Raw genomic sequence first — 131880 nt, 5'->3', positions numbered from 1 at the left:
ACAGATTCTTTAAGGAAATGCCAACAAGTGCACTGAGTGCAACCACATCCCCAGAGTCAAAAGGCTGTACATCCCTAATGTCAACCTTCTCTTATCTGGACGGGGTAATCTTGGAATGTTACACCTCTTGCATGGAGGAGACAAAAACCATTATTTCTTGATTGCATTGGGAGAAAGAAACCTACCAATGTCAGGAATGAATTTCCAGATGTTTGTAAAGATATTTGGGATCTAGTCTTATAAGGGATGCTGACTGCAAAGGGATTCAGTGGCAAGTCTCTGTTCCCATGTCCCCTTCTCTGGAAAGTAGCTTGGCAAATTCAAGATGTGCAAAAGCTCTTTGCCTTCCATTGTTGTATATGAGAAGCAGGTGATCAATAGGAGGTGGAATCAGAAAGGCCCTTATAGGCCATTTCAGAATGAGGGAGGTTTGTGTAGTGTATGTGCTTCCTCTTTGTGTCTGCTGCAGTATCCCAGGACTTCTAGGAGGTAAGTGGAGAAGAAGATAAAATGGAAGATTGGGAGATGCTATGACTCAAAATGTTATGTAATGAGGGTTTTAAGTTACAACACACTCAGGGGTATGTTAAGACTCTTGTAACAAATGCTTCTGGTGAGGATTCATGGTGAACTAGATGTCCCTGAAGGACCAGGGATGGCGTTGTAGCAGAGATCGGTGGCCAGATGGCAAATTTTGGCCAGTGAATTCTCTCAGGAAAAAGGAGAGATCGTGAGATCGCCCACTTGCATTCTGGATATCTGTTCCTCATAGTAGACTGCAGAAATTGAGTTGTTTTGCGGTCAGCTCATGAGTTGAGTGGCTAGGAGTTGAGGGATTTCAATCAAGCTCACAGCCATAATGCAGCCTATATGAGGTTCGCACGAGCCTCATTTCTTAACCACTTTTGGATGTAACTTACAGCTAAAGAGATATTTTTTTGAGTGGCCGAATAAGAAAACTGCACTTGGTGAGTTATTTTTGAATGTTTTGCAATGGGGAGTGCTTTGCAATGTCATGTAAGTATAGAAAGGATGGATTTTGCACCTCAGTGCCTGTTTTGTGACTCAACTCGTTTTGTCCTCCTTCTGTGATTATAGAAGGAAGGTTACAAGAAATTTCCCAGAGATGATAGACCTGACTCATTCTGATTGCAGCACTGGGATTGGTGGGTATTTTTCCTGCTTGTTGGTGACATGCTGAAGATGGAAGGCAGCAGAGGTAGAAGACCCAACCAAGTGCTTTACCTATAGCATGTTGCATCTGTATAATCAGGACAGCACCTTTCAGTAGTAAGTCAGAACAAGCCTCTGTTTGAAGACTTTCAGAGAGGGAGAACTCACCGCTTCATGTGGCAGCCCACTCTACTGGCTGACAGCTTGTACAGCCAGGAAATTTCTTGTACTATTAATCCACTGGTTCTGGTGCTGCCGTCTGGAGCATACATGACAACCTTATGGATGGTTGTTGAAAGGGGGAAGAACTATCTCAGTCCTGCTGTTTTCTGCAGGTCTTGAGAAGAATGAGCAATGCCAAAAAACCAGGAGGCACTGATGCTGCACTTGAAAATGAGATCTGTCTTCTGCAGATAACTCATGAGCCAGATCAGAGGGACAAACATCTCCATACTGTACCCAATAGATCATTTGAGAGTGAGGATATGTGATCTCATGTCATGCTTATGAAATTGCCCTTGTTTCTGGGGACATTGTGGCAAATTGCCATTTGTGCATGGCAAACAAGTTCGCGGACCCATGGGCCAAAGGCCTGTCTGTTGCATTAGTACCTTAAAAGGACAATATTTGTAAATGATGGAAGTGATTGTGCATGGACTGTTGGTTGGATAATACTCCACCTGTCTTCCTGCAATCAGCAAAGAGATGTTGTCACTGGCAGCTGCAGTATCATTCAACCAACATGAGGTGTGTCAGGCAATGTCAAGGAAAATGGTGGAATAAACATGGTGTCCTCTCCTTGCAGCCACTACATAAGTACCTGCATCAAAAGAAACACAAGTGCCTCTGAAAAGTTTGCTGTTAAATCAAGCAGAAGATTTGAGGCCACAGCTCCCATAGTGGGGATGATTTACAGTTTGTGAAGGCAATACATTATTTGCTAAGAGACTTTTATCTTTCCTACTTGAAGTTCCAGCAGCTCAGAAAATGGTGATGGTACCTTTGAAAACCTAATAGCGTCCTTACTTGATTTTGACTGATAATTGATTATGGGCCATCAAGTTGACTCCTAGAGACCATATAGATAGATTTCCTCCATGATGATTTGTCCCTAACCTGGTCTTTCAAGTCTTCCAACGGAACCCCTCACCACTGCAACTGAGTCCATCCAGCTTGCTGCTGGTCATCCTCTACTTTTTAGAGCTTTCTGTAGAGAGCTAGGTCTTTGCATAATATGTCTGAAGTACAATAATTTGAGTCTGGTAATTTGTGCCTTGAGTGAGAACTCTGGATTGTTCGAAGATCCATTGATTTGTTTTCTTGGCTGTCCATGGTATTCTCAGGAGTCTTCTCCAATGCCAAAGTTCGAAAGCATCAATACTCTTCCTATCCTGCTTCTTCAAAGTCCAACTTTTGCTTCCATAGAGTATCACAGGGAATACCATGGTTTGCACAGTTCTGATCTTTGTAGGTATAGACTCATCACAGCATTTGAATATCTTTTCCAAGGCCTTCATGGCTGTTCTACCAAGTGCTAGTCTACAGTGTATTTCTACAGTGTATTTCCTGATTGCTTGATCTCTTGCTGTTGGTGGTTGATCCTAAAAGGAGGAAGCTCTCCACCACTTTGATACATTCATTGTCAATTCTAAGACTAGTTGTTGTACCTCTTGTTATTAGTTTAGTCTTCTTTATCTTTAATTTTAGTCCCATTTTTTTTTCACCATGCTCCTTGACTTTTATTAGTAGACCTTGCAGATCCTTTGAATTTTTGGCTACAGGTAGTCCTTGGTTAACTATGGTAATTGGGACTGGGACTCCATCGCTAAGCGATGCGGTCATCCTGTGACCATGCCGACTTACAATGGCAGTTCCAGCAGTTCCAGTTGTGGTTGTTGGGTGTGATGTCATGTGATCACCATTTGCAACTTTCTGCTGGCTTCCCATTGACTTTGCTTGTCGGAAGCCAGCAGTGAAGGTCATAAATAGCGATCACATGACTGCAGGATGCTGCAACCATCATAACTGCAAGCCAGTTGCCAAGTGCCCAATTTGTGATCACATGACTATGGGGACGCTGTGATGACCGCAGCTTTGAGGACCAGCCGTAAGTCTCCTCGTTCAGTGCCTTCGTAACTTTGAATGGTCTCTGAACGAATGGTAGTTAACTGAGGACTGTATTTAGAGTAGCATCCTGAAATTACTAGTATTTCCATGATTGAAACAAAGGTGGGGCTAGCACAATACACGCTTTAAAAAAGAATTGCTAGACTGATGGAAGCGGTAATAAAAAGTGGTAATAAAAGTTTTGCAGGAAGAGGTTCAAGCAGTTATAAATTGGAGCTGTAGAAAACACAGCTTCCTTTGCTTTGGAAAAGAGTCAAAATAGTTAAGATAGCAGCAGTAAACTAAAAAGGTAACAGAATATGGTCCAGCTGGCTATAGAATAATTGGAGAATCAAAACAAGAAGTCAGATTGATGGGGGGGGGGGGTTGGACTTTATGAGAGTCTGGAGAAATCTATTAAATCCTTTGTAGCACCCTAGAATTTTGTTAAACTTTGGAGTTTTAGGTTAATCCCAGAACTCTACCTTGTGGTCAAAGATAATGAATACGTACAGTATCTTGGAGCAAAAAACTCCAAGAATCTTCTTCAGGATATTGTTGCCCGCTTTGTCAGTTATTTGAAGTAAGAGTTAACATTATTGAAATCACAGGCCTTGGGCTTGTGTAACAGTGCAGAATTAACTCTGAGGAATTCCAAACCACAAATCATGATGATGCTACTGATTTGAATGGCTTTAGAGGTGCTTGGCTGCTGGCGGGAACTGCGACTGGCTTTGGCCTAAGCCGGCAGGGCTCTTAGGTAATACTAAGGACATTTTTCAGGACCTTTTATCTTTCCCAAAAAGTTTGCAGAAAGCTCTCAAGCTAAGGTAGCTGTCATTCAGGATGGAATGAGAGTAAGGGCAGAGCCACCAGGGGAGGTACCATTTGTATAATGTAGACATTCCCGATGTCTATGCGGTCTTGTTGCCAGAGACAGAGGTGGGAAAAGAAGGGGGTGCTTCTAGTCCAGCTGGAGACAAGTGAAAAGGAAAAGCAGTCCTCCTTCAACGTAAGCCCAGTTTTGACTCTTTTGCATCGGGCGGAACTTTTCTATCAATGTGCAATCTAAATGATAAACAACATCAGCATTCAGAAGACAGCCTTAAAAAGGAAAGTAGCTTAGTGAAGACACCAGCCTAGTTTGTTCAAAGCACTTCACCACTTGCATTTGTTATAATGAAGAATTATATGACATGGACATAAGAATGGATGCACTGTCTGGGACGAAATTTTGGGTTAGGTATATACTCTACCGGCCTCCCGCTGAATGGCTTAATATACAACAGGAGTCTCTCTCTCTCCCACCCCACCTCTCTCTCGTAGGGCCTTGATGGTTCACCTGTAAAGTGTTGCTGTCTCAGTTTATAAAAATCACTAAGTACGGTTACTCCCTCCCCTTGTATTAAAATAAAGAAAAAAAATTCATATAAACCTAATCAATTTCCCCCACAAAAGAAAGCCTCTCTTAGGGTACGCATACATTAAAAAAATGTAAATTTGGTGATTTAGAAACGGGGTGGCTGGTCTTAATGTCCGTTTAAGGCTACAGCATGGCTTGGAAAATGGAATCCCTGCCTCCCAGCTAGCTCTTACCAGCCGAACGCGAAACACTGTTTGTGATCTTCTGGCTGCAGGCAGCCATCTGGAGGAGAGATGGGGTGATTCCAGGTGTTTTCCTTTATCCAGAGAACACTCCTAGGCTTCAGGAGAACCTGCCTGAGCCCGAAAAAAATTGCCGTGTTGTCAATTCTGCCTGCTAAGCCACAAAGCTGCTCAGTTTGCCATGTCCCCACCGGACGTCCAATACCCTATCACTCTTAAATTGTCCCAGTTTGGACGCTAAATTATATGATCACTGGCAAAAGAGAAACGTGGTTGGCTGCTCAGTAGAAATGTAATGTACATTGAGTTATATTACCCTAAATATTCCAAAAAAAGTTTTCAGTTTCAATTCATTTTTAAAATTTTTTATATTTTTGCATGAGCATGGGTATGGCCCACTGATTAGTCCATTTCATGTAATGTAGCTCCCATATTCGTTTGAGTTTTAAATCCCTGATATACAAAGTAGGGCAAGAAAGGGAATGGGACATAAATATTTGGGAATAATAACTAGTGGAAAATAAGGCAAGGGGCGGGAGGGAGGTTACTTGGTGGAAAGAGCTATGTAAATAAGTCAACATTCCTTTGTATTTAAAAGTTTATTAAAACTTTGTTATTAAGTTTACGCTGGTGTGAAGCATTAAACTAGCAAACATGGAAACCAAGAGCTTGAGTTGAGACAACACCATTATCAAAACACAGCGCAAGTGCTCACCTCATCCAAGGCTGAGAAGCAAGTATGGAGAGGTTGGTTGGCAAGTAAGGTTGGGAGGAAGAGATGCAAGATTTAAATCCTGTGTCTGTTTTAAATAGAGAGCTTGATTGCTTGATTCTGTAGCAATTGATCTTCATGATTCATCTTCTTGATGAATCCTTTTTATATCTCCTCCTGGTAGGAATATTAGTGAGCTCATATCTAGCTGATCGGTGGGTTTTCCCTAATCTCTTTAGTCTGATCCTAAATTGTGCAAGAAGAAGTTCGTGATCGGAACTACAGTCAGCTCCAGGTCTTGTTTTTACCGACTGTACAGATGTCCGCCACCTTTGGCTGCAAAGGATGTAGTCAATCTGATTTCGGTGTTGTCCATCTGGGGAAGTCCATGTATAAAGCCATCTCTTAGGTTGCTGGAAGAGAGTGTTTGTTATGCAAAGTGAATTGTCTTGGCAAAATTCTATCAGCCTATGTCCTGCTTCGTTTTGTTCTCCCAGGCCATACTTACCTGTAATTCCAGGTGTCATTTGACTGCCCACCTTAGCATTCCAGTCTCCCGTGATGAAAATAACATCTCTTTTAGGCGTGTTGTCCAGTAGGTGCTGCAGATCCTCATAGAACTGCTCTACTTCAGCTTCTTCAGCATCTGTGGTTGGGGCGTATATTTGGATCACTGTGATGTTAGATGGCTTGCCCTGAATTCGAATTGAGATCATTCTATCGTTTTTTGGATTGTATCCAAGCACTGCTTTAGCCACTTTACTATTAATTATGAAGGCTACTCCATTTCTTCTGTGGTCCTTTTGTCCACAGTAGTAGATCTGGTGGCCATTTGATGTGAAGTGGCCCATTCCAGTCCATTTCAGTTCACTGACGCCCAAAATGTCTATCTTTAATCTTGACATCTCACCAATAACCACATCCAATTTGCCCTGGCTCATAGATCTTACATTCCAGGTTCCAATGGTGTGTCGATCCTTAGAACATCGGATTCGCCATTCACCACCAGCACCGTCGGCCGCTAGCCGTCCTTTCGGCTTTGAGCTAGCTGCGTCATCACGTCTGGGGCTAGTTGAACTCATCCTCTGTTCCTCCCCAGTAGCATTTTGACCATCTTCCGACCTGGGGGTCTCATCTTCCAATGGTATACTGACATATTTCTGGTTGTACTGATCCATTTAGTTTTCCCGGCAAGAATACTGGGGTGGGTTGCCATTACCTTCCCAGGGATCGCGTTTAGTCTGACCTCTCTGTCATGACCTTCCCATCTTGGGTGGCCCTTCACAGTTTAGCCTATGGCATCATTGAGGTGCTCAAGCTCCAGCACCACGACAAGGTAACGATCCTTTGCTGAAGGAAATGTAACGTAATAGAATCCAAAGATCAGAGTCCCATCCATGTGGGAAACCTGATGATCCCGGGAAGTCTTCTGGCAGATAAAAATTGAAGTCTTTTTAAAGTCAATTTTGATTCCAGTGTCTCCCATCCAAATATCAACCTGGCCTAACCCTTCTTCGCTAGGTTGGTGGTTTCCTGCCCAATAAATAGTATTTAAGAATACCTGTCCTTAGAATTGGGAACAATTAATGGTGGCTAGGTATACTAGCTACCAATAAGGCAGCCTCCCCTAATCTGTTTTTTTCCAAACTTTTGTGACTGTTACTTCCAGATTTCTTTGAGTTTTATTCCCAACATATCTGAAGCTTGCCACATTGGGAACTATTATAAGAATTAATCTGTTCCAGACAAACCTAAGATATGCTGTAGCACTGAAGCTTCTCACTCAAAAACCCTCAACCCCAATGTTACCTGCGATCTTGCTCTGGTGACATTGAGGATGGTGAAATAATGAACACGGTTGCTTTCAGCATTGAGTTTGGCCAGGCTCTCTGCTGCTGTCTCCTGAAAAGTGGCTTCAGAAGGGTCTCCAGGGGTTGGGCAATCAGGGCAAATTTTTGCCATAGCAGCTGGAGAAACTGTTGAGAACAACAAAGCATACAGTTAGAAGATTGGTCCAGTATACAAGTGGATTTCAGCTCATATATTTAAATGAAAGCACAAGCTGAAGTGCAGAGAACTTGGATTTGATGGAAAATTAAGCATCTTTGTCTCCTGAGCATGTTATGAATGTATCGTCTATAAGGTTGATCCCAGTTGTAGTTGCTTAGCAATTTTTCCTCAATTTTTGAAGTTCATGCTTCTTCCCAAACTTATATACACATAATTGAAAAATGTCTATCATGCAAGGTCATCTTTAGGAAGTAATAATATGACATGTGAAAGCAAGACAATTAACTACATGTTATAGTTAACCTACCTCTTTTTTGGTTTTAAATAACGGGCCTTGCTGTGTTTTCCAGGTCAGCAGAGGCTCCCTCCCTTCTATGACGCTGAGTCACACAATGCATCGTGAATCGAACATAATATGTAATTTGGGCCTGATTTTTTTTTGTTGTTTATTCGTTTAGTCGCTTCCGACTCTTCGTGACTTCATGGACCAGCCCACGCCAGAGCTTCCTGTCGGTCGTCAACACCCCCAGCTCCCTCAGGGATGAGTCCATCACCTCTAGAATATCATCCATCCACCTTGCCCTTGGTCGGCCCCTCTTCCTTTTGCCTTCCACTCTCCCTAGCATCAGCATCTTCTCCAGGGTGTCCTGTCTTCTCATTATGTGGCCAAAGTATTTCAGTTTGGCCTTTAATATCATTCCCTCAAGTGAGCAGTCTGGCTTTATTTCCTGGAGGATGGACTGGTTAGATCTTCTTGCAGTCCAAGGCACTCTCAGAATTTTCCTCCAACACCACAGTTCAAAAGCATCGATCTTCCTTCGCTCAGCCTTCCTTATGGTCCAGCTCTCGCAGCCATATGTTACTACGGGGAACACCATTGCTTTAACTATGCGGACCTTTGTTGTCAGTGTGATGTCTCTGCTCTTAACTATTTTATCGAGATTTGTCATTGCTCTTCTTCCAAGGATTAAGCGTCTTCTGATTTCCTGACTGCAGTCAGCATCTGCAGTAATCTTCGCACCTAGGAATACAAAGTCTTTCACTGCTTCTACATTTTCTCCCTCTATTTGCCAGTTATCAATCAAGCTGGTTGCCATAATCTTGGTTTTTTTGAGGTTTAGCTGCAAACCAGCTTTTGCACTTTCTTCTTTCACCTTCATCATAAGGCTCCTCAGTTCCTCTTCGCTTTCAGCCATCAAAGTGGTATCATCTGCATATCTGAGATTGTTAATGTTTCTTCCAGAGATTTTAACTCCAGCCTTGGATTCCTCAAGGCCAGCTTGTCGCATGATGTGTTCTGCGTACAAGTTGAATAGGTAGGGTGAGAGGATACAGCCCTGCCGTACTCCTTTCCCAATCTTAAACCAGTCTGTTGTTCCGTGGTCTGTTCTTACTGTTGCTACTTGGTCGTTATACAGATTCTTCAGGAGGCAGACAAGATGACTTGGTATCCCCATACCACTAAGAACTTGCCACAATTTGTTATGGTCCACACAGTCAAAGGCTTTAGAATAGTCAATAAAACAGAAATAGATGTTTTTCTGAAACTCCCTGGCTTTTTCCATTATCCATCGGATATTGGCAATTTGGTCTCTAGTTCCTCTGCCTTTTCTAAACCCAGCTTGTACATCTGGCAATTCTCGCTCCATGAACTGCTGAAGTCTACCTTGCAGGATCTTGAGCATTACCTTACTGGCATGTGAAATGAGTGCCACTGTTCGATAGTTTGAATATTCTTTAGTGTTTCCCTTTTTTGGTATGGGGATATAAGTTGATTTTTTCCAGTCTGATGGCCATTCTTGTGTTTTCCAAATTTGCTGGCATATAGCATGCATTACCTTGACAGCATCATCTTGCAAGATTTTGAACAGTTCAGCTGGGATGCCGTTGTCTCCTGTTGCCTTGTTATTAGCAATGCTTCTTAAGGCCCATTCAACCTCACTCTTCAGGATGTCTGGCTCTAGCTCACTGACCACACCGTCAAAGCTATCCCCAATATTGTTATCCTTCCTATACAGGTCTTCTGCATATTCTTGCCACCTTTTCTTGATCTCTTCTGCTTCTGTTAGGTCCTTGCCATCTTTGTTTTTGATCATACCCATTTTGGCCTGGAATTTACCTCCAATGTTTCTAATTTTCTGGAAGAGGTCTCTTGTCCTTCCTATTCTATTGTCTTCTTCCACTTCCGCGCATTGCTTGTTTAAAAATAATTCCTTATCTCTTCTGGCTAACCTCTGGAATTTTGCATTTAATTGGGCATATCTCCCCCTATCACTGTTGCCTTTTGCTTTCCTTCTTTCTTGGGCTACTTCTAGTGTCTCAGCAGACAGCCATTTTGCCTTCTTGGTTTTCTCTTTCTTTGGGATGTATTTTGTTGCCGCCTCCTGAACAATGCTGCCAACTTCTGTCCAGAGTTCTTCCGGGACCCTATCTACTAAGTCCAGTCCCTTAAACCTATTCTTCACCTCCACTACATATTCCTTAGGAATATTAGTGAGCTCATATCTAGCTGATCTGTGGGTCTTCCCTAATCTCTTTAGTCTGATCCTAAATTGTGCAAGAAGAAGTTCGTGATCGGAACTACAGTCAGCTCCAGGCCTTGTTTTTACCGACTGTACAGATGTCCGCCACCTTTGGCTGCAAAGGATGTAATCAATCTGATTTCGGTGTTGTCCATCTGGTGAAGTCCATGTATAAAGCCGTCTCTTAGGTTGTTGGAAGAGAGTGTTTGTTATGCAGAGTGAATTGTCTTGGCAAAATTCTATCAGCCTATGTCCTGCTTCATTTTGTTCTCCCAGGCCATACTTACCTGTAATTCGAGGTGTCATTTGACTGCCCACCTTAGCATTCCAGTCTCCTGTGATAAAAATAACATCTCTTTTAGGCGTGTTGTCCAGTAGGTGCTGCAGATCCTCATAGAACTGCTCTACTTCAGCTTCTTCAGCATTTGTGGTTGGGGCGTATATTTGGATCACTGTGATGTTAGATGGCTTGCCCTGAATTCGAATTGAGATCATTCTGTCGTTTTTTGGGTTGTATCCAAGCACTGCTTTAGCCACTTTACTATTAATTATGAAGGCTACTCCATTTCTTCTGTGGTCCTCTTGTCCACAGTAGTAGATCTGGTGGTCATTTGATGTGAAGTGGCCCATTCCAGTCCATTTCAGTTCACTGACGCCCAGAATGTCTATCTTTAATCTTGACATCTCACCAATAACCACATCCAATTTGCCCTGGCTCATAGATCTTACATTCCAGGTTCCAATGGTGTGTTGATCCTTAGAACATCGGATTCGCCGTTCACCACCAGCACCGTCGGCCGCTAGCCGTCCTTTCGGCTTTGAGCTAGCTGCGTCATCACGTCTGGGGCTAGTTGAGCTCATCCTCTGTTCCTCCCCAGTAGCATTTTGACCATCTTCCGACCTGGGGGTCTCACCTTCCGATGGTATACCGACATATCTCTGGTTGTACTGATCCATTGAGTTTTCCCGGCAAGAATACTGGGGTGGGTTGCCATTACCTTCCCCAGGGATCACATTTAGTCTGACCTCTCTGTCATGACCTTCCCGTCTTGGGTGGCCCTTCACGGTTTAGCTCATGGCATCATTGAGGTGCTTAAGCTCCAGCACCACGACAAGGTAACGATCCTTTGCTGAAGTGGGCCTGATTAGCAGAAAAAAAAAAAAAATCTGAATTCCATTTTTGGATTAATTCCAAATATTTGTCCCATTGTTCCAATTTGAGGGAGAACTTCAGTCTTGTTATTCCTCTGCTCCTAGTTTAATTCAGGCATTAGAATTAGGGTGCAAAGAGACAACACATTTGTTCTGTCAGGTTTTTTTTTCCTATACAAGTGCAACAAATCCGCACCTCCTAAACTTACTGCAGTATCACAACAACCTTGTACATAGATATCATCCCATTTCTGAGTTTATGGTAAATTTTGCAAACCAAAGAATCTGCACAGGAATATATGTGTTAAAGAGCAATGTGTGAAAAATAAAAATAGACAATAATTCATTAGATTAGGAAAAAAGTTGTGAGAGAGTGCACATGCAAGGAGGGGGGGTGTATAAATGCATATATTAGGAGCAAGGCATATGAAAATGTATAGAAAAGGACATTGGGCCAAAACAACATCTGTCGTTGAGAAATATAGCAAGCTGGAACTACAGATTTAGCCTAAGTTACCCTGAAGAATGAAACAAGGGTTTAAAATGTAATTTTGCAGCTTTTGCACCTACTTTTTTAACTTCTATTTAAGGTTTTAGAGGTCAGTAGTGGCTCCCTCCCTTCTATGATGATGAATCACAGAATGCATCATGAATTGGAAATTTCATTTGGGCCTGACTGAGAGAAAAAAAAAATCTGAACTCCATTTGTTTTGTTTGTTTTATGGTATAGTTTGCAATCTAAAAATTTGCTCAGAAATGTAGATACTAACCATGAGTGCGTACCAGATCAATATACTTAGTAGAAAATAATATTTTACACTAACAAAAAATGCTTGCAGAAAGCATACACACAAGTGGGTGAAAAATGCATAAATTCGCAAGGACAACGTATAGAAAAAGCAATTGGGCCAAACACTATCTGTGGTTGAAAAAGGGAACAAACTGAAACTGGGAGATTTAGCTTAAGACACCTTGAAGAAACAAGTGTTTAAAATATCTGTTTTGGTCTTTTTACATCTGTCTTTTTAACTTCAGACAAAAGACTGTTGGGTGGAAGGACAGTCTTCAGTACCAGAAAGGGCGTCCCTTAGAAGAAGGCCAAGAACTGCTTTCTCTCATTCCAGAAAAAGCGCTTCAGGTTGCAGGAGGGCAGATTTGGACTGAATGCCAGGAAGCACTTCCCAAGAGTAAGAGCCATGGGATAGTGGGACTGGTCTCCCAAGAGGAACGATGAGCTCCCTCTCCCTGAACACGCTTACCGGGAGGCACGAGAGCCATCTGTCAGGGATGCTTTCCCTTGGATTCCGGCACTGAGTGGCGGTTGGGCTCCGTGGTCTCCCTGGCCCTTCCAGGGCCATGATTTCATGCGTGCAACGCCATCGATTTGAAATGGCACCTCACTGCACACACACGCTAAGGACACCAATGCGAGGCGGGAGAAGTGGTGAAGGTGATTCTGAAGAGACAGGTTTGTTACCCCGTGGCAAGTGGGTGGGGTGACTCCCTCAGCCTCCTTTGCAAACCAGTTCAAAACCCAGCTTTGACTTCCTTTCAATCCCCGTAGTTAGTTCTTTTACCGAAGTAGATGGATTACTTACTGTCTCGTGCGCCGGTCTAACGTTGCAGTCTTGCCACAACTTCCTGCTCCGGACATGGCAATCAGTTTCTAACACATCCATGATGAGGTACAAAAGGGCACCAGCAATCCTCTATCGACAAGGAAAGGAAAACTCTTGAAAAGGCAAGGCAGGGTGTCAGTCACTTAAGCACATTGCATGGAAACAAATTAACCTTCAAATCAACAGTCGGGGAAAAAAACCACACACACACACACACACACACACACACACACACACACAAGAAGTCAACCCCTTTCACCCTGTGTCTGGAAACCAACTACACTGTCAGATGACTCCAGCAGTGTCTGGTTGGGAGGTGAGAAGGAGTGGTCCATGCGATGTGCAGTAACTCAACTGGCTCTGGTTTTAATGGTGATCAATGTTTTTCTTCTTTGTTTAACTCCCATGTGGAAGGAATGGGATCCTAAACTAAGCTCCTGAGGGAAAAGCTTTAATCCTGCACAACCTGCACACAACCACCCAGCTCCAAAGTATGCATTTACTTCATGTAACGTCAAAGGAGTCAGCTGCGCACCACAGAAATATCATTAAGTTACTTTGCTTTAAAAAATTATAATCTGTGAGAAGCTACACTGAAAAATCCTGTCAATCATCATTTCAAAATATATGCATGGAGAAGATTCCAAAAAAGTTTTAGAACATTTACTCTAGTCAAGAAGAAAAAATGTTCCCTTCTTTTCACTAGAACTGATGCTGACTGTTTATCACTTTCTGACTTTTTCCTCTTCATGCTTGCTTGCTTAAATTTCCCTCTTTGAATTTAGAACACCAACTCACCATCACTGCTGCGTGTCTTTGAGTGATAGATACTCATGGATTCTCTATAAGTTGGGGAGATCAACAGGAAGACACCAAAACACATTGGAGCTTCTTATGCTGACACATTTAAGGAGTACCAGTGTCCACAGACATACGGTGTACTCCAAATGACTTACACCTGAGGCAAAAGATTTATTTTAAACCTGGCAAATACCCATTATGACCAGAATTGGTTCCAACAGGTTAACTTAGAAGGTCTAGGACATGTATAGCCCTGTCTCATTTTAAAAAAGGGGGGGGGGAATGGTCAGGGGTATCAAGATTGGCTACCTCTTATAAGGCTACCAATATAGTTGTTTCACTCTGCCTAACGGTAAGGGTGGCGCTGCACAGAGTGTGTAGGACAAAGAGTGACTTCTCCTTCTCTCCCTACCCTCACTTTATTAGCGCTACCAAATCTAGTTTGGAAGAATCTGGATAACCAGCAGATTATAGGAAAGAGCAATTGTTTTCTGTATCTTTTGGGTGCCAATGAATGGTTGTCTACTTTTTTCCAGCTCAGATAGCCCTGTCTTGATTTGACATCTTTAAAGATGGATGCTACCAAATGGAAGGAAAGAAAAAAGTGAGTAGAAGGGGGAGGTCTTACCTGGGGTAGTTGGCGGGCATCATAAATGCGCTGGAGGCTGAGAACGTAGCCTTCCCTGCGATCTGCATTGAGTTTGTTAAGGGCCGCTTCTGCAGCAGCTGTTACCACCGAAGAATTGCATGACTGGGGGAGAAAGCGAAGAGGTGGAGAGGCAACCACCAAGTGAAGCATCAGTATCCCGATGAAGAATGGAATTAAAAGGGCCATTTTGGAAATGTTTGAGGAATCAGAGAAGACAGCCACTGGAGCCAAGCTGGGAGAGCAAGGTTCTGAAAGAGCTTTACATTTCCTTATGTACTTTAAATCAATGGCTAATATTTGTTTTTCTATCTCACTGTGGCCCTCACCTTTAAACCTCAACAAGCACATTATAAACACTGAGGCAATGATTATCAGTCTATACTTTGGCAGGGTGGTTCTGACCAAGCTATCACCACGTTGTTGGGTTTAAGCTAGCGTCATTGCACAGAAAACTATGTTCTTCCTTCCTGGTCTGTCTTTGTCTTGGATTATGAATGAGATGTAGGACCCAGTAGAGTTGACTCACCACTGAAACTATAGTAGTCTTTCCTATTCTCATGTTATGCACATGAGCTCTGATCGTTCCCAGACTCCCATCCAACCTGGGCATAGAGGATTAGGTAAAATGAGCTATGGGAAAATGAGCTAAAATTTAAGTGCAGAAAAAATGTGGAGGGGACTGATTTTGCTCTGGCTCTCCACTTGTCCATTTGGTATAAAAATAGATGTCCATTTGAATGTCATAGCTCAATGGGCTCAGCGAGTTTTTATCAAGATGTGCATGCCACGGCTGGCTTTAAGAACCAGCAGTCCTATATTGCTGGTCTGTGGCAGCCATCCAGCTTGCGATCATGTTGGTTGGCAGCCAGCATTGCCAGCACAGAAAATGATGTTGTGGGTCAGAAAATGTCTGATACTCTGGTGGTGTTAGCTACACTGAGATTGTAGGTGTGGCTAGTCAGAAAATGACTGATTGATGTTGTTAGCTATAAGGTGACTGACTTTGTAGGTGTGGCTAGTCACGAAAGGATACTACAGGTATCATTAATCACCAAATGTCTGATATTATGGATATTGTTAGCTACAAAATGACTGGGGTTGTGGGGGTCACTAGTCAGAAAATGGCTGATACTGTGGGTGTCATCTGCTGGCATTGGAGGTGTGGCTGGTCACTAAGCATCCATTGATGAGAAGGCAAATTGGAAAAGTATCACACACACACCCCTCCCCCCCACTGTATTCTCTATTTCCCCAGCTTACTAGCACATCATGAGCCAGTATAGTAGAGTTAGTGGTGCTGGACTTGAACTGGGGAGAGTCACTGGATGATTTTGGGCCAGATGTCCTTTCTTAACACCGCCTCCATCACAAGGTGGTCATTGTGAGAAAGTGCTTTGGGCTTGGCACTGGGTTAGCTGCAGACTGCATTTCTCCCAACCCCTTTGATTGTGCTGGAAGAACATTCTCAGAAGGTCAGGTGGACTGAAGCCCAGGGGCCTTGTTTTTTGGTCATTGGGCTGGCCCTCCAAAATGGCCTCCTGCGGGGAGGTCAATGGGTTAAACTTTAACTCTTTCCCAGAAAGAACTGAAAACGGAGGGGTACACAGGTACTGTTCTGGATTGCAAGTATATGTATTTTTCTTATATACTCTTATGCTGTTGTTCTGTTTTGTGAGGTCCTGAGAATCTGTCTATGATGGAGGGATACATATTCAATGAATGAATGAATGAATGAATGAATGAATGAATGAATGAATGAATGAATGAATGAATAACATTACATTGGTGTAGAAGATCCCAAAGTTCAAATCTGCAACATAACAGTTCTTGGAGCATGCTTGTGGCATAGTTAGGGAACCAATGGTCCAAAGAGGTCATGGGTCTCCTTCACCACACGTATTCAGGTAGAATTTAGAGGGCTCTTTTTCTGGGATGCATTACATGGGATTTCTGCACCAAGCTGTGAGTTGGACCAGTGGTCTAAATCAGTGTTTCTCAAGCTTGGCAACTTCAAGACATTTGCCAGCATGCAATCCCTGGTCCAAATGGCCCCTTACAACTCTATATAATTTGGTTTAGGGTAAAGGTAAAGGTTTCCCTTGACGTAAAGTCCAGTCGTGTCCGACTCATCTCCGTTTCTAAGCCTTGGAGCCGGCGTTGTCCCTAAGGACCCGTCCATGGTCATGTGGCCGGCATGACTCACGGAACGCCGTTACCTTCCCGCCGAAGCGGTACCAATTAATCTACTCACATTTGCATGTTTTCGAACTGCTTGGTGTGCAGGAGCTGGGACGAGCAACGGGAGCTCACCCCGCCGCGCGGTTTCGAACCGCCGACCTTCCGATCGGCAGCTCAGCGGTTTAACCCGCAGAGCCACCGCGTCCCTTATAATTTGGTTTACTCTTGCTGTATTATTAGGCAGAATAAAGAGATGGAGCTATGTGCAGCCAGAAGATAGAGTATAGGAATGTTTGGATTTGTGTCAATCAAATAATGTCTACTGCCTAATTTCAAGGACCTTTTGCTCCAACCTCTAAGTTCGAAAGATCCAGAGAAAAATCCAGTGTCCATAGCCAGTCTACATATTCTTATTTAGTTTGCGAAATGTTCAAAACAACTGGTGATCTTAAATTTTCTCCTTACAACAGGAAAAATGCCCCTCATTCTCACAGGGTTCTCTGCATAGGTTGTGCCTCGGTTTCAAAAGTGCAAAGGGAAGAAACAAACCTGGTTTCTGAAATAACCACTACAAAGGCAGTCATCCCACACGGTGTCTTTTATTGAGTGAGTGTTGTTAAAATTTCCTTGAGCACAAAACTAGTTGCTGTGATGAAGGAGGAAGGGAGGCTCTTATGATGTTATTTACACACTTGAGAAGCTTGTCTTCTGTTGGTAGTAAAGATCTATAAACAGCACAGAATTTGTTGAGCTTTCTAAGTGTTCCCTCTTAAATGCACAAAATGTCATAAAAAGGGCAATGGGTTTTCAGGAAGAATTTCAATTTTAGTGTGAGTCCTGATTCAAACAGGAATATTGATTCTGAACTCTCTTTTTCTCTCAGGTCCAATTCCATAATTAAGGGAATATAGGAGAATGTCTGGATAACAATTGGGCTGCCACTCCTGTGCCTAATTTAGACCAAAGAGCACAGGAAAAGGGAGCCCAATTACCGAGATTTCTTTAGTTGTTAACTTTGGTGCCAGGGAGATGTTCTGGTACACCCTCAGATACCAATACAGTCCATATCCAAATGGCCAGACATTTGTTGTAAGGAAAGAGCTCTAGAACCTTCCTTCCTCCCTTTCCCTGCTTGTGGGGAGGACTTTGCTGTGTTTCCTCTGTGTTAAGCTTTCAATGCTCTGCATCACTCAGTGTTTGGGAACTTGCAGCCTGTGGGTGTAGGGGCAGCTGAAGGCCATAGACCTCTATTGCAAGGTCTCCTGGACATTCAGCTGATTCTGAAAACCCACTGGGGAAGGGAGGAATGCCTGGCCTGGCTGGCTTGACTGAGGGAGTACTGGGTTTCTGTTCCTGAGGAGCAAGACTGAGGTCAGCGGATGGATTTGGCTCCTGCACTTCTGGAGGAATCGGTTTCTCATCTATCTGCTCTGCTTGAGCTTCTGGTAAGGAGTGGAGCGAGACATGCTCGCTTGACGGACAGACTATCACCCGCCCCACTGTTTCCTTCTGCTCTGGTAGTGTCTCAGTGATGTCAGCTGAGGGGTGAGGATGGTGTGGCTCCTGGTGGTCCTGCTTATGTCCATTATGTTCGTGATGGTGGGGATGGGAGTGCTGATGATGGTGTCCATGATCTGTGGGTCTTTCACCATCATCATGGTGTTCCTCCTGCCCAGGTTCCGACCCAGATTGTGGAGTCTGTTCAGCTGTAACTGGTGGCTAGTAAGACAAAAGATACAGAGAAGTGGCTTAAGGGGTTGTCCATGTCTGGCCTATAGACCGTGCTTGCTTATTCTGTGAAATGTTCAAGAGAGTTGGTGTTCATAACTTCTGCTGCCTGGGATGCAGCATGGGACAGCAGTGGAAGACCTTTCCAACTCTACCTCCTCATGGTAGATCTGAATTACCTATGAACTTGTTTGTGTACTTACTGAATTGTGTGTATGGGGATGTTGTTCAATTCTTTCTATTCATTTTTGTATTTTAAGAGTTATAAACTGCCTCACTCCAGAGGCTTTAGGCAGAATCCAAAACTGAAACCTAATAAAGAGCATTACTGAAATAGAAGTAACTAACAATAATCTTGTTAAGCAGATCTTCCTCTACCTGCTTAATCAAGCCAGGTCTTAACTGCTGATTTATGTAGTTATTATTTAACTGAGAAATCTGTTGGCTTGTTGGGTGAAGTCCATCAATGTGTTTTAAAAAGTAAACTATGCTCAACAATCCAGGAGTGAGTATTTTCTGCAGCTGATAGCTGTCTGAAGAACTTACCGGATGCGGGAAGAAATCGCATTTTACGGTGACAAATTTCTGATTTTCTATTCGACTGTCAACCACAGAGCCTTTGCATAGGCCTGCCTCCTAGAGCAAAAGAGAAAATTTTCATCAACAAAACCCCAAAGCTTGAACCTGCCCAGATTTTTTAATATGCAGTGGGACAGCAGTAGAGATGGTTCTTCTGATGTTTTGTATCAAAGGGTCTTCTCCATTCCTCCCTATGGTTGGCATGTCATTTCTCCTCCTGAAAATAATGCTTTCTGTGATCCGGTTAGAGTGGATGGCGCCTGTACGGCAAAGCTGAATTCTTGCACTATGATTGTTAGAAACTTAAATTCTTTCTTTCTCTTCTTTCTTTTGCCTGTAGAATCTGGGCTTGATGCCTAATATAGAGGTTCAGTGTGATGCAGTTGTTAAAGTGGTATAAAACTGACACATACATTTGAATAAAATAGATTTTCTTCCTTTTCTCACTGAGGGATATTCCTATTTCTATTTCCTTCTCATGTGATGTGATGCACCACCCAACTCCAGACTGACTCTACATGACTCACAATATAAGAAAACATGATTAAGAAAATAAAATACATAGTAAAGAGGAACAAGATGGGAAATCTGGCCAAACAACACAGACTGTATGAACACACACACACACACACACACACACATATACACACGCACACAAAGCCATACAAACTCATAGCAAACAAAGAATGCCATGCACCCTAGCCCAACCCTGGTCCCTAGCTCAAGGGAACGGCCAAGTCTTTAATGCCTTCCAGCACGCCATCAAGGTGGGAGTCTCCCAGACGTTGGGGGAATCACAACAGAGAAGGTGTGCTTCCTTGGTCCTGATAATGGACTCTGCTTAACTGAGACTTGGAATGTACCCATTCTGTTAGCTCGTACTGACCAGGCAGAAAACATGGGAGACTGGTAGTCCCTCAAATGACCTGGTCCTATAGCAAAGCAAGGCCACTACTGCCCACAGAGTTGCATTCTGAACCAGTTGAAGCTTCTTAGTGGTCTTCAAGGGCAGTCCCATATAGAGTGCATTGAAATAGTCAAGCTATGAGGTGACAAGGTTGTGAGTGACTGTCTGGAGGGCTGCCCAGTTCAGGGAGAGGCGCAACTGGCACACCAGATGCAGCTGTGCAAAAGCCCTCTTGGCCATGGCTACCACCTGCTCTTTGAGCAGCAGCTGTGAGTCCAAGAGGGCCCCTAGATTTCACACCATTCTTGAATACAGTTCCATCCAAGAGTAAAGATGGAAAATCTCCAGTGCTAGGTATCCCCAACAACCACAGCCACTCAGTCTTGGTAGGATTGAGTTGGAGTCAGTTTCTTTCCATCTAGGCCTGCATAGCCTCCAGACACTTTTAAGAGCTTGGTTTGGCTGGCTTGGGGTTGAAAGGTACAATTGGGTATCATCAGCATACTGATGATACTGGACCACAAACTGACTGATGGCCTCACCCAGCAATTTCATGCAGATGTTGAACAAGAGTGGTCTGACAAGCCTGTTTCCATCTACTTGTGGAATGTTCTAGGGAATGCCAGTGTCATGCGCTGCCTGCCTCTGAATAATACTCAGACACTGGTTCGTGGATCAGGCTCTGATTTATTCACAGCGCAGTTACAGCGTTGGAAGAAAAAAGCTGAGAGTGACAGGAGCGCGCCGGTGCGGGGTTTAAATACCCCGCGCCGGTCAGCGCCCCCTCACTCGCGGTCACGTCACCCCCCTTTGTCCAATACGTTGCCCTGCCGGTGGGTGAGGGGTTCTGGGATCGCCCATCATCAGGTTTTCTATTCTTCTGCTGATTGCTGTCAGCTGGGCGATCTCCGTTGTATTGGCGCTGATGGCTTGGGTGTGCTCCGTGATCCGTTTAGCTATTGTTTGTTGGCCGTTAGTCGTTGTGGGTTGATGGCTACTTATCTTGCACCCCTTCACCTATTTCCTTGCTATTGTCATGTGTGCCATTGCGCTGATGACTTCAGCTCAACGGCACTCATGACATACTGCCCCCTGTCCGAATAGTGCTCCCCCCAGGTTTTCTTTTTTTTTTTTTTTTTTTTCGGTGGAGCTGTCAAAACGGCACTTTTTTTTTTTTTTTTTTCAAAATTCCCGCCGGAGTAGTTGTCGCCCCTCCCTTTGCTCCTCCCTCTACCACGTGCCTTCCCAGGGTGTGTCCATGGTGCGCATGCTCGGGTCCTGTCCTGGCGTGCGCATGCTCCAGCCACACCCTGTTTGTTTGGCTCAGTTCGGCGAGGAGAGAGGCGTGGCTGGTCGGGTGCTTATCAGCTCCAGGTAGGGCCCTTCTTTTTTCCCATTTAAAGTGCGTCGCCTTTGTTGTATCTCCTGGGCGTTGCCCCCAGGTTGCCCTGTTGACTTGCTTGTCACTCCCCCGCGGCCGGGGGGGCGGGGGGAGGGTGCTGGCGAACGCTTGTCACCACCCCGTGGGCCCGGGGCGGGGGGAGTGAGTCCCGGGGGGGGAGGTCCACCCAAGTCGCGGGCTTGGGGGGGGCCCTTTCCCTTGGGGCACGGGAGGCGGGGGGGCCCGCGGGGGGGGGTTTGGCTTGCTGACCTTGGTTGTGGTTTGTCGGGGTATGCCCGGTGAAATGCTCTGGTCAGGTCAGGCGCGTTAACGTTGTGCGCCGCCACCCATTCCGGGTGGGGGAAGTGTTTCCACCTGACCAGATAGTGTAGAGTTCCTCGTTGCTTGCGGGAGTCGAGAATGTCCCTTATCTCGAAGTGGTGTTGCCCGTCGATCATCACCGGTGCGGGCTGTGGCGTGCTTGGGTGCCATCGGGAGGTGGTTGCCGGTTTCAGGAGGCTGGTGTGGAACACCGGGTGGAGTCTCCGTAGGTTGTGTGGCAGGTCCAAGCGTATTGCTACCGGGTTCACTATTTGGGTGACTCGGAACGGCCCGATGTACTTAGGCCCCAGTTTTTTCGAGGGTTGGGTTGACTTTAGGAACTTGGTGGATAGGTAGGCCATATCCCCCGCTTGGAACGTCGGTTGTTGGCGCCGGTGCTTGTCGGCCTGCTCTTTGTAGGCTGCCTGTGCATCCTTCAGCGCCGCCGTGATTACTGGCCATGCTTCCGCGATCTTCTGTCCCCAGTCGCTAGCGTCCACCTGGGGTTCCGGGGGTTGAGGTAGCTCCGGTATGGGGACGAAGTCGCGCCCCGAGACTACTTCAAACGGAGTTTTCCCCGTGCTCGTGTGGACGGCGTTGTTGTATGCGACTTTGGCGAACGGGAGCAGTTCAGCCCAGTCGTCTTGGTGGTAGTTAGTATATGATCGTATGAATTGCTCCAAGGTGGCATTAAGAACCTCTGTGGCTCCGTCCGTCTGGGGGTGCCAAGCCGTAGATAGGGCCTGTTGGGTCCCCGTCAGCTTTAGGAAGGCCCGCCAGAATTTGGAGGTGAACTGTGTGCCCCTGTCGGTCACCACACGTGCGGGACATCCGTGTAGCCTGTACACGTGGATGAGGAAGAGTTTGGCTAGCTGTTGTGAGGATGGGACCGACGTGCAGGGGATGAAGTGGGCCTGCTTTGAGAAGTAGTCCTTCACCACCCAAATGGCCGTTTTCTTCTGGCTGGGTGGGAGGTCCACTATAAAATCCATAGAGATTTCCTCCCATGGGCGGGAGGGTTCTGCCACCCGTTGCAATAGCCCCGCGGGTTTGCCTGGTGCCCGTTTGGCCCTAGCGCACGTTGGGCAGGACGCTACGTAGGTTTTTACGTCTCGCCTGAGCGCGGGCCACCAGAATTGACGCCGTGTTAGGTGTAGGGTCTTGAGGAACCCAAAGTGTCCCGCTTGTTTGGCGTCGTGTGACCTATGCAAGATCGCCTGGCGTTGCGAGTCCGGGACGTAGATTCTGCCTTCCCCCCATGCCAGGTCCTGTGCCATCGTTACCTTGTCGGGGTTTGCCAGGAACCAGGGGTCGGTTTTGAGGGCGGCGGCGAGGTCCGTGCGCATTCCCCCTGGTAGTTGCGGTTGGCTTCTTCCGGTCGCCGGTTGTCCCGCCGTCGGCTGCGCCGTAGAGTCGAGCTGCCTCCGCGCGCCGCTTCGGGTGGTCACGGCCATCCCCAGTTGCGAGGCGGATAGGACCGTCCCAATGGTGTCTGGGGCGGGCTCTTCGTCTTGGGGCAGTCGGGAGAGGGCGTCGGCCAGGAAGTTCTTTTTGCCCGGCATGAACTTCAGCTGGAAATTAAAGCGGCTGAAGAATTGGGCCCATCGGACCTGTTTTGGGCTAAGGCGTCTAGGCGTTCGTAGGGCCTCGAGGTTCCGGTGGTCAGTCCAGACCTCGAATGGTTGGGTGGCTCCCTCGAGTAGGTGTCGCCATGTCTCTAGCGCTGATTTCACCGCGAAGGCTTCTTTCTCCCAGACGTGCCATCGCCTTTCTGTCTCGGAGAACTTCCTTGACAGGTAGGCGCATGGTTTCAGGAGTCCCGTGGGGTCTTTCTGTAGCAGGATGGCTCCCAGGGAGAAGTCTGAGGCGTCGGCTTGGACCACGAACGGCCGTTCTGGGTCCGGGTGCGCGAGGATTGGCTCCGTAGTGAACAGCGCTTTCAGCTTGTTGAATGCGGTCTGGCACGCGGGAGTCCAATTCAGCACTGTGCCTGGGTTCTTGGCACGTCGGGTGTCCCCCACCCCTTTGGTTTTGAGGAGGTCCGTTAGGGGGAGGGCTATCTCTGCGAACCCCCGGGCGAATGACCTGTAAAAATTCGCGAATCTGAGGAAGCTCTGTAGTTGGCGTCTGTTGCGGGGGCGCTCCCAGTTTAGCACCGCTTCGACTTTTGCGGGGTCCATTTCGATGCCGTCCCCGGAGATTCGGTACCCCAGATAGTCTAGGCGCTCTTTGTGAAACTCGCACTTTGTAGGCTTGGCATAGAGCTGCGCCCTTCTGAGCTTGTCGAGGACTTGCCTGACTAGGGTCACATGTTCCTCGTGCGTTTTTGTGTAAATAAGGACGTCGTCGATGTAGACCAGGACCCCTTTGAACAGATGTTCATGCAGTACCTCATTGATGAGCTGCATGAACACCCCAGGGGCCCCCGCGAGTCCGAAGGGCAGTACTTTGTACTGGAAGGCGCCTAGGGGGCAGTTGAACGCCGTCTTCCATTCGTCCCCCTCCCTGATTCGGATGCGATAGTACGCCTCGCGAAGGTCCAGTTTGGAAAAGACTTTGCCCGTGGACAGGTGGGCGAGCATGTCCTTCACCAGGGGTAAGGGGTATTTGTTGGACAGGGAAGCCGCGTTTAGGCCCCGGTAGTCGGTGCAGAGCCGTAGGGTCCCGTCTTTCTTCTCCCGGAATAAGACGGGGGCTCCGACCGGTGAGCATGCTGGCTCTATGAATCCCCTGTCTAGGTTTTTATCGATGAACTCCCGGAGGGTTGCCATCTCCTTCGGGGTCATCGAGTAGATCTTTGGTCTAGGTAAGGGGATGTCGGGCAGTAGGTCGATCCGGCAATCCGTCTTGCGGTGGGGGGGTAGTTGGTCGGCTTCTGCCTCTCCGAAGACCTCGGAGAAGTCGGCGTATTGTTCTGGTAGGTCTGCTGTGGTAGCGGCGTTGTCTTGTGTGGTCGCCTCCGCTCGTCCTACCGTGGGGTTGGTTCTGCCCGCTGGAACTGGTGCTCGATACTCGCCGTCGCCGAATGTGAAGGTGCGGGTCTCCCAGTTGATCCGCGGGTTGTTTGTCGCGAGCCATGGCATCCCCAGGACTGCAATGGGCCGTCCGATGTGCGTGACGACGAACGATGTGCGCTCGGTGTGAGTGCCCATTTGCAGGGTGACCGGCTCGGTTTGTAGCGTGGCTGGTTTCCCTCCCGCTGTGGAGCCGTCCAGCTGGTGGAATGCCAGCGGCGTGGGGAGGGGGAAGCAGCGGAGGTCGAGTTTGGCAACTAGGTCGGGGTGGATGAGGTTTTTTGAGCACCCCGAGTCCACTAGTGCCGCGGCCGTGGTGGCTCCGTTGCCGGCAGAGAGTTTGATTGCTGCCATTATTACGGGGCTTTCGTCGTTCCGTCGAGGTGGTCCGCGCTGCTGTCCCACCGCCTGCCTCGCCACGCGTTTCAGGGCAGGCGGGGAGCTTTTCCCGCCGGCTGGTCGGGGTCTGCGTTATCCTCTTCCCCCCAGTAAGCGTCCCAGCCTTCCTCTGGTGTCGCTGTGGCCACGGTCATTCGGCGGTGAGGGGGCGGCCCCAGGTTGGGTGGTTTGGGGCTAATTTTCGGGGTGGGTTTGGGCGCACTGGTCGGCGGTCGGTTGGCGAAGCAATCCACCGTCTTGTGCCCTAATTTGCCACACCTCCCGCAGGGCTCCCAGTTGAATTTCTTTTTTGGGTATATGGGGCCGGCCATCCCCACGTGTGGTGCGGGTACCTTTTTTCCGGCATAGTTTGTGTCTTCCGTGGTTGTCATGAGGAAGGTGCGGTGCGCGTGTTCGGCTTTCCCCGCGAGGTGGATCCACCCGTGTAGCGTTTCTGGGTCGTTGCGGTAGAGGGCCCATTGGAGAACGTCGCGGTTGAGCCCCCTTTTGAACATTTCCAGCAGGGTGGTCTCGGACCAGTCGCTGACCTTCCCCGCGAGGGCTTTGAACTCCAGGGCGTAGTCAGGGACCGTGCGTGTGCCCTGTTTAAGTCTTTGGAGTGCGCTTTTCGCCCTTACTTTGGCTAGGGGGTCTTCGAAGTAGTTTTTCATCTCATTGATGAAAGCAGGGAAGGTGGCGAGGGCGGGGGAGCTGGACCCGTACAGTTGGACGTACCAGTCCGCCGCCCTGTCTTGGAGTTTGATCGCCACGGCGGTGATCTTGTCGGCCTCGGAGTCATAGGAGTGTCCGTGCCTCCCCATGAACTCCCTAGCGTTCGTGACGAAAAACGAGAGTTTCGTGGGGGTCCCATCGAAGAAGATGGGGAAGTCCTTTGGGGCCCGGGCGTTTTGCGCGGCCCCGCCTCTCGCTTCCCGGTGTGTGGTATCGTCCGCCTGTGCCGTCTGCTGACCCTCCGCTGGCCCGTGGGGGTTCGGTGCTTCGCTCGGGGTGTGGGCCTGTGCGGGGACGTCGTTGGGTGGCGCGGGGGGCATAAGCGACTGGAGCATGGTCCGGAGTTCCGTCAGTTGAGCCCGCATGGCCGCGAGTTCAGCTCGTGCCTCCTCGTCCACAGCCCGCGCCGCCGCTGGGGCCGGTTCCGTTGGCGCGTCCTCGGGGGTGGGTTGCCGGCGGGGTTCATCGTCCCTCTGCCGCGGGTCCGCTTCCTCCGCCGTCTGCTGGGTGTCTCCGTCGTCCTCCTCCGTGTTGACCGCCGTTGGGCTGTCGCTCCACGCCCGTTGCTGGGGTGTGATGTGGGGCGCGGGGTCCTCCGCTGGTTTCGGAAGTCGTGCTGCTCCCTCCCGCGGTCGGGTTGCCTCCGTCGCCATCTCCCCTTGGGGTTGGAGCTGAGGCTCGGGTCGGGTGGGGTGGGCGTCCATGGCTCCGGGAGTCCGCGGTGCCTCTGGCCTTGGTCGGTCCTCCTCTGTCTCTTGCCGCGCGGCTCGCCCTCCTTGCCCGCGCCGCTCCGGCCTCATCTTGCTGGTCTTCTCGCCGTCTACTCCTCCCGCGGCTCGTTGTCGTCCGGTGGGGCTCGGCGAGGCTGAGTTTATGACTCTCAGCTTTATGTCATGCGCTGCCTGCCTCTGAATAATACTCAGACACTGGTTCGTGGATCAGGCTCTGATTTATTCACAGCGCAGTTACAGCGTTGGAAGAAAAAAGCTGAGAGTGACAGGAGCGCGCCGGTGCGGGGTTTAAATACCCCGCGCCGGTCAGCGCCCCCTCACTCGCGGTCACGTCACCCCCCTTTGTCCAATACGTTGCCCTGCCGGTGGGTGAGGGGTTCCGGGATCGCCCATCATCAGGTTTTCTATTCTTCTGCTGATTGCTGTCAGCTGGGCGATCTCCGTTGTATTGGCGCTGATGGCTTGGGTGTGCTCCGTGATCCGTTTAGCTATTGTTTGTTGGCCGTTAGTCATTGTGGGTTGATGGCTACTTATCTTGCACCCCTTCACCTATTTCCTTGCTATTGTCATGTGTGCCATTGCGCTGATGACTTCAGCTCAACGGCACTCATGACAGCCAGAATATTCTGTTTTTCTTCCAGATTGCAGTGATCCAACCATTCTTTGGATACTGTATATTGATAGTTTTGGAAGTAGATCTTCCAGAATAGGAAATGACTTTTGGTGTTTCAGATGTGAATTTCATTATTTTCATTATTATATTCCTATTGCTATATACTTTTTGATGGTTGGAGAATTCTCCCGCAAAATTTTGGAAACTGATCCTTAACCTTATGGTTCATAGGTTGGCTTGGAGAATAACAAATTGCTAAGTTTAAATTCAGATACAAACTAAGTGGAACAGCCTTCTTCCTAGAGTTGTAAGTGCTCCATCATTAAAGGTTGGACAGCCAGTTACCTGGGATGAGAAGAGGATTTGTCCTCTGGGCTGGGTTTGGACTAGAAGGCCACCAAAGTCCACTCCAAGCCTATGATTCCATGCTTCCTGTCCATCTCTAGAAAGTGGACATGTAGAATATGTCATCAGGTTGAATGATAAAAGCATGGTCTGAAAGTAACTTTAGACGTTAGCCTCTCCTGCTGCATCAGTGTGGAATCAATACTATTTCTTCCATTTGTTTTCAGATAGCTTTATTGTAGCTAATATTAGTATCTGCCTCCCAGTTGTTCTTCATTTAGAATAGATGGCTTCATACAGTATGCTAAACTCAGGTTAACCAAAGCCAATTCCTGTGTTCACATTATGTCCAGATTAATGAGCTTAATGTGAATTTTCTTTTCTTATAGTTTTGTGTCCCCTGGGACTTTAAGAGAGTACAAACCACACCTGTAGTACAGAGAGTTCTAAAAAGAGAAACGATGAAGGTACAGGATGTGAATGGTGGTGGAGAGAGAAAGGGGTTTGAGTTGAAGAAGAAGCCAGCTGTGTATATAGGAGGTAAGACTGAACATAAATGGTTTGGTGGAGTGAGCACCAAGACTCTGAAGCTGACGCAGCTGGAGTGAGAGTAGCGGAGCCAAACAGCCTTACAAAGATGCAGACCAGCTACAGCCAGCCTTGAGTAATTGTTTCCCTCCCATCCCTACAAACCGATCAGGACTGAGAAACAAGTGAGAATAAGATAGCAATCACTAGCAACTGCACCAGCACCCTATGGGGACTGGGGTGGGTGGGAAATATATGGCCAAGTGTAGCTTGAAAGAAAATTAAGCCCTGGGTAAAGGAATAGGATTTTCAGTCCCTAAAGCAGAAGGCTAAGAGAAAGAACTGTACCAATCGAAGTGAATATTTGTTGGTCAGGGTTGAACTGTGGAGTCCTGGGTGCTCTCTGAGCCTTGTTGTTTTCTTGCAGACATTTCATTGCCAGACTGGGCAACATCTTCAGTGCGAAGAGGGAGTGGGCCTTGCTCTCAGTTTACGTACCGTGGCTTGCCCTGCTTGTGTTGGTAGGGGTGTTGTTCTCTCCTTGGGAGTTCCTTGATTGGGCTGTTGTTTGCTGCTTGGTTGGTTGACTGAGTTAATAGTTCCTTGATTAGGGTATATTGTGCTGTTTGATTGTTCATCAGGTGTTAATCCTAGTGTTAATCCAAAACGACAGAGGATTCCTGGAAGCCTGGCACTCAGACCAAGCAGCCATCAACAGACACATAGAGGTAAACAAAATTTACATACCATTCAAAAGAGACAATAGAAAACCTAAAAGAACAGAACACTTCCTCACCAGCAATCAACACCCACATATGCAAAGATTTACACCAGGATTAACACCAGATGAATGGTGTTCTGAAAGAGCTTTACATTAACTTATGTACTTTAAATCAATGGCTAATATTTGTTTTTCTATCTCACTGTGGCCCTCACCTTTAGCACATTATGAACACTGAGGCAATGATTATCAGTCTATACGTTGGCAGGGTGGTTCTGACCAAGCTATCACCATGTTGTTGGGTTTAAGCTAGCGTCATTGCACAGAAAACTATGTTCTTCCTTCCTGGTCTGTCTTTGTCTTGGATTATGAATGGGATGTAGGACCCAGTAGAGTTGACTCACCACTGAAACTATAGTAGTCTTTCCTATTCTCATGTTATGCACATGAGCTCTGATCGTTCCCAGAGTCCCATCCAACCTGGGCATAGAGGATTAGGTAAAATGAGCTATGGGAAAATGAGATAAAATTTAAGTGCAGAAAAAATGTGGAGGGGACGGATTTTGCTCTGGTTCTCCACTTGTCCATTTGGTATAAAAATAGATGTCCATTTGAATGTCATAGCTCAATGGGCTCAGCGAGTTTTTATCAAGATGTGCATGCCACGGTTGGCTTTAAGAACCAGCAGTCCTATATTGCTGGTCTGTGGCAGCCATCCAGCTTGCGATCATGTTGGTTGGCAGCCAGCATTGCCGGCACAGAAAATGATGTTGTGGGTCAGAACCCACCATCAAACAGCACAATATACCCTAATCAAGGAACTATTAACTCAGTCAACCAACCAAGCAGCAAACAACAGCCCAATCAAGCAACTCCCAAGAAGAGAACAACCCCCCCACCAACACAAACTGGACAAACCACAGTATATAAACTGAGAGCAAGGCCCACTCCCTGTTCCCACTGAGGATGTTGCCTAGCCTGGCAATGAAACGTCTGCAAGAAAACAACAAGGCTCAGAGAGCACCCAGGACTCCACAGAAAGAACTGTGCTATTGCTACCTTTACTGCTAAGAAAGGTGTGTGGTTAAGAACACAGTGGAACAGGGAAATTTGTAACTTTGTGGAGTACTGTAAATGATATCCTTGTCATTTATAAATATAGTATAAAGCACAAATTTGTATATAATATACTTAATATACTAGGAGTGTATTGTCTGTATAATAAACTGACCTCTTGTTACTATGATAGGAGAAGCATTCAGCATTCCACAAACTATGGCCAAACTAATATGCGAATAGCGTGGCATAATGTGATGGCTTGATTTATACAACAAACTAAGATAACTGCTGGGTTCCCACAGACTTTCCAATTTAGGCCTGTCTAGTATGGTTGTTTGTTTATGAAATTTGTCACCGCCCATCTCCTCCAAACAGAGGGACTCTTGGCAGTTTACAACATAAAACAATGACTATATAATAAAATTCCAATATAAAATATAGACTAAAACAATTTTAAGAAACTACCAAATATAATACAATCCTGAGGGCTATGGTCTCTGATGTATAAATACAGCCATTGAGTCCTGCAGACATGATGAATAAAGGACATGAGCAGGAGAAAATGTGGTTCTTGAGAAGAAATGCATTGAGCCATAATGGCGAGATAGGTTTTATGCAAGGTGTGTGAATACTTACCGCAGTTTCAGATGGGAGGAGAGGGCATTTGGTGATGTCAGACACAGGTGAACCTTTGTGACAGGAAGTCTCCTGCATGGTGTATTCTACAAAGTAGGAAGGACCAACAACCCACTGCAAAAAGTCATAGACAAACAATTAGAGGGGTCACATTGTCTGCAGGATGTGCCCCTCATAATATTAGGTGCGCTGCCAATCTTTATCAACCTGATGCCCTCCAGAAGAGTTCCCATAATTCTCAGCACCGGGCTCTGGACAACTGGTAGGATGTTGTCAAGCATTCTTATTAATAACAGAATGCTAATATTCAGTAATCAAATTGAATGTAACATTGTCTAAAGATCAGAGTCCCATCCATGTGGGAAACGTGATGCTTCTGGGAAGCTTTCTGTAAGATAAACGTTAAAGTCTTCTTTAAGTCAATTTTGATTCCTGCGGACTTTGTGAATCTGTCTGTGCACTTTCTTTGGCAATGATGTAGAAGTCAATTGCCCTCTTCTGGGATTATTACTACTATTATTTTTAACGTCTGAGTTTGGCCTAAGCCCTGGCTTTTGTAGTCTCTGTACAAATCAAAGATACAGCATCAAATTTCTTGCTCAAAAATACTCAACCTCAACTTTACCTGTGAACTTGCTTTGGTGACCTTGAGAATGGTAAAATAATGAATATGGTTATTTTCAGCATTGAATTTGGCCAGGGTCTCCTTTGCTGTCTCCTGAAAATCAGCTTCAGAAGGTTTTCCGAGAACTGGACAGCCAGGGCAAGAACGTCTAATAGCAGGATCAGAATCTTTGGAAAAACAAAGCAGTGTCATTTACTGTAAAAAAAATTGAGACAATAGATTTGAATTTGAGCTTGTAAATTTAAATGAACTAAAATACAGAAGGCTTGCATCAGCTTGAAAATTAAGCTTCTCTCTCAAAGCTGTATCTAGTCAGGGTCACACCGTTTAGCAACCTGTATAGCATGGAACCAGTGAAGCATGTCACTGTGAGGGGTACAAATCTGAAGGCAGGAAAGGAAGACCTTCTCTCCAGTAGAAGAGAGTCTCTGTAGCTCAGGGTTGAACTGTGGAGTCCTTGGTGCTCTCTGAGCTTGGTGGTTTGCTTGCAGACATGCCATTCCCAAGACCACCTATGCCAACCAGCATCAGACAGGAACACCCCGAGACAAATTCAATCTGGATTAGTTTATGGTAGAATCAGATTCTACAATATAATAACACCTGATGGATGAATATGCCGAGACTGAAGTAATGTTTACTCCGTGATCCATCAATACCTGAAAGCAGTGGTGCAGGAGATGCCTGTTTATCTAAGGTTCAAAGCCCATTTGCAACAACTTCTAGTTCACACAATTCACTCTCTAGCTGGCATAGAATGGCATAGAATGCATGCACGGGTTATCCTTGGTGCCCCTAGATTGGCACATATAACACTTCTGCTGTGCGAGCTGCGTTGGGTACCAGTCTGCTTCTGGGTCCAATTCAAGGTGTTGGTTATCACCTTTAAAGCCCTACATGGCATGGGACCAGGTTACCTAAGGGACCACCTCTTCCCCATTACATCAACCCGTTCCACGCAATCATGAAGAGAGGGCATGTTACAGACCCTGTCTGTAAGAGAACTTTGTTTGGCGGGGTCCAGGAGGTGGGCCTTCTCTGCAGTAGGTCCTGCCCTCTGGAACATGCTGCCCCCGGAGGTGAGGTTGGCCCCATCGCTCCTGGCCTTCCAGAGGAACCTGAAGACCTGGCTCTGCCACCTGGCCTGGGGAGGGGAGTACTCCGTGTGGGGATGGCTGGCACCCTAGAGTGCTCCCCACACGCATGGAGTGTGCTAGATCATCTGCCACTTGGATTTTATTTTTATTTTATATTTATATGTGATAATTGTATTTATATTTTATGCATTTGTATTTATTTATTTATTTATTTATTTATTTATCAAATTTGTCACCACCCATCTCCTCCCACCAGAGGGACTCATATAAAATCATTTATATTTTATGATTGCTATTTTAATTGATTGTTTTTATTGTAAACTGCCCAGAGTCCTTCTGCTGGGGGGAGATGGGCGGTAGCAAAAATTTGAATAAATAATAATAATGAAATAATAGTCAGCCATGTTGGTAAAGCTTGAGTCATCAACCCCATCTGATTGCCTGCCTAGGTTCTCATGGGACTGAACCATAAAAGAATGAAGTGCGCTGTTCTGCAGCACATACTGAGGCATACCCTAGTAACCATGTTTAACCTAACTAGCCAACAAGAGTATTTGATTGCAGTTGCTAAGCGATTTTTCCTCATTTCTTAAAGTTTATGCTTCTTCTGCAAACTTATGTACTCATAACTATATCAGGCAAGGTCGTCTTTAGGAAGTTACAATATGACGTGAGAAAGCAAAATAACCGTCAATGTGAAAACATGTGTCATAGTTAATATACCTCTTTTAAGTTTTAAACAACAGCCCTTGTTGGGTTTTAGAGGTCAGTAGTGGCTCCCTCCCTTCTATGATGATGAATCACAGAATGCATCATGAATTGGAAATTTCATTTGGGCCTGACTGAGAGAAAAAAAAAATCTGAACTCCATTTGTTTTGTTTGTTTTATGGTATAGTTTGCAATCTAAAAATTTGCTCAGAAATGTAGATACTAACCATGAGTGCGTACCAGATCAATATACTTAGTAGAAAATAATATTTTACACTAACAAAAAATGCTTGCAGAAAGTATACACACAAGTGGGTGAAAAATGCATAAATTCGCAAGGACAACGTATAGAAAAAGCAATTGGGCCAAACACTATCTGTGGTTGACAAAAGGGAACAAACTGAAACTGGGAGATTTAGCTTAAGACACCGTGAAGAAACAAGTGTTTAAAATATCTGTTTTGGTCTTTTTACATCTGTCTTTTTAACTTCTATGGGCAAATCTGTAAAACTGCAGTTGGGAGGTATCTATGCTCGGATAGATTTTTCTTGCAACCCTACATGCGGGCAAACACATAAAATACATACGTGAGTGTAAAACACAGTCATAACTGTACAAGTCCGAATGCTCTGAATCCCTGTTGAAATGAGTTATTGCTTTGCATTGGCCATAGACCTGGAACAACAGAAGGTAGTTTGTGTTAGCGCCAGCCATTCCGTTCACCAATGATTCCCCGATACCTAATCAGAAGCGGTGCCTTTTCCACACCTTAGACTCAAGTTTACTTTCCTTCCAAAATGAGGAGAGTCAAATTTTCCACATTTCTTGTTTTCCACATCTCTATAGCTCCTGCCTTCAGCAAAGGATCGTTACCTTGTCGTGGTGCTGGAGCTTGAGCACCTCAATGATGCCATGAGCTAAACCGTGAAGGGCCACCCAAGACGGGAAGGTCATGACAGAGAGGTCAGACTAAATGCGATCCCTGGGGAAGGTAATGGCAACCCACCCCAGTATTCTTGCCGTGAAAACTAAATGGATCAGTACAACCAGAGATATGTCGGTATACCATCGGAAGATGAGACCCCCAGGTCGGAAGATGGTCAAAATGCTACTGGGGAGGAACAGAGGATGAGTTCAACTAGCCCCAGACGTGATGACGCAGCTAGCTCAAAGCCGAAAGGACGGCTAGCGGCCGATGGTGCTGGTGGTGAACGGCGAATCCGATGTTCTAAGGATCAACACACCATTGGAACCTGGAATGTAAGATCTATGAGCCAGGGCAAATTGGATGTGGTTATTGGTGAGATGTCAAGATTAAAGATAGACATCCTGGGCGTCAGTGAACTGAAATGGACTGGAATGGGCCACTTCACATCAAATGACCACCAGATCTACTACTGTGGACAAGAGGACCACAGAAGAAATGGAGTAGCCTTCATAATTAATAGTAAAGTGGCTAAAGCAGTGCTTGGATACAACCCAAAAAACGACAGAATAATCTCAATTCGAATTCAGGGCAAGCCATCTAACATCACAGTGATCCAAATATACGCCCCAACCACAAATGCTGAAGAAGCTGAAGTAGAGCAGTTCTATGAGGATCTGCAGCACCTACTGGACAACACGCCTAAAAGAGATGTTATTTTCATCACAGGAGACTGGAATGCTAAGGTGGGCAGTCAAATGACACCTCGAATTACAGGAAAGTATGGCCTAGGAGAACAAAATGAAGCAGGACATAGGCTGATAGAATTTTGCCAAGACAATTCGCTCTGCATAACAAACACTCTCTTCCAACAACCTAAGAGACGGCTTTATACATGGACTTCACCAGATGGACAACACCGAAATCAGATTGATTACATCCTTTGCAGCCAAAGGTGGCGGACATCTGTACAGTCGGTAAAAACAAGGCCTGGAGCTGACTGTAGTTCAGATCACGAACTTCTTCTTGCACAATTTAGGATCAGACTAAAGAGATTACGGAAGACCCACAGATCAGCTAGATATGAGCTCACTAATATTCCTAAGGAATATGCAGTGGAGGTGAGGAATCGATTTAAGGGACTGGACTTAGTAGATAGGGTCCCGGAAGAATTATGGACAGAAGTTGGCAGCATTGTTCAGGAGGCAGCAACAAAATACATCCCAAAGAAAGAGAAAACCAAGAAGGCAAAATGGCTGTCTGCTGAGACACTAGAAGTAGCCCAAGAAAGAAGGAAAGCAAAAGGCAACAGTGATAGGGGGAGATATGCCCAATTAAATGCAAAATTCCAGAGGTTAGCCAGAAGAGATAAGGAATTATTTTTAAACAAGCAATGCGCGGAAGTGGAAGAAGACAATAGAATAGGAAGGACAAGAGACCTCTTCCAGAAAATTAGAAACATTGGAGGTAAATTCCAGGCAAAAATGGGTATGATCAAAAACAAAGATGGCAAGGACCTAACAGAAGTAGAAGAGATCAAGAAAAGGTGGCAAGAATATACAGAAGACCTGTATAGGAAGGATAACAATATCGGGGATAGCTTTGACGGTGTGGTCAGTGAGCTAGAGCCAGACATCCTGAAGAGTGAGGTTGAGTGGGCCTTAAGAAGCATTGCTAATAACAAGGCAGCAGGAGATGACGGCATCCCAGCTGAACTGTTCAAAATCTTGCAAGATGATGCTGTCAAGGTAATGCATGCTATATGCCAGCAAATTTGGAAAACACAAGAATGGCCATCAGATTGGAAAAAATCAACTTATATCCCCATACCAAAAAAGGGAAACACTAAAGAATGTTCAAACTATCGAACAGTGGCACTCATTTCACATGCCAGTAAGGTAATGCTCAAGATCCTGCAAGGTAGACTTCAGCAATTCATGGAGCGAGAATTGCCAGATGTACAAGCTGGGTTTAGAAAAGGCAGAGGAACTAGAGACCAAATTGCCAATATCCGCTGGATAATGGAAAAAGCCAGGGAGTTTCAGAAAAACATCTATTTCTGTTTTATTGACTATTCTAAAGCCTTTGACTGTGTGGACCATAACAAATTGTGGCAAGTTCTTAGCGGTATGGGGATACCAAGTCATCTTGTCTGCCTCCTGAAGAATCTGTATAACGACCAAGTAGCAACAGTAAGAACAGACCACGGAACAACGGACTGGTTTAAGATTGGGAAAGGAGTACGGCAGGGCTGTATACTCTCACCCTACCTATTCAACTTGTATGCAGAATACATCATGCGACAAGCTGGCCTTGAGGAATCCAAGGCTGGAGTTAAAATCTCTGGAAGAAACATTAACAATCTCAGATATGCAGATGATACCACTTTGATGGCTGAAAGTGAAGAAGAACTGAGGAGCCTTATGATGAAGGTGAAAGAAGAAAGTGCAAAAGCTGGCTTGCAGCTAAACCTGAAAAAAACCAAGATTATGGCAACCAGCTTGATTGATAACTGGCAAATAGAGGGAGAAAACATAGAAGCAGTGAAAGACTTTGTATTCCTAGGTGCAAAGATTACTGCAGATGCTGACTGCAGTCAGGAAATCAGAAGACGCTTAATTCTTGGGAGAAGAGCAATGACAAATCTCGATAAAATAGTTAAGAGCAGAGACATCACACTGACAACAAAGGCCCGCATAGTTAAAGCAATGGTGTTCCCTGTAGTAACATATGGCTGTGAGAGCTGGACCATAAGGAAGGCTGAGCGAAGGAAGATCGATGCTTTTGAACTGTGGTGTTGGAGGAAAATTCTGAGAGTGCCTTGGACTGCAAGAAGATCCAACCAGTCAATCCTCCAGGAAATAAAGCCAGACTGCTCACTTGAGGGAATGATATTCAAGGCAAAACTGAAATACTTTGGCCACATAATGAGAAGACAGGACACCCTGGAGAAGATGCTGATGCTAGGGAGAGTGGAGGGCAAAAGGAAGAGGGGCCGACCAAGGGCAAGATGGATGGATGATATTCTAGAGGTGACGGACTCGTCCCTGGGGGAGCTGGGGGTGTTGACGACCGACAGGAAGCTCTGGCGTGGGCTGGTCCATGAGGTCACGAAGAGTCGGAAGCGACTAAACGAATAAACAACAACAATAGCTCCTGCATTCCTTACTGTGATATTGTACGACCCACTGCCTTTTTTGCACTGCAGAATGTATTAGGGGTTATTAGGAAGCGCTCATGCATGCAGCACAGATGATCAATCCGGCAGGCTCCTCAGGTCAGATAGAAGATGAGGCGGGTTGGTGGAGCGTCCATCCGTTCCGCCAAGTCTTTGCCTGCTGGCATGGAAAGCGAAGTACACCCACCGTTGTTGTAATGTTGAAAGATTTAATCTGGCTTGTCCTGCTGTGCTGTGTATTCTTGTTGTCCCTGAACTCCCTCGGTCTCAATTCCACCTGATCTACTCCCTGCCTCAGATCAAACTTTAAAGGCCAAAGGGCAGGAGTATTATCTGGGATGACAAAGAACTTTACCACACTTTTAGGAGGATTCAGAGAAATGGGAAGAGGGCAAGAAGAACCCTCAGGAGACCTAAAGTTAAGACCCTGAAGGAGATGTGAATGTTTTGCTCGACAAAAGACTGTTGGGTGGAAGGACAGTCTTCAGTACCAGAAAGGGCGTCCCTTAGAAGAAGGCCAAGAACTGCTTTCTCTCATTCCAGAAAAAGCGCTTCAGGTTGCAGGAGGGCAGATTCAGACGGAATGCCAGGAAGCACTTCCCAAGAGTAAGAGCCGTGGGATAGTGGGACTGGTCTCCCAAGAGAACGATGAGCTCCCTCTCCCTGAACACGAGAGCCATCTGTCAGGGATGCTTTCCCTTGGATTCCGGCACTGAGTGGCGGTTGGGCTCCGTGGTCTCCCTGGCCCTTCCAGGGCCATGATTTCATGCGTGCAACGCCATCGATTTGAAATGGCACCTCACTGCACACACACGCTAAGGACACCAATGGCGAGGCGGGAGAAGTGGTGAAGGTGATTCTGAAGAGACAGGTTTGTTACCCCGTGGCAAGTGGGTGGGGTGACTCCCTCAGCCTCCTTTGCAAACCAGTTCTAAACCCAGCTTTGACTTCCTTTCAATCCCCGTAGTTAGTTCTTTTACCGAAGTAGATGGATTACTTACTGTCTCGTGTGCCGGTCTAATGTTGCAGTCTTTCCACAACTTCCTGCTCCGGACATGGCAATCAGTTTCTAACACATCCAAGACGAGGTACAAAAGGGCACCAGCAATCCTCTATCGACAAGCAAAGGAAAACTCTTGAAAAGGCAAGTCACCTTAAGCACATTGCATGGAAACAAATTAACCTTCAAATCAACAGTCCGAAAAAGGCAAGAGGTCAATCCATGTTCCTTGATGTCAAGAATCCAGTTGTGCTGTTAGATAAATCCAGCAGCTTCCTTGAACAAGACAAGGGGGTCCAAGTAATACAAGCGTAGTTGTGGTGGCAGTGTGATACAAGACTGATGTTTTTTCTACACACTTGACAATATTTCGCACATCCCACAAAGGTTTGTTGCTCTGGTGAGATGCTGCAGTGCTGCTGCTTTCTTTCTGATGAAGGGAGAGAGGACCTCTAGACACTACTGGATGGATCCTGTTTTAATACTGCAGTGGACAGAGCGCTCCGCTGCATCTATGGCAACTGGTTACTTTGGGTAGGACAGGACAGGCTGCATAATGCAGACACCTTGGTCCTTCATCAGTTTTAACTTTTTTCTCTTCTCCCTTGTTTAAATTTCCTTCTCTGAATTTAGAAGACCAGCCACCTGCCTCTCTGAGGATCTTTAAGTGATATATAAGCCTTGTTCAGTTGGAAAGTTGGGCAGAAAGACACTGCAGCATTTTGGGACTTTGTATGCCAAGAGATTTAAAGGGCACCAGTGTCCACAGAATCAGGGCTTCCTCCAGAGGGTTTAGCACATGAAGCAAAATATTGATTTGAATCCTAGCAATGGGTGAATATCCATTATCACCAGACCTGATCTCCACAGGTTAACTTAGAAGGTCTGGGACAGGCATTGCCCAGTCCCATTCAAAGAAAAAAAAAGGGTGGGGGGAATGGCCAGGGGTTATCAAGATCTGCCACCAAATATACTGTACAGTAGTTGCTTCATTCTGTCTACTGGTAAAGCTGGCCCTGCACAGAGCGTATAGGACAAACAGCAGCTTCGCCTTCTCTCCTTACCCTCCTTACTTAGCCCTATTTTATTAGGGCTACCAAATCTAGGCTAGCAGAATCTGGGTGACCAGTAGATTCAAGGATAGCATGATAGCTTCCTATATCTCTTGTGTGCCATCGGGTGATTTCCTAGATTTTTTTTCTGCCCAGATACATTAGTGCTGCTGTGATTTGACACCAGATTGGGTGGTGCTGAGTGGAAGGAAAGAAAAAAGTAGAAGGGGGAGATCTTACCTGGGGTAATTGGCGGGCATCAAAAATGCGCTGGAGGCTGAGAACGTAGCCTTCCCTGCGATCTGCATTGAGTTTGTTAAGGGCCGCTTCTGCAGCAGCCGTTACCACCGAAGAATTGCATGACTGGGGGAGAAAACGAAGAGGTGGAGAGGCAACCACCGAGTGAAGCATCAGTATCCCGATGAAGAATGGAATTAAAAGGGCCATTTTGGAAATGTTTGAGGAATCAGAGAAGACAGCCACTGGAGCCAAGCTGGGAGAGCAAGGTTCTGAAAGAGCTTTACATTTCTTTATATACTTTAAATCAGTGGCTAATATTTGTTTTTCTATCTCACTGTGGCCCTCACCTTTAAACCTCAACAAGGACATTATAAACACTGAGGCAATGATTATCAGTCTATATGTTGGCAGGGTGCTTCTGACCAAGCTATCACCATGTTGCTGAGTTTAAGCTAACGTCATTGCACAGAAAACTCTGTTCTTCCTTCCTGGCCTGTTTTTTTCTTGGATTATGAATGAGATGTAGGACCCAGTAGAGTTGACTCACCACTGAAACTATAGTAGTCTTTCCTATTCTCATGTTATGCACATGAGCTCTGATCGTTCCCAGAATCCCATCCAACATGGGCATAGAGGATTAGGTAAAATGAGCTAATCAATAGCTAATATTTGTTGTTCTGTTGCATGGTGGCCCTCACCTTTAAACTTCAACCTGTGAGTCAGTGATTAGAAGTGTATACTTTGGCAGGCTCATCTGACCTGGCTATGATCATGTCCTTGTCTTTAAACTAATTTCACTGCAGAAAGAACTATGGCTTCCTCCCTCCCTCCCTCCCTCCCTTGTCTGTCTCTTTGTTTAATTTTGAGTGAGATATAGGACCCTGTAGAGTTGACTCACCACTAAAAGAGTATAGTGGTATTTCCTATTGTCATGTTATGTAGATATGTTGAACCCAATTGTGATCATTCATAGAGCCCCATCCAACATGGGCACAGAGGATCACATAAAGTGGGTGGTGCTGAAGAATAAAGTGGGGTGGGAACCAGTGGACTCTGGATACACGTGGCCATAAGAACTAGCAGAATATTGAAAGGAGTGAAGGATGCTTTAATTATGGGTATGACTAGCATATAATGGTTGATACTATGGATATTGTTAGTGACAAAATGCCATTGTGGGCATGGCTAGTCAGAAAATGGGTCGTATATGTCAGAGTGCTAGAAAGCGTTTGGCCTGAGAGATTAGAAGAATCACACACACCAGGCATTTCTATAAAAATAAATGTATTTACAGAAAGCACAAAAACATATTTTACAAGCTGTGCATTCACACGCGCCCAGAGAGGACTGAGCTGAGAGGCTGCAAAAGTGAAACTAAACAAGCTGAGACAAGCTGCCCTACCCCAGGCAATGCAGCTATTAACACCCAAACTGAGGACAATTAAGTTTGACCTCTTCACCCTGCTGATACTTAAGAAAGTACTCAATTACCATGGTAACCTAGCTCTTACCAGCCGAACGCGAAACACTGTTTGTGATCTTCTGGCTGCAGGCAGCCATCTGGAGGAGAGATGGGGTGATTCCAGGTGTTTTCCTTTATCCAGAGAACACTCCTAGGCTTCAGGAGAACCTGCCTGAGCCCGAAAAAAATTGCCGTGTTGTCAATTCTGCCTGCTAAGCCACAAAGCTGCTCAGTTTGCCATGTCCCCACCGGACGTCCAATACCCTATCACTCTTAAATTGTCCCAGTTTGGACGCTAAATTATATGATCACTGGCAAAAGAGAAACGTGGTTGGCTGCTCAGTAGAAATGTAATGTACATTGAGTTATATTACCCTAAATATTCCAAAAAAAGTTTTCAGTTTCAATTCATTTTTAAATTTTTTTATATTTTTGCATGAGCATGGGTATGGCCCACTGATTAGTCCATTTCATGTAATGTAGCTCCCATATTCGTTTGAGTTTTAAATCCCTGATATACAAAGTAGGGCAAGAAAGGGAATGGGACATAAATATATGGGAATAATAACTGTAGTGGAAAATAAGGCAAGGGGCGGGAGGGGAGGTTACTTGGTGGAAAGAGCTATGTAAATAAGTCAACATTCCTTTGTATTTAAAAGTTTATTAAAACTTTGTTATTAAGTTTACGCTGGTGTGAAGCATTAAACTAGCAAACATGGAAACCAAGAGCTTGAGTTGAGACAACACCATTATCAAAACACAGCGCAAGTGCTCACCTCATCCAAGGCTGAGAAGCAAGTATGGAGAGGTTGGTTGGCAAGTAAGGTTGGGAGGAAGAGATGCAAGATTTAAATCCTGTGTCTGTTTTAAATAGAGAGCTTGATTGCTTGATTCTGTAGCAATTGATCTTCATGATTCATCTTCTTGATGAATCCTTTTTATATCTCCTCCTGGTAGGAGGAGATGGGCGGTGACAAATTTGATAAATAAATAAAATAAATAAATAAGCACATCCAAGCAATGTCCTTGATACTTCTGTGGCTTGCTCCTGAGGTTGAGTTTGTAGAGAGAGGTTTACTACCATGCCTTGGGTGATGTTTGGAAAGGCAGAGATACTCAAGCTTTTAAGGGTTAGGAGGTCCAGGGAAAAGATACAGCACAGTAACATATTTAATTTTAATAAAACTCTCTGTAGTTATGCTTCAATAAATATGTTGGTCCAAATACAGTTACCAGGATTTTCTCTCTCTCTTTTTATCTAGGCCCAATAGCAAACCATTACTATTAAATTACTCTCAGTAATTTCAAGTCATTTCTAGACTCAATTAAAAGTCTAGATTTGAAACCTTCATTTTTTGAAGCATTGAATATGCTGGAACTGGCATGTCTAAAAACTCCTTTGTCCAAGAACATGGGATCTTGGTGGATTCCAGGGAAGCCGGGCACACTCCGTGGGAACCTCATATGGAGAAGCATCAATGGTACTATCCCAAAACACATTTTCAAGGCTACAGATCTTTAGAGGGGAAAAAAAATCTGCTCCTATTTTTAAGTGGACTAGTATAGCCAAGTTTTCTTTCCGTTAAATACAGTATTTATCATCTTGTTGTTGTAATCTGTGAACCACTTATAAGAATGCCAAGAGAGAAACATGACAACGTATACATGGACAAGATGGATAGAAGGGCTTCTGGGGGAGAAACAGTGGATCGAAGATGGCTCTGCTTTTCACAGAGCGACAGCCGTGGAGGATAAGGAGAGCTGGTGACGATTTCTGCTCTTCGGAACCCTCTCCGGATCAAGGAGAAGACTGGATCGCCCACATGTACCTCGTACAGAGGCTCCCTGCATAGAAATCGCTCAGTTGTGATCTCCAGCGGGTTTTTTATGGACTGTTTAAAATTGTATAGAAAACTTACTTTAAGATTTTGAAATGAATTGTGAGAACTCTCTCCTGGGAAAGTCCTGCCAGCGAAAACTAAATACAGGATAAGAGGGGACTTTGAAGCTTAACTAGAGCGAACCAGAGAGCATTTGAAGGCCAAGATACCTACAGTATGAATAATGAAGCAACGTTATCTTGCTTTAAAAGAAATTAAGTCTGTTTGGGAAGAATACACTCAGGATTTACTTTTAAAAATATCTGCTACTACAAAAATGGATTTAACAGAGGCCAAAGAAGAACAGATGCTACCAGATAAAAAAGAGACTGAGGCAATTTCCGATGTGTATTTGAAGCCAAATTACAAAAGTGCTATGGAAGGAGATGCTGTGGTTTTGAAAATCGATTCAGTATTTGATGTCGAAAAAGATGTAAAACTGGAGAATCAAAGGAAAGGGATTGTACAAATAATGAATTGGAAGAGTGACTTGGAAAGACTTTATAACTTGGATTTAGAAAAAGAGTGTGCTAAACCAATGAAGATGTTTCTGGGAGGAGACAAACAGAAATTATGGAGATTGTTCCTGAAAGAAAACAAAGACATAATAAGAAATGAATGTGGGGGATATTATTCAGCAGGGTTAAAGATTAAGCTTTTTTAAAAACAAAAGCTTTGTAAAGTGAATTTATTTGATCAGGGTTAAATGTTGTATGTTGTGCTATCTGGTAGTTATTGATGGTTCCTTTTTTGATCAGGACCGTGGGACAAGGCTTTAAGAATGTGTCTATAAGTGAAGAGAGTTTTCTTTTGTTTTACTTTTTAGAGAAAGGGATAAATTGGATTATAAAATGATTTTTTTTTAATTCAGGTTAAAATTTGTATACTAGCTCTGATAGCTTTTCATAGATCTTTGCTAATTCGGGTTAACTGATGATTTCTTATAATTTGATTATCAGAAGGTATGTGATATGGGAAGAGGAGATTAATTTTTTTCTTTTTTTCTGACTAGAGAAGGTGTTAGCTTACTGAAATTGTTTATATGTTTGGAAGGGAGGGGGGTCGTCTTTTATATATCTTCCCTCTTTTTTCCTTCTTCTCAGTTTCTTTGTATTTCTTTTCTTTTTATATATGTATTTAGTTTGTCTTAGTTTTTTATGTTTGTATATTGAAACTTTAATAAAATTATAGAGATAGAAATAGAGATAGACAGAATATAGATAGAAGGAATTTCAGGGTGGTGCATATCTCACCATCCCCTCTTCCCACTGACATTCTCGACCTTTCTTGGAGAATCTGGTTTCTGAAATAGCCACGACACAGACAGTCATTCCACACGGTTTCTTTTATTGAATGTTTTAAAAATCTCCTCGAGCACAAACGTAGTTGTTATTCTTCACTGCTTGCAAGGAGCAAGGAAGAAAGGAAGGAAAATAGCAACCTACTATGATGGTTGGAATTTGGGGGGCTTTCTAAAATCCTGTCTCTTAAATGCTCAGAGTGTTTCCAAAGGGAACAGGTTCCTTCTGTAGGAATAACAATTGTGGTTGCTGCAGTTATGCCGAACAGACCAAATGGCACAGGCAAAGTGCAAAGGGATGCTCATCTGATAAAGCACCAAATGAGCTTTATCAAGTGTTCAGTGGTTACAGCCCACACCAGCCGCAACTCTCCTTCCTTCTTTCTTTCCACTGCATAAAGAGTTTTGCTTGTGTGGAGAGTTTTGATATGTTTCCACTGGACCAAGCTTTCAAGCTTACATCACTCAGTTTTTGTGAAGTTCTGGCCTAGGAGGGTAACGGCAGCTGAAGGCCATGGACCTCTATTGCAAGGTCTCCTGGACATTCAGCTGATTCTGAAAACCCACTGGGGAAGGGAGGAATGGCTGGCCTGGCTGGCTTGGCTGAGGGAGTACTGGGTTTCTGTTCCTGAGGAGCAAGACTGAGGTCAGCGGATGGATTTGGCTCCTGCACTTCTGGAGGAATCGGTTTCTCATCTAACTGCTCTGCTTGAGTTTCTGGTAAGGAGTGGAGCGAGACATGCTTGCTTGAAGGAGGATAGACTATCACCCGCCCCACTGTTTCCTTCTGCTCTGGTAGTGTCTCAGTGATGTCAGCTGAGGGGTGAGGATGGTGTGGCTCCTGGTGGTCCTGCTTATGTCCATTATGTTCGTGATGGTCGGGACGGGAGTGCTGATGATGGTGTCCGAGATCTCTAGGTCTTTCACCATCATCATGGTGTTCCTCCTGCCCAGGTTCCGACCCAGATTGTGGAGTCTGTTCAGCTGTAACTGGTGGCTAGTAAGACAAAAGATACAGAGAAGTGGCTTAAGGGGTTGTCCATGTCTGGCCTATAGACCGTGCTTGCTTATTCTGTGAAATGTTCAAGAGAGTTGGTGTTCATAACTTCTGCTGCCTGGGATGCAGCATGGGACAGCAGTGGAAGACCTTTCCAACTCTATCTCCTCATGGTAGATCTGAATTACCTATGAACTTGTTTGTGTACTTACTGAATTGTGTGTATGGGGATGTTGTTCAATTCTTTCTATTCATTTTTGTATTTTAAGAGTTATAAACTGCCTCACTCCAGAGGCTTTAGGCAGAATCCAAAACTGAAACCTAATAAAGAGCATTACTGAAATAGAAGTAACTAACAATAATCTTGTTAAGCAGATCTTCCTCTACCTGCTTAATCAAGCCAGGTCTTAACTGCTGATTTATTTAGTTATTATTTAACTGAAAAATCTGTTGGCTTGTTCGGTGAAGTCCATCAATGTGTTTTAAAAAGTAAACTATGCTCAACAATCCAGGAGTGAGTATTTTCTGCAGCTGATAGCTGTCTGAAGAACTTACCGGATGCGGGAAGAAATCGCATTTTACGGTGACAAATTTCCGATTTTCTATTCGACTGTCAACCACAGAGCCTTTGCATAGGCCTGCCTCCTAGAGCAAAAGAGAAAATTTTCATCAACAAAACCCCGAAGCTTGAACCTGCCCAGATTTTTTAATATGCAGTGGGACAGCAGTAGAGATGGTTCTTCTGATGTTTTGTATCAAAGGGTCTTCTCCATTCCTCCCTATGGTTGGCATGTCATTTCTCCTCCTGAAAATAATGCTTTCTGTGATCCGGTTATAGTGGATGGCGCCTGTACGGCAAAGCTGAATTCTTACTGTGGAGTCCTTGGTGCTCTCTGTGAGCACCAAGGACTCCGCAGTTCAACCCTGTGCTACAAATATTCTCTTCCACTGAATTCTTACGCTATGCTGTTAGAAACCTAAATTCTTTCTCAGCCCTTTCTTTTGCTGTAGAATCTGGGCTAGATGCCTAATACAGAGTTCAGTGTAATGCAGTAGTTACAGTGGTATAAAACTGATACTTAAATCTGAAGTGAAGATACATTTTCTTACTTCTCTTTTACTGAGGGATATTCCTATTTTCATTTCCGATGCTTTGGGTCAGTTCCCATCGACTTGTTAGCATAACTCACTGTTCTAGGAATACCAAAATATTCTGTTTTTCTTTCAGACTGCAGTGATCCAGCTTTTCTATGGATGGTTGAATAGTTTTCTGGAAGAAGGGAAGATTTTCAGGTGTTCCAGAGGTGAATTCATTATTTTAATTATTTAATTCCTATTGGTATATAATACTGATTCTTGAAGAATTGCACTGCAAAATTCTGGAAAAGTATAATTAACATCATGATTTATAGGTTGGCCTGGAAAATACAAAATTAGATAAGTTTGAATTCAGCTGGACAGCCTGCCTCCTGGAGTTATGGCTGTTGCATCACTGGAGGTTTTAAAGCAAAGGCTGGACAGCCGGTTTCTCGGATGATATGAGAATTCCTGTGCAAGGGGTCCAACCCTATCATTGTATGATTTCTCTCCATCTCTACAAGGTGGAGATATAGCTGATATCATGTAGTTGCTTGATAAAAGTCATGTTCTGAAAGTAATTTTAGATTTAACCTCTGATTCAGTGTGGAATCATTACTGTTTCTTCCATTTCTTTTCATCTAGATCTATTATAGCTATATTAGTATCTGCCTCACAATTGCCCTTCATTTAGAATGGCTGGGTTCATACAACGTGTTAAATCCTAAACCTAGGGTAACAAAAACCAATTCCTGTGCTCACATAAGTTATTCCAAACGAATATACTTTAGTGTGGCATAAGGCAATGGCTTGTTTCACACAACATATAAGATGGCTTCCCCCAAACTATTCAATCTCATTTTCATTGGTTCTGGAGAAGAAATGTACTGGGCTCAGATGACAGACTTTGTAAAAGATGCTTGAATACTCACTGCAGTATCGGATGGGAGTAGAGGACACTTAGTGATGACAGACACAGGCTGGCTTTTGGGACAAGAGGTCTCTTGGATGGTGTATTCCACAAAGTTGGAAGGACCAACAACCCACTGTGAAAAAGTAATAGACAAGAATTAGAGCATTGTCTGCAGTTATGTGCCCCTTAACCAGCCTGGCTAAGAATTATGGGAATCAAAGCCCAACTGATCTAGACAGCACCAAATTTATTATATCATACAACCATTTGAAATGCCAGTGCTTGTTTTGGGGAGGGTCAGTGGAAGTATATAAATACAGAGCATTTGTTTAATGATAAATTGTTAACCTTAAAAAGTTAACACGGTTTTGGACAATTGGTCTTCAAATTTTCCATCAGGGCCTTAAAGTCTGGGAGGTAAGAAAATTGGGTGTAAGGTGAATGTGTTGATGCTTTGGATGGAGGTATTCTTAAGATCAGGATGGTGTGGCTATGAATCTGTTCTTTTTGGAGGCAAAGATGAGCTCAACAGTTGGCAACCTCATGGACATATCCATGTAGTTTTCTTGGCAACAGGATGGGAATAGTTTACTAATGCCTGTTTCCAGGAAGGCCACACTTGTGGTCTCCCTTTCAAGTACTAAACACATCTGACCCTGCTTAGCTTATTAGATCAATCAAGGTCTGCTAGATGCTGCTCCCTGTGATATTAATTTAATTTAATTTAATTTAATTTAATTTAATTTAATTTAATTTAATTTAATTTAATTTAATTTAATTTAATTTAATTTAATTTAATTTAATTTAATTTAATTTAATTTAATTTAATTTAATTTAATTTAATGCTAAAAGGCCAGATGATACTCCATTCTGAGATACTCAGCTCTTCTTTATTTGAAATTCTCCACCTGAAGAGCAAAGCTACAGGAATGTCCATCAAAATTTACCACTTTGGTAGTCGACTGAATAGGAAAAGAAATCTCCCAGTCATAGTGTTCCTCACTAGAAAATGGTAATTTTCTTGAAATGGTAGTAATCGTTTTCAAATTTGCTTATACAGGTAGTCCTCACTTAACAACCATTCATTTAGTGACAGTTTGGACTTTCAACAGTGTTGAAAAAAAGATGAGCAGTTCTGTCATGAGTATTGATGGTGAGCAGGAGGGGCCCCTATCCAGGGGGGAAAGTGCATGCATAGTTTAGAGGCTTTGAACTTTCTTTCAAAGAAACTCAGGGCAGACCCACCTTGAGTTTTGAGTTTATCTGTGTGGGTTTCCCACGCTCTTTCAGTATGGCAGAATTTTCTATCTACTAGAGCAGTTCAATAAACACTAGAGACCAAGTCACTGTCTCAGTGCAGTTCTTCGCTCTAAGTTAGGACAGGTTCTCACACAGGACCGTTGCAGTGTCCCCACGGTCACATGATCACAATTTGGGCACTTGGCAACCAGTTTGCATTTATGACTGTTGCAGCATCCCATAGTCATGTGATCACCATTTTCTACCTTCCTGGCCAACTTCTGGCAAACAAAATCAATGGGGAACCATGTGATTCGCTTAACGAGCACATGGTTCGCTTAACACCTGCAGTGATTCACTTAATGACAGCTGCAAAAATGGTCATAAAATTTGGTCAGATTCACTTAATGACTGCTTCACTTAGCAACCAAAATGCCAGTCTCAATTGTGGTTGTTAAGCGAGAACTACCTGTATTCATACAAATTCATGCAAATATATGAAGCACCTGTTCTTTTGACTTTTATTTTTCTTCTTTGCTACTGCATTTCCTCCTACTCTGATTGTGCCTCAGTGGTAAATTTGATCAATTCTGGGATATTTCTTTAGTCCTGGCATGGACTTCGGTGTCACCTAACTTTTCAACTGAATCTGTGATTCCCTTTTCCGACATGAAAGCATACTGTTTGAGATAAACAGAATGGCCCGGCAAGTATTTAATGAACTATACAATAGGCAGGTATTGGAAATGTGGCAGAGGTGGAAAAGTCACCAGTACTTTTCAAATGAGTCTGTAAGTACTGCTTATGTGAAAGCAATCTTTGCAGTTTGGACTCTGATGCATGGCTATATGGCTAAAGTGATAAACCCTAGTGACTTGCAGGCAATCCCTACTCACCATAGGTAACCACTGAAGGACTATTTATTACAAGCCTGATGCAGTCACTTCTGTACTCCTCTGCACCATCACATTTACCAAAGAACAGAAGCAACAAAGTCATAGGAAGCATCTGTACAATCCCTCTCCATTGTGTGTCTCCTGACATTCACATAGAGCTTTTGCAGTGGCGGTCCCAGTAGACTGGTAGGATGCTAGTACTTCAAATGTTCGTATAGAACAGAACCCTGATATTCAATAATGAAATGTAACATAATAGAATCCAAAGATCAGAGTCCCATCCATGTGGGAAACCTGATGATCCCGGGAAGTCTTCTGGCAGATAAAAATTGAAGTCTTTTTAAAGTCAATTTTGATTCCAGTGTCTCCCATCCAAATATCAACCTGGCCTAACCCTTCTTCGCTAGGTTGGTGGTTTCCTGCCCAATAAATAGTATTTAAGAATACCTGTCCTTAGAATTGGGAACAATTAATGGTGGCTAGGTATACTAGCTACCAATAAGGCAGCCTCCCCTAATCTGTTTTTTTCCAAACTTTTGTGACTGTTACTTCCAGATTTCTTTGAGTTTTATTCCCAACATATCTGAAGCTTGCCACATTGGGAACTATTATAAGAATTAATCTGTTCCAGACAAACCTAAGATATGCTGTAGCACTGAAGCTTCTCACTCAAAAACCCTCAACCCCAATGTTACCTGCGATCTTGCTCTGGTGACATTGAGGATGGTGAAATAATGAACACGGTTGCTTTCAGCATTGAGTTTGGCCAGGCTCTCTGCTGCTGTCTCCTGAAAAGTGGCTTCAGAAGGGTCTCCAGGGGTTGGGCAATCAGGGCAAATTTTTGCCATAGCAGCTGGAGAAACTGTTGAGAACAACAAAGCATACAGTTAGAAGATTGGTCCAGTATACAAGTGGATTTCAGCTCATATATTTAAATGAAAGCACAAGCTGAAGTGCAGAGAACTTGGATTTGATGGAAAATTAAGCATCTTTGTCTCCTGAGCATGTTATGAATGTATCGTCTATAAGGTTGATCCCAGTTGTAGTTGCTTAGCAATTTTTCCTCAATTTTTGAAGTTCATGCTTCTTCCCAAACTTATGTACACATAATTGAAAAATGTCTATCATGCAAGGTCATCTTTAGGAAGTAATAATATAACATGTGAAAGCAAGACAATTAACTACATGTTATAGTTAACCTACCTCTTTTTTGGTTTTAAATAACGGGCCTTGCTGTGTTTTCCAGGTCAGCAGAGGCTCCCTCCCTTCTATGACGCTGAGTCACACAATGCATCGTGAATCGAACATAATATGTAATTTGGGCCTGATTAGCAGAAAAAAAAAATCTGAATTCCATTTTTGGATTAATTCCAAATATTTGTCCCATTGTTCCAATTTGAGGGAGAACTTCAGTCTTGTTATTCCTCTGCTCCTAGTTTAATTCAGGCATTAGAATTAGGGTGCAAAGAGACAACACATTTGTTCTGTCAGGTTTTTTTTTCCTATACAAGTGCAACAAATCCGCACCTCCTAAACTTACTGCAGTATCACAACAACCTTGTACATAGATATCATCCCATTTCTGAGTTTATGGTAAATTTTGCAAACCAAAGAATCTGCACAGGAATATATGTGTTAAAGAGCAATGTGTGAAAAATAAAAATAGACAATAATTCATTAGATTAGGAAAAAAGTTGTGAGAGAGTGCACATGCAAGGAGGGGGGGTGTATAAATGCATATATTAGGAGCAAGGCATATGAAAATGTATAGAAAAGGACATTGGGCCAAAACAACATCTGTGGTTGAGAAATATAGCAAGCTGGAACTACAGATTTAGCCTAAGATACCCCGAAGAATGAAACAAGGGTTTAAAATTTAATTTTGCAGCTTTTGCACCTACTTTTTTAACTTCTATTTAAGGTTTTAGAGGTCAGTAGTGGCTCCCTCCCTTCTATGATGATGAATCACAGAATGCATCATGAATTGGAAAGTTTCATTTGGGCCTGACTGAGAGAAAAAAAAAATCTGAACTCCATTTGTTTTGTTTGTTTTATGGTATAGTTTGCAATCTAAAAATTTGCTCAGAAATGTAGATACTAACCATGAGTGCGTACCAGATCAATATACTTAGTAGAAAATAATATTTTACACTAACAAAAAATGCTTGCAGAAAGCATACACATAAGTGGGTGAAAAATGCATAAATTCGCAAGGACAACGTATAGAAAAAGCAATTGGGCCAAACGCTATCTGTGGTTGAAAAAGGGAACAAACTGAAACTGGGAGATTTAGCTTAAGACACCTTGAAGAAACAAGTGTTTAAAATATCTGTTTTGGTCTTTTTACATCTGTCTTTTTAACTTCTATGGGCAAATCTGTAAAACTGCAGTTGGGAGGTATCTATGCTCGGATAGATTTTTCTTGCAACCCTACATGCGGGCAAACACATAAAATACATACGTGGGTGTAAAACACAGTCATAACTGTACAAGTCCGAATGATCTGAATCCCTGTTGAAATGAGTTATTACTTTGCATTGGCCATAGACCTGGAACAACAGAAGGTAGTTTGTGTTAGCGCCAGCCATTCCGTTCACCAATGATTCCCCGATACCTAATCAGAAGCGGTGCCTTTTCCACACCTTAGACTCAAGTTTACTTTCCTTCCAAAATGAGGAGAGTCAAATTTTCCACATTTCTTGTTTTCCACATCTCTATAGCTCCTGCATTCCTTACTGTGATATTGTACGACCCACTGCCTTTTTTGCACTGCAGAATGTATTAGGGGTTATTAGGAAGCACTCATGCATGCAGCACAGATGATCAATCTGGCAGGCTCCTCAGGTCAGATAGAAGATGAGGAGGGTTGGAGGAGGGTCCATCCATTCCGCCAAGTCTTTGCCTGCTGGCATGGAAAGCGAAGTACACCCACCGTTGTTGTAATGTTGAAAGATTTAATCTGGTTTGTCCTGCTGTGCTGTGTATTCTTGTTGTCCCTGAACTCTCTCGGTCTCAATTCCACCTGATCTACTCCCTGCCTCAGATCAAACTTTAAAGGCCAAAGGGCAGGAGTATTATCTGGGATGACAAAGAACTTTACCACACTTTTAGGAGGATTCAGAGAAATGGGAAGAGGGCAAGAAGAACGCTCAGGAGACCTAAAGTTAAGACCCTGAAGGAGATGTGAATGTTTTGCTCGACAAAAGACTGTTGGGTGGAAGGACAGTCTTCAGTACCAGAAAGGGCGTCCCTTAGAAGAAGGCCAAGAACTGCTTTCTCTCATTCCAGAAAAAGCGCTTCAGGTTGCAGGAGGGCAGATTTGGACTGAATGCCAGGAAGCACTTCCCAAGAGTAAGAGCCATGGGATAGTGGGACTGGTCTCCCAAGAGAAACGATGAGCTCCCTCTCCCCGAACACGCTTACCGGGAGGCACGAGAGCCATCTGTCAGGGATGCTTTCCCTTGGATTCCGGCACTGAGTGGCGGTTGGGCTCCGTGGTCTCCCTGGCCCTTCCAGGGCCATGATTTCATGCGTGCAACGCCATCGATTTGAAATGGCACTTCACTGCACACACACGCTAAGGACACCAATGGCGAGGCGGGAGAAGTGGTGAAGGTGATTCTGAAGAGACAGGTTTGTTACCCCGTGGCAAGTGGGTGGGGTGACTCCCTCAGCCTCCTTTGCAAACCAGTTCTAAACCCAGCTTTGACTTCCTTTCAATCCCCGTAGTTAGTTCTTTTACCGAAGTAGATGGATTACTTACTGTCTCGTGCGCCGGTCTAACGTTGCAGTCTTGCCACAACTTCCTGCTCCGGACATGGCAATCAGTTTCTAACACATCCATGATGAGGTACAAAAGGGCACCAGCAATCCTCTATCGACAAGGAAAGGAAAACTCTTGAAAAGGCAAGGCAGGGTGTCAGTCACTTAAGCACATTGCATGGAAACAAATTAACCTTCAAATCAACAGTCGGGGAAAAAAACCACACACACACACACACACACACCCAAGAAGTCAACCCCTTTCACCCTGTGTCTGGAAACCAACTACACTGTCAGATGACTCCAGCAGTGTCTGGTTGGGAGGTGAGAAGGAGTGGTCCATGCGATGTGCAGTAACTCTACTGGCTCTGGTTTTAATGGTGATCAATGTTTTTCTTCTTTGTTTAACTCCCATGTGGAAGGAATGGGATCCTAAACTAAGCTCCTGAGGGAAAAGCTTTAATCCTGCACAACCTGCACACAACCATCCAGCTCCAAAGTATGCATTTACTTCATGTAACGTCAAAGGAGTCAGCTGCGCACCACAGAAATATCCTTAAGTTACTTTGCTTTAAAAAATTATAATCTCTGAGAAGCTACACTGAAAAATCCTGTCAATCATCATTTCAAAATATATGCATGGAGAAGATTCCAAAAAAGTTTTAGAACATTTACTCTAGTCAAGAAGAAAAATGTTCCCTTCTTTTCACTAGAACTGATGCTGACTGTTTATCACTTTCTGACTTTTTCCTCTTCATGCTTGCTTGCTTAAATTTCCCTCTTTGAATTTAGAACACCAACTCACCATCACTGCTGCATGTCTTTGAGTGATAGATACTCATGGATTCTCTATAAGTTGGGGAGATCAACAGGAAGACACCAAAACACATTGGAGCTTCTTATGCTGACACATTTAAGGAGCACCAGTGTCCACAGACATACGGTGTACTCCAAATGACTTACACCTGAGGCAAAAGATTTATTTTAAACCTGGCAAATACCCATTATGACCAGAATTGGTTCCAACAGGTTAACTTAGAAGGTCTAGGACATGTATAGCCCTGTCTCATTTAAAAAAAGGGGGGGGGAATGGTCAGGGGTATCAAGATTGGCTACCTCTTATAAGGCTACCAATATAGTTGTTTCACTCTGCCTAACGGTAAGGGTGGCGCTGCACAGAGTGTGTAGGACAAAGAGTGACTTCTCCTTCTCTCCCTACCCTCACTTTATTAGTGCTACCAAATCTAGTTTGGAAGAATCTGGATAACCAGCAGATTATAGGAAAGAGCAATTGTTTTCTGTATCTTTTGGGTGCCAATGAATGGTTGTCTACTTTTTTCCAGCTCAGATAGCCCTGTCTTGATTTGACATCTTTAAAGATGGATGCTACCAAATGGAAGGAAAGAAAAAAGTCAGTAGAAGGGGGAGGTCTTACCTGGGGTAGTTGGCGGGCATGATAAATGCGCTGGAGGCTGAGAACGTAGCCTTCCCTGCGATCTGCATTGAGTTTGTTAAGGGCCGCTTCTGCAGCAGCCGTTACCACCGAAGAATTGCATGACTGGGGGAGAAAGCGAAGAGGTGGAGAGGCAACCACCGAGTGAAGCATCAGTATCCCGATGAAGAATGGAATTAAAAGGGCCATTTTGGAAATGTTTGAGGAATCAGAGAAGACAGCCACTGGAGCCAAGCTGGGAGAGCAAGGTTCTGAAAGAGCTTTACATTTCCTTATGTACTTTAAATCAATGGCTAATATTTGTTTTTCTATCTCACTGTGGCCCTCACCTTTAAACCTCAACAAGCACATTATAAACACTGAGGCAATGATTATCAGTCTATACGTTGGCAGGGTGGTTCTGACCAAGCTATCACCACGTTGTTGGGTTTAAGCTAGCGTCATTGCACAGAAAACTATGTTCTTCCTTCCTGGTCTGTCTTTGTCTTGGATTATGAATGAGATGTAGGACCCAGTAGAGTTGACTCACCACTGAAACTATAGTAGTCTTTCCTATTCTCATGTTATGCACATGAGCTCTGATCGTTCCCAGACTCCCATCCAACCTGGGCATAGAGGATTAGGTAAAATGAGCTATGGGAAAATGAGCTAAAATTTAAGTGCAGAAAAAATGTGGAGGGGACTGATTTTGCTCTGGCTCTCCACTTGTCCATTTGGTATAAAAATAGATGTCCATTTGAATGTCGTAGCTCAATGGGCTCAGCGAGTTTTTATCAAGATGTGCATGCCACGGCTGGCTTTAAGAACCAGCAGTCCTATATTGCTGGTCTGTGGCAGCCATCCAGCTTGCGATCATGTTGGTTGGCAGCCAGCATTGCCAGCACAGAAAATGATGTTGTGGGTCAGAAAATGTCTGATACTCTGGTGTTGTTAGCTACACTGAGATTGTAGGTGTGGCTAGTCAGAAAATGACTGATTGATGTTGTTAGCTATAAGGTGACTGACTTTGTAGGTGTGGCTAGTCACGAAAGGATACTACAGGTATCATTAATCACCAAATGTCTGATATTATGGATATTGTTAGCTACAAAATGACTGGGGTTGTGGGGGTCACTAGTCAGAAAATGGCTGATACTGTGGGTGTCATCTGCTGGCATTGGAGGTGTGGCTGGTCACTAAGCATCCATTGATGAGAAGGCAAATTGGAAAAGTATCACACACACACCCCTCCCCCCCACTGTATTCTCTATTTCCCCAGCTTACTAGCACATCATGAGCCAGTATAGTAGAGTTAGTGGTGCTGGACTTGAACTGGGGAGAGTCACTGGATGATTTTGGGCCAGATGTCCTTTCTTAACACCGCCTCCATCACAAGGTGGTTATTGTGAGAAAGTGCTTTGGGCTTGGCACTGGGTTAGCTGCAGACTGCATTTCTCCCAACCCCTTTGATTGTGCTGGAAGAACATTCTCAGAAGGTCAGGTGGACTGAAGCCCAGGGGCCTTGTTTTTTGGTCATTGGGCTGGCCCTCCAAAATGGCCTCCTGCGGGGAGGTCAATGGGTTAAACTTTAACTCTTTCCCAGAAAGAACTGAAAACGGAGGGGTACACAGGTACTGTTCTGGATTGCAAGTATATGTATTTTTCTTATATACTCTTATGCTGTTGTTCTGTTTTGTGAGGTCCTGAGAATCTGTCTATGATGGAGGGATACATATTCAATGAATGAATGAATGAATGAATGAATGAATGAATGAATGAATGACATTACATTGGTGTAGAAGATCCCAAAGTTCAAATCTGCAACATAACAGTTCTTGGAGCATGCTTGTGGCATAGTTAGGGAACCAATGGTCCAAAGAGGTCATGGGTCTCCTTCACCGCACGTATTCAGGTAGAATTTAGAGGGCTCTTTTTCTGGGATGCATTACATGGGATTTCTGCACCAAGCTGTGAGTTGGACCAGTGGTCTAAATCAGTGTTTCTCAAGCTTGGCAACTTCAAGACATTTGCCAGCATGCAATCCCTGGTCCAAATGGCCCCTTACAACTCTATATAATTTGGTTTAGGGTAAAGGTAAAGGTTTCCCTTGACGTAAAGTCCAGTCGTGTCCGACTCTAGGGGGCGGTGCTCATCTCCGTTTCTAAGCCTTGGAGCCGGCGTTGTCCCTAAGGACCCGTCCATGGTCATGTGGCCGGCATGACTCACGGAACGCCGTTACCTTCCCGCCGAAGCGGTACCAATTAATCTACTCACATTTGCATGTTTTCGAACTGCTTGGTGTGCAGGAGCTGGGACGAGCAACGGGAGCTCACCCCGCCGCGCGGTTTCGAACCGCCGACCTTCCGATCGGCAGCTCAGCGGTTTAACCCGCAGCGCCACCGCGTCCCTTATAATTTGGTTTACTCTTGCTGTATTATTAGGCAGAATAAAGAGATGGAGCTATGTGCAGCCAGAAGATAGAGTATAGGAATGTTTGGATTTGTGTCAATCAAATAATGTCTACTGCCTAATTTCAAGGACCTTTTGCTCCAACCTCTAAGTTCGAAAGATCCAGAGAAAAATCCAGTGTCCATAGCCAGTCTACATATTCTTATTTAGTTTGCGAAATGTTCAAAACAACTGGTGATCTTAAATTTTCTCCTTACAACAGGAAAAATGCCCCTCATTCTCACAGGGTTCTCTGCATAGGTTGTGCCTCGGTTTCAAAAGTGCAAAGGGAAGAAACAAACCTGGTTTCTGAAATAACCACTACAAAGGCAGTCATCCCACACGGTGTCTTTTATTGAGTGAGTGTTGTTAAAATTTCCTTGAGCACAAAACTAGTTGCTGTGATGAAGGAGGAAGGGAGGCTCTTATGATGTTATTTACACACTTGAGAAGCTTGTCTTCTGTTGGTAGTAAAGATCTATAAACAGCACAGAATTTGTTGAGCTTTCTAAGTGTTCCCTCTTAAATGCACAAAATGTCATAAAAAGGGCAATGGGTTTTCAGGAAGAATTTCAATTTTAGTGTGAGTCCTGATTCAAACAGGAATATTGATTCTGAACTCTCTTTTTCTCTCAGGTCCAATTCCATAATTAAGGGAATATAGGAGAATGTCTGGATAACAATTGGGCTGCCACTCCTGTGCCTAATTTAGACCAAAGAGCACAGGAAAAGGGAGCCCAATTACCGAGATTTCTTTAGTTGTTAACTTTGGTGCCAGGGAGATGTTCTGGTACACCCACAGATACCAATACAGTCCATATCCAAATGGCCAGACATTTGTTGTAAGGAAAGAGCTCTAGAACCTTCCTTCCTCCCTTTCCCTGCTGGTGGGGAGGACTTTGCTGTGTTTCCTCTGTGTTAAGCTTTCAATGCTCTGCATCACTCAGTGTTTGGGAACTTGCAGCCTGTGGGTGTAGGGGCAGCTGAAGGCCATAGACCTCTATTGCAAGGTCTCCTGGACATTCAGCTGATTCTGAAAACCCACTGGGGAAGGGAGGAATGCCTGGCCTGGCTGGCTTGACTGAGGGAGTACTGGGTTTCTGTTCCTGAGGAGCAAGACTGAGGTCAGCGGATGGATTTGGCTCCTGCACTTCTGGAGGAATCGGTTTCTCATCTATCTGCTCTGCTTGAGCTTCTGGTAAGGAGTGGAGCGAGACATGCTCGCTTGACGGACAGACTATCACCCGCCCCACTGTTTCCTTCTGCTCTGGTAGTGTCTCAGTGATGTCAGCTGAGGGGTGAGGATGGTGTGGCTCCTGGTGGTCCTGCTTATGTCCATTATGTTCGTGATGGTGGGGATGGGAGTGCTGATGATGGTGTCCATGATCTGTGGGTCTTTCACCATCATCATGGTGTTCCTCCTGCCCAGGTTCCGACCCAGATTGTGGAGTCTGTTCAGCTGTAACTGGTGGCTAGTAAGACAAAAGATACAGAGAAGTGGCTTAAGGGGTTGTCCATGTCTGGCCTATAGACCGTGCTTGCTTATTCTGTGAAATGTTCAAGAGAGTTGGTGTTCATAACTTCTGCTGCCTGGGATGCAGCATGGGACAGCAGTGGAAGACCTTTCCAACTCTACCTCCTCATGGTAGATCTGAATTACCTATGAACTTGTTTGTGTACTTACTGAATTGTGTGTATGGGGATGTTGTTCAATTCTTTCTATTCATTTTTGTATTTTAAGAGTTATAAACTGCCTCACTCCAGAGGCTTTAGGCAGAATCCAAAACTGAAACCTAATAAAGAGCATTACTGAAATAGAAGTAACTAACAATAATCTTGTAAAGCAGATCTTCCTCTACCTGCTTAATCAAGCCAGGTCTTAACTGCTGATTTATGTAGTTATTATTTAACTGAGAAATCTGTTGGCTTGTTGGGTGAAGTCCATCAATGTGTTTTAAAAAGTAAACTATGCTCAACAATCCAGGAGTGAGTATTTTCTGCAGCTGATAGCTGTCTGAAGAACTTACCGGATGCGGGAAGAAATTGCATTTTACGGTGACAAATTTCCGATTTTCTATTCGACTGTTTACCACAGAGCCTTTGCATAGGCCTGCCTCCTAGAGCAAAAGAGAAAATTTTCATCAACAAAACCCCGAAGCTTGAACCTGCCCAGATTTTTTAATATGCAGTGGGACAGCAGTAGAGATGGTTCTTCTGATGTTTTGTATCAAAGGGTCTTCTCCATTCCTCCCTATGGTTGGCATGTCATTTCTCCTCCTGAAAATAATGCTTTCTGTGATCCGGTTAGAGTGGATGGCGCCTGTACGGCAAAGCTGAATTCTTGCACTATGATTGTTAGAAACTTAAATTCTTTCTTTCTCTTCTTTCTTTTGCCTGTAGAATCTGGGCTTGATGCCTAATATAGAGGTTCAGTGTGATGCAGTTGTTAAAGTGGTATAAAACTGACACATACATTTGAATAAAATAGATTTTCTTCCTTTTCTCACTGAGGGATATTCCTATTTCTATTTCCTTCTCATGTGATGTGATGCACCACCCAACTCCAGACTGACTCTACATGACTCACAATATAAGAAAACATGATTAAGAAAATAAAATACATAGTAAAGAGGAACAAGATGGGAAATCTGGCCAAACAACACAGACTGTATGAACACACACACACACACACACATATACACACGCACACAAAGCCATACAAACTCATAGCAAACAAAGAATGCCATGCACCCTAGCCCAACCCTGGTCCCTAGCTCAAGGGAACGGCCAAGTCTTTAATGCCTTCCAGCACACCATCAAGGTGGGAGTCTCCCAGATGTTGGGGGAATCACAACAGAGAAGGTGTGCTTCCTTGGTCCTGATAATGGACTCTGCTTAACTGAGACTTGGAATGTACCCATTCTGTTAGCTCGTACTGACCAGGCAGAAAACATGGGAGACTGGTAGTCCCTCAAATGACCTGGTCCTATAGCAAAGCAAGGCCACTACTGCCCACAGAGTTGCATTCTGAACCAGTTGAAGCTTCTTAGTGGTCTTCAAGGGCAGTCCCATATAGAGTGCATTGAAATAGTCAAGCTATGAGGTGACAAGGTTGTGAGTGACTGTCTGGAGGGCTGCCCAGTTCAGGGAGAGGCGCAACTGGCACACCAGATGCAGCTGTGCAAAAGCCCTCTTGGCCATGGCTACCACCTGCTCTTTGAGCAGCAGCTGTGAGTCCAAGAGGGCCCCTAGATTTCACACCATTCTTGAATACAGTTCCATCCAAGAGTAAAGATGGAAAATCTCCAGTGTTAGGTATCCCCAACAACCACAGCCACTCAGTCTTGGTAGGATTGAGTTGGAGTCAGTTTCTTTCCATCTAGGCCTGCATAGCCTCCAGACACTTTTAAGAGCTTGGTTTGACTGGCTTGGGGTTGAAAGGTACAATTGGGTATCATCAGCATACTGATGATACTGGACCACAAACTGACTGATGGCCTCACCCAGCAATTTCATGCAGATGTTGAACAAGAGTGGTCTGACAAGCCTGTTTCCATCTACTTGTGGAATGTTCTAGGGAATGCCAGAATATTCTGTTTTTCTTCCAGATTGCAGTGATCCAACCATTCTTTGGATACTGTATATTGATAGTTTTGGAAGTAGATCTTCCAGAATAGGAAATGACTTTTGGTGTTTCAGATGTGAATTTCATTATTTTCATTATTATATTCCTATTGCTATATACTTTTTGATGGTTGGAGAATTCTCCCGCAAAATTTTGGAAACTGATCCTTAACCTTATGGTTCATAGGTTGGCTTGGAGAATAACAAATTGCTAAGTTTAAATTCAGATACAAACTAAGTGGAACAGCCTTCTTCCTAGAGTTGTAAGTGCTCCATCATTAAAGGTTGGACAGCCAGTTATCTGGGATGAGAAGAGGATTTGTCCTCTGGGCTGGGTTTGGACTAGAAGGCCACCAAAGTCCACTCCAAGCCTATGATTCCATGCTTCCTGTCCATCTCTAGAAAGTGGACATGTAGAATATGTCATCAGGTTGAATGATAAAAGCATGGTCTGAAAGTAACTTTAGACGTTAGCCTCTCCTGCTGCATCAGTGTGGAATCAATACTATTTCTTCCATTTGTTTTCAGATAGCTTTATTGTAGCTAATATTAGTATCTGCCTCCCAGTTGTTCTTCATTTAGAATAGATGGCTTCATACAGTATGCTAAACTCAGGTTAACCAAAGCCAATTCCTGTGTTCACGTTATGTCCAGATTAATGAGCTTAATGTGAATTTTCTTTTCTTATAGTTTTGTGTCCCCTGGGACTTTAAGAGAGTACGAACCACACCTGTAGTACAGAGAGTTCTAAAAAGAGAAACGATGAAGGTACAGGATGTGAATGGTGGTGGAGAGAGAAAGGGGTTTGAGTTGAAGAAGAAGCCAGCTGTGTATATAGGAGGTAAGACTGAACATAAATGGTTTGGTGGAGTGAGCACCAAGACTCTGAAGCTGACGCAGCTGGAGTGAGAGTAGCGGAGCCAAACAGCCTTACAAAGATGCAGACCAGCTACAGCCAGCCTTGAGTAATTGTTTCCCTCCCATCCCTACAAACCGATCAGGACTGAGAAACAAGTGAGAATAAGATAGCAATCACTAGCAACTGCACCAGCACCCTATGGGGACTGGGGTGGGTGGGAAATATATGGCCAAGTGTAGCTTGAAAGAAAATTAAGCCCTGGGTAAAGGAATAGGATTTTCAGTCCCTAAAGCAGAAGGCTAAGAGAAAGAACTGTACCAATCGAAGTGAATATTTGTTGGTCAGGGTTGAACTGTGGAGTCCTGGGTGCTCTCTGAGCCTTGTTGTTTTCTTGCAGACGTTTCATTGCCAGACTGGGCAACATCTTCAGTGCGAAGAGGGAGTGGGCCTTGCTCTCAGTTTACGTACCGTGGCTTGCCCTGCTTGTGTTGGTAGGGGTGTTGTTCTCTCCTTGGGAGTTCCTTGATTGGGCTGTTGTTTGCTGCTTGGTTGGTTGACTGAGTTAATAGTTCCTTGATTAGGGTATATTGTGCTGTTTGATTGTTCATCAGGTGTTAATCCTAGTGTTAATCCAAAACGACAGAGGATTCCTGGAAGCCTGGCACTCAGACCAAGCAGCCATCAACAGACACATAGAGGTAAACAAAATTTACATACCATTCAAAAGAGACAATAGAAAACCTAAAAGAACAGAACACTTCCTCACCAGCAATCAACACCCACATATGCAAAGATTTACACCAGGATTAACACCAGATGAATGGTGTTCTGAAAGAGCTTTACATTAACTTATGTACTTTAAATCAATGGCTAATATTTGTTTTTCTATCTCACTGTGGCCCTCACCTTTAGCACATTATGAACACTGAGGCAATGATTATCAGTCTATACGTTGGCAGGGTGGTTCTGACCAAGCTATCACCACGTTGTTGGGTTTAAGCTAGCGTCATTGCACAGAAAACTATGTTCTTCCTTCCTGGTCTGTCTTTGTCTTGGATTATGAATGGGATGTAGGACCCAGTAGAGTTGACTCACCACTGAAACTATAGTAGTCTTTCCTATTCTCATGTTATGCACATGAGCTCTGATCGTTCCCAGAGTCCCATCCAACCTGGGCATAGAGGATTAGGTAAAATGAGCTATGGGAAAATGAGATAAAATTTAAGTGCAGAAAAAATGTGGAGGGGACGGATTTTGCTCTGGTTCTCCACTTGTCCATTTGGTATAAAAATAGATGTCCATTTGAATGTCATAGCTCAATGGGCTCAGCGGGTTTTTATCAAGATGTGCATGCCACGGTTGGCTTTAAGAACCAGCAGTCCTATATTGCTGGTCTGTGGCAGCCATCCAGCTTGCGATCATGTTGGTTGGCAGCCAGCATTGCCGGCACAGAAAATGATGTTGTGGGTCAGAACCCACCATCAAACAGCACAATATACCCTAATCAAGGAACTATTAACTCAGTCAACCAACCAAGCAGCAAACAACAGCCCAATCAAGCAACTCCCAAGAAGAGAACAACCCCCCCACCAACACAAACTGGACAAACCACAGTATATAAACTGAGAGCAAGGCCCACTCCCTGTTCCCACTGAGGATGTTGCCTAGCCTGGCAATGAAATGTCTGCAAGAAAACAACAAGGCTCAGAGAGCACCCAGGACTCCACAGAAAGAACTGTGCTATTGCTACCTTTACTGCTAAGAAAGGTGTGTGGTTAAGAACACAGTGGAACAGGGAAATTTGTAACTTTGTGGAGTACTGTAAATGATATCCTTGTCATTTATAAATATAGTATAAAGCACAAATTTGTATATAATATACTTAATATACTAGGAGTGTATTGTCTGTATAATAAACCGACCTCTTGTTACTATGATAGGAGAAGCATTCAGCATTCCACAAACTATGGCCAAACTAATATGCGAATAGCGTGGCATAATGTGATGGCTTGATTTATACAACAAACTAAGATAACTGCTGGGTTCCCACAGGCTTTCCAATTTAGGCCTGTCTAGTATGGTTGTTTGTTTGTTTATTTATGAAATTTGTCACTGCCCATCTCCTCCAAACAGAGGGACTCTCGGCGGTTTACAACATAAAACAATGACTATATAATAAAATTCCAATATAAAATATAGACTAAAACAATTTTAAGAAACTACCAAATATAATACAATCCTGAGGGCTATGGTCTCTGATGTATAAATACAGCCATTGAGTCCTGCAGACATGATGAATAAAGGACATGAGCAGGAGAAAATGTGGTTCTTGAGAAGAAATGCATTGAGCCATAATGGCGAGATAGGTTTTATGCAAGGTGTGTGAATACTTACCGCAGTTTCAGATGGGAGGAGAGGGCATTTGGTGATGTCAGACACAGGTGGACTTTTGTGACAGGAAGTCTCCTGCACGGTGTATTCTACAAAGTAGGAAGGACCAACAACCCACTGCAAAAAGTCATAGAAAAACAATTAGAGGGGTCACATTGTCTGCAGGATGTGCCCCTCATAATATTAGGTGCGCTGTCAATCTTTATCAACCTGATGCCCTCCAGAAGAGTTCCCATAATTCTCAGCACCGGGCTCTGGACAACTGGTAGGATGTTGTCAAGCATTCTTATTAATAACAGAATGCTAATATTCAGTAATCAAATTGAATGTAACATTGTCTAAAGATCAGAGTCCCATCCATGTGGGAAACGTGATGCTTCTGGGAAGCTTTCTGTAAGATAAACGTTAAAGTCTTCTTTAAGTCAATTTTGATTCCTGCGGACTTTGTGAATCTGTCTGTGCACTTTCTTTGGCAATGAAGTAGAAGTCAATTGCCCTCTTCTGGGATTATTACTACTATTATTTTTAACGTCTGAGTTTGGCCTAAGCCCTGGCTTTTGTAGTCTCTGTACAAATCAAAGATACAGCATCAAATTTCTTGCTCAAAAATACTCAACCTCAACTTTACCTGTGAACTTGCTTTGGTGACCTTGAGAATGGTAAAATAATGAATATGGTTATTTTCAGCATTGAATTTGGCCAGGGTCTCCTTTGCTGTCTCCTGAAAATCAGCTTCAGAAGGTTTTCCGAGAACTGGACAGTCAGGGCAAGAACGTCTAATAGCAGGATCAGAATCTTTGGAAAAACAAAGCAGTGTCATTTACTGTAAAAAAATTGAGACAATAGATTTGAATTTGAGCTTGTAAATTTAAATGAACTAAAATACAGAAGGCTTGCATCAGCTTGAAAATTAAGCTTCTCTCTCAAAGCTGTATCTAGTCAGGGTCACACCGTTTAGCAACCTGTATAGCATGGAACCAGTGAAGCATGTCACTGTGAGGGGTACAAATCTGAAGGCAGGAAAGGAAGACCTTCTCTCCAGTAGAAGAGAGTCTCTGTAGCTCAGGGTTGAACTGTGGAGTCCTTGGTGCTCTCTGAGCTTGGTGGTTTGCTTGCAGACATGCCATTCCCAAGACCACCTATGCCAACCAGCATCAGACAGGAACACCCCGAGACAAATTCAATCTGGATTAGTTTATGGTAGAATCAGATTCTACAATATAATAACACCTGATGGATGAATATGCCGAGACTGAAGTAATGTTTACTCCGTGATCCATCAATACCTGAAAGCAGTGGTGCAGGAGATGCCTGTTTATCTAAGGTTCAAAGCCCATTTGCAACAACTTCTAGTTCACACAATTCACTCTCTAGCTGGCATAGAATGGCATAGAATGCATGCACGGGTTATCCTTGGTGCCCCTAGATTGGCACATATAACACTTCTGCTGTGCGAGCTGCGTTGGGTACCAGTCTGCTTCTGGGTCCAATTCAAGGTGTTGGTTATCACCTTTAAAGCCCTACATGGCATGGGACCAGGTTACCTAAGGGACCACCTCTTCCCCATTACATCAACCCATTCCACGCAATCATGAAGAGAGGGCATGTTACGGACCCTGTCTGTAAGAGAACTTTGTTTGGCGGGGTCCAGGAGGTGGGCCTTCTCTGCAGTAGGTCCTGCCCTCTGGAACATGCTGCCCCCAGAGGTGAGGTTGGCCCCATCGCTCCTGGCCTTCCGGAGGAACCTGAAGACCTGGCTCTGCCACCTGGCCTGGGGAGGGGAGTACTCCGTGTGGGGATGGCTGGCACCCTAGAGTGCTCCCCACACGCATGGAGTGTGCTAGATCATCTGCCACTTGGATTTTATTTTTATTTTATATTTATATGTGATAATTGTATTTATATTTTATGCATTTGTATTTATTTATTTATTTATTTATTTATTTATTTATTTATCAAATTTGTCACCACCCATCTCCTCCCACCAGAGGGACTCATATAAAATCATTTATATTTTATGATTGCTATTTTAATTGATTGTTTTTATTGTAAACTGCCCAGAGTCCTTCTGCTGGGGGGAGATGGGCGGTAGCAAAAATTTGAATAAATAATAATAATGAAATAATAGTCAGCCATGTTGGTAAAGCTTGAGTCATCAACCCCATCTGATTGCCTGCCTAGGTTCTCATGGGACTGAACCATAAAAGAATGAAGTGCGCTGTTCTGCAGCACATACTGAGGCATACCCTAGTAACCATGTTTAACCTAACTAGCCAACAAGAGTATTTGATTGCAGTTGCTAAGCGATTTTTCCTCATTTCTTAAAGTTTATGCTTCTTCTGCAAACTTATGTACTCATAACTATATCAGGCAAGGTCATCTTTAGGAAGTTACAATATGACGTGAGAAAGCAAAATAACCGTCAATGTGAAAACATGTGTCATAGTTAATATACCTCTTTTAAGTTTTAAACAACAGCCCTTGTTGGGTTTTAGAGGTCAGTAGTGGCTCCCTCCCTTCTATGATGATGAATCACAGATTGCATCATGAATTGGAAATTTCATTTGGGCCTGACTGAGAGAAAAAAAAATCTGAACTCCATTTGTTTTGTTTGTTTTATGGTATAGTTTGCAATCTAAAAATTTGCTCAGAAATGTAGATACTAACCATGAGTGCGTACCAGATCAATATACTTAGTAGAAAATAATATTTTACACTAACAAAAAATGCTTGCAGAAAGCATACACACAAGTGGGTGAAAAATGCATAAATTCGCAAGGACAACGTATAGAAAAAGCAATTGGGCCAAACGCTATCTGTGGTTGAAAAAGGGAACAAACTGAAACTGGGAGATTTAGCTTAAGACACCTTGAAGAAACAAGTGTTTAAAATATCTGTTTTGGTCTTTTTACATCTGTCTTTTTAACTTCTATGGGCAAATCTGTAAAACTGCAGTTGGGAGGTATCTATGCTCGGATAGATTTTTCTTGCAACCCTACATGCGGGCAAACACATAAAATACATACGTGGGTGTAAAACACAGTCATAACTGTACAAGTCCGAATGATCTGAATCCCTGTTGAAATGAGTTATTACTTTGCATTGGCCATAGACCTGGAACAACAGAAGGTAGTTTGTGTTAGCGCCAGCCATTCCGTTCACCAATGATTCCCCGATACCTAATCAGAAGCGGTGCCTTTTCCACACCTTAGACTCAAGTTTACTTTCCTTCCAAAATGAGGAGAGTCAAATTTTCCACATTTCTTGTTTTCCACATCTCTATAGCTCCTGCATTCCTTACTGTGATATTGTACGACCCACTGCCTTTTTTGCACTGCAGAATGTATTAGGGGTTATTAGGAAGCGCTCATGCATGCAGCACAGATGATCAATCCGGCAGGCTCCTCAGGTCAGATAGAAGATGAGGCGGGTTGGTGGAGCGTCCATCCGTTCCGCCAAGTCTTTGCCTGCTGGCATGGAAAGCGAAGTACACCCACCGTTGTTGTAATGTTGAAAGATTTAATCTGGCTTGTCCTGCTGTGCTGTGTATTCTTGTTGTCCCTGAACTCCCTCGGTCTCAATTCCACCTGATCTACTCCCTGCCTCAGATCAAACTTTAAAGGCCAAAGGGCAGGAGTATTATCTGGGATGACAAAGAACTTTACCACACTTTTAGGAGGATTCAGAGAAATGGGAAGAGGGCAAGAAGAACGCTCAGGAGACCTAAAGTTAAGACCCTGAAGGAGATGTGAATGTTTTGCTCGACAAAAGACTGTTGGGTGGAAGGACAGTCTTCAGTACCAGAAAGGGCGTCCCTTAGAAGAAGGCCAAGAACTGCTTTCTCTCATTCCAGAAAAAGCGCTTCAGGTTGCAGGAGGGCAGATTCAGACGGAATGCCAGGAAGCACTTCCCAAGAGTAAGAGCCGTGGGATAGTGGGACTGGTCTCCCAAGAGAACGATGAGCTCCCTCTCCCTGAACACGCTTACCGGGAGGCACGAGAGCCATCTGTCAGGGATGCTTTCCCTTGGATTCCGGCACTGAGTGGCGGTTGGGCTCCGTGGTCTCCCTGGCCCTTCCAGGGCCATGATTTCATGCGTGCAACGCCATCGATTTGAAATGGCACCTCACTGCACACACACGCTAAGGACACCAATGGCGAGGCGGGAGAAGTGGTGAAGGTGATTCTGAAGAGACAGGTTTGTTACCCCGTGGCAAGTGGGTGGGGTGACTCCCTCAGCCTCCTTTGCAAACCAGTTCTAAACCCAGCTTTGACTTCCTTTCAATCCCCGTAGTTAGTTCTTTTACCGAAGTAGATGGATTACTTACTGTCTCGTGTGCCGGTCTAATGTTGCAGTCTTTCCACAACTTCCTGCTCCGGACATGGCAATCAGTTTCTAACACATCCAAGACGAGGTACAAAAGGGCACCAGCAATCCTCTATCGACAAGCAAAGGAAAACTCTTGAAAAGGCAAGTCACCTTAAGCACATTGCATGGAAACAAATTAACCTTCAAATCAACAGTCCAAAAAAGACAAGAGGTCAATCCATGTTCCTTGATGTCAAGAATCCAGTTGTGCTGTTAGATAAATCCAGCAGCTTCCTTGAACAAGACAAGGGGGTCCAAGTAATACAAGCGTAGTTGTGGTGGCAGTGTGATACAAGACTGATGTTTTTTCTACACACTTGACAATATTTCGCACATCCCACAAAGGTTTGTTGCTCTGGTGAGATGCTGCAGTGCTGCTGCTTTCTTTCTGATGAAGGGAGAGAGGACCTCTAGACACTACTGGATGGATCCTGTTTTAATACTGCAGTGGACAGAGCGCTCCGCTGCATCTATGGCAACTGGTTACTTTGGGTAGGACAGGACAGGCTGCATAATGCAGACACCTTGGTCCTTCATCAGTTTTAACTTTTTTCTCTTCTCCCTTGTTTAAATTTCCTTCTCTGAATTTAGAAGACCAGCCACCTGCCTCTCTGAGGATCTTTAAGTGATATATAAGCCTTGTTCAGTTGGAAAGTTGGGCAGAAAGACACTGCAGCATTTTGGGACTTTGTATGCCAAGAGATTTAAAGGGCACCAGTGTCCACAGAATCAGGGCTTCCTCCAGAGGGTTTAGCACATGAAGCAAAATATTGATTTGAATCCTAGCAATGGGTGAATATCCATTATCACCAGACCTGATCTCCACAGGTTAACTTAGAAGGTCTGGGACAGGCATTGCCCAGTCCCATTCAAAGAAAAAAAAAGGGTGGGGGGAATGGCCAGGGGTTATCAAGATCTGCCACCAAATATACTGTACAGTAGTTGCTTCATTCTGTCTACTGGTAAAGCTGGCCCTGCACAGAGCGTATAGGACAAACAGCAGCTTTGCCTTCTCTCCTTACCCTCCTTACTTAGCCCTATTTTATTAGGGCTACCAAATCTAGGCTAGCAGAATCTGGGTGACCAGTAGATTCAAGGATAGCATGATAGCTTCCTATATCTCTTGTGTGCCATCGGGTGATTTCCTAGATTTTTTTTCTGCCCAGATACATTAGTGCTGCTGTGATTTGACACCAGATTGGGTGGTGCTGAGTGGAAGGAAAGAAAAAAGTAGAAGGGGGAGATCTTACCTGGGGTAGTTGGCGGGCATCAAAAATGCGCTGGAGGCTGAGAACGTAGCCTTCCCTGCGATCTGCATTGAGTTTGTTAAGGGCCGCTTCTGCAGCAGCCGTTACCACCGAAGAATTGCATGACTGGGGGAGAAAACGAAGAGGTGGAGAGGCAACCACCGAGTGAAGCATCAGTATCCCGATGAAGAATGGAATTAAAAGGGCCATTTTGGAAATGTTTGAGGAATCAGAGAAGACAGCCACTGGAGCCAAGCTGGGAGAGCAAGGTTCTGAAAGAGCTTTACATTTCTTTATATACTTTAAATCAGTGGCTAATATTTGTTTTTCTATCTCACTGTGGCCCTCACCTTTAAACCTCAACAAGGACATTATAAACACTGAGGCAATGATTATCAGTCTATATGTTGGCAGGGTGCTTCTGACCAAGCTATCACCATGTTGCTGGGTTTAAGCTAACGTCATTGCACAGAAAACTATGTTCTCCCTTCCTGGCCTGTTTTTTTCTTGGATTATGAATGAGATGTAGGACCCAGTAGAGTTGACTCACCACTGAAACTATAGTAGTCTTTCCTATTCTCATGTTATGCACATGAGCTCTGATCGTTCCCAGAATCCCATCCAACCTGGGCATAGAGGATTAGGTAAAATGAGCTAATCAATAGCTAATATTTGTTGTTCTGTTGCATGGTGGCCCTCACCTTTAAACTTCAACCTGTGAGTCAGTGATTAGAAGTGTATACTTTGGCAGGCTCATCTGACCTGGCTATGATCATGTCCTTGTCTTTAAACTAATTTCACTGCAGAAAGAACTATGGCTTCCTCCCTCCCTCCCTCCCTCCCTTGTCTGTCTCTTTGTTTAATTTTGAGTGAGATATAGGACCCTGTAGAGTTGACTCACCACTAAAACAGTATAGTGGTATTTCCTATTGTCATGTTATGTAGATACGTTGAACCCAATTGTGATCATTCATAGAGCCCCATCCAACATGGGCACAGAGGATCACATAAAGTGGGTGGTGCTGAAGAATAAAGTGGGGTGGGAACCAGTGGACTCTGGATACACGTGGCCATAAGAACTAGCAGAATATTGAAAGGAGTGAAGGATGCTTTAATTATGGGTATGACTAGCATATAATGGTTGATACTATGGATATTGTTAGTGACAAAATGCCATTGTGGGCATGGCTAGTCAGAAAATGGGTCGTATATGTCAGAGTGCTAGAAAGCGTTTGGCCCGAGAGATTAGAAGAATCACACCAGGCATTTCTATAAAAATAAATGTATTTACAGAAAGCACAAAAACATATTTTACAAGTTGTGCATTCACACGCGCCCAGAGAGGACTGAGCTGAGAGGCTGCAAAAGTGAAACTAAACAAGCCGAGGCAAGCTGCCCTACCCCAGGCAATGCAGCTATTAACACCCAAACTGATACTTAAGAAAGTACTCAATTACCATGGTAACCTAGTGGCTTGGTCCGAGTAAAAACAAAGAAATGCCAACACTCCCCTTTGTTTTGCTAAGGAGTAAGACAGAAACCAATTTTCTTTGTCAACTCTGTATGTCTTGGTAGAGCAAGAGGTTTGGTTAAAATATCAGCAATCATGTCTTTTCATTCACAGTATTTTAACATTATTTCCCCTTTGGCTATCATGTCTTTGATATATTGATCTCTAATATCGATATGTTTTGTCCTATTCTTGCAGGCTTCAGATTTTGCCTTTGCAATGCAAGCTTGATTATTCTCATAAACAGTTATAGGCTGGTTCACTTCCATGCCTATGTCTTTTAACAACTGTTTAAACCATACAACCTCATTACAGGTTTGTGCTAGAGAATAAAACTCTGCTTCTGCAGTGGGAAGAGCAACAAGTGTTTGCTTTCTAGAATGCCAGCCTAAGCTTGACCCAGCAAATTGAATTAAAATCCCAGAAGTGGATTTCCTGTCACTGACATCTGCTCCCCAGTCAGAATCGGCAAAAGCCTGCAATTTCTCTGTTCCACGGGCATTTAGCTTCAGGCAATAATTATTTGTTCCTTGCAAATACCTGATTAACCTCTTCAGTGCTGCTTTTCCAGTAGATGTAGGCTTCTCTGTCTACTTAAAATGGCCACAGAATTTGAGATATCTGGGCAAGAGTGATTTGCAATGTACAGTAAACTTCCAATTGCAGATCTATATTTCTCTGCCTCAGTTAATTGAGTTTCTCCTATATCTTTCTGAAAATCTGCTATCATAGGAGTAGAGACTGGTTTACAGTCTTGCATGTTAAAATCCTCTAGGAGCATTTGAATTTTACTATGTTGGTTTAACAGAAAGCTACCATCCTTCTCCCTGTGTATTTCTAAGCCTAGGTAATTTGTTACTGTTCCAAGGCTTTTTAATGTGAAATGGCTTTTCATGCAGGCTTCAAAATCAAGCCTTTGTTTTTCTGTTGGTGTGAACATCAGCAAATCATCAACATAAATGCACAGATACATACAGCCTTGTTTGTCTTTCTTCACATATACACATGGATCTGCTTTTCTTTTTTCAAAACCAAAATTCTGCAGTTTTTCATCTAATTTTTGGTTCCAGGATCTAGCAGCCTGTTTTAATCCATAGATTGACTTTTGCAGTTCACAGACCAGATTCTCCCCTTTTTCATAGCCAGTGGGTTGCTGCATATATAATTTGTGGTCTAAATCACCATAGAGAAATGCAGTTTGAATGTCATAGTGATGAACTGACATTCCTTTGAGTGCAACAATTCTTAACAGTAGAATTGATCCACCTTTAGTAAGTGGTGCAAAAGTCTTATCAAAGTCTAAATCTTTCCTCTGAGTGAACCCTTTTGCAACCAACCTTGCTTTATATTTTTGGATTTTGCCATCAGCATCCCTTTTCAGTTTGAACACCCACCTACAACCTAGACAGCGTTCATTGGGAGGTAGATTTACCAGTTTCCATGTTTTATTTTCTTTCAAGGATGCTAACTCCTATTGCATGGCAGAATGCCAATTTTGTGCAATCTCAGGTGGTAAAGCATTCACTTGTTCTAAAGACTCAGGTTCTGTGAATATGTGAAAAGCCTTTACTGTTTCAGCCCGAAAACATGACGGAGGAACGCCTTTATTACTCCTCTGAGATCTGCGAGGTAATACAGGGCTTAAGTTTTGACTCCTATCACTTTCCTGAGAAGCATCTGTCTCATCAGACAGATCTTCAGTTTGCTTTTCTGGTTTAATGTCCTCATCAGGCAAAAGATCACTATCAGCAAGTCCTTGCTGTTCTCTTGTGGTGGTCAGATCCACTGGAGAGCTAGAATTTAATCTCCCCCAGTTTTGCTCAGCAAAAGAAGTGCTTTTGCTAATTATTAATTTCTCTCCCACTATGAACCTGGTGGCGCTGCGGGTTAAACCGCTGAGCTGTCGATCGGAAGGTCGGCGGTTCGAAACCGCGCGGCGGGGTGAGCTCCCGTTGCTCGTCCCAGCTCCTGCACACCAAGCAGTTCGAAAACATGCAAATGTGAGTAGATTAATTGGTACCGCTTCGGTGGGAAGGTAACGGCGTTCCGTGAGTCATGCTGGCCACATGACCCAGAAGTGTCCTATGGACAACGCCGGCTCCAAGGCTTTGAAACGGAGATGAGCACCGCCCCCTAGAGTCGGACACGACTGGACTTTACGTCAAGGGAAACCTTTACCTTTACCTATGAACCTGTAGCTCCTTTGGCTTTGTTCATAGCCAACAAAGATGGCTTTCTTTGTTGTGGGGCCTCCTATCCTTTGCTGTTTTGGAATATGAACCCATGCAGTATTACCAAACACTCTAAGATGGTTTACCTTTGGTTTCACACCATAAAACAAATGGAATGGAGTGTCCTGAATCACAGAGTTATACAGTCTGTTTTGTACATAACAGGCAGTAGACATTGCCTCTCCCCAATACTTAAAAGATAAATGTGAATCTTTAAGCATGCATTCCATCACATTTTGCAAGGTTCTGCCCTTTCTTTCAGCAACAGCATTTTGCTGAGGGGTGTAAGGGTTAGAAAGAATTTGTTCTATCCCCTTTTCAGCTAGGAACCTTTTAAATTTGTGAGAAAGGTACTCTCCTCCTCTATCACATTGGAGTGCAGATAGAAGCCTTGAAAATTTTCCATTTGCCCATGTCACAAACCCTTTAAATTTCTCAAATGCCTCATCTTTGTGTTTTAAGATGTAGATAAATGTGTATCTTGAGAAATCATCAATGATGGTCATTGCATATCTTGCTTGCCCAAGACTTGGAGCAAAAGGACCAATAATGTCAGAGTGAACAATTTCTAGAGGTCTAGTTGTAACACTGTCACTGTGCTTACTCACAGGAGCTTTTAGTGTTTTGCATTCTTTGCAAACTATATGATCTAAGTAATTGTCACAGGGTTTTATCTTTAAGTCAGCACACATCTGTGGCATTTGTGCTATATACCTGAAATTAGCATGACCAAATCTCCTATGCATCAGGTGTTCACATTGGTCATGATATGGAGTGTTGCCAACTGCAGCCTTGCAGCTTGGCTTCCTTGCATTTTGCACCATGTACAAGGAGTCTTTTAACATACCAGTAGCACAGAATGTCCCATTTTTACATATCTCACAACCATTTTTCTTAAATGTTATGACATACCCTGTTGCAGCCAATTGTGCCACAGATAAAAGGTTTGATTGTAAATTTGGCACATACAACACACCTTTTACAGTTTCTCCTAAGCAGGATAAATACAAGTCACCTTGTCCCATAATTTTGGTCACAGACCCATCAGCCAAAGATACACTTTGTCTTTCAGTTTTAGACAGTGACACAAAAGGCTTTTACAGTTACATAAATGACAATTGGCCCCAGAATCTAACACCCATACATCAGAATTACCCTTCTCAGCAACCTGTGCAATTTGGGTTGTCTGAAGAGCCTTCTTCTGTGTTGCCCTTGTGTTCTCCTTCTCTGTCTTTCTACTCTTGGGTCTCAAGGCACAGTCTTTCTGCAAATGTCCAGCTGAACCACAATTGAAGCATCGCTGGCTGGCTAGTGCTGTTGCCTCAGCTTCTTTTCCCTTTGCTTTCTGGTGCTGCAGCTTTCCAGAAGAGATGGGGGGGGGGATCTTTCCTCTCCTTCCATTCAGCAAGTAAGCGCTGTGTTACATACGATGGGGTGAGGTCTGCTTCAGGCATAGCCTCCAGGGTACAAATCAGCATGCCCCATGTTTCATTCAATGAGGACTGCAGTATATATGATTTTGTGAGAGGTGTAAATTCCATTCCTCTCTCCTGCAACTCAACAAACAGCTGCTGAATATAATGCAGGTGCTCAGGAAGGCTATCTCCTGCTAGGTAGGCTTTGTACAGCTTTTTTGTTAGGGTAACTTTACTCCCTTCTGTTGCCTTTACATACAAGTCTCTTAAAGCATCCCACAGTTGCTTTACAGACTGCATACCTCGCATGTGTACTAGCTGATTGTCCTCAACTCCCAGGATAATGGTGGCTCTAGCCCGCTCATCCTGTCTCAGCCATTCAGCACTGGGATTTTGGGGGTTTTGCTCACCAATTGGCAGCCAAAGATTCTCTCTGCGAATATACATTTCCATCTTCAGGGCCCAATTCAAGTAGTTGGTCTCTGATAGGCACTCAAGAGGCATCGCTGAGGGCTGGGAGGTAGCCATGGCTTCTTCTTTCTTTTTCAAGTCACCTCAGCTGGCTTCTTTGTCCTGCAGACTGGCAGTGGCTGGAAAATCTCCAGGCGGCTCCAAAGAAAATCATCTCAGCTCTTTGCTACCTGCCTTTAAATGTACATGAGGTGTGGATCTGATCTCTCTGCTCTCTCTGGGGTTTCCCTGGGCTGCTTACTGGGCCCATAACCTGTCAGAGTGCTAGAAAGTGTTTGGCCCGAGAAAACAGAAGAATCACACACACCAGGCATTTCTATAAAAATAAATGTATTTACAGAAAGCACAAAAACATATTTTACAAGCTGTGCATTCACACACGATCAGAGAGGACTGAGCTGAGAGGCTGCAAAAGCAAAATTAAACAAGCTCAGGCAAGCTGCCCTCCCCCAGGCAATGCAGCTATTAACAACCAAAGTGAGGACAATTAAGTTCGACCTTTTCACCCTGCCGATACTTAAGAAAGTATTCAATTACCATGGTAACCTAGTGGCTTGGTCCGGGCAAAAAACAAAATGCCAACAATATGTTCACTGCAAAATGGCTGAGATTGTGGCTAGTCATGAAATGATACTATGGGTATCTTTAGCTACAAAATGGCTGACATAGGTGTGGCTAGTGACAAGATATTCATTGATGAGAAGGCAAACTGGGAATGTGTCTTTCTCTCCCCCTGTGTTCTCTATTTTCCCAGATTACTAGCTCATCATGAACTAGTATAGTGCAGTTAGTGGTATTGAACTGGGGAGAGCCATTGGATGACTTTGGTTCTGGCATTATTAATTTGGCCTATATCACAAGGTTGTTGTTGTTTAAATTTAGGTTAAAATTAGGGGGACCCTCATGGACAGTCCATGAGTTCTCAGAGGGAAAAGGTGGGATATAAATGTAGTATTAAGGCTGAATGAAAAACAAAGCCTCCAGTGTTATTAGTCACCAATAGATGGCAGTAGTGAGATATAAGATGCTCCAACAGATTCTTCAGCAGCTGTTCTTTCACTTCAGTTGGTGGGAAGTTGCTGTAAGAAATGGTTGTGTTGCTATTGCTTGTGGAGCCTGCAGGGAGTCCTGATCATGGGCTCACCAGCATGATCCAAAAATGAAGCTTCAGTCCATGGATTATCATCACAAAGCTTCACTTGTGAAGGAAAAAAAAATCCAGGCTTTGGCAGGAAAACTTGTTACAGTTTTTTGGGACACAGATGGGGCTATTGACATGGATTTCAGTGAACCTGGCACCACTGTCAGCTTATACTGCTATGTCGCAACACTCAAACTTTGAAACAAAAAATAAGCAGAGTTTGTGAGCCTTTGCAAAGCCACTTGGCTAAGTTAGTCTCTCTCCCAAATTCAGAGACCAAGTTTTTATGGGCTCCATAAAAACTCAGGGTGCCTGAGTTTGCAGGCAACAATTTGGGGGCTCGTCTGGGATTGCAGCTTGGCACTCCTCAGGGCTCGGATCAGCTGCCTCGGTCACAGAACATGCTTGCTGGCACTGGGTGAGTTCACCCACACATCTTTAGAGGAGGCAGACAGCCAAGGAGCCAGGAGGGGGTAAGTGCTAGCTGGTAGTCCCTTGGGAGAGAACACAAAGTAAGGGAATAGCACAGGGGAAGAGCGCACCCCTGGGGAGCCAGTGGGGGCTCATGGTCTGGGGACCGTTGGGGCTCATGACTGTGGGACCAGGTATCCCTGTCTGTCCAGCAGGGGATGGCCAAAGGAGAGTGGTCAGACTGTGCACAGGGAAGTGGACAACTATACTGGACACCTTTCACGGAAGGAGCAGTGGTCGCAGTGGGGCTCCTTTTGACTCGAGACTGCTGGGGTCAGTCTGAGTGCAAACTGAGCAGAACCATCCCTGCCAAATGGACTTTTGGGTCCTGTAGGCTGATGTGGCTGAGGCATGAGTCGCCCAGATGATGGTTGGAGAGACTGTGCCCTGCACCCCTTCCCTTGTTCTGCCACTTCTGCCACTACTTCTGAAGGGACAAGGATGACCTGACTAGTCTTGGGTCCTCCAGGGAGGAGGCATGGGAAGCAGAGGGGGAGTGTGGGACCCACAATTCTGGGAGCTGAAGTCCACACAGCTTAGAGTTGCCAAGGTTGAGGAACCCTGCACTAGCTGATTGTAAAACTGTCTCCAGACCTTCTCCTTGTAATTTAGCTACAAAGCAAAATTAACCCTATCAAGAGTATTCAAAGAAATACCAGGAAACCAACTGTTCAGAGATCTGATGAAACCCATGATGCATTTTACACCAAACATTGAAAGAACTCTTAAGCATGCATAGCTTAATGTTAAAAATGAAAAAGATCTTAAAGCTATAGCAGTTTTGTGTGTGTGTGTGTGTGTGTGTGTGTTTGTGAATAATTTGCCACTGACATTTGTATTTTTTTTCCTTATAAATATTGCTCAAAATAGAGTAATAAGTGAACTGGAAATGATCAAGTGATTATTGCAAGGCTGTAATTTGAAACCATCAAAGCTAATAGAAAACTTCGTACCCAGCAAATACTACTACCATGCCATTACAATCAGAATAATCAGCCTTTGTTTTATTTAAGAATATGTAAGTAATAGAACAATATATTTGTTTCTGTTTACCTGTCTCCCTGTTGAATGGTTTGCTTGAATTCCACATGGAACCTCCCCACCTGTACACCAGGACCAGGCATTTCTTTCTCCCAGCTGAGAGTTAGGGAAGAAGAATTCCTGTGTTCCTGTGGGGTTGTGATGGAGTGCATGTAGGAACAGACAGGGAGGTCTTTTGTCAATGTTAAGGTGCCAGTGTATGTTTTCTGTTTGTGATAGTCTGACCATATTTCCTTGAGATAAAAACGGGACATTGGGATGGCAAAATAGGGCAGGCCTGGGTGACAGGCTGGATCGGCAGACAGGAACTTCTTCCGTTTTCTCGGGCTGGGAATCTTCAGATTCCTTCATTTGCAAGAGGCAAGGCTGGACTGGAGTAGTAATAGTACATACTTTTACCTAGTGTGGCTTATCAGTACTTTTAATCAGTGACATCATCAGTGATGTTATCAAAGTAAGCAAACCCACGTGGTGCTTATGTCACCAGGTCATGACCCTAAGCGGAAGTGACGTGCCCAGCCCCCAACCTCCCAGATATGACGTGCATAGCCCTCCTCCCCGGATGTGATATGCATAATCCTCCCCTCACATGGTGCAGGACTTGCAAGGTCATAACCCTAGCCGGATATGACGCACGGGACCTAACCCCACCAAGAAAAGCGCGAGGTCGTAACCCTAAGGCCCTGGGCACGTGATTAGATTAACCCCTAGCCTAATTCTATGGGCGTTCAAAGCCAAAACAGCTAAGTAAAGTGAACAGAGGCCTAGGCAGCCCTGTATTTTTGGGAAACAAACCCTTACTTTGTGCCCTGTGCCCTGTGAACCAAAAAATAATAGCCTAACAATGCTTTTAATTTTTCTGTAGTGCTAAAAATCAGTGCCTCGAATACTGGAAAATGATCCCCTAAAAGGCAGCCCCGGCCTGCGTTTGACCCCTTTTTTTAAAATCACTTCCTCGAAAGCAGGAAAGAAAGCCCTTTTAAAACCACAGCCAGCTTTTACCTTTGTAAAAAGTCTAAAGGCGCATATTTTGCCAATTGTATCCTCAAATCCGCATGTACACGTAAGTGTTTGAAGCACGGCCTTAATAAAATTTATTCCGCCCCTACGGCAAAAGACAAGGAATATTAACGGGAATTAAAATAATCACAGGCAACAATCAACCAGGCAGCAAGCATCCGGTCATGATACTTATTATGGGTACATGTCAGGACTGCGATTCCAGGCATGCGTGTTTGTGTCTGCTAGTAAAAAAAGAGATTAGGTCTTGTTCAGGACATGCCCAGGCATGTCAGCCCCCCCGCGATTCTGGGCATGCAACAGGACATGCACAAGCCTTGTTGACATGTCTTTGCAGGGGCAGGGGAGTTTGTGCAGACAGGCCTGAACAGCTACTGGTTTAAATCCAGCAGTCTTTTGAAAAATAAAAGACATGTATTTTGAAGATGGCAAATGCTGATGGAGATTTGTTTGATGTAAATTTGGACCCCAAACCTCCCAAGCGTGGGCATAGAATAAGAAAAGGACCTGTGTTATATGCCCTCCTTGAGGAGAATGAACTTATAAAGCTTTGTAATTGCAGGTTCTGCAAAACAACAAATGGTAAGTAAATATAAAAATTAAGAAAAAAGTATTTTGATTAGTTGAAACAGCTAGCCTAATTCTACCTTATTTCCTGTTTTAGAAATGGCAGAGTCTCAAAATGTTAGCATGCCTCAGATTCTGAAAGTGTGTATCATTAAAATATTACATCATTGTTTAATGGCGTGTCTACAATCAGATGAAGACCATGTGGATGGAACCAATGAAACAGAACTTATTGACAGTTTATGCTTTCGACTTTCTATTCCTCACGTTCTGTGGATCATCATCACTATTTCTGACAAAGTGGATAAATTATATTTTACCCGGGACACCCTTGGCGAGCTCAAGACATTCATACAATGTATCGGGAAGAACAGTAAACCGCTTTCATTAATGTCTGAAGAGGTACATATGCCAGAATGTAACAAAAATCAATTACAAGAAACTGTTAACATTCACCCTATGAATTGTATAGTAAAATGTGTTTTACAAATCACGTGAAAGATGTGTTATGTTTTTTCTTTTACTGACCCCTGTTTAACCTTGTCAGCTGGTAAACACAGAGATAGAATTTAATCAAAGCTCGTGGTTCTGGCCATGCCTGCCATTCATTTTGGTGTGTTTTGTGTGTATTTTGTGCATTGTGATTTTTGTAACTTGAATGCATATTGTCAGAAAGTTGAGAGGGTTCTGTTAATTCTTGGCCATTTATTCTTCATTGTTTCAGGTGTGTGTGTTTCCCGATTTGCCTTAGTCTCACCCAAGCCCCCTCCCCCCTTTCAGTCTGCCTCTTGCCTGCTTGTTACAGGCTTGGAGGTCAGAATGGGGGGGGGAGGGGGACAGAGAGGGAATACAATGCTTCCACAGAAAACCCTTTTCTCTCCCCTCTTTTTAGGATTTTTTGTTTTGCAATACACATCAAATTCAGTCAGGTTTCCTGATGTGGGGTGGGGATGTCTGGTCTTGCAAAAAAGGTGTGAAGAACTCACCACCTCTGATATGATTAGTTTGATACATCATCAGCTATTCAAATAGGGCTTCCTGGCGAGGTTGGGGTATCTGGTTTTGCAAAAGTAGTGAAGAAGTCACTGCCTCTGATGTGATTAGTTTGTGACATCATCAATGTGTATAAAGTAGGGCCCATGCTGATCCAGTCACGCTTGCTGGTTTCTGACATACCCACACCTCCAGTGCCATTCGCCCCACTAAGAAGACACTTTTTCAGTGGCAGCTAAGAAGATCCTTTTCAGAATGCAAGCTACTAATGTAAATAATTTTATGGCTAATTTTTGAAAGATGAGCCCTCTTAGATGCAAAATGGATTTATAGCATGCTTGTCTGCTTGTTTGTTTTCTTTCACTAGTATGAATTGTCAGATTCAGAATGCCTGAGGGCATATGAAGGTATTTTTCTTTCATACTTTCATACATTTAGATTCTTATAAGCATTTCTGCAGCAATTCTGACCCTCTGTGATTTTTATTTTCCTTCAGAATGCGAGGAAGACTGGCTCTTTGCATCCTTTACGAAGTCTACAGATTCACAAGGGGTTCAGGACATTATGGAGCCTCAGCCTTCCACAAGCCACACACCATGAATGCTGTTAGGAGGTAAAATATCTAGCATTTTATCCAACTGCAAACCACTTTTTAGAAACTAATGGGGTTGGTATTACATTATTAGGAGCGTTGTTGAAACCCTTGTTTTGTTTGTTTGTTTGTTTAACCAGAACCGTCCTGCAAAAAAGCAAAAATGCGTGGAGGTGGACTTCCTACAGACTCCCCAGATAGCGTTACCAGTACAGATTGGTCCATGTCAGAATCTCAGCCAGCATCTTGGATAAATTCAATAAATACACAGAGCCCAGAGGTCGTCTACCTGGCGAGGATACAAACATGGCAGAGACCAATCCGCAATTACAACGCAATGGAGCTCTATCAGCGTTACCCATTTATAAATCTAGACAGAATTTTCTCATTCAGCCATGCTATAGATATTATTCATAACGAGATACAAAAGCTGTTGAATAATGTCTCCAGGGAAATAGGTCCAAATGATTTTGTTCAGCTCCAGTTGGATGCGGAGGGCCTAAATAAACCCTCTCTTTTCTGTTAGGAGACATACAGATGATTTAAATGCTGATGAGTTCCTGAGCCATGTTGAAAGCTTGCTACAGAGCAATGTTGAAGTGTTGTGGGGTGGCAATTTACAACTGGTGGGTCACCATTGTGAATAACAGTCAGGGGGGTGGACTTAGAAAGTTAAGCACGGTGTTATTCACCAGGGTCCTGGAGAAAAAAAGACGACATCTGGTTGATTTCAATGTGGAAGGGTTATTTCTATGTTTTGCCGGGTGTCTGTTGTGTTTGTTAGACAACAGGGCATTTACAAAGCAAGAAATTATTGCCAAGGCCATGGATCTCCACAGCAGGCTGGGTATTTCCGCAGAAAAAAGGATTACCCTTTCACAGGTACACCTCTTTGAAGAGCATTTAGGGGTCACTATAAAGGTTTTGTTTTATATGCAGGGTGGGTGGAGATTTTTTGTCACAGGTAGACCGCAGCAAGAAAAATTGGTGTTTATATTATTACATGACAAGCATTACTATGGCATCAAAAATATCAAGGGCTTTCTGGGTGAACGCTATTTCTGCAAATTATGCCACGCACCCTATCACCACAAATTTAACCACAATTGCCAATACCTCTGCCGAGCTTGCCTGAAGCAAGAGTACCAGGAGGTGTCAGTGGAGAAGGCAAGATGCAGTAAGTGCAAAATGTTTTGCCGCTCTAAGGCCTGTCTTGAAAGGCACACACAATGGCTATGGAAGGAAAAGTTGACTGTAAGAATAAAGTATATTGTGAAACTTGCAGGATTTATGTTGTTACTCCCCACAAAAAATGCAAGAAAGCCACGTGTGGGCAATGCTCTGAGAAGGTAGAAAGTCTGGAAGGACATTTATGTTTTTTGAAACCGTCGGCCTGCCCGAAAATTGGTGAAAGATACATCATTTATGATTTTGAATGCTGCCCAGAGATGGGGGTGCATATACCAAATTATGTGTATGCCATGGATATGCTGAAGGATGGCAATGATAAAGATATAGTAAGTTGGGACTGTTATGGTGTTAGGTGCCTGGAGCAATTTGTGAAGAAATTTATGAATCGTAAGTTTAAAGGATGTACTTTTATCGCTCACAATGCTAAAGGTTATGATGGGCACCTGGTGCTGATGCAGTTGATCCTTGAAAAGGTTAAGGTTGAACTGATAAGTCAGGGGGGCAAGCTGCTGTGTAACAACCTCCCGGCTTATAAGATTCAGTTTATTGACAGCCTCTCCTTTTTGCCCCTTAAACTAAGCAAACTACCCAAAGCCATGGGGTTTCAAGGCAGCAAGGGGTATTTCCCCCATTTGTTCAATACTGTCATGCGCTGCCTGCCTCTGAATAATACTCAGACACTGGTTCGTGGATCAGGCTCTGATTTATTCACAGCGCAGTTACAGCGTTGGAAGAAAAAAGCTGAGAGTGACAGGAGCGCGCCGGTGCGGGGTTTAAATACCCCGCGCCGGTCAGCGCCCCCTCACTCGCGGTCACGTCACCCCCCTTTGTCCAATACGTTGCCCTGCCGGTGGGTGAGGGGTTCCGGGATCGCCCATCATCAGGTTTTCTATTCCTCTGCTGATTGCTGTCAGCTGGGCGATCTCCGTTGTATTGGCGCTGATGGCTTGGGTGTGCTCCGTGATCCGTTTAGTTATTGTTTGTTGGCCGTTAGTCGTTGTGGGTTGATGGCTACTTATCTTGCACCCCTTCACCTATTTCCTTGCTATTGTCATGTGTGCCATTGCGCTGATGACTTCAGCTCAACGGCACTCATGACAAATACAATGGCCAATCAAGACTACGTGGGGCCGCTCCCTGATGTCAAGTATTACAGCCCAGTGAAAGAGAAGAATCCCTGAAATGGCAGGCTGCTAATACAGGTACTGTGTTCAAACTAAAGAAAGCTCTGGCTTACTACTGTAGACAAGACGTGGAGATACTGAGGGAGGCCTGCATTCGATTTAGGGAGCAGGTGATGGAAATGACAGAACATGAGTGTCTCAGAGATGCCAGGGGGGATACTGTTGAGGAAATAGAGGTTCATTGCATTGACCCCTTCCAGTATATTACATTGGCATCTGTCTGCATGGCCCAGGACCTGTTCATGTATTTGAAGAGCAATGCCATTGCTCTAGCTCCTCTGGACTCTTACCACGGGACACAGAAAAGGTATTCGGCTCCAGCCATTCAGTGGCTGTTGCATACAGCACACGCTGAGAATCTCAACATATAGCATGCTCTGAATGGGGGTGAAAAGCAAGTAGGCAAATATTTTTGGATGGATTTGCTATCATAGACGGGAGTCCTACTGCTTTTGAATTTCACAGTTGTTTTTTTCATGGGTGCCCTGTCTGCTACGCTGAAAAAGACTTCAGCAAATTACTCGATTCAACATATGGCGGCCTGCACAACCATACTAAGATTAAAGAAGAGTACCTCAGGGACCAGGGTTATGCTGTGCGCAGCATCTGGGAACATGAATGGAGGGCCATGGTGGAGGCTGACACCTCTTTGAAGCAGTTTCTAGTTGAGAATAAGCTCCCAACTCCTTTGAATCCATGAGATGCTTTTTTTGGTGGTAGAACAAATGCTACATGCCCGTATTACAAACCAAAACCTGGGGAGCAAATCTTATATTACCATTTCACCAGTTTGTACCCTTTTGTGAACAAGACCAAGGAATACCCAACTGGCAATCCTCAAGTCCTCTATCGAAACTTTGGGGCCATAAAGCAGTATTTTGGGATAGCCAGAGTCAAAGTGTACCCTCCAAGGAACCTTTATCTCCCAGTCCTGCCCCACAAATCGGGGGGAAAATTAATGTTTAGTTTGTGTGCAGCCTGCACAGAAAAGCAGCAAACCACCCCCTGTAAACACAGTGATGAGGAAAGAGCTCTGACCGGGAGATGGTGCACTGTTGAAATGAATGTAGCTTTAGAAGAGGGTTACAGAATTGTTGAAATCTATGAGATCTGGCATTTTGAAAGAAAATCAGACGCACTATTTTCAGGTTATATGAATGCCCATCTCAGACAGAAACAGGAAGCCAGTGACTGGTGCAAAACAGAACAGGATAAAGATCAATATATTCAGGATTATGAAAAGATGGAAGGTGTCCACTTACAACGTGAGCACATTGAAGCAAATCCTGCTAAAAGGCAGATTGCCAAACTCTTTTTAAACCCACTGTGGGGCAAGTTTGGTCAGAGCACCAACCACATGACAACCTCTGTGGTGACAAATCCTCAGGATTTATTCAAATATCTTTTTGTGCCCTATTATAATGTTACCTCATGTGAGTTTGTGGATACAGAAATAGCCATTGTGACATGGAAAATAGCCAAGAACCACCCCGCCAAATCAACATGCACAAATGTATTCATTGCCAGTTTTACAACAGCTTATGCACAGTTGGAATTATACAAGCTACTGGACAGGTTGGGCGATAGGTGCCTGTACCATGACACTGATTCAGTCATTTTTATAAGTAGAGAGGGGGCGTGGACACCTCCTTTGGGTGATTATTTAGGGCGGCTGACAAGTGAGATCCTGCCAAACACCATGATCACAGAATTGGTGGTGGCCGGGCCCAAAACGTATGCTTATGCTTTGTCCAGTGGTGAAGTGGTGCTAAAGGTGAAGGGAATTACGCTAAACTTTGCTAATTGTGATAAGGTTAATTTTGACAGCTTGAAAGATTTGGTAGATGATTATTGTCATGTTCGCCGTTTCAATGTCTTTGATACATTGTAACGTTTCGCATGTCATTAGCTGGATATGTGTTTCATCTTTCACGGGAGGATGGGAGTAGTTATCTCTTGGCTGTGCTTTGGAATGTGTTTGCTTTATCTGCTATGTTCAAGGTTACTTTCCCAGGCTAGCAGGTCTGACGATTGCTAGCACCTGGGATGGGCGGGGCTGTTGCCAGGGAGGCGGGATACGTTCGCACCGAGGGTTTTAAGTTTGTATTTGGCGCGCTTTTGCTCATTCTCAGCTTTCTCTGTATTTGTCCTAAGTTCCTTAATAAATCAGATCTCATTTAGCAGCCTCTTGTGAGTCTGAGTATTTGGGGCTGGGCAATCATTACATAAAGCTGAGAATCTAAGATCCCAACTCCGCTGGCCCCTTTCCAGGAAAGGGCAAGTTGTCTAACCCTGTGAGGGAGAGCGCCAGCGATGACCGAACCCGATATCGTGCTGATGGAAGAAGGGGAGCCGGACTCGACCGTGAGACGCCCCGACTGACCGTCCCAAGTGGGGGAGCTGTCAGCTATCCTGGAAGAGGCGAGCTCTGAGTTGGAGGGTGAAGCCGGGGGCATGAAAACCGCCCCGGAGACTACCGTAACCACCCTGGGTGAGCTGGTCACCTGGGATGAGACCCAAGGGGATGTCTCGGTGGCGGGGGGTCCATCCTGGAGGCAGAGGTACCCACTGTCCCCTACAGTGATCCAGGTGCAGCCCAAGGAGGGCTCCCCCACCCCGGACCGTATCCGGGTGTTGGAGTCGAAAATGGACTCATTAGAGATGATACTGAAACAGCTGAGTCTAGACCTGAGTTCGTTGAAAGAAACCCGGGACGGGTCAAGCCAACGGCATTCAACCCCTTCGTCCCATGGGCAGTCCCCAGAGCAGAGACGGACCGCGCGTCCGAGGGAAGGGGAACAAGTGGTCCGGATGGAAGTAGCATCACCGTCTGTGCGGCCAGCCCCAGCCCCTGCGCCGCCGCTGGCTGGAGAGACGCAGCCCACCGAAGCCCCGGGGATGGGGCGCAGCCCGTCGGTGGGCGGGATGAGAGACTTCCCTGTCAAGTTTGATGGGGATCCGACAAAACTCTCATTCTTCCTGACAAATGCTAAAGCATACATGGAGGAATGGGGGTCGCTTTTTCGATCAGAAAAAGCAAAGATCATCACCATTGCCACCAAACTGAAAGGGAGGGCGGCAGACTGGTATGTCCAGATGTGCCAGTCGGAAGCGCCTGAACTGGAGAAATTTAACGAGTTCCTCTGGGCATTGAGGCAGCATTTTGAGGATCCCCTGGCAAAAGAGAGGGCAAAGCGAGCTTTGAAGGAACTCAAGCAGGGATCGAGATCCATGGCTGATTACGCGCTGGAGTTCAAAGCGCTTTCCGGGAAAGTGGATGACTGGTCCCAAGCCACCATCATCGAGTTATTCAAGGATGGCCTGAACACAGAGATGCTGCACTGGTCCTTGGGGAGGGACGACCCCTATACGTTGTACGAGTGGATCCAGCTCGCGGGAAGGGCTGAGCATGCCCATGAGGTGTTTGCCCATCGGAGGGCTGCCAAATCAGGGCGAGAGTTAAAGCCTAGTCGCCCACCGAGCACCGGGGGACGACCCGGACAAAGAGCCTGGGAAGAGGAGCGAGAGAAGCGGTATGCGAAAGGGCAGTGTCTGCGATGTGGTAAGGAGGGGCATCGAGTAGCGGCGTGCCCGAAGGCAAAGGGGGAAGAACGGCTGGGGAAGCCGCCGACGAAGTCCCCTTCCCTGCTGAGGAAGCAGAAAGCGGCGGTGGCTGAAAGCGAGGGAGACGGTGTGCCATTCTACGAGGAGGAGGGGGAGCCCGAACTACTGCAGCCGGCGGGAAATGGCAGCCACCTGCTTTAAAGGGCGCTGCTGGGCAGGTGGTGGAAGAAGGGCGCGAGCCTTCATCGGTGAGTGGCAGTTACTGCATTCTCACGGTGAAATTGAAGTTGGGCTCCCAATCCAAGACTGTAGAAGTATGGGCCATGATCGATTTGGGGTGTTCCAGGTGTTTGATGCACCCCGATGTGGTAGCGGCTCTGGAGCTACCCACGTTCCCCTTGCAGCGACCCATCGCCTTTACACAGCTGGATGGTGTCCATGGCAGGGGGCAAACCAGTCACCCATTTCACAGGACGAGTAGCCTTGCAGCTGGGCAGCCATCGTGAAGGTTTGTCCTTTGTCGTGGCTCTGGTGGGGGGTCCCTTGGTGGTTTTGGGGGTGCCCTGGTTGGTTCAGCAGAATCCCCAAATAAACTGGGTTTACCGGACTGTCACTTTTAGGGATGGATTTTATCAAGCACCAGAAGGGAAGGGTACCCCAGAGGAGATGGTGGGGGTAGCGGCAGCTGCGACTCCGCATTGCCCGGCCCCTCCTCTGGAAGGCTTGCCGCTTGAGTATCAGATGTTTGCTGATGTGTTTGGCGAAAAGGAAGCGGATCAATTGCCCCCTCATCGGAAAACGGATTGTGCCATTGAGCTGGTGCCCAATACCCAATTGCCCAAGCCAAAGATTTATTCCATGACGCAAAAGGAACTAACTTTGCTGAGGGATTTTGTGGACAAAAACTTGGCACGGGGATTCATTGAGCCAGCGAATTCACCGGTGGGGGCACCTGTCCTCTTCCGCCCAAAAAAGGACGGGACATTAAGACTCTGTACCGATTTCCGTGGGTTAAATGCCATCTCAATTTCCAATAAATATCCTTTGCCATTGATCAAAGACATGTTGTCACATCTGGCGAAGGGTAAAATCTTCTCTAAACTCGATTTGAGAGAAGCCTATTACCGTGTACGCATCAAAGAGGGCGATGAGTGGAAAACGGCATTCAATTGCCCGTTGGGTGCTTTCCAGTATAAGGTGTTACCTTTTGGTTTGGCTGGGGCCCCTGGGGTATTTATGCAATTGATCAATGAAGTACTTCATGAGCATCTGTTTAAAGGGGTATTGGTGTATTTGGATGATGTATTGATTTATACTGAAACCATGGAAGAACATGTCTCTCTGGTAAAAAGGGTGCTTAGCAAACTCAGAACAGCACAATTGTATGCCAAACTGTCTAAATGTGCCTTTCACCAGACGCAAATTGACTACTTGGGGTATAGAATTTCAGATAAGGGCATTGAAATGGACCCTGCTAAGGTGCAAGCTATTGTGGACTGGGAAAGCCCTCGCACCCGCAGGCAACTTCAAAGTTTCCTGGGGTTCAGTAATTACTACATATTATTCATAAGAGGGTTCGCTGAAATTGCTTTGCCACTAACAGAGTTACTTCGAACCAAGGGACTTGGTGATACTCGAAGAGTAAAGAATCCAGGGGCGCTATTGCGCTGGACGCCTGCCTGCCAAGTGGCATTCGAGCGGCTCAAAGCGGCTTTTACCAAAGAACCAATTTTGCAACACCCTGACCCCTCTAAGCCTTTTGTGGTGCAGGCTGATGCCTCCGATTATTCCATTGGGGCATTGTTGATGCAAGCTGACGGGCAGGATGCCTCAAACCATGTGCCTACTTGTCCCACAAATTCTCTGAGACTGAGAGGCGATGGCATGTATGGGAGAAAGAGGCATTTGCAGTGAAAGCCGCGTTAGAAGCTTGGCGGCATTTGCTAGAGGGGGCTAATCACCCTTTCAAGGTGTGGACAGACCATAAAAACTTGGAAGCTCTTAGCACCCTGAGGAAACTGAGCCCAAAACAAGTCCGTTGGGCTCAATTCTTCAATCGTTTCAATTTCCAATTGAAGTTTATTCCGGGGAAAAAGAATTTCCTGGCTGATGCGTTGTCACGACAACCTCAGGACTCTGGTGCAGCGCCAGCGGTGGTTAGCACCCTGTGGACGGCGCCCCAATTGGGTATGCAGGCTGTGACGCGCAGCCAAACGCGCACGCAGCAGCCACCCTCTGCGGACCCAGGGCAGCCGACTGCTTTGTCAATTCCCTCCCAGTTGCAACAAAAGTTTCTGAAAGAGCTGAAAACTGATACTTGGTTGCTTGCAAACAAAGACAATGTTACTTTTGACCGAGGCTTTGCTTGGAAATCCAACCGCCTCTACGTCCCTGAGGGGTTAAGAAAAGAGGTGTTGCTCCGTTCACACGATGACAAAGTAGCGGGACATTTTGGGTTTGTGAAAACGTTGCACCTGGTTCGGAGGCAGTTTTGGTGGCCCACCTTACGCAAAGATGTCAAGGAATATGTCGCCTCTTGCACTGTATGCGCGATGTCTAAGCGCAAGGTGGGTAAACCTCAGGGGCTGCTGCAGCCGGTCGCCACCCCTGCTTGCCCTTGGGATGAAATTTCCATGGACTTCATTGTTGAATTACCACCCAGTCAATGCAAAACTGTCATTTGGGTGGTCAAAGACTATTTCTCGAAGCAAGCCCATTTCATCCCTTGCGTGTCAATCCCTTCGGCATGTCAATTGGCCCGCCTGTTTCTAGTACACGTGTACAGGCTACATGGATGTCCCTCTCATTTAATTTCGGACAGGGGCACACAATTTACTTCGCAATTTTGGCGGGCATTCCTCAAACTGCTAGGCACGAAGCAAGCCCTGTCCACGGCGTGGCATCCACAGATGGATGGGGCCACAGAGGCTTTAAATTCTACTCTGGAACAGTACCTTCAAGCTTTTGTGAATTACCAGCAAGATGACTGGGTGGACCTCCTCCCTTTTGCAGAAGTTGCTTACAACAATGCTGTCCATCAAAGTACTGGTCAAACCCCATTTCGTGTTGCTCAAGGCAAAGACTTTGTACCTATCCCAGATTTACCGCAACCTCCGGGCGGCTCGACCTCACCGGGCGATTGGGCAACACAACTGGCAGATTCCTGACCAATGATTCAAAAAGCATTGGCTGATGCCCAATTGGATTACAAACATTATGCTGATCAGAAACGTGCTCCTCAGCCTGCATTTCAAGTCGGTGACTTGGTTTACCTCTCCACTAAGTTTATTAAGTCATCACAACCTTCTAAGAAGTTGGCACCTAAGTTTGTGGGTCCTTTCCCCATTATCGCTCAAATTAGCCCTGTGACTTTTAAACTTGATCTGCCACATAATCTAAAATGCTTACACCCTGTTTTTCATTGCAGTTTGCTCAAACCGACTATTCGTTCTGACCGCTGGCATGACCAACCTCCACCTCCAACCCCCATCATGATTGACGGTCAACAACACTTTGAAGTTAAAGAAATTTTAGATTCTAGACGCCTTCGCAATACTCTGCAATACTTAGTTCGTTGGAAGCATTTCCCTCATCCGGAATGGGTCACCGCAACGGATGTGGCTTCCCCTGTCCTGGTTGCCCGTTTTCACTCTGCTTATCCCGCTAAGCCAGGTCCCTAAGTTTGTTTTGGGGAGGCGGTATGTCATGTTCGCCGTTTCAATGTCTTTGATACATCGTAACGTTTCGCATGTCATTAGCTGGATACGTGTTTCATCTTTCACGGGAGGATGGGAGTAGTTATCTCTTGGCTGTGCTTTGGAATGTGTTTGCTTTATCTGCTATGTTCAAGGTTACTTTCCCAGGCTAGCAGGTCTGACGATTGCTAGCACCTGGGACGGGCGGGGCTGTTGCCAGGGAGGCGGGATACGTTCGCACCGAGGGTTTTAAGTTTGTATTTGGCGCGCTTTATCATTCTCAGCTTTCTCTGTATTTGTCCTAAGTTCCTTAATAAATCAGATCTCATTTAGCAGCCTCTTGTGAGTCTGAGTATTTGGGGCTGGGCAATCATTACAATTATTGTCTGTCTGGTGCAGAGAGAAAGCAAGAGATCAGGGTAGAACAGCTGGGGATTGTCAGGATTAAGAAACAGTGGGCCCTAGAAACATGGGTACTCAGAAAAACCCTAAAAGTGGTATATAATAAAAGGGCATTAAAGAGTAAGGATTACTGTACGCTGCCTTACGGTTATTAAGCATGATGGAAAACACTGTACAGTTTGAACGCCCTTTCTCCTGTATTATAAGTGGGCTGTCCAATTCTGGCAAATCTGTTTTTATCAAACAAATGTTAGAACATGGTGATGTTGTGCTGTCTCAAAGGCCTCAAAATATTGTATGGTTTTATAGCTGCTGGCAACCTCTGTACAAAGAACTTCTTAATAAATTCCCTTATATTAAGTTTATGGAGGGGCTTCCGTCTTCTTTTGAAGATGATGATTTGTTTCCATCTAATCAAACCAATTTAGCAGTGGTAGATGATCTCATGTCCTCAGCTGGCGACAGCGATCAAATAGAGAAGGCTTTTACACAGTACGTTCACCACAGAAATCTAAGCATTATACTCATACTTCAAAACCTGTTTTTTCAAGGTAAGAAAATGAGAACAATAGCTCTGAATTCCAAATATTTGGTTTTATTCTGCAGCCCCCGTGATCAGATGCAAATGGTCACACTGGCCCGCCAGATGTACCCCACTAACACACAGTATTTTTTAGAAGCGTTCCAAGATGCCACTCGCAAACCACATGGGTACCTTTTGGTAGATTTGGCAGCCACCACTCCAGAAACCTACAGGTTGAGAACAGGCCTCTTCCCGCCTGATTGGCCTACAGTTTACACAATGAAAAAGAAGTATAAAAAGCATTAGCCTGGTTACCTTAGCACTAGTTCATTCAGGATGTCAGAGACGGTGCACAGAAATTTGGGGCTTTTAAAAATCTTAGTAAATGCCGGACCAAGACAGAGAAAGGCCATCCTATGCAGTGCTAATAATGACCTGGTGGGGGCAATAGTGGAAATAGCTCTGAACACCCTAAAAGGAAACTTCCCTCTGAAACCTTCACAATTCCGGGCTCTAAAGAGAAAGAAAGATGTCATTAAAAAGTTGAGTGATAGAAAGGTCTCACTCAAAAAGAAGAAGCAGATCATTCATCAACTGGGTGGTTTTATCGGGCCCTTACTAGGGGCGGCTATTCCTCTGTTGACTAGCCTGTTAGCTGGATAAACCATGGACAGTGCTGAGAAAATGTATCTGGTGTCGCGTCATTAGATGGAGCAGCTACAGGGCAGGCCGCCTACTCTGAGGGCTACAGCCACTAACCGGTTGGATGATGAGATGCGTGCCATTCTTCAGAGAGCTGATTTGTGTGAGGATGACAAGATTAAGCTCTACAATTCCACACTGCAGAGGTTTCTAAGACTGACCAGGCAAAATGAGTCTGAAAAGGACAAACTGAATCTCATTTACCATCCGGAAGAGCCTAGGCCACTTCCAACATTGCCAGAACAGCCGTCACAGCCACCTCCACAGGACACAGCAATGCATGGGATCCTAAAGGGTGTGAGCACCCGTTACAGGAAAAGTGCTGAACTTTTACTGAACAAAATGAAGCAGCATCAGGACGTCTCAACCTGGGATGATCGCGGTACCTTTTTATTCAAAGGTGTCCCTATTTTCCTGGTACTAATATTTTAGACTTGGTGAAAGGCGCCTCGCAACACTGGGCACTTACCGAGAAGCAGAAACCTAAAGGATGGAATGAGTTTATGAATGCTATGGCTGAGGTGAATGTTCCTACATCTTTGTTGGGGTCTATAGATGTTAAAGACCAGTTAGAAAAGCTGAAAGAGGCTGTGGTTCTTAAGGATGAAACCACTACTAGCCCTGACTCTGCATTGACTGCCCCTTTTGGGACTCAGAAACCTCTGTTTACTGACATCCCCTCTAGATCCCTGGTGCTAAATCCTAGAAGTAGGCTCCAGCTTGGTGACTGGCTCAGTTTGTAAAATGAATAAAAACATGGTGAAACAAGTAAAAACGTTTAAGTCTTTTTCTTTATTTTACAGTAAGGCAGACATGTCTGCATACATCGGTGATGGCTGCAGGTTCCAAGCCCTCTCCCCGCCTTTATAGTTTTCACAAACAGCTTTACCATTTGATCATTTTTAACATTGTCATCAGAGTACATCTTTAAAATATTTTCATAGCCCACGCCTTTAGTCCGGTTCAGTAGAAAAAACACACAGCGCTGGGGTGTTGCAGTTGGCATTGGTGAAATGTGTACTTCTCAGCTTGCCGCTTCAAAAACTTTCACTATGGATCCAGGAAAGTCAGGGCTATCTGGCGGTTTTCCATAAGAATAAAAAAAATTGCTATACCCGGGAGATGGGAAGTAGAGGGCCAGCCAGTGTTCACCAGGCAGAGTTTGAGGGTGGGTATTTACAATTAATCCAAAAGGCCTTTTGGAGATTTGTCTCCGGGGTAGCAGGTCACAAGGGTAGACCCCTAGAAAGCCAGGATTTCCAGAGAACAAACAGAGGAGCTGCAGGGTGTCCATTCTCACATATAATCAAAAAACACATTTGTAATGATTGCCTACTCTAATAGACTCAGACTCACAAGCAGGAACTTAATGATATCTGATTTATTAAAGAATAGTATGCAAATACAGAGAAAGCTGAGAATGAGTAAAAGTGCGCCAAATACAAACTAAAAACCCTTGGCTCAAACATAATCCCTCCCCTCGCCCTGCCGTTGCAAACTCCCCCCCCCCCCCCAGGTGCTGGTAACCGTTTCTGCTGATGTCCTGGGAAAGGAACCTTGAACACACGAGATAACCCAAACACATTCCAATCCAGCTGCCAACATATAACAATCCCACGAGATGGAATCCTCCTCCCCTCCCAGATGAAACACGCATCAGCCAAATGACATGCGAAATGTTACAATGTGCCGGCAACATTGGAACGGTGAACATGACATACCGCCCCCCAAAAAACATTAAGGAGCAAGTTTCAGAGGATAAGCGAGATGAAAGCGTCTAACTAAAACAGGAGACTGAACATCATGGGCAGACACCCACTCAGGGTGGGGAAAGTGTTTCCACCGAATGAGGTACTGCAGGGTGCCACATAGTCGGCGAGAATCAAGGACCTCCTTCACCTCAAAATGTTGCTGTCCGTCAATCATGATCAGAGCAGGAGGTGGGGGTTGCGGATGCCAATGATCAGAGTGGTTGACAGGCTTGAGCAAGCTGCAATGAAAAGCAGGATGTAAATGTTTCAGATTGTGTGGCAAATCCAGTTTAAACGTGACAGGGTTCACAACTCCCACAATGGGAAAAGGACGAACAAACTTAGGAGCCAACTTCTTCGAGGGCTGAGGGGATTTAATGAACTTGGTGGAAAGGTAGACCTTATCCCCAACTTTAAAAGCAGGTTGAAGGGCTCGTCACTTATCAGCATGCAGTTTATAGGCAGATTGGGCATCAGCCAACGCCTGCTGAATCACTGGCCACGAATCAGCCAGTTGAGCAGCCCAATCAGAAGCGGAGCAGGGCTGTGTGGAGGGTTGAGGCAACTCAGGAATGGGAACAAAGTCGTGGCCAAACACAATACAGAAAGGAGTGTGCCCCGTGCTCTGATGGACGGCGTTGTTATAAGCCACCTCAGCAAAAGGTAGCAGATCAACCCAGTTGTCCTGCTGATAGTTGACAAATGTCCGCAAAAATTGCTCCAGGGTCAAATTAAGAGCCTCCGTAGATCCGTCAGTCTCCGGATGCGACGCAGTGGACAATGCCTGCTTGGTGCCCACCAGCTTCAAAAATGCCCTCCAAAATTGGGAAGTAAACTGTGTTCTGCGGTCCGTGATCAAGCGGGAGGGGCTCCCGTGAATCTGGTAGATGTGGATTAGAAAAAGGCAGGCCAATTGCTGCGCAGACGGAATGGAAGCACATGGAATGAAATGGGCTTGCTTAGAAAAGTAGTCCTTTACCACCCAAATCACAGTCTTTCTCTGACTAGGAGGCAAATCCACAATGAAATCCATGGAAACCTCCTCCCAAGGACGGGAGGGGCTGGCCACCGGCTGCAGCAGCCCTTGCAGTTTGCCCCCCTTCCGTTTAGACATGGCACAGACAGGACAAGAAGCAATATAACTTTTTACATCATGTCTCAACGTGGGCCACCAGAATTGGCAGCGCACGAGGTGTAAGGTTTTGACAAACCCAAAATGACCAGCCACTTTATCATCATGAGACCTAATCAAAATTTCCCTTCGCAAACTGTCAGGGACATAGAGGCGGTTCTGCTTCCAAGCGAAGCCTCTGTCAAATGTAACATTGTCTCTATTCGCTTGCAACCAAGTGTCAGATTTCAGCTCTAGCAGAAACTGTTGCAATTGCGAGGGAATTGGCGTCCTTCCCCCAGCTGGTGAAACCAAAGCTGGGGGCAGCTGTGCACGAGTCTGACTGTGTGTGACAGCTTGCAACCCCAATTGGGGTGCTGTCCACACTGTACCCACAACGTCAGGTGCCTGGACTGAATCCTGGGGCAGGTGGGAAAGTGCATCAGCCAGGAAGTTTTTCTTGCCTGGAATGAACTTCAACTTAAAGTCAAAGCGACTGAAAAATTGAGCCCAGCGGATCTGCTTAGGACTGAGCTTACGGGGCGTGCTGAGCGCTTCCAAATTTTTATGGTCAGTCCAAACTTCAAAAGGACATTTAGCCCCCTCTAAGAGGTGGTGCCATGCCTCCAAAGCAGCCTTGACTGCAAAAGCTTCTTTTTCCCAAATATGCCATCGCCTTTCCGTTTCGGAAAATTTCTGGAACAGATACGCACAGGGCTTCAGGCAGCCAGCAGCATCCGCTTGCAGCAAGAGCGCTCCAATTGAGAAATCGGAAGCATCCACTTGAACCACAAAGGGTCTAGTGGGATCAGGGTGTTGCAGAATGGGTTCAGCAGTGAACAGGCTTTTGAGTTTGTCAAAAGCCACCTGGCATTCAGGTGTCCAATTGAGCAATGCCCCCGGGTTCTTCACCTTGCGTGTGTCCCCGAACCCCTTCGTACGTAACAAATCAGTCAGAGGCAATGCAATTTCTGCGAACCCCTGGATGAATTGGTGGTAATAGTTGGAAAAGCCAAGAAAACTTTGGAGCTGCCTGCGGGTACGCGGGCGCTCCCACCCCAAAATAGCTTGAATCTTCGCAGGATCCAATTCAATGCCCTTGTCAGAGATCCTGTACCCCAGGTAGTCAAGCTGAGTCTGATGAAATTCACACTTAGAAAGTTTAGCATAAAGCTCAGCCTTTCTCAGTTTGCTAAGCACCTGTTTCACCAAGCTCTCATGTTCCTCCCCCGTTTCAGTATAAAAACATCATCCAAATAGACCAGTACACCCTTGAACAAATGTTCATGTAACACTTCATTGATCAATTGCATGAACACCCCTGGTGCCCCCGCCAACCCAAAAGGCAAAACCTTGTACTGAAAAGAACCCAGAGGACAATTGAAAGCAGTCTTCCACTCATCCCCCTCCCGTATGCGAATACAGAAATAGGCTTCCCTCAAATCCAGCTTAGAGAAGATTTTCCCCTTAGCCAGATGTGCTAACATGTCTTTTATTATTGGCAGAGGATATTTGTTTTAATATCGAGACTGCATTTAATCTGCGGTAATCTGTACAAAATTCTCAATGTCCCATCCTTCTTCGCTCAAAACAAGACGGGGGCGCCCACTGGCAAATTTGCTGGTTCAATAAAACCCCTGGCCAAGTTTTTGTCCACAAACTCCCACAATGCCGCCAGTTCCTTTTGTGTCATGGCATAGATTTTTGGTTTGGGCAGTTGCGCGTCGGGGACCAACTCTATCGCACAGTCAGTTTTTCGATGAGGTGGAAGTTGGTCCACTTCCTTCTCACTAAACACATCCACAAAGCTTTGTTATTGCTCCAGCAAGCCCTTCAGTGGGGTGACAGCGAAATGCGGGGTTGCTGCCGCTGCCCTCCCCACTGCAGCCTGCAGAGCGTCATCCTCCCCAGGGTCTTCACAGAAACCATCCCCAAAAGTCAAACTCCTGTGCACCCAATTTATATATGGGTTTTGTTGGACCAACCAAGGAATCCCCAGAATGACTAAGGGACCCCCCACAGGCACCACTACAAATGGCAGCCCCTCACGGTGGCTGCCCATTTGCAATGCCACCATGCTGGTGGAATGGGTGACTGGCTTCCCCCCACCATAGAACCATCCAGTTGGGTAAAAATCATGGGACGTTTTAGTGGAAAGCTGGGTAACTCCAAAGCAGCCACCATGTCAGGGTGCATCAAGCAACGCGAACACCCTGAATCGATCAATGCCCAAATTTCAACGGTTCTTGTGCGGGAGCCTAGCTTCACTTTCACTGTCAGTGTGGGATAGTTGCCACTCACCGAAATATGGTCGTGCCCCTCCTCCACCACCTGCCCAGAGGTGCTCTTTAAAGCAGGTGGCTGGCGTTTCCCGCCGGCTGGAGTAGATGGGGCTCCCCCTCGTCTCCAAAGTAAGGAATCTCCTCCACTTCAGTTTCAGCCATGGCTGCCTTCATTTTCCTGGTTAAAGAGGGAGATTTCCCCGATGACTTTCCCGGACGATCATCGGTCTTTCCCTTTGGGCACGCTGCCACTCGGTGACCTTCCTTCCCACATCGGAGGCATTGTCCTTTCGCATAGCGACACTCTCTCTCCTCTTCCCAGGCACTTTGACCAGTCTTTCCAGTGGGTGCAGCAGTGCGGGAACCCTTGCTGAGCCCAGCATATCTCATCACCTTCCAGTGAGCAAAAGTCTCATGGGCATGCTCAGCCTTCCCTGCCAGCTGTATCCATTCATACAGGGTATCTGGGTCGTCCCTGCCAAGCGACCACCTCAGGACCTCTGTATTCAGACCATCCTTAAAAAGTTCTATTAATGTGGATTGGGACCAATCCTCAACCTTCCCAGCCAGAGCCTTAAATTCTAGAGTGTAGTCTGCCACCGATTGTGGCCCCTGGCACAGCTCCCTCAATGCCCGTTTTGCCCTTTCTTTAGCTAATGGGTCTTCAAAGTGTAGTTTCAACGCCCACAGGAATTCTTCGAACTCCTCCAGCTCAGGGGCATCCGATTGACATAACTGCACATACCAATCGGCAGCTCGCCCCTTGAGCTTAGTGGCAATGGCATTAATCTTGGCTCTTTCTGAGCGGAAACACTGTTCCCATTCATCCACATAACTCCTATCATTGGTAAGGAAGAACGATGGCTTAGTTGGATCTCCATCAAATTTAATGGTAAAGTCCTTAACCCCCACTCCGGGTGGTCCCTTCGCCACAGCTGGTCGGTTGGGCTTCCTCTTAGCTCCCAGGGAGCTCCGCTCACGAGGAGGGGACCTTGAAATTCTCACCCTCAGCGCTCTTACTTCCTCTCTGTGCCAGGTCCTACTCCTTTCCTTCGGGGAAAGTGGGGGCAAAGAAGGAGTTGAATACCTATTACTGGACTCCTCTCTCCTCCTCTCCTGGGGACCCCAGTCCATGGACATTTTACGGAACATAAATTCTAGTGACTCCAATTTGGCCTCCACCAGTTTTATACGGTCAGGGGTTTGGGAATCCTCCTTTCCCTCCTGCCTCACCACGGTTGGGGACATCGGGTATCGATGCTTCCAAGATGTTTTGGACGTCCCTGGTAGGGATCCCTGTGTTTCATCCCAGGTGAGCAGCTCGCCTGGTGACTCACCGGTCGGTTCAGGGGCTCTTTTACCTCCAACCTCCTCTTCTCCTAGGCTGGAGCTCGACCCGTCTCAAACTTCTGAGGGCTCTCGAGGAGGGACTCCCTCCATTCTTATCACTGTGGAGTCGGGTTCCCCCTCGCTCGATTCCTCGCTTTCCGTGGTTTGGGGATTTGGTTTGCTCATCGCTAGCACTTCTCCCTCACAAAATCTGGAAAGGGGCTAACGGAAATTTTTTTTTGGATTCTCAGCTTTATGTAATGATTGCCTACTCTAATAGACTCAGACTCACAAGCAGGAACTTAATGATATCTGATTTATTAAAGAATAGTATGCAAATACAGAGAAAGCTGAGAATGAGCAAAAGCGCGCCAAATACGAACTAAAAAACCCTCAGCTCAAACGTAATCCCTCCCCTCACCCTGCTGTTGCAGACTCCCCCCCCCCCCTCCCCAGGTGCTGGTAACCGTTTCTGCTGATGTCCTGGGAAAGGAACCTTGAACACACGAGATAACCCAAACACATTCCAATCCAGCTGCTAACATATAACAATCCCACGAGATGGAATCCTCCTCCCCTCCCAGATGAAACACGCATCAGCCAAATGACATGCAAAACGTTACGATGTGCTGGCAACATTGGAACGGTGAACATGACAACATTCCTTGTGTGACTTATTTCAATAAGGTTTTCAAATATTGCATAGAGAATCATGTTGACAGTGTTGGGGAGGGGTTGTGCAAAGCTAATTTTGGCTCTGAGGTTACCGTTCCTGATCAGAGAATAGTGCTCAGAGCACCCCTGATCAGGACTCAAGTCAAAACAATACAAAGTGTATCCCTAGCTAAACTCTTCCTGGCTAATTAACAGAGGTCTGTCTTTCATGCCTTTGCCTGTTGCTTGCACCATCTGCATGTACTCTCTCACAAAAAGACCGTGCTCGTAATCAATCTGAAGAGGTTTTATGGAGATCTGCTCGCCATCACAGTGCAGGGCACAAAAATTGACATTGCAGTGCTGAACATTGAATGGGTTTCTTTCATAATCCCCACTAAAAGATGCATTGTCCATAAACCCGATCACTAATTATTTAGGTAGTTGGCCCAGAAATAGGTTTTCCTGATTACACACAAGGCTGCCTGCAGGAATGCTGTAAACCTTCATCCCCACTCGATCAATGGGGTATTTGGCACTGGAGGTGAGCAAAGCTTCTGTGTGGCCCAGGCGCACTCCTGCTGCTACTTTTACATGTTTTACAAAGAGAGATGCTGCCAGGAGCTGCACTTTGTAATTCTCATTGCCATCTTTCATCAGGCAAAATTCATTTCTGCTTCTTGTGAGTTTGACTTTCACATCAACCCCGTTAATTAGCAGCTTGTCTTGAAAAAACAGATCACTATGCAAAGCCCCAAGTAGATCCCATTTATGACTACCGGCCGTGCGTCTTGCTCTCGTTCTGAAACCGGAGTTGCCTGCAGCTGTCAGCAAAGTGCTCTCCATGAGCTCCGAATCATTTTTGTAAAACCCACTAGCCGTAAATTGGGTTCCCAATGCGTCACCGCCAAAGTTCAGAATCAGTCCAGTCATGGCCCGGTAAGAATAGCAATGATGGCTCTGTGTAATGAGCCGGTCTCCCAGGGTAACATTCAATTGGTTAAACAGTGATGCTATGGGGTAGTTGGTCAGTGCCACCCTTGCACCATCATCGATATCTGTACCGTCAGCCTTTACAATCTTGCAACTCACATACAGCAGGGTGTTGTTTAAATCCGTGTAATGCTCGCCATGCCCCGTGATAAAAAATTCCAGGGGCGCGTTGGGTGATAGTGCAGATAAAGGAGGGATCTCGACATATGTGCTGTTTTCAATACTGGTCTGTGTAGGTGCCAGTTGAAACAGATCCAGTTCTGATTTAACACACTCCTGTGATGCCTCGTGGATAAAAGCCATTTTGCATTAGAATACGTCTTGCTTGTCACAGGGCTTCCTCTTCTGTGCATGTCTCCTCTTGGTAGGACGGGGCTTTTTCACAAGTCTTCTCTTTTTAAACGGAATAGGTGGACCCAGTGCGTAATTCTTCCTGGCTACAAACATCCCTGATCCCTCCTGCCCCCTCTCAACAACACAGGATACAAGGCGCCCCGTGACATCTCTGGCAATGTTTTTGGCAGCAGCTTTCACAAGCGGCTTAATGATTTCTAATCCTTGCCTCAAAAAAGGCATCGCTTTTCGAAAAAGTCCATGGAACAGTCCTCCTAAACCTGTCCTGTACGTGATGGGGGCTCCTTGGAAGCCTGCAAGGCCACTAATGGCTTGTGCCTTGTAGTAAGCCACATAATCTTGAGGGCTCCCATGCTCCTTGATTACAACCATCCTTCACTCTTCTGAGGCCTAAAATGAAGCTTGACAATCACCTTCCCGTGATAAAAACGCATGTTTTTGTCCTGGTCAGTCTTGATTTCTATAGTAATGGTATCGATGTGATGCTTGCTGACTGGTATATAATGTGGGCGGTCATAGGTCATTGTGACAAAGTCATTGTCTTGCCCCCACACAGGCACACAGTGCAGTAACAGCACATAGAAGTCACCCACTATCTGGTGCTCTACAATGTCTGTGTAAATATATAAGGTGCTGAATCCGGGGAACATGCCTAACAGATGTCCAAGTTCTCTGCTATCTAGAACGGTATGTGGTTCATCTCCTTTAAGATTAATTTTTCGAGCCACCAAATCATACTTCAGGGTGGTCTTAGGTCCATCCTTGGCATTTGATAGAAGCTTGTTCGTAGTTTCTAACAGTTGTTGGATGCTGGTGAAGTACCCACTTCTCAAAGAAAAATGCCATCTCTTTCTCTCGTTAGCAATTTCAAAATATCCTGGAGAAGTTAATGTGTGCCAACTATGCAGGTACTGTATCTCTGCTAGCCCTACTTCCCATGGCCCTGGAAGATCCAATGATCTTGCTAATTGAATAGTAAAATTAGAATTTTTGTTTTGGGGAAAAATGGATGCTGATGCATTGCTGGGAAGGGTGATGTAAAACCCTGCCATATCCAAGACGTTGTACTTCAGTCTCCTTAACCCAACTGTTGAACTTCTCTGGCCACCCGGCCCATTTGACTAGAAGCTCTCTGTGTCTCCCCTGCCCTCTTTTTCGGATAACTTTTTCTATTCTGTATACGCGTTGTTGGTCAGCAGGAGCCTTTTGGAGCTCCTCAAAGTAAAAAGACCCCTTTACAGGATCGCCTGTGTAATCATTTAATCTATACACCACTCTTTCCCCCCTTGTCCCCAGTTCTTTGACGATGAATATTTCATCCGTATAGGTTTGCTGATAGCCCTTTTCAAACTTACCCTTCCGTCTAGATACCCTAACTTGATTACCCACCTTAAGACATCTTTCCTTTCTTTTACTTTTTAAAGCTTCCCCATACAGCCTCATCCAAACCTCCCTTTCGTTAGACAAATTTACGGCGTTAGGAGGAGTCCCAATGCTATGATGGTGAGTGTTATTGTACCCCTGAAGAATAGCAGGCAAAATGTCGATGGACTGATGGGTATTTCTAGCTGTAAAATATCTCCAGTTTATTTTTTAGGGTACGGTTAAACCTCTCTATAATGGCTGCTTTAGTCTCACTATGTGTGACAAAATGGTGAATGCCATAACGTGCTAAAAGTTTCTTCAGAGGAATATTTAAGAACTCGTTACCAGCATCCGTTTGTATTTTTCAGAGTGCATGCCCTGTTTCAAAGATATTTTGGAAGGCAGCTGCGACTTCTCTCCCTGACTTGTCAGATAAAGGAGAGGCCCAAGCATATTTAGATAACACATTGATAATTGTTAAGATGTACTTTTTTCCATGGTTTTCCTTAGAAAATTTGGAGACATCTATGAGGTCAGCCTGCCATTGCTGATCTAAGCCAGGCACCACTGTTTTATTTCTAGGAAAATTAATTCTTGCAGGTTTATGAAGCGTATAAGCATCTTGCCATGACAGCCATGTCTTGACTTGCTTCATGGACAGGTTTTGATCATGTTTTCTACCCTCCTGAAACAAGGTATTCACACCTCAATAACTCCCTACACAACCAGGTGTATAATAAATGCGCCTTAGTAGCTTTTCATGCATTGTTATACTGAAAGACCACTGACAAATGCTTGCACGTTGCCGTTAACACACGGTTTTATTGATAATACAGAGTTCAGAGGAGCATGGCTCCACCATCAGAAAAGTATCTCTCATCATCACTATTAGCATCAGGAGATAAGGTGTCATAACATGCTATTTTACAATAGGTTGCCCTTTCTGACCCGTCTGTAACCCACAAACCATGTCCACAGTCGCAAGCAAGCCAGTCTTTACATAAATTGCAGCTCTTTAACTCCCAGGGCAGACAGCACGGTCTCTGGGGTAGAGTGGAATCCTGGTCATATTCTAGATCAGAAAAATCTACAGAAGCTTTGTGGCCGCAGCGATTACCACAGGAATATAAAATCGGTGTGCCTTGAAGTGTTTGCTGTCTAGGTAGCGTTAATTCGGAGACTGCAAAATATAAAACGTATCCTGTTAGCGCGCTATCCACTCCAGCAGCATTTACATAGCGATAAATAAAAGCAGTTGCTTACCCACTCCAAGTCATTTGAGGGGGACTAAAGATGATCTGTTCACCATTTCACAATCTGCTTTGTAAGTATTACAGGCTGTGTCCACTGTTTTCCACTGTTCCTCGTCACTAAATTTACAGCACTGCTTACTACACCCATACAACACCGGTCTGAAGAACTCATTTTCTTTATCAAACCCCCGACAGCAGCTTTTACCGCATTCTGCCAGCAGTGGCCTTGAATTGTTCCTTGTATTGATAGGGGTGTCTAACGAGGTAAAAAGGGTTGCAGAACCTTTATTAAGCACTTCTTTGGAATCTGAGGCTGCCATATTATTCTCAACCCCAGCTGGGTTTAAACCAGTAGCTGTTCAGGCCTGTCTGCACAAACTCCCCTGCCCCTGCAAAGACATGTCAACGAGGCTTGTGCATGTCCTGTTGCATGCCCAGAATCGCGGGGGGGCTGACATGCCTGGGCATGTCCTGAACAAGACCTAATCTCTTTTTTTACTAGCAGACACAAACACGCATGCCTGGAATCACAGTCCTGACATGTACCCATAATAAGTATCACGACCGGATGCTTGCTGCCTGGTTGATTGTTGCTTGTGAGTATTTTAATTCCCGTTAATATTCCTTGTCTTTTGCCGTAGGGGCGGAATAAATTTTATTAAGGCCGTGCTTCAAACGCTTATGTGTACATGCGGATTTGAGGGTACAATTGGCAAAATATGCGCCTTTAGACTTTTTACAAAGGTAAAAGCTGGCTGTGGTTTTAAAAGGGCTTTGTTTCCTGCTTTCGAGGAAGTGATTTTAAAAAAAGGGGTCAAACGCAGGCCGGGGCTGCCTTTTAGGGGATCATTTTCCAGTATTCAAGGCACTGATTTTTAGCACTACAGAAAAATTAAAAGCATTGTTAGGCTATTATTTTTTGGTTCACAGGGCACAGGGCACAAAGTAAGGGTTTGTTTCCCAAAAATACAGGGCTGCCTAGGCCTCTGTTCACTTTACTTAGCTGTTTTGGCTTTGAATGCCCATAGAATTAGGCTAGGGGTTAATCTAATCACGTACCCAGGGCCTTGACCACCACACCTTTCTTGACGGGGCTAGGTTCAACACACCTTATCTGATTAGGGTTATGACCTCGTGACTCACACTTTTCTTGATGGGGTTAGGTCCTGTGCATCATATCCAGCTAGGGTTATGACCTTGCAAGTCCTGCACCATGTGAGGGGAGGATTATGCATATCACATCCGGGGAGGAGGGCTATGCATGTCATATCTGGGAGGTTGGGGGCTGGGCATGTCACTTCCGCTTAGGGTCATGACCTGGTGACATAAGCACCACGTGGGTTTGTTTACTTTGATGACTTCACTGATGACATCAGTGATTAAAAGTACTGATAAGCCACACTAGAAAAAAGTATGTACTATTACTACTGGCTGGAGATTCTAGTGAACGGTTGACCTGGACAAGCTGTTCCTCCTCTGGCTGTGCTTTGGTGTTCTTTTCTTCTCGCCCTTTCAAGGCAGGAGCCAATTGGCTCACCCTTTGATCACTGCCTATCAGCTGATCCTGTTTTTTTCTTTTTAGGTTTCCCACTGGGTTGAGCTCTGCAGCTTTTTTCCTGCTGTTTCCACTGAGCTCCCCCTCCTTCCACTCAAAGTCAGACTGCATTCTGACAGATTTGCGGGAACATTCAAATTTTTAAGTAAGGTTTTTAAGAAAACAGGACAAAATGGACATTTATATTAAAATAACGGGAGAGTCTGGAAATGTTAAAAAAAGGGACTGTCCCATTCAAAGCGGGATGTATTGTCAGCCTAGTTTGCGAGCATTTGTCTGTCTGGATTTGTGTGCATATGTAAGGTTGAGAAACTGTTTTGAGTTGTGAAGAGAAAGTTTAAAAATTATGTGAGTCTGTCCCTTTAAAAACTGAATCTCTCTGTGGTGGTAAAGGAATGTTTGGGGAAAGGATACAGGTTCTGGCCATGCCTGCCATTCATTTTGGTGTGTTTTGTGTGTATTTTGTGCATTGTGATTTTTGTAACTTGAATGCATATTGCCAGAAAGTTGAGAGGGTTCTGTTAATTCTTGGCCATTCATTGTTTCAGGTGTGTGTGTTTCCCGATTTGCCTTAGTCTCACCCAAGCCCCTGCCACTTCAGTCTGCCTCTTGCCTGCTTGTTACAGGCTTGGAGGTCAGAATGGGGGTGGGGAGGAGGACAGAGAGGGAATACAATGCTTCCACAGAAAACCCTTTTCTCTCCCCTCTTTTTAGGATTTTTTTTTTTTTGCAATACTTTCACACACATCAAATACAATCTTTTGAATTTGCACCTAAATTTAAATTTAAAGCTGCAAGATTCATCGGTAGTGAGATTGAAGGAGTGCAGTAACCAGCAGAGCATTTGCAAAGGGGTTGCCAGATGAGTTTAGAAATCCCCTCTGTTTCCACAGTGCTCCTATTGCATGGCAGATTCTAAAGGCATATCTGGAATCTGTGCGGATGGTGGCTGAGCAGTTTGTGGCTGCTCAGCAAGGTTCAATTAGGGAGATGAGTTCAGCAGCCTGTGTGCTGTGGGAGGTGGGCAGCGGGCTTGCCCAGATGATTTCAAAGAGGGTAACTATGGCGGCTCCAGAGACGCGGGTTCCCTCATGGAGGAAAGAGGAGCCGTCTGTAAAAAGTTCAAGGTCTGGGATGGTAAGCGGAGTATTGGTGAGATCCAGACATGGCATCTCAGCATCACGAACTTTAAACTTAAATTTAAAGTGGAGGCAGTTGTGGAGGGGCAGTTCTACATTGCTACACATTGTCAATGTTAAGTTTGGTATCAAAATGAACTTGTAAGACCAATTCTCTTGTTTTCCTCCTAGCAAACTGGACCAGCACATCTCTCGACTTATTATTTATAGTTGCATATCTTGAGTTAATGAGAAAGACATTCTCTATTTCCTCCATCATTTGATCATTCTCCCATTCAATTAAAGCCTCCAGAGCTTGTAAAATCTTATCCTTAAGATTTTCCTCTTTGGCTTAAGGAATTCCACTGAGCCTTAGACAAAATTCTTTATCCCTTAATTCAAGTAGTGCAATTGTATCAAGCTCTTTCTCTCTTTCAACTTCCAATACATCAACTCTGCTGATTACTTGTTTCACATCTCTTTGGGTTTTCTCTAATTTCTGATCCAATCTTTGGTAATCTTCTGGTGGCCATAATTTCTATTTCTTCCCCCCTTTCTTTTATATATATAGTTTATATACTGTATGTATTTGTGTGTGTGTGTGTATGTATATATATATATGTATACATGTGTATGTATGTATGTGTGTGTGTGTGTGTGTGTGTGTGTGTATGTATGTATGTATGTATGTGTGTGTGTGTGTGTATATATATATATATATATATATATATATATATAAACACTTCAATGCTTCAGTGCTTTAAAATTTGAGATTTTAAACTTTAGTACGTTGGCTCTCTTTAGTGTCCAACAGTAATATTTATAGTAAGGAAAAAAAAGGGAAAAAAAAGCTCCAGTGAGAGTGATAAGAAGGGGCTGAAAGTCTCCAAATACCAAGTCTCCAGTTACAAGGCCACAAGTCGAAATTGAAAGTCTTTCTATATCAGTGTTTATAAACAGTAGCTAATCACAACTTAACAAAATAACTGCAGCAATACTTTCTCACAGCATCTAAAAAAAGTTTAGTCTCAAATCCAACAAGTATTTTACTTAAAAAAAAAATTGAAAGTAAAAAATAAAAGATAGAAAATAGTCACAACTTATATTCCATTAAAAAGATAATTAGTAAAACAATTTAACTTTCAGGTTCCTTGCTTGGACTTTAATCCTTTAAAACAGTTAAAGCATGTAAAAAAGAAATCCCAAAAATAAAAAGATCAACCAAGGGAAACAGTATTTCTGTACTGGAGAGAGCCTCTTTAAATTCAGTAGTTGAAAAATAAAAAAAAGTGACTGTAGAAGTGAGGTGGTCAGAGTTAATTAGTTAATTTATTTATTATTCACATTTCTATCACCGCCCATCTCCCCCTAAAAAGGGGACTCTGGGCGGTTTACAATAAAATTCACTTTAAAACCTGACATCATAAAATCACCAATATTAAAATAATAAAAATATAAATAAAAAATCCAAGTGGGAGATTTCCATTCCGTCGGGAGAACTCAACATCACCAGCCACCCCCAGGAAGAGCTATTGCCCTTCCCATCCCAGGCGAGGCGGCAGAACCAGGTTTTCAAACCCTTCTGGAAGGTCGGGAGCGAAGGGGCCTGCCTCACCTCGGGGGGTAGAATGTTCCACAGGGTGGGCACCACTGCAGAGTAGGCCCGCCTCCTGGACCCTGCCGGATGGAATTCTCTTACAGACGGGGTCCACAACATGCCCTCTCTGCATGATCGGGTGGGACGGGTTGATGTTATAGGGATGAGATGGTCCCTCAGGTAGCCTGGCCCCATGCCATGTAGGGCTTTAAAGGTGATAACCAACACCTTCAATTGAACCTGGAAGCAAACTGGAATCCAATGCAGCTCATGCAGTAGAGGTGTTACATGTGCTGATCTTGGAGCACTCATCACTGTTCGCGCAGCCGCATTTTGGACCAACTGAAGCTTCTGGATACTCTTTAAGGGTAGCCCCATGTAGAGCGCATTGCAGTAGTCTATATGGGAGATGACCAGGGCATGAGTGACTGTCCGGAGGGCATCTCGATCCAGGAAAGGGCGTAACTGGTGCACAACCTGAAGTTGTGCAAAGGCCCTCTGTAATGATTGCCTATTCTAGAACACCATCAGACTCATGAGCAGGATCACAAAGGTATCTGATTTATTAAAGAATAGTTTGCAGGATCACAAAGAAAGCTGAGAATGAAAAAAGCACGCCAAATGCAAACTAAAAACCCTCAGTACAAATGAGATCCCTCCCCCCACAGAATCTCCCCCAGCTCACAATCCCAGGTGCTCCTAATGGCTTCTGATGGTCCACGGGAAAAGTCCTTGAGCAGAGACATAACCCAAACACATTCCATTGAAATGAACATAGATACAGAGCTTGACACAAGGTTTCACAGCAGCTCCCTTCCAAACAGAAACGCGTGTCAGCGCCATGGCATGTGAAACGTTACGATGTACAGTGCACATTGAAACAGTGAACATGACATACTGCCCCCCCAAAAGAAAGGAAACACTAAGCGGCAGACTTCAAAGGGTACGCCAAGTGGAAACGGTTAACTAACGTGGTGAGCAGGCACCCATTCAGGATGAGGAAAGTGTTTCCAGCGGATCAGGTACTGGAGGGTGCCTCGAAGCTTGAGAGAATCAATGACCTCCTTGACTTCAAAGTGCTGTTGGCTGTCAATCATGATCGGAGCAGGAGGAGGAGGTTGGGGATGCCAGCGGGAAGAGTGGTGGACAGGTTTGAGCAGGCTACAATGGATAACAGGGTGCAAGCGTTTCAAATTGTGAGGCAGGTCCAACTTAACAGTAACTGGATTGATAAGACCAACAATAGGGAAAGGACCAATGAACTTGGGAGCAAGTTTTTTAGAGGGTTGTGGGGACTTGATGAATTTGGTAGATAGATATACTTGATCCCCAATTTTGAAATCATGTTGCAAAGAACGATGTTTATCGGCTTGAAACTTGTAAGCAGCCTGAGCATCAGCTAAAGCCTGTTGAATCACTGGCCAGGAATCAGCAAGCTTAACAGCCCAGTCAGAGGCAGAACAGGATTGGGGAGGGGGTTGTGGCAGCTCAGGGATGGGAACAAAGTCGTGACCAGAAATCACACGAAAAGGGGTTTGCCCAGTACTTTGATGGACAGCATTGTTGTAAGCCACTTCAGCAAAAGGCAGCAAGTCCACCCAATTGTCCTGATGGTAGTTAATGTATGCTCTAAGGAATTGTTCAAGGGCAGAGTTCAAAATCTCAGTAGATCCATCAGTCTCAGGATGGGATGACATGGACAGTGCCTGTTTGGTGCCAATCAATTTTAAAAATGATTTCCAAAACTGAGAAGTAAACTGTGTCCCGCAGTCGCTGACCAAATGGGAGGGGCTCCGTGGAGATGGTAGATGTGGATGAGAAATAGGTGGGCCAATTGCGGGGCTGACGGGATGGACGCACATGGAATGAAATGGGCTTGCTTGGAGAAAAAATCTTTTACAACCCAAATGACCATTTTCTTCTGACTGGGAGGTAGGTCCACAATAAAATCCATAGAAATCTCATCCCAGGGATGGGATGGGCTGGCCACTGGCTGTAGAAGCCCCTGTGGTTTCCCTCCTTTTCGCTTTGACATGGCACAAACAGGACAGGAAGCAACATAGTCTTTTACATCATGCCTTAAGGTTGGCCACCAAAATTGACAGCGAACCAAATGCAAGGTTTTGACAAAACCAAAGTGTCCAGCAAGTTTATCATCATGGGAATGCTGCAATACATCAGCTCTCAAAGTTTCAGGCACATAAAGGCGGTGTTGCACCCACGCCAGACTGTTTTCAAAAGAAACATTGTCTCTATTAGCTAGCAACCAAGTGTCAGATTTCAGTGCCTGGAGAAAGTCCTTCTGTAACTGACAAGGAACTTGCACTTTCTGCTTTCCAGACGGGGCTGGGGGTGGGGATGCCTGCGCACGGGTCTGGCTCTGGGTGACAGCAACTAAGCCCAGTTGTGGTTCAGTGAGAACAGTCCCAACCACATCTGCTACTTGGTCAAGGTCCTGAGGTAAATGTGACAAAGCATTGGCCAGAAAGTTTTTCTTTCCTGGAATAAATTTTAACTGGAAGTTAAAGCGACTGAAAAATTGAGCCCAGTGAATTTGTTTAGGACTGAGATGCTGGGGGGTGCGGAGGGCCTCCAAATTCCTGTGATCAGTCCAAACCTTGAAAGGGCATTTAGCGCCTTCCAGGAGGTGACGCCAGGCTTCCAAAGCAGCTTTTACAGCAAAAGCCTCCTTTTCCCAAACATGCCACTGGCGTTCAGTTTCAGAAAATTTTCTGGACAGATAAGTGCAGGGTTTTAAGTGATTTTCAGAATCTGTCTGTAACAATATAGCCCCAACTGAGGAGTCAGAAGCATCAACTTGGACCACAAAGGGGTATTCAGGATCGGGGTGCTGTAGAATAGGCTCAGCAGTAAAGAGGGTTTTTAACTTTTCAAATGCTGCCTGGCATTCAGGCATCCAATTCAGCACTGCCCCAGGGTTTTTTACTTTGCGTGTCTCCCTCAAGCCCTTGGTATGGAGTAAATCAGTGAGGGGCAAAGCAATCTCAGTGAACCCCTGGATAAATTGGTGATAGTAATTACTGAACCCGAGGAAACTTTGCAATTGCCTCTGGGTGTGGGGACATTCCCAACTTAAAATCGCCTGAATTTTTTCAGGGTCCATTTCAAAGCCCTTGTCAGACACCCTATAGCCTAGATAGTCAAGTTGGGTCTTGTGAAATTCACATTTGGAAAGCTTGGCATAAAGCTTGGCATCTCTAAGCTTGCTTAACACCTGTTTGAGGAGGTGTTCGTGTTCCTCCTCGGTTTCAGTGTAAATTAGAACATTGTCTAAATAAACCAGGACTCCTTTAAACAAATGATCATGTAATACTTCATTAATCAAGTGCATGAAGACTCCGGGTGCCCCTGCCAACCCAAAAGGGAGGACTTTGTACTGAAATGAACCCAGTGGACAATTAAAAGTGGTTTTTCACTCATCTCCAGCTCGTATGCGGATGCAGAAATAGGCTTCATGAAGATCGAGCTTGGAGAAAATCTTGCCCTTAGACAAATGAGCTAACGTGACCTTCATGAGCGGCAGAGGGTACCTGTTGGAAACTGAGATGGAATTTAATCCCCGATAGCCCATACAGAGACGAAGCGTGCCATCTTTCTTTTCCCGGAATAGCACAGGGGCCCCAACTGGGGAATTTGCAGGTTCAATAAACCCCCTTGACAGATTTTTGTCAATAAAGTCCCATAATGCCTCAAGCTCCTCCTGAGTCATTGGATAGATTTTTGGCTTGGGCAATTGAGCGTTAGGAACCAACTCTATTGCACAGTCAGTTTTCTGATGGGGGGGGGTAGCTGATCTGCTTCCATTTCCCCAAAGACATCTGCAAAGTCTTGGTATTGATCGGGCAAGCCTTCTAAATGTGCCAAACTAGGGTGCAGCATGGCAATTGCAGCCCTTCCAACCCCCGCACTTGAAACTCTCTCCGCGGTAGGGGCTTGGTAAAACCCATCCTTAAAAGTCAGAGTTCTGTGTTCCCAATTTATAAGTGGGCTTCGATAGGTCAACCAGGGAATCCCCAGAATTACCAAGGGGTTGCCAACAGGTGTGTGATGATTGCCTTTATCCAAATAAAACTCTCAGACTCAAAATCACAATTCAGGTTCTGAGTTTATTTAGAAAAGAGTGCAAACAGGTAAAAAACTGAGAAATAGAAAAGTGCGCCTAAACTCAAACTAAATATCAGTGTTTCAAACATCAGCCCACCCCCTCCTTCGCATCCAGTACTACCCCACATTCCCAGGTGCTCCTAACCAGCTCTGCTGATCAACGGGCAAAAAGACCTTGACATTTAAGAGATAGCCCAAACACATTCCTCCCTGGCACAGTCCAGCACGTCTTGTGTACAAGGCTCTCAGCAGCACCCTCCCAGCCAGCACACATATCAGCACCTTGGCAAGTAAACCATTACGATGTGTAAACATCGCAACAGTGAACATGACATACCGCCCCCTCCCCTAAAAAAAAACTAAGCAGAGGGCTTGGAAGGATAAGCAACATGAAAATCATGCAGCAAATCAGGAGCCAGAACATCACGTGCAGCAACTGATTCAGGATCAGGGAAGTGCTTCCAGTGGACCAGGTACTGAAGAGAACCTCGAAGCCTGCGAGAGTCGAGCACCTCCTTAACCACGAAGTGCTGCTGTCCATCAATCATGATTGGTGGAGGGGGAGGTGGGCGCGGATGCCAGCAAGATGAATCCTGAGCAGGCTTGAGCAAGCTGCAGTGAAAAACAGGATGCAAGTGCTTCAAATTATGAGGCAAATCCAAATGAACAGTGACAGGATTGAGCACCGCAGTAATAGGGAAAGGTCCAATAAACTTAGGAGCCAGTTTCTTAGAGGGCTGAGGAGACTTTATAAACCTCGTAGAAAGATAGACCAAATCTCCCATCTTAAATGTGGGCTGCCGGCGATGGTGCTTATCAGCGTGGAGTTTATAGGCAGCTTGAGCCTCTCGAAGAGCGGCTTGAATAATGGGCCAGGAATCAGCCAGCTTAGAGCCCCAATCACAGGCAGCAATAGCTGGAACGGGAGGCTGGGGAAATTCCGGAATGGGAACAAAATCCCTACCAGAAACAACGCGAAAAGGTGTCTGACCAGTGCTCTGGTGAACAGCATTATTGTAAGCGACCTCAGCGAAAGGGAGCAAATCAACCCAATCATCCTGGTGATAGTTGATGTATGAGTGAAGAAATTGCTCCAAAGTGGCATTAAGGACCTCAGTAGAGCTGTCCGTCTGGGGATGCCAAGAGGTTGACAAAGCCTGCTCAGTGCCAATCAGCTTCAAAAAAGCCCACCAAAACCTGGAAGTAAATTGTGTGCCCCTATCGGTCACCAAACGAGAGGGGCAGCCGTGTGGACGGTATACATGTACCAAGAAAAGCTTAGCCAGCTGTTGCGCCAAGGGTATGGAAGCGCAGGGAACAAAATGCGCCTGCTTATAAAAATAGTCCTTGACTACCCAAATGACAGTCTTCTGTTGACTGGGGGGCAGGTCCACAATAAAATCCATGGAGATAACTTCCCAAGGGTGAGAAGGGTCAGCCACAGTCCGCAGAAGCCCCTGCGGTTTACCAGCGGAACACTTGGACATAGCACACACAGGGCAGGAAGCCAATAGGCTTTGACATCCTTCCGGAGGGTGGGCCACCAGAATTGTCTGCGGACCAAATGGAGGGACTTGAGAAAACCAAAGCGACCAGCCTGCTTACTGTCATGAGAACGGGCCAGTATAGTAGAACGTTGAGAGTCAGGCACATACAAACGTCCCCCAACCCAGGCGAGGTCATGCTCAATGGACACCTTGTCAGGATTAGCAAGAAGCCAGGGGTCCGACCACAGCGCAGAAACAAAAGCAGAGCGCAATCCACCCAACAATGGAGGTGGCTTGCGAACTGGAGGGCGGAGCGGTGGAATCGGAGATGAAGGAGATGATGGCTGGCCCCGAGTCCTGCTATGCGTAACAGCCACGAGACCCAATTGCGGCCCCGAGAGGACAGTGCCAATTACATCAGAAACCGGGCCCTCGTCTTGCGGCAATCTGGAAAGGGCATCAACCAAAAAGTTCTTTTTCCCTGGGATAAATTTAAGTTGGAAATTAAAACAGCTGAAAAATTGAGCCCAACGAATTTGCTTTGGGCTGAGGTGTCTGGGTGTACGGAGTGCTTTGAGGTTGCAGTGATCCGTCCAAACCTCGAAAGGGGAAGAAGCCCCCTCCAAGAGGTGCCTCCAAGTCTCAAGGGCAGCTTTAACAGCAAAAGCCTCCTTTTCCCAAACATGCCAGTGCCTCTCCGTTTCAGAAAACTTTCGAGAAAGATAGGCACAAGGCTTCAAAAGCCCAGCGGAATCCTTTTGCAACAAAATAGCGCCAATAGAAAAATCAGAAGCATCGAACTGAACAACGAACGGAAGGTCCGGGTCAGGGTGGGAAAGGATGGGCTCTTCAGTAAAAAGAGCCTTTAACCGATCAAAAGCAGCCTGACAGGCAGGAGTCCAATTGAGCATGGCCCCCGGGTTCTTAACCTTGCGAGTTTCCCCCACCCCCTTCGTGCGCAATAAATCTGTTAGGGGTAGAGCAATCTCCGCGAACCCCCTGACAAAGGATCTATAAAAATTGGTGAACCCCAGGAAACTTTGAAGTTGGTGCCGGGTTCGAGGCCATTCCCAAGTAAGCACAGCCTGAACCTTAACAGGATCCATTTCAATGCCCTTGTCGGAAATTCTGTAACCAAGGTAATCCAAGCGTGACTTATGGAATTCACATTTAGAAAGCTTAGCATAAAGCTTGGCATTCTGAAGCTTGGTGAGCACTTGTTTAAGAAGTCGCTCGTGCTCTGCTAAAGACTTAGTATAAATTAGGACATCATCCAAATATACCAAAACCCCTTTAAACAAGTGGTCATGTAAAACGTCATTGATAAGTTGCATGAACACCCCCGGAGCCCCTGCCAGACCAAAAGGAAGAACCTTATACTGGAAAGAACCCAATGGACAATTAAAAGCTATTTTCCATTCATCCCCCTCCCGAATGCAAATGCGATAATAAGCTTCGCGGAGGTCCAACTTTGAGAAAACTCTGCCAGTGGACAGATGTGCGAGCATGTCTTTGACGAGAGGCAGAGGGTACTTGTTGGAGAGGGAGGCGGAATTTAACCTGCGGTAGTCCGTGCAAAGTCTGAGGGTGCCATCCTTCTTCTCCTAGAACAAAACAGGGGCTCCAACAGGCGAATTCGCCGGTTCAATGAAGCCGTGAGCCAGGTTTTTATCAATGAACTCCTGCAAGGCGGCAAGCTCCTTTTTAGTCATAGGGTAAATCTTTGGCTTCGGCAAAGGAACATCAGGAAGAAGCTCAATAGAACAGTCCGTTTTACAATGGGGGGGCAACCGGTCGGCCTCCTCCTCCCCAAAAACATCAGCAAAGTCTGAGTACATAGGTGGCAGACCCTCTAAGGAGGAAGGAGAAGCTACAGAATCCACAATTTCTGCCCGCCCCGCCGTCATAGGCATGGAACGTCCCAAAAGAGGAGCTTGATAGAAGCCATCCTCAAAGGTAATAGAGCGGGACCACCAATTGATGTAAGGATTATGAGTGGTGAACCATGGAATCCCTAATACAACTAAAGGATTCCCCACCAGTGTGATGATGAAGTGCAGGAGTTCGAAATGGGAGCCCATACACAAAGCGATTTCTCCAGTAAATTGTGTGGCAGCCCCCCCCCCCCCCCGCCATGGAGCCATCAAGCTGCTGAAAAAACAGCAGCTTGGGAAGAGGGAAGCAAGGCAAATCCAATGCCTTGACTAAGTCAGGATGGATTAAACATCTGGAACAGCCCGAGTCCAGTAAAGCCCAGACCTCGACAGATTTGGATTGAAAGCCCAATTCAATTTTGACCGCGAGGATAGGGCAATCAGCACTCACCATTTCAGAACTGTGCCCAGATTCCACCACCTGCCCCACGGCGCCGGTCAAGGCAGGTGGAAAGCGTTTTCTGCCGGCTGGTCGAGGGCAGTTAAATCGTCCCCTGGAGTGTAGACATCCTCGTCATCTGCAGTAGCCATTGCCGTCAATCTGTGAGGAGGGTTGAGGGGTTTCTTGGTTGGCTTTTGTGGTACCTTGGACAGGCGATCCGGTGCCTTAGCCTTAGGGCAGTCGACGGTGCGGTGACCCGGTTTTCCACATGTGATGCATTGTCCCCGGACAAAGCGACATTGTTTCTCTGTGTCCCATCTCGAGGTCGATGGTAGAAAGGGCGCTCGGGTAGCGGCAGCAGGCTTGTCTTCTTTGATGGCCATCATAAAGGTGCGCTGGGCATGTTCAGCTTTACCAGCGAGGCAAATCCAGTCATGTAAAGAGTTCGGGTCGTCTCACTCAAGCGCCCAGCGCAAGACTCCGTGATTGAGGCCATCCTTAAATCAAGGTGGCCTCAGACCACTCAGGAACTTTACCTGCCAGAACCTTGAACTCAAGAGCATAATCAGCCACAGGTTTCTGCCCTTGGACTAGTTCTTTAAGAGCATCCTTAGCCCTTTCTTTAGCCAAGGGATCTTCAAAATAGTGCTTCAGCACAGCCAAAAAGGCATCGAAAGTGGCCAGGGCTGGCGCTTCAATCTCTGCCAGCTGGACATACCAGACAGCCACCCTGCCCTTCAAATTTGTGGCCACCGCCGAGATCTTTTCTTCCTCTGAAGGAAAGAGGTGGCCATGACGTCTCATGTAACTGGTGGCATTGGTGAGAAAGAATGAGAGGTTAGCAGGCTCACCAGCAAACTTCACCGGGAAATCCTGGGGAGTGCCTGCAAGCTGTGGGACCCCAGCGGATGGACGACTAGGGGCGCCCCCAACAGGAGTGGACCCTCGCGGACCTGATGGAAAGTCTCGCGGTTGGCTTCTCCTTTCAGCAGTCTGCGACGGTGAGGGCGGGAGGCTAGGCAGGCCACTTGCTCCTGGACCTCGGGCAATTTTCACCAGGTCACCAAAGGCAGCTGACATAGAGCGCAAGACATGTTCCATTGATTCGATTTTGGATTCCAGGACCCTGATTCTATCCAGTGTGGCGGAGTCCTCCAGCCCCGGCCCCTCAGGTAGCGGGCTCCCTGACACATCTGGGCGCACCCCCCTCGGAGTGTCTGGCCAGCGGAGCTTCCAGGTGGAGCGTGATGTGCTGGGCCGGGGGTCCATCAGGGCATCCCACAAAAATTGTTCCTGTCCTGTCACATCATCCGCTGGGGGTTTCTTCGATCCTGTGGTAGAGTTGGAGTCCCCCGACTGGGGTGTGGGGTGGGTTGGGACGGGGCTTGGGTCCCTGCTCGGGAACGTCAACTCTGGAAGTTGTCCCGTTTCCTCCTCGAACTCTGTAGGATCCTTTCCCCCTTCTGCCATTGCTAGTTCCCCTTTCGCAAGGAAATTTTCTGGTAAAGAGTGCGAGGCTAGTTTAAAGTAATGATTCTCAGCTTTATGTGATGATTGCCTTTATCCAAATAAAACTCTCAGACTCAAAATCACGATTCAGGTTCTGGGTTTATTTAGAAAAGAGTGCAAACAGGTAAAAAGCTGAGAATGAGAAAAGCGCGCCTAAACTCAAACTAAATATCAGTGTTTCAAACATCAGCTCACCCCCTCCTTTGTATACAGTACAGCCCCACATTCCCAGGTGCTCCTAACGAGCTCTGCTGATCAACGGGTAAAAAGACCTTGACATTTAAGAGATAGCCCAAACACATTCCTCCCTGGCACAGTCCAGCACGTCTCCTGTACAAGGCTCTCAGCAGCACCCTCCCAGCCAGCACACGTATCAGCACCTTGGCAAGTAAACCATAACGATGTGTAAACATCGCAACGGTGAACATGACAAGGTGCCACTACAAATTTTAAAGCCTCACGGTGGCTGCCCATTTGCATTGCGACAGTTCCAGTGAAATGGATTGCTGCCCCCCCCACCGTTGAACCATCCAACTGTGTGAAGATCAAACGCTGCTGGAGGGGGAAGCTAGGTGGGTCCAAAGCAGCAACCAGATCAGGGTGAATCAGACACCTGGAACACCCAGAGTCAACTAACCCAGACCCAGACCTCTGTAGTCTTTGTGCGGGAGCCCAATTTCACTTTTACTGCTAAAGTGGGGCAGTTAGCATTCACCATAGCATCCTCACACCCATCCTCCCCCACCTGCCCGCAGGCGCTCTTCATGGCAGGTGGCTGGCATTTCCCGCCGGCTCCTTAGAGTCATCTTCATCCTTTCCAGAGAAGTAGAATACTTCCTCAGCATCGGCTGCCCCCTTGGCTGCTGTCATCCGCCGCGAGGGGGGCAGCGATTTGGCCGGCAGCTTGACTGTTCAATCTCCAGCCTTGGCTTTTGGACAATTCGCTGCTCGATGCCCTTCCTTTCCGCATTGGAGACACTGACCCCTCACATAGTGCCAATCTCTCTCCTCTTCCCAGGCTCTATAGCCTGACTGAGCAGCAGTTGTGGCACTTTGGGGGCCCCTCATGGTGGCTGGTGGTTTTTCAGGTCATCTGGTTTGCATGAAGGTATGCTGGGTGTGCTCAGCCTTGCCAGCCAGCCAGATCCATTTGTACAATGACTCTGGGTCGTCTGTACACAATGCCCATCGTAGGACGTCCCGGTTGAGTCCCTCTTTAAACCATTCTATTAAGGTTGACTCAGACCAGTCGGGGATTTTCCCTGCTAAAGCCTTAAACTCCAGGGCATAATCAGCTACAGACAGCTGGCCCTGGGTAAGATCCTTCAGCACCTTCTTAGCTCTTGCCCTGGCCAGAGGATCCTCAAAATGCAGCTTCTGGACCATGTTTCAATTGGATGGAAAGGCCAGTGATGAGGGGTTTGTTCTGGTGAGTTCTGGGAGCTTGTCATTGGGCATCAGGGTTGAAATCCTCTCTCTGTGGTGCTGGATAGAGGTGAGAAGCAGATCATGGATCCATAGTTGGAGAGTCTTCTGTGAATGGGCATGGCAGTCTTTGGGGAAATGGTACTGGAGGTGGCTGGTCGCTCCGAGGCATCCTCGGCCGACTGGAATTATACTGCATTTTCCCCAATTGGTTGCAGTTTCTCCTTGCATGCCCTTCCTTCCTGCACTTGTAGCAAGTTCCTAGGGTCTGTCTCTCCCTTGGGCTTCTTGGAGGTTAGAGCCATCTTTCCTCTTGCAAGGCCATGAACATTTTTAGATCTTCCCTCCTCTCTGCCCATCTCTTCCTTTCCTTCTCTTCTTCTCTAGTCTGGCATCTCTGGTTGAACACGAAGTTTGCAATCATGCATAGTTCGGAGATTTCTAGTGATGACCAGTTCAAGATGATCATTTGGAAGTGATTGTGGATGTCATTGGCCAACTGGTCCACGAATGTGGATGCCAGGATTCACTGGTCTTTCTGGCTGCTTGGATCCAGGTGTGCATACGTGACGCCAACTTTGGAGAGGTGGACCCAGGAGGTGTCTGGGGTTCCAACTTCCCTTTGGATGGTGCGTTGGAACTCAGACCACTTTAGCGGCTTTTGTCCCAATTCCTGGAGGGCTTCTAATAGGTTTTCCTTGGTGTGGGTGTACTCGTCCCAGTGATTGTGATCATTGTAATCCCATGTGGGGCTGTTTGTTGGCCAGGCACAATGGGCTGGGACCACCTGTCTGGGGATGGGGATGGTTGGTCTTCTGGCTATCTCAGCAGTTTTCTCAAAGATTCTAACAATCTTGTCTTGGGTCAGAAATATGTTTAGTAGTTGCATCATACCTTCCCAGGACGGGTTATGGCTTTCGATAATTGATTACAAGGTCCTAATGACCAATTGTGGGTCCTTTTGGAAGGAAGGTGTGTCCTTTTCCCAAATTCCTAGGTCGGAAGAGGAGAAGGGCATGTGGGTTAGGACATATTCTACATCACCCTGGGCCCACTTGGGTATGGGTCTCTGTAACAAGGGTACCATTAGTTTTCCCCCAGATTCCCTGCTGGGAATGTCTGTCTCGGGTTGCACTGGGGGAGCACTAGGGGTGGCCTCAGCAGGACCTGGGTTGGCTAGGTTAGAGAGCTCAGCCCAATCATACCAATAGGGTAGGTGCAAAGCTTTTAGCCTAGGTCTCAAAACCTTTAGCACTGTGTAGTCAAAAGTACCCTTTTCAGGCTAAATTGCGCTACCATTTGCATCTGTGTATTTAGTCCATTTCTGGCAATATCACCATGCATGGCTTTTCCTCATCCTGGTCTGGACTGGGAGTAACCCCTCGTCCTAGGCGATGAGCAACCTTCCCAACAGGGAAACCAGAGAGACCTTTGAGTTATTGTTCCCCATTCCACCTGAGGTTTAGGTGCTTCTGAACCCTGGAGACATCCTAGCAAAATGCTTGTCCTAACAGCCAGGAAACACGCTGAGACAAGGAACTGGTCTCTAATGCTTTATTGCTAGTACATAACAGGAATCCTAACAAACTGAAGAAGCGTGGGAAAAACCCAGCCATATAAACCCCAAAGGTTAAGGCAGTCCCGATCTGTGTCTCTTTGAATGGCTGCCCAATTCCTCAGTGCTACGCATGCGCTTAACAGTCTGGATGGGAGCCCCCTGCTCGCCATCCTTACTCATGACATCACCCTACCCTCCAGATTCACATTCCATTTCAGCCCCCTCCCCTCCAGAGTCTTGATAAGATTCGCCGTCTGCTTCTAAGGTCCCATGGGAACTGGGCAATGATGGAAAGTCTTCAAAGGAAAACTCCTCCAAGGACGAATCAGTGCTGCTCTCCAGGTCTGATAACGCTTCTGGCCCAGGTGGCTGCTGTTGGGGAATAGCTAGATAATTAGAAAAGTCGTTCCCCCTCCCCCCTGGGAAATGTAAGCCCGAGGTGGAGGGCTGTGGCTCCCCCACCTCCTCTGTAACTGGAGTCAAGGCTTCAGGCGGGGGGGGGGGAGGTGCACACTCACAAACTCTTCTGCTTGGGATTCTTTGGCCTGCTCAGCCGAAAGAGGAATCTCGGGTAGAGTGTGAGGCTTGGGTTTGTGAGGAAAAAGCTGATGGAAATGATGAGCCAGTGCTGGAGCATGTACATCTCTGGCATTCTCCCACGTATGCTCTTCCTCAGGGTACCCTTTCCAGTGTATGAAATATTGGATGCCCCTTCCCCTCCTCCTAGAGTCCAGAATGTCCTCAACTTCGTATTCCTCCTCCCCCTCCACAATTACTGGAGGTGTGGGGGGGGGGTAGTTGCGATCGCAAGGCACTTGGGGGAGGGTCTTTGGCTAGCAAGGCTCTGTGAAACACTGGGTGGACTTTCATGGATGCTGGGAGCTGTAAATGATAAGCCACTGGATTTATCTGCTGCGCCACAGTGAAAGGCCCCACAAACTTACAGTCCAATTTCTTGGAGGGTCTGGTAGAGTTCAAAAACTTGGTAGAGAGCCACACTTTGTCTCCTACCGCAATCGCTGGCCCTTCCTGTCTGTGCGTATCTGCAGACCTCTTGTAAGCACTCTTTGCCCTGTTCAGCTGCTCCTTTAACAACTCCTGTGTGGCTTGTTGCTCTTTAAGAAAATCAGCCACGGCTGGAACAGTTCCCTGCTGGGAGGAGGTGGGCAACACCCGAGGGTTAACCCCGTAGAGTGCCTGGAAAGGGGACAACTTGGTAGAGGACTGTACAGAATTATTATATGTAAATTCTGCCATGGGTAGCAGGGCTGGCCAATTGTCTTGCTGATAAGTGGTATAACACCTGAGATACTGCTGTAACCATTGGTTAATCTTCTCGGCTTGCCTATTACTGGCAGGATGATGTGCTGATGACAGGTGGATCTGGACCCCTAATGACTGGAAAAGGGCCCTCCAGAACCTGGAAGTGAACTGTGGGCCTCTGTCACTCACCAAGTGATTCACCATGCCTCTATACCTAAAAACGTGGTCCATGAACAACTGCGCTGTGGCTGGTGCGGATGGGAGGCCCTTGCAAGGAATAAAATGTGCCTTCTTTGTGAAAAGGTCCACCACCACCAGTATGGAAGTCAGCCCCTGGACTGGGGGTAAATCAGTGATGAAATCCATGGAGATAGTATCCCAAGGCCTACTGGGGGTGGGTAGGGGCTGCAAGAGTCCTGTGGGCTTCCCTGGGAGAGGCTTGGCTCATCTGCAGGTGTGACAAGAAGCAACGTAACCCTTGATGTCTGCAGCCATCTTAGGCCACCAGTAGTCTCTCAGAGCTCTATGGAGAGTTTTGAAAACACCTCCGTGGCCTGCCGTTTGGTGGTCATGGCAAAGTCTCAGTACTTCTTCCCTCAATGAAGGGGGAATATATAATTGCCCACTATGCCAGAGGATTCCTGCCTCCACATTGAATGGTGAGGCAGTGTCTTGCGGGGCCCTCTGGAGGTCATCCATCCTGGCCCTGGCATACGGGTCCTGTTGCTGCTGAGCTCTGACTCTTGTAAATAGGTCCTCTGCTTGTCTGCCTGCTGCTAAAATCTCTGTTTGGCTCCCCTCATAGACTGATCAAAGTTGTGAGGTTGTAATATAGTAGCCTGTACCTCCTGGTGAGTGGCGGGGGTTGCCTGAAAGGATCAAGACAGGGCGTCTGCCAAGCAGTTTTGTGCCCCGGGCACATAAGAAATAACAAAATTGAAACAGGAGAAAAACTGGCTCCATCTGATTTGGCGTGGGGTGAGGGATCTGGTGTTTTGTAGAAGCTGTAAATTTTTGTGATCAGCACAAACTTTCACAGGAAGGGCTGCACCTTCCAGCCAGTGCCTCCACTCTTGAAATGCTGCTTTAATTGCCAGCAACTCCTTGTTAAAAACATCTTAGTTTCTCTCTGCTGGTGAGAGCAGGCGTGAAAAAAAGGCACAAGGAAGCAATGTACTCTCGGTTTTGTTTGTATATTGCAATAACACTGCCCCAATGGCAATATCTGAAGCATCTGAATGCATTATAAATTGCTTCATGGGATCAGGGTGTCTTAACAGCGGCTGGGATGCAAAGAGTTGCTTAAATTCTTGGAAGGCTGCTTGCTCCCTCTCCCCCCAAATGCATTTTGATCCCTTCTTCAAAAGCTGTCTGAGGGGTCTAGCTCTGTCACTAAAATTGCTTATAAAACGCCTATAGAAATTGTAAAATCCTAGAGTCTTTTGTACATCTTTAACATTTTGGAGAGGTGGCCAAGAGAGAATTGCCTGGACCTTAGAAGAATCCATGGATATGCCTTCTGTTGAGACTTTATAGCCCAGGAAATGTAATTCAGTTAAATCAAAGGCACACTTCTCTAGCTTGGCGAACAGCCTGTTCTCTCTCAGTCTTTGCAAGACATTACGTACATGGGTTACATGAGTTGTAGCATCCTCAGAGAAAATTAATATGTCATCTAGATAAATGACCAGATACTTATCTAGTAAATCAGAGAAAACTTGATTCATAAATCTGGAAAATATGGCTCCTGCATTAGACAAGCCAAAGGGCATAACAAGGTACTCAAATTTACCAAACCTGGTGTCGAAGGCAGTCAGATATTCGTGCCCCTCTTTCACCCGGATCAGATTGTACGCACTCCTGAGATCCAACCTGGTAAAAATGCGTGCCTTCTGTAAGCGATCTAGCAGATCCGTGATTAAGGGCAGAGGATAGGATTCTCTTTTTGTTTGTTTATTTAAAAAACTGAAATCGTGGACCACTCTCATGGGTGTCTCCTGGGTTGCAGGTGCCAACGGGTCAGGCTTCTTTGGTACGAAGAAGGTAGGAGCAGACGCTGGGGAAGTAGATGGTCGGATGAATCCCTTTTGGAGATTGGAGTCCAAGTAATCCTTTAAGGTGGCTAGTTCCTTGGGAGACATGGGATATTGTTTCCTTGCTGGAATCCTGGCTCCTGGTATCAACTCAATGGTGCAGTCACAGTCCCTATGGGGGGGGTAGTGCTGTGGCCTCTTGTTCACTGAAAACGTCTGCAAAATCTGCATACTTGGCTGGCAACTGGACCCCCCCTGCTACCGTGACTGCGTTGGTTGCTGGAGAGCATGGAACGGCTTGAACCTTGTGGTGCTGGCATTCCTTAGCTGGGAAGGAGATTGCTCCTGTAGTCCAGTTCAGCAACGGGTTGTGGATCCTCAGCCAAGGCGTGCCTAGGATTACCGGCACATTAAGCGATGCAGTAACATAAAGCTGGATCCACTCAGTGTGGTCTCCTGTTGTCAGTTGCACCGGTTCTGTGAGTCTTCTAATCGGCCCTGCCTTGAGGGGCTGGCCGTCAATGGTCTCCACTTCTATGGGGCATGGCAATTCTCTGGTCGGGATGTTGAAGTCTTGTACGGTCTGCACATCAATAAAATTGGTTGAAGCTCCGGAATCCACAATGGCCTCTAGCTTGACCTGGTGCTCTGGGCTGACGTGCATGATTACAGGTAAGTAGTAAAAGGCTTGCCTGGAATCCTCGGAATGAGCCCTCCTTAATTGATTGATGGTCTCCCTGCTGAGCTCTGTGGAGGGAGACCAACGGAGTTTCCCTGGTTGGAAAGAGAAGCGGAGATGGTTCCTGTTTCAGCTGCTTGCCTTGGGGGTCTTACTGAAGTTGCTTGGCCTCTCGCTGGGCAAGCTCTCACCATGTGCCCCTGGGCTCCGCAGTAGAAACAAAGGGCTCTCTCTCTCCTTCTCTGCCTCTCAGCCTCGGAAATCAGTCTCCTGCTTGCCCCAATCTGCATTGGCTCCTCTTGTGCTGAGTGAGTGGATGCTACGGAGAGAGCTGGAAATCCTGGAAATGCTCTGAGGGTCCTGTTTCTCCCCGGTTGCATCTGCCTGAGCTCCTCTAGTCTGGCATCTATGACCACCGATAACTGATATAAGGCTTCTAGGGTAGCTGGTGTTCCCTGGCGCACTAATTCATTCTTAATTTCCTCATCCAGCCCCTGTTTGAATTGGTCTTTTAATGCATTCTCATTCCAGTCCAGATCTCCTGCTAACAACTTGAAATCAGCAATGTAGATTCCCAACCTCTTGTTACCTTGCTTGAGCTTCTGAATTTCCCACCTGTCAGTGACCTCTCTGATCGGGTCATCAAAGTGTGCTTGGAACCCTGCCAAAAAGTTCTGGTAGTTGTTGAGAATTGGGTCATTGTTCTCCACCATGGGAATAGCCCATTTGGCTGCTGGGCCCTTTAGCAGACTTAAAATGAAGGTGACTCTGGTTCTGTCTGTGGGAAACTCTGCCGGTCTGCTGTTGAAAAACATAGTGCACTGTGTGAGAAATGTTCTCAACTGTCCTGCTTCTCCTCCAAACCTCTCTGGTAGACTGCCCTGGGATCTCAAGACTACTGGTGGAGCTGCTGCTGCTGCTGCTGGCGCTGGTTGTGGGTTAATCGGAACTGGTTGTTGTAACTGCTGTAGCATGGCAGCTTGTAATGTGTTGATCTGGAGATCTACTTGTTGTTGGTGTTGTTGCAGGGCTGCTGCCAATTGTTGGATGGCGAGCCGCATTTCTTGGTTTTCTGAAGACATTTCCAAACATCTCTCCTTAAATTCTTGTTCCTCCCTCTTTCGATGGGAGTAGGAGTTTGTTAGGATTGATGTCCTAACAGCCAGGAAACATGCTGAGACAAGGAACTGGTCTCTAATGCTTTATTGCTAGTACATAACAGGAATCCTAACAAACTGAAGAAACGTGGGAAAACCCAGACATATAACCCCCAAGGGTTAAGGCGGTCCCGATCTGTGTCTCTTGGAATGGCTGCCCAATTCCTCAGTGCTACGCATGCGCTTGACAGTCTGGATGGGAGCCCCCTGCTCGCCATCCTTACTCATGACAATACTGGACCTCCTCCTGGACACCTGGTCCTGAACTAATACAAGAGCAGAAGGCAGACTGGTAGATTGGTGTTGCCCAGATAAATTCACACATGTCTAATTGATCTCACTGGCTATCCAAGCTTTCCTGGTCATTATCTAACAAGGACTCACAGGAGCCTGGGGGCATCTTAGTCTGATTCGACTCACAACCCTGATCAGCAGTCAGGGTAAACACGAAGGGATCTCACATTCACACACTCACTGGGCCCAAGACACATTTGCAGGGTACTCACCAACTATGGAGAAGCCTCTGTTCAAGCAAAAGTTCAGGCCCAAGACCAAAAAACTCCCTTTACTACCAATGTCAATGCAGGCAGAGTCTGGGGCTGCACCCTCCAGACAAATGGTCTGGTGCTGGCTGGGTGAAGTTGCCCAGGTCCTGTCCGTCAACCTGGTTAGTCTCAGAGGCGCTTTGCGGTTGCCAAATTGTTGTAAGGAAAACTTACTGAAAGCTTCGTCCCGAGCCAGGAATGAGGAAATGCAGGGCGGGGAAGGTGATTGAGGTGGTGGTGACGGGTAGGGGATGATATGACAGGAGCCAGAGGGTGGGTCATCATAGAGGAAGATGCCCCCGGTGTTTGTTACCTGTGGTGTGTTCCAGCCCTCTGTGCTCGAACCCGGGTCCTGGATAGCAGACTTGTGGTTGTCCTGACTTTTGGCTGCTGCTTTGTAATGCCAGGTCAATAAACAACAAGGCCCCGCTCATATGTGACTTGATCACAGAAGAGGGGGCAGACCTGGCATGTATTACTGAAACCTGGCTGGGTGTGGACGGAGATGTTGCTCTTTCGGAGATACGCCCAGCTGGGTTTCGAGTCTGGCATCAGCCGCGACCTCAGGGCAGGGGAGGAGGGGTGGCTGTTGTCATCTGAGAATCCCTAGTGGCCGTCAGGGGTCCTGCTCCACAAGTGGCCGGCTGTGAGACCCTGTTCTTCAAGCTGGGTTCCTGAGAACAGTTGGCAGTGTTGCTGCTGTATCAGCCTCCGTGCTGCGTAGCAACCTCCCTGCCTGAGCTGCTGGAGGCCGTTTCAGGTTTGGCAGTGGATTTCCCCAGGCTTATGGTCCTGGGGGACTTCAATCTGCCATCCCTGGGGCGGGCCTTGGAAGCAGCCCGGGAGTTCATGGCTACCATGGCAGCCATGGGCTTGTTCCAGATTATTCAGGACCCGACTCGAGACAGTGGCCTCGCCCCAGACCTAGTTTTCTTGTCGGAGCAGTGGCAAGGTGATCTGAGGGGAGAACTACATCTTTCCCCTTTGTCATGGTCAGATCATGCCCTGGTGGCCTTGAGATTCTCTCGTGCCTCCCCACTCTGCAGGGAGGCAGGACCCATTCGATTGGTCCGCCCCTGGTGACTGATGGACCCGGCTGGGTTTCAGAGGGAGCTGGGGGTTATACCCAAGTCTCTCCTGCATGGTCTAGTGGAGGCCCTAGCTGCAGTCTGGAATAGGGAAGCGGCCGGGGCCTTGGACAAGGTTGTACCTGTGCGGCCTCTCTTGCCCACCCAAACCTGGCACTCCCCGTGGTTTATGGAGGAGCTGAGGGTTTTGAAGAGGATTAAGAGACACCTAGAGCGCTGCTGGAGGAAGACAAAAACTGAACCCAACCGAACACAAGCTAGAGCTGTGATTAAAGCCTACCTTGTGGCGATTAGAGTGGCAAAGCGCCAGTACTTCTCTGCTCTTATTGTGTCTGCAGAATGCCACCCGGCGGCCCTGTTTAAGATTACCCGACCCCTTTTGGGGAAAGGGGAGTCAGAAATCCATCTACAGGGCTGTGCTGAGGAATTTTCAGGGCACCTGCAGGATAAAATCGCTCGGATCCGGACTGAGTTGGACTCTGAGCATGAGACAGAGTCGGAGGAGATACCCAGGGAACGTACTTACCAGGTTATCTGGGACCAGTTCGATCCTGTTGAACCTGAGGAAGTGGATAGGATCCTCTGGACTGTAAATGCTACCACTTGCCAACTAGACCCATGCCCCTCCTGGCTGGTGAAAGCAGATCGGGAGTTGACATGTGGCTGGGTCCAGGCAATGGTAAATACATCCTTGAGAGAGGGGATGTTCCCAGCAGCCTTTAAGGAAGTGCTGGTGTGCCCCCTCCTCAAGAAACCATCGCTGGGCCCTACTATACTGGACAATTTTCACCCAGTCTCCCACCTCCCCTTTTTGGGGAAGGTGGTTGAGAAAGTGGTGGCTTTGCAGCTCCAGAGGATTCTGGATGAAACGGATTATCTAGACCCCTTTCAGTCAGGTTTCAGGCCCGGTTATGGGACAGAAATGGCATTGGTTGCACTTATGGATGACCTCTGGCGGGAGTGGGATGGAGACAGTGCATCCATCCTTGCTCTTCTTGACCTCTCAGTGGCTTTCGATACCATCAACCATGGTATCCTTCTGGACTGACTTAGGGAGTTGGGGGTGGGTGGCGTAGTTCTGCACTGGTTCACCTCCTTCCACCAGGGTCAGGCCAAGTCAGTGTTGATAGGGAGTGAGAGATCCAGCCCACGGCCCCTACTTTGTGGGGTGCCGCAGGGTTTGGTACTCTCTCCGCTCCTTTTTAACATCTACATGAAACCACTGGGTGAGATCATCTGTCACTATGGGTGAGGTATGATCAGTATGCAGATGATATCCAATTATACATCTCCATCCTGGCTGACGTAACTGATGCTGTGGCCACCCTTTCCGAGTGCCTGGGGGCTGTGGGGGTCTGGATGGGGGACAACAGGTTGCGGCTGAACCCGGTGAAGATGGAGGGGCTATGGATTAATGGCTCCTCGATTTCTGGGAAATTGTCATCTTTAGTTCTGGATGGGGTTGCACTGCCCCAGACAGACATGGTGTGTAACTTGGGGGTCCTCCTGGACTCACGGCTCCTGCTTGAAGAGCAGGTGGCAGCTGTGGCTAGGAGGGCCTTTGTGCAACTTCGTGTTGTGTACCAGTTATGCCCCTTCCTGGAGCGAGAGGCCCTTCGAACGGTCACTCATACCCTGGTTATCTCCCATATAGACTACTGCAATGCACTTTACATGGGGCTACACTTGAAGAGTATCCAGAAGCTACAGCTGGTGCAAAATGCAGCCACGCGGGCAATCCTGGGTATCCCAAGTTCAGCACATGTCACCCCTTTGCTCTGCGAGCTGCATTGGCTGCCAGTATGCTTCCAGGTCCAATTCAAGGTGTTGGTTATCACCTTTAAAGCCCTACATGGCATGGGCTCAGGCTACCTAAGGGACCGTCTCATCCCCATCATATCAACCCGTCCCTCCTGGTCATGCAGAGAGGGCATGCTACGGACCCCGTCTGTAAGAGAACTCCATCTGGCGGGGTCCAGGAGGCGAGCCCTCTCTGCAACACCCCTGCCCTTTGGAATATCCTTCCCCTGGAAGTGAGATTGGCTCCCTCCCTCCTGGACTTTAGGAAACAAGTAAAGACCTGGTTCTATCATCATGGCTGGGGCGGGAGGGAAAGTAATCATTTCTGGGGATGGCTCGTCTCTTAGAAGGACCCTGCTCTGCTTGCAAATCACAGAGAACTTCCAGCCATGGGGTTTTTATCATATTTATTTTATTATGTATTATAGTATTTTATAGTTTTATATTTATGTTTTATTGTAAACTGCCCAGAGTCTCTTTTGGGAGATGGGTGGTGATAAATTTGCTAGCTAGCTAGATAGATAGCTTGAGCAAAGGTAATTGTTTTATTACCCAAAAGCATGGAATACAGAATAAATGTGTTCTTGGGGGTGGCCACACATGTATTTCCCCACCAGCCCCTTATATAGAGACATAGATCTCTGTTAGAAATGAGGAGCGTGAAAGATGGTGTTTGTTTAGCTAGATTGTGCTTAATCAGTTCTTGGAAGAGTTTTTCTAAGAATTCTAAGAGAGCACTAATTGATCAAAGGTTAGGCGCATTTCTGTGGCTGTGCCCCCTATTGTGTTGCAGTTTCCCTGTTCCTTTGTTCAATTAAGCGCTCTGCCGGGCTGCAGCTTTTGCTTGTTGGGTTTGTGTTTTTGTTATTCTATGGGGAAGCCCTTTCTCCTTTTCTTGTGTTAAGGTGTCAGCTCCTTGCCCTTTGTCCTGTCAGTTCCTAACCTGGTTGGTATGTGGGGAATTTTGATTTGTTTGGGAGGTGTTTCATGGCTCATCTTATTATTCTATTATGCTCCTTTATGTTTTAGGTCGAAAATCAAATGGAAATGTCTTAGTCTTTTTTCCTTCCTGACTGGTTTGGTGGGAAGCGTCTACTGGTGGGGGAAGAAGTGGTTTGGAAAAGGGGAGAAATGGCGGTTTGCTCAAGAAAAAGAGAAACAGGGAGGTTTGGCTTGAATTCTAACACTGCATTTGAGGAAATGATTTTAAAACCACCTAGAAATAAAAACCTTTTAGAAAAAGGGGTCAAATGCAAGCTGCATTTTTAGGGGCTCCTTTTCCAGCATTCAAGGTACTGATTTTTTAAAACTCCACAAAAACTAAAAAAATCTCCACAAAAATTAAAAGCATCATTAGGCTATTATTTTATTTCACAGGGCACAAAATAGGGCTTGTTTCCCAAAAATACAGTGCAGCCTAGGGTTCTGTTAATTATTCACTTTACTTAGCTTTTTGGTTTTGAATGCTCATAGAATTAGGCTAGGAGTTAAGCTAATCAGGTACCCAGGGGGTTGACTGCCACACCTTTCTTGACGGGGCTAGGTTCAACACGCCTTATCTGATTAGAGTTATGACCTTGTGACTCACGCTTTTCTTGATGGGTTTAGGACCCACATGTCATATCTGGCTAGGGTTATGACCTTGTGAGTCCTGTGCCATATGGGAGGATTATGTACAACACATCCGGGGGAGGAGGGCTATGCACATCATATCCGGCAGGTGGGAGTTGGGCACTTCACTTCTGCTTAGATGTCAGCACCACTTGGGGTTTGTTTACTTTGATGATGTCACTGATTAAAAGTGCTGATAAGTCACCGTTAAAAATGGTATACACTATTACTATTTATATTGTAAGTAAAAATTATTTACATAAACTGCCTATATTTGATATCTGTATTGCACCAATGCAACATGAAATAATACCTGGCTGGAGCAAATCTGTGAAAACATATGAAAAAGGTGTGGATAAATTCAAATGTGTGAGTTTTCAGAATAATGAGCCTTCATTTGGCAGCACAGTAGAGAGAGTAATGGAAGTTGACCTTGACAGAAATATGCAAGAACTGTTATTGAAGCAGAGGGCTGACATGTTCTTCATGGGAAGCAAGAAGACAGTCGGAAGTGGCTGAGGCAAACAACTTCTTGATTCATTAGGGCAGGGTTTCTCAACCAGGGTTCCATGGAATCCTTGGGTTCCACGGGAGGTCACTAGGGCTTCCTGGGGAGATCATGATTTATTTTAAAAATTATTTCGAGTTTGGGCAACTTCACATTAAAGAGGTAAGCTTAATTCTTTATTTTTAGTTTAAGAACACTGTGAAGGCATATACACAGGCCTACACAGGAAATGAATATAATTTTGTAACTTCTGGCCTATATTTGAGCCTGAATGTGCAGGGGTTCCCCAGAGGCAGAAAAATATTTCAGGGGTTCCTCCTGGGTCAAAAGGTTGAGAAGGGCTGCACTAGGGTATAAGAAGTGGGGGAGGGAGGTACAGCACAATCAGACTTGAAGGACTCCGTTATTACAGCCTATCTCAATAAAGTGTAGTTCCAGTCTTCCTGTGGAGCTGGTCTGGTCTAGTTAGTGGGGCTGAAAGCAGAAAGTGGAATGAACCTTGTTCAGAGAACAGGTCAGTTTAACCCTAAATACTACTTGGGCAAAATGAGTCAAAATGTACTCAATTTGTTAGCGAAGGGTCATCAGCCATTGAGCTGTGTGATTGGACTGGAGAGATTACTGTGCCCTCTCCCAGCACTGCTGAATTATAACTTCTAGAATTCTCAGCCAGAATGACCAAAAGCATCGGGCCATGAACATAAAGCAAAACAAAAGGCAAGACAATTTTAGGATTGAACATTTTATTTATGAAGTACCCTGTGCCTTTTGCTGCCAGAACATTGGACTTTTTTCAGTGTTGCCTCTGTACAATAATGTGGCAAGTAGTAAGGGGAAAAAACCTCTCATAACAAATAGAGCTGATGAGGGTTTGGGGATACTGTTGTCAAATGCTGGGTATTTTCTCTTGGGAGGAAGGAAGGAAGGAAGGAAGGAAGGAAGGAAGGAAGGAAGGAAGGAAGGAAGGAAGGAAGGAAGGAAGGAAGGAAGGAAGGAAGGAAGGAAGGAAGGAAGGAAGGAAGGAAGGAAGGAAGGAAGGAAGGAAGGAAGGAAGGAAGGAAGGAAGGAAGGAAGGAAGGAAGGAAGGAAGGAAGGAAGGAAGGAAGGAAGGATCTTCACTCTTGGGCTAACGCAAGCCCTGTTTAAATTTGCCCTTGCTCACTTGCTCCTTGGCTGAGCAGGGAGATGGGAGATGTTAAATTCACAGCGAGCATCAGAATCTGCATTTCTAAAATCAGGCACAATTCACAGCCTCTTTCTCATAACAACACGTGGGTGATCACAACAGTTGGCAAAGGCTGCAATGTATCAGGGTAAACCCTTTTTGGATTCAAGGTTTGAGTTCAGATTTGGAAAACGGTTTTGCATTGACTGGGCAGTTTCTCCACACTCTCTGGCATGGCTGTCCTACAACTTGAAGTGATGTATCTTTCCTGGGCAAAGTTTCGCAGGGTGCATGTGGTGAGTTGTATGTGGTACCTCTGTTGGTGGAGCTTCTCTTTTGACCACAGGGGCTGCGACTTCTGGCAGAACTTCAGCGGAATGAGACTCGTATGAGGCATTTGTGTCATTGTGTGAATGCACGAGGTTGAGGACTGTGTGGTTGTGTCCAGGGGAAGGAATATTTTTTCCAAGGTGATGTTCAATCAAGTGAACGTGGGATTCTCCAGCCTGGAAAAAACAAAATGCAAACACTGATGACTCTTCTTGGGCCATTGACCCTGAAGCCAATACTGCTTGGACTTTCCTAACCGATTAGACCAGCTTGACAAAAGAGAAT

General features: G+C 45.5%; 5 protein-coding genes across 10 annotated transcripts in view; 1 reads left to right on the top strand and 4 right to left on the bottom strand.

The window, feature by feature from the left end:
• Window positions 1-17110: 17110 nt before the first annotated feature.
• LOC134499637 (fetuin-B-like) lies at window positions 17111-39308 on the bottom strand. The gene is made up of 7 exons (XM_063306382.1): window positions 39027-39308; window positions 37736-37846; window positions 33219-33306; window positions 30826-30992; window positions 30201-30314; window positions 18802-18891; window positions 17111-18246 (listed from the first exon to the last, which is right to left on the bottom strand). The coding sequence occupies exons 1-7, from the start codon at window positions 39231-39233 to the stop codon at window positions 17701-17703; spliced, it is 1323 nt and encodes a 440-aa protein (XP_063162452.1). The 5' UTR covers window positions 39234-39308; the 3' UTR covers window positions 17111-17700.
• A 4804-nt stretch (window positions 39309-44112) lies between these two features.
• Window positions 44113-54270, bottom strand: LOC134499869 (fetuin-B-like). The gene is made up of 7 exons (XM_063306740.1): window positions 53988-54270; window positions 52554-52664; window positions 51252-51339; window positions 49486-49652; window positions 46645-46788; window positions 45221-45310; window positions 44113-44665 (listed from the first exon to the last, which is right to left on the bottom strand). The coding sequence occupies exons 1-7, from the start codon at window positions 54192-54194 to the stop codon at window positions 44156-44158; spliced, it is 1317 nt and encodes a 438-aa protein (XP_063162810.1). The 5' UTR covers window positions 54195-54270; the 3' UTR covers window positions 44113-44155.
• Window positions 54271-56768: 2498 nt separating this feature from the next.
• LOC134499634 (fetuin-B-like) lies at window positions 56769-69208 on the bottom strand. The gene is made up of 7 exons (XM_063306375.1): window positions 68925-69208; window positions 67634-67744; window positions 66333-66420; window positions 63935-64101; window positions 63310-63423; window positions 58460-58549; window positions 56769-57904 (listed from the first exon to the last, which is right to left on the bottom strand). Exons 1-7 carry the CDS (start codon window positions 69129-69131, stop codon window positions 57359-57361), a joined length of 1323 nt encoding a protein of 440 aa, XP_063162445.1. The 5' UTR covers window positions 69132-69208; the 3' UTR covers window positions 56769-57358.
• Window positions 69209-76017: 6809 nt separating this feature from the next.
• On the top strand, window positions 76018-84891 carry LOC134499635 (uncharacterized). 6 transcript variants are annotated; one of them, XM_063306378.1, is made up of 6 exons: window positions 76076-76162; window positions 77031-77178; window positions 78784-78803; window positions 78886-79190; window positions 80278-80394; window positions 80514-84891. In XM_063306378.1, exon 6 carries the CDS (start codon window positions 81603-81605, stop codon window positions 82743-82745), a length of 1143 nt encoding a protein of 380 aa, XP_063162448.1. In that variant the 5' UTR covers window positions 76076-76162; window positions 77031-77178; window positions 78784-78803; window positions 78886-79190; window positions 80278-80394; window positions 80514-81602; the 3' UTR covers window positions 82746-84891. The 6 variants fall into 6 exon arrangements, with proteins under 6 accessions (XP_063162447.1, XP_063162448.1, XP_063162449.1 ...); XM_063306379.1 differs by lacking the exon at window positions 78784-78803; XM_063306376.1 differs by adding an exon at window positions 80149-80188 and having other exon boundaries at window positions 77031-79190.
• A 45935-nt stretch (window positions 84892-130826) lies between these two features.
• AHSG (alpha 2-HS glycoprotein) overlaps window positions 130827-131880 on the bottom strand; it is a 9766-nt gene continuing 8712 nt past the window's right edge. Inside the window, exon 7 of the mRNA XM_063306374.1 lies at window positions 130827-131771. Coding sequence (XP_063162444.1) covers window positions 131508-131771 — 264 coding nt within the window. The 3' untranslated portion in view covers window positions 130827-131507. The remainder of the gene's footprint in view (window positions 131772-131880) is intronic.

The sequence above is a fragment of the Candoia aspera genome, chromosome 6 (genome assembly GCF_035149785.1).
Source record: "Candoia aspera isolate rCanAsp1 chromosome 6, rCanAsp1.hap2, whole genome shotgun sequence".
Classification (NCBI taxonomy): Eukaryota; Metazoa; Chordata; class Lepidosauria; order Squamata; family Boidae; genus Candoia; species Candoia aspera.
Note: the sequence above shows the minus strand (reverse complement) of the source record. Positions and strands in the feature narration are given on the sequence as shown.

Coding starts and splice junctions, on each gene's coding strand:
- LOC134499634 (XM_063306375.1), bottom strand. CDS start 69,131: ATGGCCCTTTTAATTCCATTCTTCATCGGGATACTGATGCTTCACTCG. Junction 64,102..66,332: donor TGACTGTGTTTTACACCCAC/GTATGTATTTTA, acceptor GTTTTTCCAAAG/ATTCTGATCCTGCTATTAGA. Junction 63,424..63,934: donor TCACCAAAGCAAGTTCACAG/GTAAAGTTGAGG, acceptor GACTTTTTGCAG/TGGGTTGTTGGTCCTTCCTA.
- LOC134499637 (XM_063306382.1), bottom strand. CDS start 39,233: ATGGCCCTTTTAATTCCATTCTTCATCGGGATACTGATGCTTCACTCG. Junction 37,847..39,026: donor ATGCCCGCCAATTACCCCAG/GTAAGATCTCCC, acceptor GCTTGTCGATAG/AGGATTGCTGGTGCCCTTTT. Junction 33,307..37,735: donor TTAGACCGGCACACGAGACA/GTAAGTAATCCA, acceptor CTGTTGTTCCAG/GTCTATGGCCAATGCAAAGC.
- LOC134499869 (XM_063306740.1), bottom strand. CDS start 54,194: ATGGCCCTTTTAATTCCATTCTTCATCGGGATACTGATGCTTCACTCG. Junction 49,653..51,251: donor TGACTGTGTTTTACACCCAC/GTATGTATTTTA, acceptor TGTTCTCAACAG/TTTCTCCAGCTGCTATGGCA. Junction 44,666..45,220: donor GCGATTTCTTCCCGCATCCG/GTAAGTTCTTCA, acceptor TTGTCTTACTAG/CCACCAGTTACAGCTGAACA.
- LOC134499635 (XM_063306377.1), top strand. CDS start 81,603: ATGGCTATGGAAGGAAAAGTTGACTGTAAGAATAAAGTATATTGTGAA.